Source organism: Pan troglodytes, chromosome 2 (assembly GCF_028858775.2).
Source record: "Pan troglodytes isolate AG18354 chromosome 2, NHGRI_mPanTro3-v2.0_pri, whole genome shotgun sequence".
Taxonomy (NCBI): domain Eukaryota; kingdom Metazoa; phylum Chordata; class Mammalia; order Primates; family Hominidae; genus Pan; species Pan troglodytes.
Genome location: NC_086015.1, coordinates 122,805,488 through 122,948,258, shown reverse-complemented (window position 1 = coordinate 122,948,258; position 142,771 = coordinate 122,805,488). Strand labels below are relative to the sequence as shown.

General features: G+C 42.8%; 5 protein-coding genes and 1 pseudogene across 26 annotated transcripts in view; 3 read left to right on the top strand and 3 right to left on the bottom strand.

The window, feature by feature from the left end:
- POPDC2 (popeye domain containing 2) overlaps nucleotides 1–2,240 on the top strand; it is an 18,502-nt gene extending 16,262 nt beyond the window's left edge. For 2 of the 4 annotated variants that reach the window (XR_010155294.1, XM_009446237.4), the window contains exons 4-5: nucleotides 846–928; nucleotides 1,735–2,240. Coding sequence is in view for 2 of the 4 variants with exons in the window: in XM_009446237.4 (XP_009444512.1) it covers nucleotides 846–919 (74 nt within the window). In the remaining 2 variants the exon portion in view is untranslated. The remainder of the gene's footprint in view (nucleotides 1–845; nucleotides 929–1,734) is intronic. The other 2 variants (XM_516668.7, XM_009446235.4) reach the window with 1 other exon arrangement.
- Nucleotides 2,241–4,818: 2,578 nt separating this feature from the next.
- PLA1A (phospholipase A1 member A) lies at nucleotides 4,819–43,172 on the bottom strand. Of its 9 annotated transcripts, none has more exons than XM_009446232.5 (11): nucleotides 42,785–42,918; nucleotides 33,799–34,000; nucleotides 31,878–32,055; nucleotides 31,249–31,357; nucleotides 27,597–27,698; nucleotides 25,339–25,428; nucleotides 23,256–23,423; nucleotides 21,816–21,905; nucleotides 16,287–16,395; nucleotides 12,649–12,813; nucleotides 4,819–6,035 (listed from the first exon to the last, which is right to left on the bottom strand). In XM_009446232.5, the coding sequence occupies exons 1-11, from the start codon at nucleotides 42,855–42,857 to the stop codon at nucleotides 5,972–5,974; spliced, it is 1,350 nt and encodes a 449-aa protein (XP_009444507.1). In that variant the 5' UTR covers nucleotides 42,858–42,918; the 3' UTR covers nucleotides 4,819–5,971. The 9 variants fall into 9 exon arrangements, 8 of the variants coding, with proteins under 8 accessions (XP_009444507.1, XP_063662200.1, XP_526277.2 ...); XR_010155293.1 differs by lacking the exon at nucleotides 4,819–6,035 and adding an exon at nucleotides 11,703–12,130 and having other exon boundaries at nucleotides 16,283–16,395; nucleotides 42,785–42,919; XM_063806130.1 differs by lacking the exon at nucleotides 4,819–6,035 and adding an exon at nucleotides 11,703–12,130 and having other exon boundaries at nucleotides 42,145–43,172.
- A 7,656-nt stretch (nucleotides 43,173–50,828) lies between these two features.
- Nucleotides 50,829–80,775, bottom strand: ADPRH (ADP-ribosylarginine hydrolase). 4 transcript variants are annotated; one of them, XM_063806132.1, is made up of 5 exons: nucleotides 80,221–80,775; nucleotides 78,531–78,714; nucleotides 58,307–58,640; nucleotides 54,131–54,491; nucleotides 50,829–53,311 (listed from the first exon to the last, which is right to left on the bottom strand). In XM_063806132.1, exons 2-5 carry the CDS (start codon nucleotides 78,627–78,629, stop codon nucleotides 52,897–52,899), a joined length of 1,209 nt encoding a protein of 402 aa, XP_063662202.1. In that variant the 5' UTR covers nucleotides 78,630–78,714; nucleotides 80,221–80,775; the 3' UTR covers nucleotides 50,829–52,896. The 4 variants fall into 4 exon arrangements, with proteins under 4 accessions (XP_063662202.1, XP_063662203.1, XP_001163408.1 ...); XM_063806133.1 differs by lacking the exons at nucleotides 78,531–78,714; nucleotides 80,221–80,775 and adding exons at nucleotides 60,141–60,292; nucleotides 60,953–61,054; XM_001163408.8 differs by lacking the exons at nucleotides 78,531–78,714; nucleotides 80,221–80,775 and adding an exon at nucleotides 60,953–61,581.
- On the top strand, nucleotides 60,171–117,364 carry CD80 (CD80 molecule). Of its 8 annotated transcripts, XR_010155296.1 has the most exons (9): nucleotides 78,306–78,476; nucleotides 81,458–81,541; nucleotides 83,052–83,351; nucleotides 96,123–96,440; nucleotides 103,544–103,825; nucleotides 107,935–108,020; nucleotides 111,019–111,114; nucleotides 113,117–113,225; nucleotides 115,200–117,364. XR_010155296.1 is itself a non-coding variant. In XM_016941715.3 (8 exons), exons 3-7 carry the CDS (start codon nucleotides 83,252–83,254, stop codon nucleotides 113,185–113,187), a joined length of 867 nt encoding a protein of 288 aa, XP_016797204.1. In that variant the 5' UTR covers nucleotides 60,171–60,278; nucleotides 81,458–81,541; nucleotides 83,052–83,251; the 3' UTR covers nucleotides 113,188–113,225; nucleotides 115,200–117,364. The 8 variants fall into 8 exon arrangements, 4 of the variants coding, with proteins under 4 accessions (XP_016797204.1, XP_063662205.1, XP_001163234.1 ...); XM_016941715.3 differs by lacking the exons at nucleotides 78,306–78,476; nucleotides 107,935–108,020 and adding an exon at nucleotides 60,171–60,278; XM_063806135.1 differs by lacking the exon at nucleotides 107,935–108,020 and having other exon boundaries at nucleotides 78,292–78,476.
- LOC134809468 (cysteine and glycine-rich protein 2-like) lies at nucleotides 109,308–110,026 on the top strand (annotated as a pseudogene).
- TIMMDC1 (translocase of inner mitochondrial membrane domain containing 1) lies at nucleotides 116,660–142,445 on the bottom strand. The gene is made up of 7 exons (NM_001243911.1): nucleotides 142,039–142,445; nucleotides 140,117–140,282; nucleotides 137,354–137,442; nucleotides 136,953–137,020; nucleotides 127,262–127,340; nucleotides 123,664–123,774; nucleotides 116,660–117,335 (listed from the first exon to the last, which is right to left on the bottom strand). The coding sequence occupies exons 1-7, from the start codon at nucleotides 142,230–142,232 to the stop codon at nucleotides 117,185–117,187; spliced, it is 858 nt and encodes a 285-aa protein (NP_001230840.1). The 5' UTR covers nucleotides 142,233–142,445; the 3' UTR covers nucleotides 116,660–117,184.
- Nucleotides 142,446–142,771: the final 326 nt, after the last annotated feature.

Here is a 142,771-nt window from a genome sequence, read left to right as displayed (position 1 = left end):
ATGAATCCATTATCACAAAATAAATTGAAAGCTGTCTGACATTTGGACAATTTTTATTTTGTTTCACATTGTTCTGAAAACTATACTGTTTCTTTTCTCCCTATTATTTAAATAAACAAATGATGAACAGATTACAAAATTGAGGACACTCGAGGTAAGGGAAGGAGCCCCTCGACAGGAGGATCAGGACATAGTACCAAGGGCAAGAGAAACGATTCAATAAACACTATTTACTATATATTTTAGGCATAGTTCTAGGTAATCACATGATAAGTAGTTGAAAGAACTGAAAATGTTTTATCTGCAAGAAAAGGGCAAGTGTAATATCTTCAAATTTTAAAAAGAATGTAAATTAGAATTTGACTTAATTTGGTGTAGTTCTTGTGGGCAGAAATTGAATTGAATAGGCTGAAAGTTATAAGAAGGATTTTAGCTCAGTATTGATACTGGACTGCTCATGGGTGGTGAGAGTTACTCGTCACTGGAAGAGTTCAAGCAGGGGCCATAAGAAATCTCAGGGATTTTATAAGGTGATTCATGCTCTGGGAAAAGGATGCCTCGGATTATTGTGTCAGGGTAACTTCCAACTCTAGGATTCTGTGTTTCTAAGATCTGGACTCTAGTCTTGCCACTCACCTGCCATCAAGAACACGTTCCTCATCTGCAGGACAGGACCAAGATGGCTCTGTCTACCTTACCGGGTTGCTGTGAGGCGTGATCGTGATAAAATACATAAAGGCAGTTTTTAAGCTGTGAAGCACTAGTTAAATGTATAGCGTATTTTAAGATTCTGTTGTATGTGCAATTGTTTAGCAGTCTCTCTCTCTTTCTCTTTCTTTTATCAGAGATAGATGATTTTCCCTCTTATTTCCGCCAGTTTGGCTTTTCAGGGAAGGTGGCAGCTGGCAGAATCCCCTGACAACAAAAGGTACAGCAAAAAGTGGAGGCCTAAAGAAAACATGTGCTAGCTCTTTAGCCCCTGAATAGCTAAGTCACATGTCAGCCTGCTCTCCTTCATCTGTTTGGGAGGAGGCAGATTAGAGTCACACTGTCATCATGCTCTTCCCCTCAGAAGCAGCTGTAAGGTTTTTGGTAGCTGTCAGTGCTAGCAAACAGTGCTTTTCTCACAGAACTACTGGAAAGAGTCCTGGCACGGAAAACTTGCTCTTGAAAGTGGCACGGCCAGAGCAGGGGTCTCTAGAGGGTCGTGCCACCTCTACCTGCCACAGGTTCCATTGTCGGTCAGGTAAGTTAGAGGCAGCAGTTCCCCACCTGCCCTCTGGATAACAGCAGCCTGAGGCTGCTCCTGAGTCATGTTTCCACTTCTGTCTTACAGGCCTCATTTTCCTACCCATCTTTCTGTAAAAATGAAAGTCAGGAGTCTTATGAAACTTACCATTATTCAATACAGGCTTTTGGTTTTTTTCTTTAAATTAGATAGGGTTAGGTAAGAAGTAGAGTTCTATAGAACATTCATAGGAAGCAACAAAAGTTGATCTCTTGGTCTCTACAATAGGAGAGGATTGGGCTAGATACCTTCAAAGCTGACTTGCCCTAATATTCTAGTATGAAATGATTCGAAGGTACACCTGCCCCTATCATGTCAGGCAGTGAGTACAGTTAAAACATTGGGAATTGGTAAAGGAAAAGAAAAAAACTGAAAAGAACCCTTTGAAGTTAGACAAACTGTCCAGAGACATAGTGCTAAAATCCTCCCTCTTTTTCTTTCCACAGCTTCTAGAATTCCTCTCCAGAGCTACTCTCAAGTTATATCCAGGGGACAGGCCCCTTTGGCTCCAACCCACACACCTGAACTTTAAGGATCATTGGACTATCTTCTCTGTGGCCAGCGCAGCTCTCTTCTGTGTTCACAGAATGGCCACTGATAGGCACGCCTCTTTTCCCACCCACTGGAAGGCTCACGGGCAAGGTGAGATAGGACACAGAAGGTGCCAACACTGTCGCTACAGTAAGGACCTGAAGTGACTTTGAGAAATTCACCCTCACAAGCCTTCCTTCAGGAGCAGGCATTGGTAGTGCAGAGGCACCGATTCCGTCCTTTACCAGCTGCAGAATCTTGGGCAAGTTACATAGCCTCTGTGAGCCTCATCGGTAAACAGTGGGGGTTATGAAACCCACCTCACAGGGTTGTTGTGAGGATCCAATGAGTTGAATTAGGTAAGCACCTAGCACATGCCGTGGCACCAAGTAAGCACTCAATAAATCACTCAACTCCTTTCCTTATGTTGTTTCTTTGCATTGTCTGAAAGGATCAATGGAGTCAAAGATCCAGCTTTTCACTGGTGGTTATTTTTTATTTTTCAATTAAGATTCAAATTTATGGAAGTGGAAATTTAAAAACCTCGTTTTCCCTTAGGCTGTGACATTCAACTTACAAATCTCTTTTTCTGTTGATGAACCTAGTATTAAACAATAGTTTTTAGAGGGACTTCTACAAACTTAGTTAATTAGGTTTTCTTAAACATCTTAAAGTAGATTTATAAATGTAATATATTCTATTTTCCTTTTTCTTTAAATACTTCAACATATATTTCAGTTATCTATTGCTGTGTAATATCAATCCCTAAAATAGTGACTTAAAATTGTCCTAATAATATGTGGTGCTCATGAGTGTGGGACCTGAATGGGCTCAGCTAGGCGGTTCTCACTCAGGGTTTCTCATGTTGTTTCAGTCAGATAGCGGCTCAGTCTAGAATCATCTGTAAGGCTTCTTCACTCACCTGTCTGGGAAGACTCAAACAGATGAGGGCTGAAACAGCTGGGAATCCTTGGGCATCTCTCCCTCTCAATAGTTTTTTCATTTTTGTTGTTGTGTGCTCTTTGTATGACTATACCACAATTTATTTATCCAATCTACAATTGATGGGCATTTGGATAGTTTCCACCTTGGGGCAATTACAAATAGTGCTGCTATGAACACTCTTGTACCTGTCTTTTGGTATACATATGTATACTTTTCTTGGATATATACCTAGGAATGGAATTACTCAGGCATTGGGTATGTAAATACTACCAATTTTTCTAGGTGATTGTACCAATTTACATTTCCACAAGCACTGTATGAGAGTTCCAGATGCTTCTCATCCTCAGCAATAGTTGGCATTATCTTTTTTTTTTTTAATTTTAGTTATTTGGGCATGTTTAGCAGCATTTTTATTTTCCTGAGGGGTTGAGTAGCTTTTCTTTCTTTTCTTCTTCTTCAATTTTTTTTTTTTTTTTTTTTTTTTGGCCATATGGATATCTTCTATTGTGAAGTATCTATTCTTGTTTCTTTTTTTTTTTGTCCATTGCTCTTTCTTTTTTTTTTTTTTTTTTTTTTTTTTTAGACAGAGTCTGGCTCTGTCCTGAGGCTGGATGGAGTGCAGTGGTGCGATCTTGGCTCACCTCTGCCTACCTGGTTCAAGTGATTCTCATGCCTCAGCCACCCAAGTAGCTGGGATTACAGGTGTGCATCACCATGCCCAGCTAATCTTTGTATTTTTAGTAGAGATGGGATTTTGCTATGTTGGCCAGGCTGGTCTCGAACTCCTGGCCTCAAGTGATCCACCTGCCTTGGCCTCCCAAAGTGCTGGGATTACGGGCATGAGCCACTGTGCCCAGCCTGTATGCTTTTTCTTATTGACTTAAAGGAGTTATTCAAATAATCAGGTTAAAAGTCCTTCTGTTACTTATCGAGATTATATATATATATATATATATTCTCCTACTTTTGTGGGTATTGTTTTTCTCTAAATAGTATCTTTTGATGAACATAGTTTTTAATTTCAATGTAATGGTTTATCAATCTTTCTGTCTCTGATTTGTGCTTTCTGTGTCGTGTTTAAGAAATCTTTCCCTCCCCTGAAGGTACTCTCCCAATAACCTTCTAGATTTCTTATTGTTTTACATTTCAAAGTTAGACCTAAAATCAACCTGGATTTGGTTTTTGTGTATATGACTAAGGGCCAAGATTCATTATTTTCCATGTGGCTATCCAATTGACTGAGCACTCCCTATTGAAATGATTATCCTATCCCTACTAGTGTTCAGCTTATCCTTTGTGACAAATCAAATTTTCCTATAGATGTAGGTCTGTTTCTGAATTTTCTATTGTCTGATGGTTCTATTTTTCTACCCTTTGGCAGTACCATCTGGTTGTAATTATTGTAGCTTTACAATAAGTTTTGATATCTGGTAGTCTTCAAACTTTCTTCTTCAGCTCCATTATAATCTTATGGGACCACCATATGTGGTCCATTGTTTACCAAAATGTCATTATATGGTGCATGCCTGTATATTCTGAATTCAACTCACAATCTCTACTGCCACCGCTAATTTCAAGCCACCACTACTTCATTCTAAATTAATTTCAATGGACTTATAACCAGTCCTTCTGCCTCATAACCTACACACAGTAAAGAAGTCATTTAAACATATACAAGATCTTATCACTCTCTGGCTCAAAATTTGAAATGATTTCCTATCCCACTTAGAATAAAATCCAGACTTCTTACCATGTGATATTAGTCAGGATTGACTTATTATTACTTAAAAGCACAAAGTTTTATTTCTCTCTTACTCAAAATCTGAGTCTCCATGACTCATAATGGGCACTCCAGCCTGGGCAACAGAGCAAGACTCCGTCTTAAAAAAAAAAAAAAGTACACTATACATTGTATAGTACATTGTATAGTACATTGTATAGGGAGGATTAAATAAGATAATTTGTGTAAGCTAATTGGAACTTTACCTGGCACATAGTAAATGTTCAGGAAGTTTTATCTTTTTTGTTGATAATGTTGACAATGTTGATAATTATGATGACAAAGCAAAGGAGAATTTATAAGGACACAGGGGTGTCTTATGGAATTCAAAGTCAGAAATGCCACTAGATTTTAATATGGGACTAGATCAGAAAGCCATCAGGGAAAGCAGAAAGCTGTCAGGGACCCAGTCACCATCTTCTGTTTCTGTTTATCTTAGGAGAACTGCAACATGTTTCTGTTTTCCAACAGAGCAGTCTTCCCTGTTTCTCTGTTCTCATGGTGGAATATGTTTGCCCTCAGCTCCTGAGTTCACATGGAACAATTCCAACAACGAGAAGACAAGTACGGCTGCCTCTTAGTCATAATTTCAGACTTTCAGGAAGGAAATCTACCTTGTCCAGATTCAGTCAGCTGTCTACTTCTGGTCCATTAAGCTGGGTCTGAGGACAGGGTCATGCAGTACAATTGGGGCTGCCCATCTTCTAGATGGGGGTCAGTTCTTAGAGAAAGGGATGACTCTTAAGTTCAAAAGATATCTCAAGCTCTTTCCCTTTCGTGTGCCACTGAAGATTCTGGTGTCACCATGGGCCGCTGCCCCACCCAGTGTTACCATTATTGTAAGAACAACACAAAGCCTCTCTTCTGGCGAGGTGTTGCTGATGCCGAGATTCCCATCTTTGACCTGGGGTGGAAGAAGGTAAAAGTGGATGAGTTTCCACTCTGTGGCCACACGGTGTCAGATGAATATGAGCAGCTCTCCTCTGAAGCCCTGGAGGCTGCCTGAATTTGTGCGAATAAGTACATGATGAAAAGTTGCGGTGAGGATGGCTTCCATATCCGAGTGCGGCTCCACCCCTTCCACGTTATGCACATCAACAAGACGTTGTCCTGTGCTGGGCTGACAGGCTCCAAACAGGTATATGAGGTGCCTTTGAAAAGCCCCAGGGCACTGTGGCCAGGGTTCACATTGGTCACGTCATCATGTCCATCGGCACCAAGCTGCAGAACAAGGAGCATGTGATTGAGGCCCTGCACAGGGCCAAGGCCAGGTTCCCTGGCCACCAGAAGATCCACATCTCAAAGAAGTGGGGCATTACCAAGTTCAATGTGAAGACATGGTGGCTGAGAAACGGCTCATTCCAGATGACTGCGGGGTCAAGTACCTCCCCAGTCATGGCCCTCTGGACAAGTCGTGGGCCCTGCACTCATGAGGGTTTCCACTGTGCTGCCCCTCCTAAGGCCCAACAATAAATCCTACTTTCTGTCCACCTGAAAAAAAAAAAAAAGACATCTCAAACTGACTAGGAATCTACTACAGCAGTGGTCCCCAACATTTTTGGCACCAGGGACTGGTTTTGTGGAAGACCATTTTTCCACAGACCAGTGCAGTGCTGGGACAGTGGTGAGGGGGATGATTTTCAGGATGAAACTGTTCCACCTCAGATCATCAGGCATTAGGTTCTCATAAGGAGAGCACAGTCTGGATCCCTTGCATGCACGGTTCACAATAGGGTTCACACTCCTGGAATCCAGTGCCACAGCTGACCTGACAGGAGATGGAGCTCAGGTTTAATGTTCACACACCCAGGGGTTGAGGACTCCTGTACTAGAGCACTCTAGCCTTCTGACCTGAGGAATATGATTTTTAAGTCAATGGTATTCATTTAGGAATTCCAACGTCTGGTAAACGACCACTGAGGTCTCAGGATTTGAGTAAGAAAATGAGTGTATTCTATACCTTAGGCTCTATTGAGGATAATGTTAAGGAAAATTCCACTCCAAATTTGTCTCTGAAATAGATCTTTGTGGTCCAAGAGTGAAGATAAGTTATGCGTATGTAGCAGAATATCATTTTGATATATTCACCAATGTAAATTTTTCCAAGAATTGTCTGTGACCCTGTGACTCTATCCTTTTTGGGCAATAGGTCATGAAAGATCTGCTGCCTCAAGGAAGACTGACAGAGCAGAAGCAAAAACAAAAGGGTCAAGGCAGATTTGTGGCTTTAGCTGTTTTTAAAAATGTTGTAGAATAATATCTGATCGAGAAAGACAATAAAGATTAGAGTAGCAATTATCACACTAGAGACTAGAAAACCAAAGTTGGTTCCTCAAAAAGATCAATGAAATTGTCAAATCTTTATCTAGACTTACCAAGAAAAAAAGAGAGAAGACTTAAATTACTAAAATCAGGAATAAGAGAGGAGACATCATTACTGACCTTATAGAAATAAAAAGAATTATAAGAGAATACCGCAAACAATTGTGTACCAACAAATTAGATAAATAAAATGGACAGCTCTTAGAAAGGTACAAATTACTGAAATAGATTCAAGAGAAAAAGAAAATCCGAATATATCTATAACAAGTGAAGAGATTAAATTAGTGAAAAACTACTCGCAAAGAAAAGCCAACACTGAGATGGCTTCAGTGGTTAATTCTGCCAATAATTCAGCCTTAGAAGTGAAAATACTTCCTGGGACCATTTATTTATTCATTTTCTAACAAATATTCGAGAACCTACTGTGTGCTAGGGACTTGGAGCACAACAGCAGACAAGACAAAGTTCCTGTTGGTCAAGGGCTTGATTTGTCATATTTGTAATCAAGGCACAGTTTGTGAGCTGCTGGCAAGGGAAACTATTGTGAACTCACAGAGTCCACATAGGACTTTATGGAACACTGGGTTTGTGTGCCAAACAACTGTTTATCTGACTGCAGTCACCTCCATCCATGCTTCCATCTCCTCTCCTCTCCCCTGTCCTTCTACTCCCACCTTTTCCTCGCTCTATTGAAGCAGCCAGCCCTGCTATTCAGAAGTGGGTACACATGTCCTCTTTGCTGTTAACAACTCTCCAGTTGCTGGACAATCTCACACCTGTAGGACACAGGAGTAGAAGGTCTTTCCTACGTCTATTCTCAAAGTGTGGATCATCAGACCTCGAAAGAGGCTAGGAAGTCATCTTCTCCCTTATCAACCCATCCCAATCTCTCTCTGACATCTTGTGCTCCAGATGTTGGGGACAGCATTCCAAAATGCTGCTGGAGATGGGCTCTCTCCTACCTGTCACCAAGCTGTGCAGTGGGAACCAAGCTCCCATAGCCTCTAGTGTAGAGGAACCTTAAACAACATTCATCTGAAAATCTAGTGATGGTTAATACAGGCATGTCCCCTGGGGTCTGAATATTTTCATTTCTTTTTTTTTCTTTTCTTTTCTTTTTTTTTTTTTTTTTTTTTTCCTTCGAGACGGAGTTTTGCTCTTGTTGCCCAGACTGGAGTGCAATGGCACAGTCTTGTCTCACTGCAACCTCCACCTCCCAGGTTCAAGCAATTCTCCTGCCTCAGCCTCCCAAGTAGCTAGGATTACAGGTGCCTGCCACCATGCCTGGCTAATTTTTGTATTTTTAGTAGAGACAGGGTTTCACCATGTTGGCCAGGCTGGTCTCGAACTCCAGACCTCAGGTGATCCACCCACCTCAGTCTCCCAAAGTGCTGGGATTACAGGCATGAGCCACTGCACCTAGCCGGGTCTGAATATTTTCTGTAAGAAACACTAGCACCCCTCTCAAAGGCCCTATGACCTTTTTTTCATCCTTCACAACTTTCTTCCTTAGCCAACTGAGGTTTGTCTGGGTTCACAGTCAGCTGCACTACACAAGCTCAGCTGGAATGCCCGGCTCTGGGAATTGACAGCGTGGCTCACCTGGCTGCAAGGCCAGCTTCCTGGGCATGCGACCTGTACACTTGGGCACAGGGCTCCACTCAGGCCCCACACTTGGTTTCATGCTCTGCTGTCACCATCTTGAAATTCTCAACTTTTTAAATAAGGAGGCTGCATTTTTATTTTGCACTGAACCCTGTAAATTATGTATCCAGTCCCACAGGGTTGCATTGTGGACCTTTAGGGGCTACTTCTGTGTCATGTTTCTGAGTCTGGTTAGAGTGGTGATTAATCACCTGGCTCTGGGGTGGACAGCTGGCATTTGAATCCTGGCTCCTTTACTTACTAGACCTGTGATCTTGAAAGTTCCTCAGCCTCTCGATTTCTTTATCTATAAAGTGGGATAATAGCATGTATCTCATAGGCTTGCTGAGAGGATAAAATATGTTAATACATATGAAACACTCAGAATGGTGCCTGGAACATAGTAAAAAGCTGTGCAATGTTGGATGTTTTTGTTGCGTGCCTATTCCAAGGTCACATTGTTCTGTATCTTATGGCAGTGTATCTTGCACTTGGTGGTGAATCTGCCTGTTGAATTTAATTAGTTCTGTAATAGTCTCTGTTCATGAAAAGACTGCAGCAGAGTGAGCAAAGTGGGTGTGGAAGGGAGACCCAAGTTCTGCTTTTGTTCTGCCATGGAGCAGAGTTCCGTGTTAGCTCTCCCTTTCCCTGACCCCACAGACATCCCATCTACTTAAAGCCATGTTTCCCAAAGTGTGGGCCACGTGCCCCTGGACAGGATGATTTTAGGTACCACATAGACCCAGCATTAAACAACATTCCATCTCATAGACAGTTATACATTTTTTTATATCCTTTCCATCCACTGATTACATATAGAAAAATGTTTCCATTCAGTGTTAATAATTTTTTTTTTTTGAGACAGAGTTTTGCTCTTGTTTCCCAGGCTGGAGTGCAGTGGCTCGATCTCGGCTCACTGCAACCTCCACCCCTCCGGGTTCAAGTGATTCTCCTGCCTCAGCCTCCCGAGTAGCTGGGATTACAGGCGCCTGCCACCACGCTCGGCTAATGTTTTGTATTTTTAGTAGAGACAGGGTTTCACCATGTTGGCCAGGCTTGTCTTGAACTCCAGACCACAGGTGATCTGCCTGCCTTGGCCTCCCAAAGTGCTGGACAACACCGTGGCTGGCCAGTGCTGATAAATTTTTAACATCTCTCACATACTTGCAAATTTCCCCTTTGTAGTAAAGAAAAAATTTTGCCTCCTGAACATGAAAGGAAAAAAAAAAAAAAAAAGGAAAAAACAGGCCCAGGACTTGAGCCTGCATCAGACCACAGTATCTAGTTGGAATGTTAAACATTATAATGTTCTCATTGTATTTGTTTCTAGGATTAATTTATGAGTAGAGAAACTGGTTTTTCCATGTAAGGTAATAATCCAAAGTTTCTGACTGGGAGCAAAGTAACATGTGAGAAAGTCTAACAGTGTTTAAAAATAAGAAAATATTCGCAAAGAAACCCAGGGCTATGGCCAAAAGCAGAATGGAATTTGAGGCCACTGAAAAACAGATTGAGTGAGTTTAACACCAGTTAGCATCAACATCACAAAACATGATTTCTTCTTGTTGTTGTTGTTTTTGAGACGGGGTCTCACTGTGTCTCTTAGGCTGGAGTACAGTGGCATGATCTCAGCTCACTGCAACCTCTGCCTCCTGGGTTCAAGTAATTCTTGTGCCTCAGCCTCCTGAGTAGCTGGGATTACAGGCATATGCCGCCACACTGACTAATTTCCAGCTAATTTTTTTTTTTTTTTTTGCATGTTTAGTAGAGATGGAGTTTCATCTTGTTGGCCAGGCTGGTCTTGAACTCCTGACCTCAAGTGATCCACCCGGCTTGGCCTCCCAAAGTGCTGGGATTACAGGTGTGAACCACCGCACCCGGCCCACAATATGATTTTCATCACAGAAATGTGATACGCATTTGGAAAAAAAAGCAACGAGCAGTGGGGAAAACTAAGGAAGAAGTATGTGCTAAGCAGTGTCTCCCAAGATGGCAAATGGAAGTGCAGCGTAATACAGCTCAGGGTAAGACTGTCTCTAGGGAGGAACCTGGGTGGAGTAAAGAGAAGGAAAAGGAAAGGAGGGTTTTTGGTTTGAGGCAAAATAGAAAATTGCAAGCCTACATAGCAGGGAACATGTGTATTCTTTAGACATGACTGTGATCATGCAGACAGTTAAACATCTTCGTGAGCCTCACCTGTCCTTTTGGTTGCATTTCCAAGGCCTGGACAAAGGCCAAAGCTCTCTCAGTGCCCTGGCTGACTTGGCCCAGATGAAGTAATTGCAGCCTGTTGCTTACATCATTCTCCCAGTCTTTACTGTGGAGAGTGAATCAGCAAGTCAGCAGTTTCCTTTTAAAGCTCATTTATTTATGTTTTTTAAAAAGTGAATTTAAAGAATAAAAGAATCCGAGGCAACCTGGATTTGGGAAAGTGGTGAAGGCGTGTGCCATATCTGTTAGTTCCCCACCCCCTTCCCATCCACTTTCCAACCTTCTCTGTCCTGCTGTATGCCCCGGGCCTGGTTAGGCCATGTCAATGTGTTATTTGTCCTCTGGCTTCTGTTGGGGGTCCTTAATGGGGAGCACTAGCAGGAAAATGGGGGAGGAGGAAGAGTGAAGTCAGAGAACCTGTGCTTCTGCTCCCTCCCTGCGGGGTTGCTGCTGGCTGGCTGTGTCCCTGCACTGCAGGTCTGCAGCCTTCTGGTGCTTCCCCTCCTTCTCTGGCCTCTTCACAGGTAGGGTAGTAGCAGCTTCTACTGCCAGTAGCTTCAGGGAACTGCATTATCCCTGTGGTTGCCCCACAAAAGACTTGGGCAAATTGTCCTTTTCTTAAATTCTCTTCAAATAACCCAGATTGAGCGCACCATCTGTTTTTTGGTGTGGCTGCGGCTGATACAAGGTTATTTACAAAGATCAAAGTTTGGGAAACACTAACCCAGAGGAAATCTACCTGTATTCCCCAAGATCTCTCTGATCCCTCAAACCTTCCAGATATCCAGAGGAGGTAATGGTAAGGGTTGGTAAATGGTGCCATCTTCCTCCCTACCCTTCATCCCCTCTCTTTTTCCAAGTACTTCTTTTAGTTGCTATTTTAATACCGATAATGCAATACTGTTTTCTCCAATCCCACAGAGTATAAATCTCAACTTTTTGTAGGTAACAGAATTCCATTCAAGTAAAACAATTAAATGATTCAGATACTCCATGAAGTTTTATTTTTAAAAAATTGTTTACCCTGTACATGTTTCTATTGAATCCTAAGTACGAATGCCCAAGGAGATAAAGCAAGTGCAGTTAAGTATGCATGGGAAAGCTAAAACGGGTATGTACATAAGATCGGCAAAGGAAACCAAGTTCTGTAAAATGAGTTCTCCCTCCCCTCCAGGGTAGCTGATTATGAGGAAAATAAGAAAGAGCTTTGCTTTTCTCCTTAGTAGTAATGGTCTACAATAAGCTGCACACACACATCCCTCATCACACCTCTCTCAAAAAAAAAAAAAAAAAATGCAGGGAGATGTGTCCTGCCCAGGTTAAACTACACACAGGCTATCTTCAGGTCACAGGAAACAGTCACACTTGCTTGTAAGTTCACTGGTTCAGGTAAGCAGACCATCTTTTCTCTGGAAGAGAAGAGCAATAAGAGAGCAGTGGCTGGTGAGGAGACAGGGCTTGGCATTGTGTGGCTTTTGAATTCCCATGATGTCTGGTGAAAGAAATCTGCAATCACCTACAATTAAGAGCCAGTTCCTGTGGTCCAAGTGCCCAGGGGTGGTAAGGTTAATGACATAAATGCCTTTAGAGGAAGGGAAAGGGGATGTGGATTCTGGATCCACACCCATGAATGTGACCCATGACACAGTTGGAGTGGAGGCCACAGAGGAGAAAATATGCAATGAGAAAACTTTGTTCTAATAAAATCTTACATAGAAACCAAATATGCAGAACAAATACATTGGAATTTCCCCAACCCAAGATGGTCCCACAGGAGGTTCTGGAAAACACTGGGTGTCTGTCATCTCTGCTTCTAAGATGATAATCACTATGATGAGATTGAACCTCAACAGGCAGCACATCTAACGCCAAGACTGGTCTTTGATGTGTGAGTGCATCTGGTGCGGAGGTGGATACTGGGGCTTACCTGTCATTGACAGGCAAAAGGGCAGTGCAGAACTTCCCAATAATGGTAGTCCGGTCTTTTTTCCAAACTCGGTTGGAAGACTGAAACTTGAATTTCACTTGGTTTATCTGGCACTGTGGGGTGGCATGGGCTATGATTCCTTTCCCATGGCGTTGCTGCTTAGGTCTGCAAGAAAAGGGTAAAGGGAAAGTAAATGACTGTAGCCCTTACCACCTGTACTTCCCCTTTGGCTCCGATCGGGCTCTGCTGGTGGCGCTGGTTGGCTGTCATGCACCAAGGGGTTAGCTCCTTACCACAGTCCTTTGTGTCACCCTCACCAGCCCCTCTGCCCACACCTACAGCTTTGAATATGACCAAGAAATTAGTTGTTGATTTTTTAGAATAAACAAGTGGACACTGCAACAAAATAGTAGCTCCTGGATTTTCATATCTGGAAAAACTGTTCCTCATTCTTGGATTCCTAGCTGGAGGAGATCTTCACCTTCAGATCTAATTACCCAGAAGTAGAAACCCTCTTTTAGGACATTCCTTTTCAAAGAATTCTGTGTAAGGACTTTTCTGTTTTAGGCTAAGTATGAATGTGTGGGTGGAAACAGCAACAAGAAAACATCATGAAGCGCAGACAGAGTTGGGTGGAACCCAGGTTTGTCTTCCCAGCTGTATGGCTTTGGACAAGTTACCTAACCTGGCAAGGTGGCTGTGGAGTCACATAGCAACTAGGTGTAAGTTCCAGCTTCCCTACATGCTGCTATGAACTTGAACCGTAGGGTTTGGTTCATACTGACTTCAGCTTAGGAGGCTCAGAGTGAAAATGGCACCCAGTTCTGTCTTAACCCACCCTCTTGGCTTTGCCCCCCGCCCCAGATTCCCTTTATGTTTAAAGATTCAGGCACCACTTTTGACTGAGACAAAGATGAGGGAGGAGTATGAAGTGATCAACCTAGCAGGGTGCTTCCAAAAGGGCTGTGGTACCCCCTAGGTACTAGGTACTGGAGACAAAAGCAAAAAATCGTGAGATTCAATGAGGAAAGTCTTCACGCTGAGTGCAAGGCACAGCCCAGCCAGCAGATCCTGAGGGTGGTGAGTAGGGGATCAAGGAGGGCGCCCAGCAGAGCTGCACCACCCAGCTAGGGAAGGAATTTGACTTGTGGGGCCCTTTGTGATCCTCCCTGGAATCCAAGTGGGACTCTGAGAAAGAGGAAAGAAGGAGGGCGCTGCGTTCCTCTTGGCGGGGGTCAGGGGTGGTGTGGGGAACCACCCTTGCCAACTGGGTTTCCTGTTCCTTTCTGGCCTTCGCAGAGTGGTGACAGGGCCTCTTTGTGTTCTTTTTAGTCCGGTGTTAGTCATATCACTTGTTTTTTCCTTCTGAGGGAAGATCATGTATAATTTTGTTTAAAAACCATTCCCTCTTTTTTTAAATTCACAAGTCTTTTGAAATATTTCAGAGGGAATAAATAAGATTGTTTCCTTTAAGCTTAGACAGAAGAGTTTGTAAAATACAAGGAATATGAAAAATCTTTTAAGTGCGTGGTTTGGGGAGTTGGCCCAGGTTAATTCTCCAATTAGAAGGAAATCTTAGCATCGCATAAAGCTATAGAAATTTGGAAAAAGACCACACGTAACCTCCCCATTTTTCCCCCAATTTCTGATCTGCAAGAAGTGAATCATGTTCTGGTGCCTTCTTCAAAAGAGTTATGTGAACCTCTTCATGGAGGAGGAAGCGCTAATCTGTGGATGTTGACTGGAATTACTCGGGGAGCTTTTAAAGTGTAGCTGTGGAGCCTATGCCCAGAGACCCTGATGTGATTGGTTTGGGTTGGGGGGCTTGGCGTCAGTATTTTTTAAAGCTCTCCAGGTGATTCTAACGTGCAGTCAGGGTTGTGGGTCATTTTCCTGACTCCTGCCAGTGTTGCTGGACCTACCAATGGGCTAGAAGATGATGAAAACACCCTTCTAGAAGTAGCACAACCTTGAGCGGGTCTAATGAAAGGTACTTGGCTTACCGATATCCAACCACAATCTGCAAGGCTCTGTGGGCACCTGCAGGCCTGTGCTGGAATCCTGATGGCTGTACCTAGCTGTGTGACCTTGGGTGAGCCGGAAGGAACACCAGCTAGTGGCCACGGTTTTGGGAGTGAAATGCACTCCTTCCAGCAGAAACTTGTAGTGCCTCATAGCAGAGTTCATGTCCAACATCCCAACCCGAGAAATATCTCCAAACTCACATCTGATCTCATCACTGTCCTGTTTAAAACTCCCAGTGGCTCTCCAAACTACTCTCAGGATAAAAACCTGTCCTTCAAGGCCTGGCAGGGTCTGGCTCTGACTTGCCTTTCCAGCCTCACAGCATCCCCACAACCCCAAATCTGTGCTCCAGACACACCAGAGGTGTCACATTCTCCCTAAGCCTGGCCTGGGTAGCTCCTGGAAAGCCTGCTCATCATTTCCTTGGACTCAGTCAGACTCTGTCTTCTATGCTGTCACTCTCAGGGCATTGCTCACTCATTTAAGTGTGTGTGCACTGGTCATTTCCCTGTTTGCTCTGGATTGATCTATTCCCCTGCAGGTTCCCCCACCAGCAGGTTCCAGCGAGGTCTAACCCAGTGGAAGCATGCTCAGGTGGGTGGCTGCTTTGGGCAGGGGTTCCAGAGGGGCTGCACTTCCCATGGGTTCAGCTCCTGCCAAGCAGCCTTCCCTGTGGACCCAGCTTTGCCAACTCCACTCCTGCTTTGTCCCTCTAGCCTAGGGTTGTATTGGCTCCTGTTGTGATTAATCTCTGCATTGTGTCCCCATCTCTGTTTTCCAGCTCATCCAACACACTTGTAATGAGTTCACTGTGCTAAATTCCTTCTCTTGGACCTCCTCTGTTTTCCTGACCGGACTCTCACTGAGACAGTGACATTATCTGACAATCTGTCTCCCGCTGGCTTGTGAATAATTAACCGATTGCTTTTTAAAGAAGCATGCACCATGGCTGCTGACTTCCTATCCCCTGCAGGCTGTGGCTCCCTACAGTTGGGGTTCTTTGCCCTCTCACTTCAAGCGTAGTCCCACCAGCCCCCAAGCCCAAGTCTGCCCCAACAAAGGAAGGGAATGACTACCCCCAGTTTCAGGAATCACCCAGCATCAAGCCCTCCTGGCCGCTAGTCTGGCCCTCAGCTCGCACTCCGTTGCTGACTGACCCTGTGCCTCAGATTCCATTCTGGTAACTGACCCAGAACTGCTCTCCTTTCCCAGGAGTGGGTGCTCTCCAGGCTCTGGCTAGCCCTTCCTGGGCTGGTGACTGAGGCCCTCCTCCCTACTGACATCCCTGATACCCACACTGTCTGGAGTCCAGAGTACTGTTTCCTCTCAGGGACCTGATTCCTATGTCCTCTCCACCTGTTGGGACATGCCATCCCTGCTGCCTGCTTGCCCTGCCTACTGTCATCTGAATCTGCTATACTTGGACCCACTACTGAGCAGCTCCTCAGCATGTGTCTGTGGCTGGATCTATAGTAGGTGCTGCCCCCAGCCAAGCCGGCTGGGCCCATGCATCAGCAATCACACAGTCCCTGACCTGGGATGTCCATGTGTGTAAAATGAAAAAGTAACCAACTCCTAAGGGGAGGGGTCAACCAGGTGGGACACTTACGTACATGGTGATCTTAGATGAAGAGGTGATGTTACTGCTAAGGAAGGTAACCTCGATGTTGGTGTCCTTGTTTCTCAGTTCCTTCAAGTGAAACTCCACGAGGCTGTGATGCACTAGGAAACCAAAGCACAACAGAGACTGGCCAGAGGGCAGAAGGTGCAATGGGCAAAAACCCCAGAGAGCAGCAGTGTGGTTGGGAATCTTGGCTCTATCTCTTAGTAGCTGTGTGCCCAGGAGCAGATCACCTATAATCTCAGGTCCTCAGTTTCCTCAAGTGTAAATTGAGGATAATAAAAATAGACACTTGGCTGGGCGCAGTGGTTCACGCCTGTAATCTCAGCACTTTGGGAGGCCGAGGCGAGTGGATCACCTGAGGTCAGGAGTTTGAGACCAGTCTGACCAACATGGTGAAACCTCATCTCTACTAAAAATATAAAAATTAGCCAGGTGTGGTGGCGGGTGCCTGTAATCCCAGCTACTCAGGAGGCTGAGACAGGAGAATCGCTTGAACTGAGGAGGCAGAGGTTGCAGTGAGCAGAAATTGCACCACTGCACTCCAGCCTGGGCGGCAGAGCAAGACTCCGTCTAAAAAAAAAAAAAAATAGATACCCTAGGTCTGAAATAAGTGGGTTAATATGTATGAAGTTCTCAGGACAGTGCTTGTGCCTAGGAAGCATTCAGTAATGCTAGTTTTTGTTATTTTGTAATACTAATGTTTTACTTCCCCTTGTTTGCTGACATATTCATGGTGGGATGATCTTGAATGAGCCAAAATGCATCTATCATATACAGCTATCTTTTGTTTGTGTCCCCTCCAAGTTCATGTTTAAACTGAATGCTCTGTGCAACAGTATTGAGAGGTGGGGCCTTTGAGGGAAGGGATTAAGTCATGAAGGCTCTACTATCATGAATGAAATAGTGCCTTATAGAAGGGCTCAAGGGAATTGGCAGGGCCCTTATTTGACCTCCTGCATTCTGCTGTGTGTGAACACGGTGTCTGTCCCCTCTGGAGAATGCAACAGCAAAGCACCTTCTTGGGAGCAGAAAGTGCAACCCTTATAGACATGGAGTGCCGGCGCCTTGATCTGGGACTTCCCAGCCTCCAGAGCTGTGGGAAAATAAATTTCTGAGCTTTGTAAGTTACCCAGTCTCAGGTACTGTGTCATAGTAGCACAAATAGACTAAGACATAAACTAAAGATTTAACTCATAAGGTCAGGCGTGGTGGCTCACTCTTGTAATCCCAGCACTTTGGGAGGCCAAGGCGGGTGGATCACCTGAGGTCAGGAGTTTGAGACCAGCCTAGCCAATATGGTGAAACCCTGTCTCTACTAAAAATATAAAAATTAGCCAGGCATGGTGGCAGGCACCTGTAACCCCAGCTACTAAGGAGGCTGAAGCAGGAGAAGCATTTGAACCCAGGAGGCAGAGGTTGCAGTGAGCCGAGATGGTGCCATTGCATTACAGCTTGGGTGACAAGAGTGAAACTCTGTCTCAAAAAAAAAAAAAAAAAAAAAAAAAAAGAAAGAGAGAATTAACTCATTAAATACAGCAACGGCCCTGCTCCCTCTCCACACACCCAGCGTCAGGGAAGCAGGCTGTGTGTGTAGGAGACTGCTCCTCTCCCTGCGGCCGCTGGTTACCTATGTGGCATCCAGACTCTCCCTTGAGCAGCATGGACACTGGAGCTCTCAAAGTGAGTGTCGCCAACATAGACTGGGTGTACAGCCTGGGCCATGGTGATACCCCTGGGACCTGCTGTCCCTCTGGCAAGAGAAGGTAAGAAAGATTACAGGCCAGGCATAGTGGCTCATGCCTGAAATCCTAGTACTTTGGGAGGCCAAGGTGGGCAGATCACTTGAGCCCAGGAGTTCAAGACCAGCCTGGGCCACATGGCAAGACCCAGTCTCTACAAAAAAACAAAAACAAAAAATTAGTTGGGCATGTGGTGTGTACCTGTAGTCCCAGCTATTTGGGAGGCTGAGGTGGGAGGATCACCTGAGCCCAGGAGGTTGTAGCTGCAGTGAACTGTGACTGTGCCACCACACTCCAGCCTGGGTGACAGTGGGAGACCCTGTCTCAAAAAAAATCAAAATTAAAAATTTTAAGAAAAGCCAGGCGCAGTGGCTCATGCCTGTAATCCCAGCACTTTGGGAGGCTAAGGCAGGCAGATCATCTGAGGTCAGGAGTTCGAGACCAGCCTGGCCAACATGGTGAAACACCGTCTCTACTAAAAATACAAAAAAATTAGCCGGGTGTGGTGGTGGATGCCTGTAGTCCCAGCTACTCGGGAGGCTGAGGCAGACGAATTGCTTGAACCCAAGAGGCAGAGGTTGCAGTGAGTCAAGATCGTGCCACTGCACTCCAGCCTAGGTGACAGAGCGAGAGTCTGTCTCTAAATAAATAAATAAATAAGAAAAGAAAGATTACAGTTTCCCTAACACACTGTCCTTTTTTTTTACTAAGGGGTAGGTGCACCTGGTGGCATTTTGCAATCACTTTAGTCTCGGAATTTTCCCAGGCTCCTTTGGTGATGGGAACATAGCTAGAGATGCAATCCTTTGCCTCTACTCTACCTGTACTTTTTCATTTGCCATATTTTATGGGCTAACATTGGGGAGGGGAACATAAACTGAATGCAGGTGAACTCAGCACTAAGTTGAAGGAGTGCTATGGCCCATCTGGGCTCCCTGGGGTTAGGAACAGGGCTCACCAAAAGGTGCCAAGATGCCAAGAACCCACAAGAAGAAAGGGGCCTTGAATGCTTCCCCTCCACAGAGGAGGACATCTTACACCACACCCCGTCTGTCTCTCCTTCTCAGATGTTACTATGGGATATCAATTGTTATGGGGACGGGCAAGGGCTGAACTGGAAAGGATGATATTTGCAATGTGGAAAAAATAGCTAACTTACAGAAGCTTTAGGAATTTAATTCTCAGGGCTGAGTTTGCTATATTATATTATTAATACTTCTTCCTTTGCTAGCAAGTATCATTGATTAAGAAAGTTTTCTAAGATTCTGTCTTCTTCTTCCTCTTCTTCTTCTTCTTCTTCTTCCTCCTCCTCCTCTTCCTCTTCTTCTCCTTCTCCTTCTTCTTTCTTCAGAAACAGGTTCTTGCTCTCTTGCCCAGGCTGGAATGCACTGGCACAATCAGCTCACTGCAGCCTCGAACTCCTCTCCTCAAGCAACCCTCCCACCTCAGCCTCCCGAAGTGCTGGGATTACAGACGTGAGCCACTGCACCTGGCCTACTTCTTTCTTCACTTACCCTGGAGGCCCCAAGGGAGCCAGGCCTAATGTTGGGTGGGTGGGAATTAGTGGAATCAAATCTGCACAGGAACATGTCTCATGTCGTACAACACAGAGTCCTGAGTGGTTGGTCAGGAGGCCTGGATCCAAGGCCCAACCCTGCTGCTTACAAGCCATGCTGCCTTGCCTAAGACACTGAGCCTCTCCATGCCTCAGTTCCCTCATCTGCAAGCCATAGCCCTCAACTTATCACACAGGACATGGTAAGGATGGAGTGAAGTAATGGAGAAAAGGTACACTACGTGAAAAACTGTTCTATGAGGGAATATATTGTTTAAAAATTATTATTTGGTAGAAGATCCTCTGCCCATGCTGGCGCATGCCTGGCACAGGTCAACGTTGCTGAAGTCAAAGCAGGCCAAGGGTGCCAGGCATGGGAGCCCAGTGCCATGATGGCCTGAGAGTGGCTGGAGAGCTGCTGGTCCCTACCCCCTCCCTACCCATATCTGTCCAGGGAGAGCAGGGAGGACTCCGCTTCCATCCCTAGAAGTGACAGCTCAAGGCAGAGCATGCCTGTTTATGTGCCCCTCTGTGGTTTTGGAACCAACAGGGCTACGCTTCTGAAGGTGTGGGGAGGTGGTCTCACAACAAATACAAAACAGTCAGAAAAAGCATGGCCCTGTGAACCCCCTCAGCAGGGACCTTAACATGCTGTTAGTCTCCAGGCATTCCCCACACTTTCCTGCCGGGTATATTCTTAGCTGCACAGACACAGAGGCACCAGCTCAGGTTGCTGTGAATCTGCCCAGCAGCTGGAATTAGAAGTCAGGACATCTGGTCCTGGCAGCACCACCTCCACCACCAGACAAAACATCCTCCCGCATGCCAACTCTGATGGGGTGGCGCTGACAGAAGGGGAGCTGAGACATACGGCCTGCGGACAGCAGGTTCTCAGAAGATGGAAGCATGGTGGTGGTGAGGAAGGAGTATAGAGTTTACAGTCAGGAGACCTGGAGTTGAGTTCTGACCTTTTCACCCAGCTGTGGAGACTTGGGCATGCCACTTGGTCTCTCAGAGCTTCCCTTTCCTTAAGTCTCCCAGTTGGGTTGTTGAAAGAGCTGATAAGGACATGAAAAGCCCACAGTTGACTCTGTAGTCCACTTTGCTCCTAAGAGGTAGCCAAAAATTTTCTCTGGCATGAAGATACAAACACCCTAACTATTCTTCTCCCAAATTCTCTGATTGACTAAGGGAAGGAAATTATTACTGATTGGGTTCCAGTCCCTGTGCTAGTGATCTCCTGTGCACCATTTTATTTTATACTCACAATTGGTTCTTTAAAGTAGGTACTGTTATGGTTCCCATTTTCACATAAGGATATAGAGTTCAGAGAGTTTAAATAACTTGTTCCTGATCACACAGCTGGTAAGCGGAGAAGCTGAGATTTGAATCCAGGTCCAGGTGAACACAGAGTCTGAGCTCTAGGCTCCATGTCATATGGCACCAGGCCTTCTGGTACCAGGAAGATATTTTCACAAAGATCCCTGCACTGACTTGACACAAGCTGATCAGAAAATCAGTTAAAATTGGGTGGCATGTAGTTTATCATCCAAGCCGGCATACTTTATCCTGTACACATGATAAAGCAAACAGGACCCCGGGATAACCAGCATAAACCAGGAAGTATAGTCACCCTAGTTAAGATGCACATAGCATAGGGAAGGATGATGGTTTAGCTTGTAATGTATTTCATGGATTCTGGACACATTTTTATTTCACATTTAACATCGTTACAATCACCAGCATCCTAGCTTCAAGGAAATGCCATGGTTAGGAGCAACAGTGAGAAGCTGGAATGCATCTGTGAAGGCGAAGGAGACCAGAGGGAAAGGTTCAGTATTCCCCAGGGACCCCAACCTTGGAGGCTGCCAGGGTGAGAACCACATAGGGTGGGCGCCAAGAAGTGGGAAATGAGAGTGCAGAAAGGAGGCAGCTGGAGGACACTCCTAAACATCACTTGAGAGAGAAGACCCACTAGAGGGTAAATTTTGAGGGTAAGAGGAAATACGATCAGTAGATAGACGGTAAGAAGCCCCCAAGTCCTCATCTGAAGAGCAATCGGTTGGACTCACTCTGAAAGTTTTGGTTCAGACCAGGGGCTGTTGCCACACCTCTGGTGATGCCTTTGCCCTTATCATTCACTCCCACCCAGGCTACCACACTGGGCTGGACTCCTCTGGCGGTGCCCTGGCAGAGCTGAGCTCATGCATTTCCCCCTACTCACTGCAGTACGGAGCACTGGAAGTAGTCAGGAGGTAGACTTTCACTTCCTTGGGGAGCGGCTCTATCTTGACACCACCTTGTTCCACCAGTCCTGGAAATAAAGAAGCAAAGACAGCAGAGTCCTGAGAAGGCTATCTTAGGGTCCCACAGCACCAAGCCACGTGTTTATTAATTCATGCACCCATTTATTCCACGGACATCTACACCGTACACGCACTATGTGCTGTATTCTAAGGTGAGTCCTGGGATCCCAGCAACTCGGTCCAGTGGGCAGTAAACACACACATAAACGGAAATATGCTTTTCAGATCATCTGACTCATTCTTGGCAGGTTATTATAAGAAATCTGACACTAATCTGTCTCTAACTTGCAAAACCAATCTCCTATAGTAGTTGTTTTCATGACATTTATATCCCGTGCAGTGGGAGCATGGTGAAGCAGGAAGTGTTTGACCTGAAGACTAGTGGATGACAGGTGGGGAGAGGGCATTCTGGGAAGAGAGTATGGTTAGGACCAAGGCACACAGGTGAGGAAGCCCGATGTACACTTGGAAGTACAAGTAGTTAGCACCACCAGGTGTTCAGTGCAAGAGAAAGTGTAGTGAGAGATGAGGCTGGGCAGACAGTGTGAGGTGGCTATTATGTCTGTGGGTCCATGGCATCTAGGGGAAACTGACATATGCACAATGAGTAGGAAATAATGATGACTGGTTCTATCATTGGAGCTACCCTACTTTACTATTTTGTCAAGCTGGTACCCATTTCACTCATATAAGCAGTGACAGGCTGCTGCAGTTGAGTGGCAGCCAGGGGTAGCGGGAAGTGAGAGAGTGCGGGAGGGAGAGAAACCATTTCCACTGCCCAGGAGTTTTTTCTGGAGCTCTTCATCCTGGATAACCACAGGATATGCATAGCAATGATCTACACAAGTGAGTTAGAGGCCAGATCCTGCAGCCTTCCTGGCATCCTTTCCCCAGACTGGCCTGGATCATCCAGGAAGGTGCCCAAGTCCTCCAGCAACTAGGCATCCCCCCAGCTCTCACGAGGCCACCAGAATATCCGAACTGTAATGTGGGTCTTGTGTTCCACTCTTAGGGATTCCCCACCATAGATTTAGGGTCTATGAAGAACTGGAGAATGACCAGAAGTGAGAAAGACCTATAAGCAGCATCTGGTCTGAGAGTGGAGGAACCTGTATGTGGGAAGGGTGTGTGTGGGGCAAGGATGGCTATAGGGAACACTATAGAGAGTGAGGGGTGGGGCACGAGAACCAACTGTCCACCTCCAAGTAAGAACAGGCTGAGCACCTCATCGCTTAATTTTCTTTTCCCCAATTGGATAGAATTCTTGACCATAGGACATCAGGACATTAAGAGGGGACAACTAGCAGGGCTTGAACTTCCCCCCATTGTCAAAGGAAGTCAAAGGGGTAGCACTTTACCTATCCTTGGGCAGGAAAGCAGAAAAGGGTTAAAGCAATCCAGACAGCGTCCAGCAAGGAAGGCCTTGTAGCTGGCACAGGGAAAGGCCATCAGTGGACAGGAATTCTCCAGGGCGCTGATGTAGAGGTGCACAGCCCTCATGTGATCACAGATCAGATAACTATAACCTGAACAGAGAAAAAACACAACCAAGGTTTCAGTCAAGACAAATAGAAATCTATGCTGTTTACTGAAACTCTATTGAATTTTATATTCCAGCAAGCTGTAAATACATGCATGGGAGTCCCCTCAAATCACTTTTTCAAAATATTAGTGTACATGGTTACTACATTCTACTTTTTTCATTTTACTTTTCCTGAGATACATAAGCATAATCCATCAAGAAAATTGCTTGATTTGAGATGCATTCTTTTTTTTCGTTTCTTTTCTTTTCTTTTTTTTGAGACGGAATCTCACTCTGTCACCCAGGCTGGAGTGTAATGGCATGATCTTGGGCCACTGCAACCTCTGCCTCCTGGGTTTAAGCAATTTTCCTGCCTCAGTCTCCTGAGTAGCTGGGATTACAGGCGCACACCACCATGCCTCACAAATTTTTGTATTTTTCATAGAAACAGGGTTTTGCCATATTGGCCAGGCTGGTCTCAAACTCCTGACCTCAGGTGATCCACCTGCCTCAACCTCCGAGAGTGCTGAGATTACAGGTGTGAGCCACCATGCCTGGCCTTGAGATGGATTATATGATCATGCAAACTCTCCTTCATAAAATGGGAATATATAGAGAGTTGATGATGCTGCCCCATTTCTCAAAATGGGTATTTGTGCATATTTTTACCTCCATTATCATCAGCCATACAACCAATTTTTTACAACCTCATTATACCCTACCCAGCAGTGAGACTGCTGCATCAGCCGCCGTTTGTGGTCACTCTCTACACCCAATGTGCTGAGGCTCACCGGGCCAAATGACTGATATGCCAAATTTGTCAAATATCCCAGTTTACCAAAACTTATTTCACTGTTATTTACTATTTAAGTTTGCAGCATTCAACATTGGATAAATTGGCTGGAACTAAGAAGTATGTGGTGAGCTGTATACAACTCCAGGGTCCTGGGGTCTTAAAACTCTCCCTGCACCTTGAGACCTCGTTGCTGAGACCTGCAACCAAGGCCAAGCAATATTTTGACTTTCCTTTCCCCTGTGGTTGGGACACTCTGTATGGCCAAGCTCTTTCCAGTTGCAACACGGAGCTGGGGCAGAGACAAACTAAACCCTTCTCAAATTGTGTTATGAAGAAAAAATGAAAAGTGGTCAATTGAAATGCCACCAAATCTTCAAAAGCCATTGAAACCAAACTATCCTATTTTATCAGAATTGCTGAGAAATTCGCAAATTGCGAAAAGAAGCATGTTTTTGGAAAACTAGTACATTTGGTAAAATAGATCAGTAGTTATTCGATAAGATTGTCAAAGGAATCCTTAAAATGTTAGAAATTTGGTAAAGCAAGAAAAGACTAAAAACATAGTAAACAGAAATCAGCATTTTAAATTTTTACATGAAATTCTGATATATTGGCTATATTCATAAGATAAAAGAAAACCAAATAATTATTGACCTTAGATTTTGACAAATTTAGTCTGCTAAGAATATATCAATAAATATATTTTTAAAAATTCCAGAAGGCTGTATTTAAAGAGAGGAAATGTACAGTCATTGAATGTGTTCAAAAAGATCATCTTGAAAACAATTTTAGAGAACTGTTTGAGTTGGTAAATATGGTGAAATGGCTGGGCAGTGAATTGATCCTTCTGCTCACCAGCTTTGGGCACGATGGCTTGCCTCTGCCACAGCAAGGCTCTGTAGAGGATGCAGTTGGTGTGGACTGTGCCACACCCTCCCCTCAAATGCCTGGGCTCTGAAGACATCCATCCTTGAATACATTCTGAGTAAAGCGTTATGGGACATAGCAAAGGACACTGTCAAGTAGACCCTCTATGGCCTACTCTGGCTGACTCAACACAAAAGCTGTTGGTGAATTCCAATCTCTGGGGTTGCCAAATTCCAGATTGTACTGGCTTTCTGACCTGCGTAAAAGAAGGTGGGGCAGCCAGGTTGGTCTTGGCCTCCGTTGACGAAGTAGTCCACATGTCCAACGGGAATCCGAATACCCAAATCTGAAAGGAGGCACAACTCCATTAACTTCCTTACTTCAGGGGGTCGGCTCACAGCAGACCTCAAACTCTGACCTTGGGAGCCCACCCACTCTCTGCCACGTCACTTCTAAGTGCTGTGAGACTTCACAGGATGAGCCCTCAGACAGATTTCTTTTCTTTTCTTTTTCTTTTTTTTTTTTTTTTTTTGAGACTTTTTTTTTTCGCTCTCTCACTCTTGTCACCCAGGCTGGAGTGCAGTGGTGCGATCTTCTCTCACTGCAACCTCCGCCTCCCGGATTCAAGCGATTCTCCTGCCTCAGCAGGAGTAGCTGGGATTACAGGCGGATGCCACCACACCCGGCTAGTTTTTGTGTTTTTTTAGTAGAGACAGGGTTTCACCATGTTAGTCAGGCTGGTCTTGAACTCTTGACCTCAGGTGATCCACCCACCTCAGCCTCCCAGTTTTCTAAAGGGATTTTTCATGCTAAAAGGAACCAAAGAGATTCTGTTGGTAAGATGCTCATATTTGCCTAAGAAAATCAAGAAAAATATCCTGTAACACAAGTTTTTGTAACTCAGTAAATGTTATAAACTTGGTAAATTTCCTCATTGAGTAGTTTTGGTTTTCCTTTGAGTAATAGTTCAGATAAACGTGTATGGGGTCACATTTCCACAGTCTCCCCAAAAACATATCTTTGTGCTCTCCTGACTGAGTGGAAATAGGACATGGCTCCAGAGCTGAGATAAGAGAGCATCCTCTGCCCTCTTTCTGTCTCTGTGACCAACTCCTGGACCCTCTGCTGTGGCAGACTTGAGCCCTCAGACTGGCTCAGGCCCAGCTGCCGAAGACCCCGACTTTCTCCTTCTGTCATCTGTCAGTATTGGAAGAAATTGTGTATTATTTGCTTACTGCCATCGACCTGGAGGTTAAGCAATGACCTAGAAGCCATCCTTGAGTCTTGCCTTTCCCTCATACCCCACATGCGGCCCATCATGAGTCTAGTCAGCTCTACCTCCAAAACATATTTTGAATCTGTCTACTTCTCTCTGTCTTTACTGCCACCACCTTTGCCCAAGCCACCATCATCTCTCACCCGGACCCCTACTGCAGACACTCTCTAATGGGCATCCGGGCTTCCCTTCATGACTCCTACGGTCCACGTAGCCTGTAAGCTCCATGTAGGCAGGGACCTCATTCAATGTGTTGATTGCTGCCATATTCTCAGTACCTGCCACGTAGCTTAATAAATATTGATTGAATAAATTGAATGTTTTTTTTTTTAAGTCACATCAGGGAGAGGCTCCAACTTTGAAGGGGCCTGAGAGGCCTTGCTTAGGTAAATGGGTACCTAATAAGTCACATATTTAGCAAATTTAAGGATAGAAAGGATTCACTTTTTTTTTTTTTTTTTTTTGAGACGAAGTCTCGCTCTGTCACCCAGGCTGGAGTGCAGTGGCAAGATCTCCGCTCACTGCAAGCTCTGCCTCCTGGGTTCAGGGCATTCTCCTGCCTCAGCCTCCAGAGTAGCTGGGACTACAGGCGCCTACCACCACGCCCGGCTAATTTTTTGTATTTTTAGTAGAGACGGGGTTTCACTGTGTTAGCCAGGATGGTCTCTATCTCCTGACTTCCTGATCCACCTGCCTTGGCCTCCCAGAGTGCTGGGATTACTGGCGTGAGCCACCGTGCCCGGCCCGGAAGAGAGATTCTTATTCTCCACTGGACTGAAGGGCCAAGCTTGTCATCTGGGGAGGAGGGAAGTTGTGACAGGCCTGCCTGCCTGGGGAGTGGAATGGCCCAGTACCTTGGGACCAGGCACACCCAACCTAAAAAAGCTTCATGACTTTCCCGTAAGTCAGCCAGGCAGCAATGCCCTACCCAGTACTGCTCAGCACACTGTTATTACTGCATTCATTTGAATCAGAAAGTAAGACTCATAACCAAATACTTTTGGTCTATAAATGAGAATCCTCTTGCCTACAGTAGCTGAAAATACAACCATTCACCTCAGTGGTCAGAGACAGAGCTGGAAGAGACTTTCAATAGCATTTTGGTAAACTCTTCACTGTGCAACAGAAGCTCAGAGAGGGTCAGGGCATCTCTGCCCAGGGCCACAGAGCTAGATGCCAGCCTCCTAGGTGCTGCCTTGAGCTCATTCCCTCATCCCAGGAAGGTCACCCCAGCTCACTGTCAGTGTCTGTGTGGATGGCTTCCACGAAGAGGGCATCTCCGGCATCCAAGCGCTCTTCCACACTGGCCCTGGTGTACTCAGGTCCAGCGGGGTCCAGGCCTGTGAGAAGAGACTGATATGAGGGACCTCTTTCCTCTCAGCTGCAGGAACATTCATGGACCCACCACACACCCACCCTTCCAGTGCAGATCATAGACTCTCCCAGAAAAGACCCAAGGGTTGGGAGAATTAGCTGAGGACCACCTTCCTCAGGAAACCCCACTCTCTGTTGTCTCTCTAGAGGTAACCTCTCAATGACCCAGTTTCTCTGGCTCCAAGATGAGCTTGAGGCTGGGCGCGGTGACTCACGCCTGTAATCCCAGCACTTTGGGAGGCCGAGGCAGGCGGATCACGAGGTCAGGAGATCAAGATCATCCTGGCTAACATGGTGCAACCCCGTCTCTACTAAAAACACAAAAAATCAGCTGGGCGTAGTGGCGGGCGCCTGTAGTTCCAGCTACTCGGGAGGCTGAGGCAGAAGAATGGCGTGAACCCGGGAGACAGAGGTTGCAGTAAGCCAAGATCGCGCCACTGCACTCCAGCCTGGGCAACAGGGCGAAACTCCATCTCAAAAAAAAAAAGATGACCTTGATAACACCAATTATTTGATAGAAGTTAATGTAATGTAAAGCTTGTTACTACCTTCATGTAGTAATAACAATAGCTAAATTTCTTCAAGCAGTTACTATGTACCAGGCCTTATGCCGGGCAGTTTTACACACTCTAGTCCTCATCATAACACAGTGATTACTGTGAATACTACTATTCCCATCTCTCAGTTTGGATCCCTTCCCTTCCCCGTACAAAAAGCAGACCCTGCCACAAGAGTTCAAAGTAGATTTGGGGAAAAGTCTCAGAAAGCATGGTGAGGGAGTGGGAAAATAGGTCAGAGAATAAAGGAAAATAGTAGTGAGTAGGTTATCCCCATGGGCTCTCACCCCAGTGGGGCACCTCTTTGAGATTCTGTAAAACAAGACCCAAAATTATCCCACCAAAAGGCTAGGAAGCTGAGGGTTTTTGCCACACAACTCCAGTCCCTTATTAACTGAGAGTGGCTCTGGAAGCATAAAGTCCTCCACACTTTTACATGTATATAACAAAACTGTCTAAAGTTTATTTCCACAGTGGGCCAAGGAGTTGTGGGCTGTTACAACCATTTTACAGATATAGAAAGTGAGGCTGAGAAAGAAATAAAAGGGGAAGTGCTTGCCAGAGCAATCAGGCAAGAGAAAGAAATAAAAGGCATCTAAATAGGAAAAGCAGAAGTCAAATTGTCTCTCTTCATCAATGATATGATTCTAGAGCACCCTAAAGGTTTGACCAAAGACTTCTAGACCTGATAAACAACTCCAGCAAAGTCTCAGGACACAAAATCAATGTACAAAAGTCAGTTGCATTTCTATGTACCAATAACATTCAAGCTGAGAGCCAAATCAGGAATGCAATCTCATTTATGATAGTCACACACAAAAATAAAGTACCTAGGAACACACCTAACCAAAACAGCAAAAGATCTGTACAAGGATAACTCTAAAACCCTGCTAAAAAAAAATCATAGGTGACACAAACAAATGGAAAAGTATTCTATGCTTTTTGCATAGTATTTGCCAAAGTATTCAGTATTCTATGCAGGGTTAGAAGAATAAATATCATTAAAATATCCATTTTGCCCAAAGCAATCTACAGATTCAGTGCTATCCCTACCAAATTACCAATGTCATTTTTCACAGAATTATAAAAATCTATTCTAAAATTCATATGGCACAAAAAAAGAACCCAAATAGCCAAGGCAATCCTAAGCAAAAAGAATAAAGCTGGGCATATCACACTACCCAATTTCAAACTATACTACAAGCCTACAGTAACCAAAACAGTATGGTACTGGTACAAAAATAGATACATAGGCCAATGGAACAGAATAGGGGCCCCTGAAATAAAGAAGCACTCCTACAGCCGTCAGACCTTTGACAAAGTTGACAAAAATTAACACTTTTTTTAGAGGAAAAGATACCCTATTCGATAAATGGTGTGGGAAAACTGGCTGACCATATGCAGGAGAATGAAACTGGACCCCTACCTCTCACCATATACAAAAATTACTCAAGAAGGACTAAAGACTTAAATGTAAGACCTCGAACTGTAAAAATCCTAGAAGAAAATCTGGGAAATACTCTCCTGAATATTAGCCTAGGCAAAGCATTTATGACCAAGTCCTCAAAAGCAAATGAAACAAAAACAAAAATTGACAAGTGAGACTTAATTAAACTGAAGACCTTCTGTACAGCAAAAGAAACAACCAATGGAGTAAACAGACAACCTACAGAATGGGGAAAATATTCACAAACTATGCATCTGACAAAGGACTAATATCCAGAATCTATAAGGAACTTGAACAAATCAACAAGAAAAAAACAAATAACCCCATTAAAATGAGGGTGAAGGACATGAAAAGAGACTTCTTGAAAGAAGACATACAAGTGGCTAACAAACATATGAAAAAATGCTCAACATCACTAATCATCACACCATGGTATACCATCTCACACCAGTCAGAATTGCTATTATAAAAAAGTGAAAAATAAATAAATAGATGTTGGCAAGGCTGCAGAGAAAAGGGAATACTTATACACTGTTGGTGGGAATGTAAATAAGTTCAGCCACTATGGAAAGCAATCTGAAGATTCCTCAAAGAACTAAAAATAAAATCACCATTTGACTCAGCAATCCCATTACTAGATATATACCCAAAGGAAAAGAAATTCTTCTACCAAAAGGATACCTGCACTGGTATATTCATTGCAACACTATTCACAATAGCAAAGACTTGGAATCAACCCAGGTGCCCACCAATGGTAGACTGGATAAAGAAACTGTGGTACATATACCCTATGGAATTCTACATAGCTATAAAAAAGAATGAAATTGCGTGAACCCCGGGGGGCGGAGTGTGCAGTGAGCCGAGATCGCGCCACTGCACTCCAGCCGGGGCGACAGCGAGACTCCGTCTCAAAAAAAAAAAAAAAAAAGAATGAAATTATGTTCTCTGCAGCAACATGAATGTAGCTGGAGGTGATTTTCCTAAGCCAGTTAATGCAGAAACAGAAAACCAAATACCGCATGTTTTCACTTATAAGTGGGAGCTAAACATTGGGTGCACATGGACACAAAGATGGGAACAATTGACACTGGGGATTTCAAAAGGGGGAGGAAAAGCAAGGGGCAAGGGTTGCAAAACTACCTATCAAGTACTGATTGCTACTTGGGCAACGAGATGATTAGAAGCCTGAACCTCAGCATCACATGCTACACCCATGTAATAAACCTGCACACGTAAATCCTGAATCTAAATGTTTTTTTAAATAAGAAATTTAAAAATAAAAAGTAAAAGAAGAAATACACGGCCTCTCACATTGATATTAGAAATCATGCAATAATAACACAATACCATTTTATGCAAAAGAACCACAATAAATAAATTTTAGTGGTAATAGGTGACTTGATCGTGAGAACAAAGGCTCTCTACTCCCCTCTGCTTGCTTTAGAAGAGACATTTTCAGGGCAAGCTTTCTCTATCTCTAAAGCCTGGAGGATGGGCAGGGAGGAATGTTACCTGTGATCTGTCCCAGCTGGCCTCCGAAGAGCTGTCCCACCATGCCCCCAACATGGGCCCCCAGGCTAACACCAATGATGTGGATTGAGGATTCCGACACACCCAGCACCTAGAAGAGCAGGGACAGTGAGTTCCCCGTGGGCCACAGAGTCTGCTGGCTTCACAGTGGCAGGCTTTCCCCCAAAGCTTCAGAAGCTGAGGCCCTGGGCATGACACACCCACCACACTTACTTTGGAGGGAAAAAGGACAGCACTCTCATTGTTAATCACTTTTTCTCTTCCTGGGCTCCCCACCCTGACAACCCCCTTACTCTCCTTTTGGTGCCCAAAGTATGTGAGTAACGACCACGGCCATTCTCTCTGGAGGGACAACTAAGTGCCAGGCCATCTGCATTGGCTGTCTAAAGTGCCATGACACATTTTACAGAGGAGCAGTGGGAAGCTCAGAATATTCAATAACCTGCCTGAGGTCAGTGCTGTGAGTGGCAAAGTCAAGATTTGAACCCAAGACCACCGAGCTACCTGGTGACTCTGCTTCCACCCTAAGCCTCCTCAGGCAGTGCTTTTGTCTTTCTGACCCTCTCTCCTCATACGCAGCCCAAACTCACCCTAAGCTCTTCTGCACCTACCAGGAGTTTATTGAGGAAAAGGGAGATCTCGAGGCTCAACTTAATCACATTTTTCACAGCTGAGAAGTAGACTCCTGTAGATCCATAAATCCAGTCCACGGCAATCACATTAGCATTCGTTGCACGCAGAAGGGTTCTAATGAATGTGTCAATCCAGGAAGGCTTTGTTCCTAAAACCCTAGACAGGGGGCCAAAAAAGAATGGAAAAATTACCTGCCAAGTGATATTCATTGTCATGGAAACCTCTATTAATCACAAACCCAGAAAAGAAATCAAAACTAGAGAAGGGCTCATATGAGAAGTTTATTACACAGCACTTGGAGCATAGGGAGGACACAATTCCAAAGTTGCCAGCCCTTCCACCAGCACATATGCAGTCTTTGTGTAAATTATAAAACTTTGCCTTTTGTTCCAGGTAGATGCAGCCTCAAGCCAGGGTTCAGAACTCAGGTTGGATTTCAGCCTCATCAGCCTTTTGTCAGGCACCTTTGCACAATGCATAAACCACATAAACTGTATACATTGCATTGCTCCATTTGTGTTATTTGTGGAAAAGAAATATGCCCTAGAGTTACGCCCTAGAGTTAAGATTTGCGATCTTAATTCTCATTCTAAAATATAGGCTCTTTCTTTGTGGACATTTTCTTTTTCTTTCTTTCTTTCTTTTTTCTTTCTTTCTTTCTTTCTTTTCTTTCCTTTCCTTTCTTCCTTTCTCTTTCTTTTTCCTTCCTTCTCCCTTTCTTTCTCTCATTCACCCATTGATTTATTCAGCAAGCATTTATTGAGTACCTATGGGCCAGGCAGTATGCTAGGTGCTTTCCAAAAAATAAAGACAAATAAGATATAGTCCCTATCCTTCTGGAACTTACAGTATAGTGGGACTTTTCCGGGAAAAGGAAAATGATAGAAAAATGTTTAGAAATCTTTCCCAACAGATTGGGATCAGGAAATAAGTTTTTTGATGACTCCCAGTATAGAAGCAAAGAGAGCACACTCGTGTGGACAGAGGAGCGTGGACTGGGTGTGTGCCAGGGAATGGGGTTGTGGGATTTAAGAGCAGACAGAGTGCCTTGCCTGATGAGCTCTCCACCTCTATTAGCTACCCCTGGGTTGGAGGTACACACTCAGCCTTGGAAAGTGGTGGAATATGAGATGTGCTAGAGGAGAGGCTTTGGCACAAGAGCAAGGAGAGATGCCTAAGGAAACATGTGGCTGAGTCCCTGGAGTCCAGGGACCTGAGAGGCGGAGACAGGCTAGAGATCAGGAAATGGTGGTCCTTTGTGCACAGCCTTTGTGTCTACCTTTTCATTGGGTGCCCCAACTCTACTTGCTCCATAGTGCTATTACTTTACCATATTCTCTCCCTCTTTCCTCCCAGAAACCTTTCTCTGTTTCTAGCCCTATAGATGGGCTTTGGAGAAAAGCTGTTCAAAGAAAGGATGGTGATTGGAATTGAGACTCAGTGACTATATATTACAACAAATTGTGGACTGGAGAGTATCAGAGAAATTGAAGAAGAGAAGTGCATAGCTCCATCACACCCATAACCTCTGGTTACGACAGAAGTAGCACCCATAAATGGAAGTTTCTTAGGTCATAAAACCAAGGAAGAAGTGAAGAAGGGAAATACAATCCTAGGTAATAAAGGTTCTGTGTATGGAGATTTGTCCAGTCACAGACATGTACTGTTCATGAGTGTGTAGACAAGACTGGATGGAGAAGTAACGTATATGACCAATAAGAATGAACACCATGTGTGCATGTTGACATGAGACCCCATCAAAGACAGCAGGATATGAGGGATGGAACATGTGGCCATTGGTAAATTCATTCCTCCTCTTGTTGCCCACTAACTTCTTATGGTATTATGGTTACTTGATCATTCTTAGTTGAGAGGTCCTGTTGGTTATTTAACTCCCACCTGAATCCATGGATAATTAGTTTGGTTCCCAGAGTGGCATTGAACCCAGAGTTTTGGAGGTCACTGCTTCCTTCTACTAGCTGCCCACAGCTAGGATTCGAAGGGACAAAGAGGAGAAACTGGACTTTGAGATCGGTGCCTTCAAAAAGGTTGGCGCTCTGGAAGTCAGCGCACTTTGGCTGTGGGGTAGGAGGTGCATCCCCTGGAGGAAAACAAAACAAAACAAGCAACATCCAAGGTGAGGTCATCTGTTCTTAGAAGGAAGAAAGACGACCTTGGAAGGAAGCAAGAAACAGGGGCCTGCAGGCATGGGGTTTATTATACATCAGCTAGTGCAATAATCACTCATTTATTACAGCCTTCATCACTTCTGTAATGAAGCTGTGTGAATATTTTTCATGCCTAAGGACAAAATAGCAGAGAAGGAATATTGCTCAACTAGATGAGATTAAAGGCCATGGTGAAATGGCTGTTGTTCCGGGCTGAACTGAGTCTCATCCCCCAAAATTCATATGTTGAAATCTTAACCCCCAATGCTTCAGAATGTGACTGTATTTGGAGATGGGGTCTTCACAAAGGTTAGAAAGAGGCCAACAGAGTGGGTCTAAATCAATATGACTATTATCTTTATATAAAGAGGAAATTTGGACACAGACAGAGGGAGGATGTTGTAAAGACATAGGGAGACAGTGGCCATCTACAAGCCAAGGACAGGGTCCTGGAACAGATCCTTTGCTCATTGCCCTGAAGGAACTAACACTGCCAACATCTTGATCTCAGACTTCCAGCCTCCAGAATTGTGAGGCAATACATTTCCACTGTTCTAGCCACCCAGTCCGTGGCACTTCGTTATGGTATCCCTAGCAAACTAGTAGAGAATTCTAAATAGAACCCTGGGCAGCCAAATGAACAGTTGCCCTGCGGATTAGCCTCAGTCTAGTCTGAACACTCCCTCCCAGAAGGATTTTCAACTCTTTAGCCCCACCTAATCACTTCTTGTCCTTATGAGCAGTCAAGAGCCCTGCCATAGCCTTCCAGTGCCCAGCCCATAGCCTAGATAGATGACAGAGAAGAACCTTGACAAGTCTCACCTACTTCACAGCACCTTACAATAGATACCTTTACAATGGAAATTCTCTGGCAAAGGTAACTGCAGGCCTTTAAAAAACACTGAACAGAAAAGGCAACATGAAACTCCTGCTTCCCAGGGAGCTGAAAATCTGGCCCATTTTCAGCACCCAGCATCACACCCCGATCCCCACTTCTGTGATGCAGAGGTGTGGTCCCTGACTTCCATGCATCCCAAAGGGAGACTGGCAGGAGCAGCAGGGTACACGCTGACCCGCAGAACACAGTCCCACACAGCATTGCTGCCACCAGACAAAGTGATTCACAGAATCAGAGGTTCAGAGGAGACATCCAGATTGCAGACTTCGGTTTGTGTGAGCCCCTTTGTTGAGGAAGACAGTAACTTTAGATTTCTGGAGTGACTGTCTTCTATCAGAGGTAACTGGGAGCCCATATACAACAGGAGTGTGGATCTGGGATGCTCTGGGATATGGTGCTATGAGTGAATTGTGGGAACCCCACCTGTGGAGAATACCTCAAGCCATGAGGACTTCTGGAGCATCGCTGTGGTAGACTAGAGGTTTCCCCATCACTGCTTCTGAGCCCCAGACTTTGTCCTCAATCCCCTTGCAGAGGCAGACCAAGCAGGCAGGTTTGGAGGCTCCTGGGATGAAGCCCACTCTGAGAGTGCCGGCCCTAAGCTCTTCAGCCTGCGGCTTGAACTCCCACAGCACATGAGAGAGCTAATGCCTGACTCCATCATTTTATCAGCCTCCCCCAGCATTTGGCTCTTTAAAGAAAAGATGAAAAGACTGTGTTTCAGCATGAGATGCAAACCACATTAATGAGTCAATCTGCTCTATTGTTCATATAGGGCAGCCTGCATCCATCAGAGAGTTGGAGTCCTTTTAAATGAGCATAATATGTCACAAAGCAGGCCCAAATAATCACCAAAGAATCAATATCATCTAAATAAAATGTAATAAAACTAGAAATCAATAACAAAAATTATTTTAGTATACATTTGGACATGTAAAAACACCCCCTCCCTTTTTTTACAATAGGACAAGCCCATCCCATGTGCCTGTGGTATTTTTACCAGCCCATTACAAAGAGAAACTCCTGGGCACAATTCCTCATGGATACATATTGCTGAAGCTTGTTCAAGATTTTTAAAAATTTTTTATATTCAGGTAAAAGAATATAAATTATCATCTTTACCTTTTTTAAGTGTACAGTTCAGTGGTAATAAATACATGTATATTCTTTTCTCCCCTTCATTCCCAACTCCTCCCCCCTTCTCAGCCTCTGGGAGCCACAATCTACTACTCTCTATCATCATGAATCCACTTTTTTAGCTCCTACATATGTGTGAAAATGTGATATTTGTCTTTCTGTGCTTGGCTTATTTCACTTAACATAATGGCCTCCAGTTCCATCCATGTTGCTGCAAATGGCAGGATTTCCTTCTTTTTAAAGGCTGAATAGTATTCCTTTGTGTATATATACCACATCTTCTTTTTTTTTATTCATTCATTAGTTGATGGGCTCTTAGGTTGGTTCTATATCTTGGCTATTGTGAACAGTGCTGAAATAAATGTGAGAGTGCAGATATCTCTTTGATATACGGACTTCCTTTCCTTTCTTTTGGATATATACCCAGTAGTGGAATTGCTGGATCATATGGAAGTTCTATCTTTAGTTTTCTGAGGAGCCTCCATCCTATTCTCCATAGTGGCTATACTAATTTACACTCCTACCAACAGAAAAATACCCTTTTAACCTTTTAAGGAATGTATGGGTTAAAGAATAATCACAATGAAAAGTACAGAATATTAAAAACTAAACGACAATAAAACCAGCACATATCAAAACTTGCAAAGAGTGGCTAAAACAGCACTTGGGTTGTTAAAATAATTCTTTGGGAAGCCATTAGACTGAGGAAGCTCTAGTGGTTGAGTTCCTACAGAAGCTCACCACACCCCAACTCATAGTGAAGAGCTGTGTCCTAGGAAACTGAGGCTTAAGCTTTACCACTCAGAAGCTTCCAGCTAACCTCTGACTAGGGACCTTAAGGTACTGCTCCACTTTAATCAATCAAATATTTTCTTTGCCTTGCTTCATTCATAGGCACCTTATAAAATTTCTTCTTCACATCCCTTTGGTGGAGCCCTGAGCCACTTGCAGTGTGAAGCAGCCCAAACCATAAATCACTGTTTGTTCAAATAAACTATTTAAAATTTTAATGTGCCTAAGTTTACCTTTTAATAGAGAAAAATGTGTAACTTACATGCAAATGTTTGTGGGAGGGGGAAGGGAAAGACTTAGATTAGATAAACTAATATTTTAACTCAGAAAAGAATACCACAGTAATTCCAAATAAAATGTAGGGAAAGAAATATAAAGGTAATAGTTTAAATTGAAGAAATAGAAAATAAGGAAATATGAGCAACATTGGTAGCAACTTAGTCATTACAATTTCTCAGGCTTTGCAAAGTTGCCTGGGATATCTTTGACTCTTCCTTATCTCTCACATCCCACATACAGTTGGTAAGTTCTATTGGCTTGACCATCAGAATGAAATATTCAGAATCTAACCCTTCTCACCACCTTGGCCCAAGCCACCATCATCTCTCACAGCCACTGCCACAGCCTGCAACTGCATTTCTTGTCCTCTCTTTTGGCCCCTTCAGTCTATTTGCAACACAGCAGTCATGATTTTTTTTTCTAAGTCAGTCAAGTCATGTTACATCTCTGTGCAAAATTCTCCAAGCCTTTTCTCTCAGATTGAAACCTGAAGTCCTAACAATGGACTGTAAGGCCCTAACTGAGCTAATCCACCCCACTCCAAGAGTCCTTTGCCTTATGCTACAATCACTCACTATTGCAGCCAGTAGTTCTCCTTGCCCTTCCTCACTCTAGATGGCTTCCTGCCTGAGGGTCTTTGCCCGGCTGTTCCTTCTGCCTGGAATGCATTTCCCTTATGTATCTACATGGCAGTTCCTTCCCTTCCTTCAAGTCTTTGCTTGTCAAGTGCTCTCTTCTCTACTCTCACATCCTATTTCAGTTGTAACCTGCTTGTGTTCCTCACCTCATTTCTCTCAATCATCCTTACCCTGGTCTATTTATTTGTTAGCAATCATCACCTTCTAATCTACTATGGAATTTGCCAAGTTATTATACTTATTGTCTATTAGTGTTCAGTCCACATTAGAATGTACTTTTGAACAAAGCAGGGATTTTTAAAATCCATTTTGTTCACTCTACTGCCTAAAATAGTACCTGTCACACACAAAGAGCCAGTACCCAAAACTGGCTCTTTGAAAAGATTAATGAGCTAGATGTACTTTTGATAAGACAGAGTAACAGAACAAAGGGAAGTTAAAAGTAAACAATATCAGGAATAAAAAAGGGATATAAATACAGACAGTAGATTTCCTTACACCATAAAAAAGTTTATATCCACCCCAAAACTGAAAATACTGATATTTTGCTAGAAAATGGATCATTTCCTAGAAAAACGTAACTTACCAAAACTTAGTCAAGAAAGGAAAAACAGAAAATCAAATGTAAAACTATAGCATAAAGGAATTGAAACACTAGTTTCAAAACTATCCCTCAGAAAAGTCTAAGAGGCCTGAGAGTTTCACAGAGGAATTCTATTGATCCCTAGCTTACACATGCTGTTCCAGGAATAGAAAATGGGAGACAGGATTCCAGTTCATTCTGTGAGAATATCCAAAGTACCAAAAGTGCAAAGGACAGGGGAGAAGGAAAAACTAAAGGCTACTTTCATTTATAAACATAAACAGAAATCTAAGATAAAATATCAGCAAATCTAAATCCATCCAGGATAACAAGACCACAAAGTACATCATGGCCCAGCAAGGTTTGCTGGGCCAATTCTTTGCAAAGAATTAAAGGCTGTTTTAACATTAAAAAAAGTATTAATATAATTCACGTATGAACAAACTAAAGAAGAAAAACCATATGCTCATCTCAACGGATGAGCAGAAAAAAAGAACACTTGACAAAATTCAACACTCTTTAACATAAGAAAGGATATCTCCTAAAAGCCTACAGTAAGGATTAGATTTACTGGGACATATTAGAAGTATTCCATTTAGAACAGGGAACAGATAAGAAATGTCTGCTATCACTGCTTCTATTAAATATTGTGCTAGAGGTCCTAGTCCTAACCACTGAAACAAGACAATGCAATGGGATAAAAGTTATAAAGTTTGAAAAGGGAGAGAAGAAAATTGCCAGTATTTGAAGCTGATAAATAGGGAAGCATATTCAGATACTGCCTCTACCTAGCCACCACTCCAACCAAAGAACAGTGACACATGAGTATCTGGCCAGGCTGACCAGAGATTTATAAACAATAGAAATGAGGGGTGCAGAATGAAATACTGGCTTGTCTGAGTCTGAAAATAGCCTATAGTTTTCTATTCTTGAGTCTTTGACACTGAAGAAGTGTTAGAGAAGGGTGAGTAAGGCCTGGTAACACCCATGTTTCCATAATGGAAAGTGACTCTCAGGCATATATGACAGAGCTCCCTTCACCCGCCTGGGCTGCTCATGGTTCCCATGGGTGGCCTCTGTGATCTGCAAATGCTGGAAATGTGCTACTCTGCACTCCCATCTGCACCTGTCTCAGGTGTGTTCTGTAGATCGGTATCCCCCATGGGCTTTTGTTTCGTAGAAGTGTTATTTTGCTAAAACAGTTTTGATTCTGTGGCCTGGACCAAGAAGGGAAGGGTGTTCTGGCAGTGACAGAGTTGGCACAAAACCACATCAGACACTTTGTTATCAAATGTGGAGATGACAGAGGAGCCATCGGTGCATGTGTCGGGAAGCAGGCACCCTCCTCCAGGCTCCTCGGGAAGACACTGCAGGAGGGGAGGAGGGCAGAGGCCCCCTCCCAATAGCTGACTTGAGGGTGGCTCTGCCACGCATGCAGGGTGCAGCACCACCTTCAGGCCCAGGCTGGCCTTACAGAGGCTGGTGTCACAGGCTGCTTCTGCCACCAGCTCAGCACTATGGGCCACTGAACTTCCTGCCACCCCCTTGAGCCCTGGGCTCCCCACAGACAGAGCTGTGCTATCAGATGACCTATGGATTGAGGCATCAGCAGCCAGGAGTGTCTCTGAAATGGGCCACCCTCTGGAACCCTTCTTTGGCTGAATTGTTTCAGGATGAGTGTCATTTAATCAATCTGCCCTAATGTCAGGAAGTAGAGATGAGGACTGCAGCCCGCTCAATTTCTTTCTTCTCAGTTACCAAGGCTCTTGGCTTATTGAATGTGTCCTGTGTGCCTGGGCCTGGGGTGAGGCTCTGGGGATTCAAGGATGAAGAAGACGCCAGCCATAACTGCCCTTTGGGAGCTCAAAGTCTAGCAGAGAAAGGGAAAATAAGCAGGCCCCACAGCAAATAGGGATGTAAGATCTGTGACCAGGAAACATAGGTACTGAGAGAACACAAAGAAGGACCACCTACCCCAGATGGAGGAAGACTTGTGCATCCACCTGGAGGAGAGGATGCCTGAGCCAGCCTGGAAGCTCAAGGGCCAGGTTGATCAAGGAGCTCAACAATCTAAAGCTCCACAGTCCAAGGAAAAACTAGGTGTGACTGGGGTTGTCATGAAAGATTGTGTGGGTACACAGCCAGGAAAGTGAGTGGAGGCTGAACTTCCAAGAGGCCCATGTGGGTCAGCTACTGCCCTTGTGTGACAGCAGGCACCTGGATACCTCCTGAACCTCCTCCCTCCCGATCATTTGAGCTCTTCCTTTCCTTTACCTTGAGCTCTCTGCATCCGGCATCCTCTTTCTGTCCACCTACTTCATCTAGGCTGTCTGAAGTCAATTACATCCTTTTTCTTTTTCCCTTTGGCATATTTCTATCCCTCCCAGCCACACACACACACACGCACACACACTTCTATCTCTGCCTATCCATCAACTCACTTCATTTCTGAGACAGCACTACTAAAAGTAAGAATAAGGAACATTAACTTAATAAATATTGTCGCTGTTGACAGTGAAACACTCAGTTAAGGTGGGAAAGGAAGAGAAGCAGATGGGAAATACAGAATGCCTCACTGGGTAAGTGTGAAAAGAAAGACACCAGAGACAAACAAAGGCAAGAAGACCAGGCAAGGAAATACCCAGGCCCTGCTAACATGTTAGTATAAGCCCACTTCCTGCCCAGAGCATCTAGAATGATTCCCACATATGTGGCTGGAACCTGATCAGCTTCTGCACTGACCCTAACCCTGCTATCTGGTTCAGAATTTCTGAGCTTCTCTTATCTGTGTGACAGAGGCCCCAGGCTTACCGACAGATGAGCTTCCAAAAAGAATTTGATGCCAATTTGCTATAGTCCTCCCACTCCTCAACCTTCAAATCAGGACAACTAGCAAATGCCTTCCAGCCCCTAAGGAGGCCTGGGGCTCCTGAGCAGGGACAAAGTGGGCCTGCCAAGCCCACTTCTCAGAACGGGACCCACAGCTCTCCTAGGAGATACCTCCCACCTTCTCTCCGAGGTGGCTCATGACAGCCCTGTTCCCTCCACTTCCATCAGCCTAGACAACAATTTGCTAATAATAAAATCACAAAGGAATAAGCAACTGCAAAAGTCAGACCCTGTGCACAGATGATCCCATTCAGTCCTTACAGCATTCCTATCTGGTAAGGATCATCTCTAGCTACAGGTAAAGAAAGCCACTTCCTCAAGGTCACATAGCTACAAAGAAACAGAGCCAGGATTCCAGTCCGGGTTAGCCCGACCCAGACAGAGCCTATTCCCCAACAGCTCAGCCCATTGCCTCCTCTAAGCATCAATGTCTGCAATATTCACTGGACATCTGCTCTATACAGAGCACAGCACTAACTATGCTAAAAGAGACAGAAGCCTCAAATCCTCACCTTTTAGGGACAACTAATTGAGGTAGGAGAAAGCACATACAGAGCTCAACAGCACCTCTGAAAAACCACCCATGAGTGCAAGGAGAGCATGCAGTCACCCAGTGGAACTTTGTAGCAGGGAGGGGTGCTGAGCAGAAAAAGAACGAGTACAAGGGAGATAGGAATACAGAAGCCCCCTTGAAAGATGCAAAGAACAGAAATCAATCCAAAGGTGATGTGAGCAACCCCAGGCAGAAGCAATGACATATTCTAGAGCCAGGGAATGAGAATTAAATGTCCAGCGGAGAAGACAGAAAAGCAGCCTGCTATTGTGAGTAGAGGGAGGGGATTTTTCTAAGGGTGACCTCACCATAGTGAGAAGGAGTCTTCTGAGAACTTCTGAGAACCCAAAGTAGAGCAGGTTAATTTTCTGTTAGGCAAGAGGGATCAGTGGGTCAGTTCTTTACTGGGGGAAAGATAAATGCAAATTGGCATCTGAGGGACGTTTTCCCAGGGGCATCTGAGGTTAGCAGGGACTAGTTCCCATCACCCAGTCAGGATGACGAACTACTTGAGTTAGGTTGCTGGATTAGAAAGGACATCTAACAATCTCAGTGACAAAATCGTTATTAGTTTGGAAAACCTAAATTTTAAAATTAAATATATCTTGGAATGGTGGATATTTATGGGGTGAAAAATGAATATCTTAGAATTAACCAAATTTTATTTTCTTACAGTTGGTCCTGGCTTGTGCAAGGTGAGAAAGGGTTTTTTTATGTGGGCTTTAGAAAAATGAGTCGGATAACCAGGGAAAGTTCAGGTTTTGTGACCTGTTTACCATCATTCTGATTATGATAAAAGGGGTTTTTTTCCCCTACTGTTTTAAATTCACCTCAGAAGAGGCAAAAGGCTTTTAGGGGATCTTCCAAAAGTTAGTACTGCATAAGTAGTTGGAGAAATACGATCATTGACTGAAATAAGTTCCTCCCAAGGCCTGATCCCTGGCTTACCTGAACTTCCAACGCTGAGCCACAAAATGAGGCCCCCCACCCAGAAGCAGCTCTCCCAGGGACCTGGGGGCATTGCTGAGCTGGAAATCTCAGAGCTGGTATGGAGTAATTCCCTAAAGCCAAAGAGATCATATAACCCAGCCTCTCAGAAAACACCCACGTGGATTTCACTAATCATTAACTAGCCTCGTGACCTGAAAAGGAAAAATAAATTCTTCCTTATTTATTTAAATGCCAAAGTTTTCGGTTTCTTCTTCTCAATGAAAATAAATACACTTTCTTTTTTGTTAACCAGAGTGCATTGAAACACACTGTCCCTCTTTGAGCCAAACATGATCAGGAAACTATTTCCTGCACCTCTCCCACTTCCCGTGATAGGATGTTAGTAATAACCAAGGCAGAAGTCCTGCATCTCTGGGTGGCCAGAAACCCCTCATTGTGTTGGAATTATCTGTGGACATGTGTGTCTCCCTAGAAGATTCTGAGTGACTTGAGAGCAAAGGCTTTCTCTTTTCATTTTTGAATACCCAGTGCCTAGCACAAGACTGAGATAATACTATATATTAAGTGTCCATTTAAAGGGAAGAAGGGCAGAAAAAGTTTCCTCTGGAGAGTACTATCATTTTGTAGAATCTTGGGGCTAGGAGTCAAGTCCAACTTTGGAGATGTTCAACTTCCTGAATTCACAAAGAAACTGCATATTAGAAAAAGAAAATGACCTGTAGAGATCCCGTTGGTGGAAGTGGCAGGGCCGGGCCTGGAACCACCAAGATGGTTCCAGCACCATATGGCCTCTCCACCCAAAAGAGTGGCAGAAACCACAAAGAGCTATTTCTAGGCAAGTCAATGGGGCAGAGGCAGAGGGCAGGGCACTTGCCCCCCACTCCCTAAATCATAACACATTGCTGTGAGGTAGACAGCCCACTGGCAGGGCCAGGATCATCTTTTCCAAACAATAACTCTCTGAGGTGAGTATTATCACAGAGAAGTTAAGTAATTTGTACAACAAATTACTTATTTGTATTATAATTGTATACAAATTACTTAACTGTGACAATTACACAGTTAGTAAGCACAGATAAGTACAAATTACTTCTCTGTGATAGAAGTAATTTGTATTAAATACAAACATTTGTGTTTTACACAGCTGGTAGGGCACAGAGAATTTAAGTCATTTGCCTGAGGTCATGCAGAGCTGGGATTTAAAGCGGGATGAGCCAGCCCCAGAATCCATGCTCTGAGCAACGATACTCTACAGCAACAACTCCTGAAGAGGCTCTGGGACCATGTCATCATGGCTGAACACAGGATACAATTATTTTGGAGGGGCTAGCCCTTACATCCCCTTGTGCACATGATCTCACTGCTCAAGTGCTGCTGCAACCAGGAAGGGGTGTGGCAATAAGTAGTGCACAGCAGAGGTCACTACTGAAAGCTGTCTTGATATTAGAGACCAAGCCAAGTGTATGAGTTCAGGTCCTCGGAGAAGAAGATGCCAAGGTAAGACAAGATATGCAAGAGATTTATCGAGCTAACACCTGTAAAGAATAAGAGGTACTAGAGAAGGCAGGAAGCGCCTTTAGATGGTGGTGAACATCTGATACCTGTGAAAGATAATGGGCAGGAAAGAGAGGATTACATAGGAAGAGTCTCAGGCTGCAGCACAGTTTCTAGAATATTCTGACCAGGCCAATGGGGACTCCTCAGGCCAAAGTCTTTTGTGACAGCAGATGTGTTTTGTAGAAATGAGCCTGCATTAGCAGCCACATCTTGCTTAGTCATTAGCTGAGGTCAGCCTCAGCACAAAGACAGAGGTAGATTCAGAAGACAGCAGCTGGAGCCATCAGTCAATCATTTTCCCTACAGCAGGAGACCTGAGGGCTGTTTTCCTAGCCACCCACACCGTGGCCAGAGATAGTTAATCCAGGGTGCCCTTGTGCATGGCATGAATACAGCTGACATTGAGAGAGCACTTTCACTTTCTTTCACATCCAACATCTAGCGCAGAGCTCTCCAAGCGGGGTCAGAGTGGTCCCTTCCAGAACCCCCTGCCTCACAACCATCCAATTGACTTGGGACAGATTGCTGGATCCACCCCAGACACACAGAATGAGAACCTTTGGAACTGGGCCTAGGACTCTGCAGTTCCAGCAGGCTCCTCGGGTGATCGTACGCATGCTAGAACTACTAGTCTTCTGTTAATACTTACAATAGCCATGTCCATTTCACCAGTGGAGAAACTGAAGCTCAGATAGGCCAGGGGCTAGGGACACTGCTTGAGAGGGCCAAGGCGAAACAAGATATGCAAGAGTTTTATTGGACTAAACCTCGTCCTTCTGAAAAGTGAGATTACATATTTTAGAAGGTGAGGATGAGACCCTTCTACCTGGAGACACTGAGAGAGCCACAATTCATATTCAGTGTATGCTGTCCATCTCCCCCAAGGAGAATGTCAGCCTCAGAAGGGCAGAGTCATGGCCTGTTTTGCTCACTGAGATATCCCAGTACGTAACACAGTACTTGCTACACAGCCAGTGGTCAATAAGTATTTGCCAGGGGAAGGCATTGTTCAACTGGTAGGGTGTGCTGGTTAGTTCCCACCCCTCTTTTAGAAAGGGGGTCCTACTCACCCATTGTAAGGTGGAGACAGATGGTTTTATTTGCCTAGGATCTGGGTACACAACGAGCAAGGGACCAGGGCATCAATGTTCAAAATTCTGAAATGCAGTGGTGTAATAATGGCTCACCACAGCCTCACTTCTTGAGCTCAAGCAATCCTCCTGCCTCAACCTCCTGAGTAGCTGAGACTATAGGTGCACACTACCACACCCAGCTAATTTTATTTATTTATTTACTTATTTATTTATTTATTTATTTTTGAGACAGGGTCTTTCTCTATCACCCAGGCTGGAGTGTAGTGGTGTAATCTTGGCTCACTGCAGCCTCGACCTCCTGGCCTCAAGTGATCCTCCCACCTCAGTCTCTCAAATAGCTTGGAGTACAGGCACCTGCCACCATGCCTGGCTAATTTTTTAAAATTATTTTGTAGAGATGGAGGTCTCGCTGTATTGCCCATGCTGATCTCAAACTTCTGGTCTCAAGCAATCTTCCCATCTCAACCTCAAAGCGTTGAGATTAGAGGTGTGAGCCACCATATCTGGCCTAACATGTATTTTGTAATAGGTCTACACATATATGCTTTTTAAAAAAATACAAAAACATGGTTAAAAATAAATCTCCATCCCTTTCCCCCAAGCTTCCCAATCCTATAGAAATCAGGCATTGTCATGGTTTTCTTGCTTATCCTCCTAAAGATATTCTATCTCATGATTTTTAGATTTTTACACCCTTCTTTTGACCTACTTTTTTTTTTTTTTTTTTTTTTTTTTTTTTTTTGACAGTGTCTTGCTCTGTCATCCAGGCTGAAGTGCAGCAGCGCAATCATGGCTCACTGCAGCCTTGGCCTCCTGGGCTCAAGTGATTCTCCCACCTTGGCCTCCCAAGTGGCTGGTACAGGCACACACCACCATGGCCATCTAATTTTTTTTTTCTTTCTTTCTTTCTTTCTTTCTTTTCTTTTTCTTTTTTAAGAGACAGGGTTTCGCCATGTTGCCCAGGCTGGTCTTGAACTCCTGGGCTGAAGTCATCTTCCCACTTTTGCCTCCCAAAGTGCTCAGATTCTACGTGTGAGCCACCACGCCCAGGCTTACGCAAACTCTTTCGAACCTTGAGTTTCACACTAAACAAAATACTTTGGAGCTGCCTCATTCTTCTTTTAAGGTTGCAGAGAATTCCATCAGATAGAATGTGTCATGAAATTTTAGTGCTCAACCCAAAATGGCTTGAAGCCCTTATCCTACCTGATTTTCAGAAAGTCCAATCTTGCCAGATTCCAATTTGAGGTGAAGAGCACGATTATGGAGTCTCTCCACTCCTGCTGTCCTGTATGTCCTGCATGTGAACATGGGTACATGCACGTGTGTGCACGCACGCACACGTACCTTCTCAGAACAAGTCATAAAATATAAGTGTAGTGCAAGACAGTTTTCAAGGTCTTGGACTGGGCCCGGTTCTTTCAGCTTTCTGGCTTATAGTTCTCAAGAATAACTGTAGAATGTGCTGGGAATCCAACATCCTGGAATCTGTTCCAGTCCCCCGACTACCCCACACCCCCAAACACGATATCCTTCAATGCTTTAGCTCAGTGATTCTTGTTTCCTTTGAATATAAAACCCAGGGTGGGCTGCCTTCCTGGGGGTCCTCAGCTGTGGTACAAGCGGGCATGTGCAGATGAGGATCCGTGTGCCACAGGCAGCTTTCCTAAGCCTTGGGTACTGGCTCACATGAATTTCAGGCTTCTGTTGTCTGCTGCCTAGCTGTAAGTAAAAAGCCAGATTCCTGTAACTTATTGCGTGCATAGGTGTTCTGTCTCCCAAGACTCAGACAAATCACAGTGAACCTGCTTTTCACACAGTATGGTCTAAAACCTTATGGAGAAAGAGAACATTTCATGCCTCTAATATGCCAAACCACATTATTTTAACTTTCATTTAAAAACATCTATATTCTGTCTCTGTTTTTCCAGAAAGAATAAGTAGAGACCAGCTTTATATTAGCCCAGACACAAAGGTCACTTGTGGTTTTGCCAGAACAGAGAAGCTGTGTACCCCGCAGGAGATGCCAAGCCTGCAAGTGTTGAGAAGGCTGAAAATTATTTGTAGCTTTAAAATGACAGTTCGATACTAAAATTCAATGGTTTAGTGTTTATTCCCTGAGATCACCTAACTTCAAAGTAAAATTGTGAACCTTAAGGGTTTATCTTTGGGTGTGCATTATGGCAAGGGAGTATTGTGAGAAGGTTGAAGAGAAAGAAAACCCTGTGAGCACCCGGGGTTGTGTCAAAAGTTTCCCAAATGACATAAGAAACTGGCTGGAGGTGGTTGTCTGGGAATTTCCCTGGGTCTCTCATTTCATGACAGCTTGGTAAAAAGAAGACACTAGATACACTTTCTAAAAGCTATCAATAATATATAGATAGTATATGTTAACATATCTTTTTCCATTTTTTGTTTAACTGCTTATTATATGCTAGATACTATGCTGTGTAAAAAGTACAACAATCCCACAAGGTAGATACTATTATTAGCCCCATTTTCCACATGCAGAAACAGCAGTTATTAACAAGGTTTAATAACTTGCCCAAGGCTACACAAAGTGGCAGAGCATGGATTTGAATTTGAAAAACTACCACCAGCAATAGGTCCTTATGCATTCCGCTGAATTTATGCTACCTACTCTCATTCTCACCATTCTCCTCAAGGTGGGCATTATTAACCTCAACTTACATTAGTCCTGAGCAACCTGAGGCTTGGAGGCATCTGGTGGCAGAGCCGGGTTTCAATGGCAGCTCTCTGGAAAAGATCACAGAGCATGCCTTTTCTTAGTCCTAATTACATGGCAATTACCATGTGCCTGCAACAAGGAAAAAATTCACACCGTCAGAGCACCCTCCTCCTAGGTCTCCTGGATTCAGGGCTGGTGGAATAAGGGACAGTAGAGAGTCCACCTCACCTCAGAATGTCACCTCCACTACAGCAGTCTCCAATAGAAAGTGTATTTTAGAAGGAAGATATAGTAAGAAGACACAGCCAGCCCCTGAAGTGGGCTGACAGATGGACTGTGTCACTTCCACCTGCTGGCATTGACAATGGGGAGGAGGGTTGTCCATATACCAGCCAAAATGATGAGAAACACTGCTTTGAAGCATGGCTGTCTATTAGTAAATGTTTCTATCCACAGCTCTGTAGATTGGGAGACCAAGGATTCTTTCTTTGCTCTTATCTCCAAGTCAGACAACCCCATTTTAGACTCATGTTCTTTGGGCATTAGTATTGAAAATTCAGGGGCTCCAACCTCAAATACCCTGAGAGGAGTCACTTGCCTGAGGCCACCAGCTGGTAGAGACAATGACCTCAAGGCCCACAAAGGTGAAGGACCTTGGCAAGTGGGGACAGATATAACCAAACGCAGTGCGAACAGATAAGTCTAGATCATGTCCGAAGCATTGGGTGGGGTCTCTACAGTGACCAAGGGGCAAAATGAGTGCAGAGGTGGGGGAGCTGCCTGAGAAGGGGAAAGAGTCTGAAGGGGAGTGAAGATTCTCTGCCCACTTCACAATTTTTCCTGGGCTCACTCTGTCCCTTCCCTTCCCCTGCTGCCAAATGCGGATCTCAAACCTACACCTAGCCTTTCCTCTTGACATCACCACTTAGTTGTAGGAAGGTGAAGAGAGCACAGGCTTACACTGTCACCATACTACACCATTTTGCCTCTAAGGAATGATTTTCTAATACTTAAACAGCTAACAATTAGAGTGTAGTAGAGTGTGTACAAAGAAAACGGGCTTTAAAGACTGTGGTATGATGATATAGTAAGAAATATGTATGTGGTCTCTACGCCTGAGTTTCTGATGCAGAGCTCCTAAAACCCTTGTAGATAGGGGTGCTAATCTTTTGTTCAAATATTTGGTCTTTGACCCTGGTTCCTGACACAGAACTCCTAAATCCCTTGATAATTCCCGGGTGAGAGGAGCATCTTTTGTTCCAGTGAGGTGACTTTTTGGTGGGCTCCTGGATAGCCTCTGGATGGAGGCTTGTTGCCAGGGGGATCAATCATGTGATTAGAGGGTTGCAACTTTTGTCCCCACCCACCTCATGACCCGCAGGGAGGGGTGGGGGCCTAAAGGCTGAGTTGATTCCAAATGGCCAATGATTTAGTCAATCATGCCGGGACAATAAGCCTCTATAAAAAGCTAAAAGAACTGGATTTGGACAGCTGAACCCATGGAGCTTCCTAAAGGGTGGTATACCTGGAGAGGTCACTGAAGCTCCACACCCCTTCCCACATGCTTTGCCCTGTGTATCTCTTCCAACTGGCTAGACATTTATAGCCTTTGTAATATCCTTTAACAAACCAGTAAACTAAGTGTTTTCCTGAGTTCTGTGAGCCACTCCATCAAATTAATCAAACCTGAGGGGGGTTTTGTGGGAACCTGATTTACAGCTGGTTGGTCAGAAGCACAGGCCACAACCTGGGACTTGTGGTCAGCATCTGAAGCAGTGGTGAGGGGGAGGAGGGGGCAGTCTTGTGCCTTAACTTGTGGAATCTGATGCTATCATCCAGAAGATAGCATCGGAACTGAATTAGAGGACACTCACTTGGTGTCTGTTAGAAACCTGCTTGGTGCATGGAGAAACAACTCTCACACCTTTGGGTGTCAGAAGTGTGAATGCTGCATAAGACTGGGAAAAGCACCTTGGTTTGGTTCTTTTCCATCCTTTGTAGGACAAACAGACCTGGTTTTAAACCCCAGTTCCATCTCATCCTGTGGGACTTTGGACAGATGGCAACCTCTCTGAGCCCAATTTCTTCATCTATTAATGGGTTGTTGTGAATGATCTGACACACAGCAATATTCTCTTCCTCTGTTCTTTATCCTTCCCCAAATGGAAAGAGCTTCACCTACTCCCTAGGAGTTACTCTTCTCAACCCCCAAGCCCAAAGAGTAAAACAAATGATGGTAGGCTGCTCCCCAGTCCCTATCTAAATGACCTGTGGGTCCTCAGCGAGACCTCAGGCAGCCATTGTTGAGAAGCTGGCCCGGGAGGCTGGCTGGATTGTGAAGTTAATCCCCATTCCTTCCCCTCAATGTCCTAGTAGCTCAGTGGCTGTTTTAAAAAGATGCAAGTTTACTCGTTCCAGATAGGTACAGAAAGAAGAATAAACGGAGAATGTGGTGGTTGGAGAATCTTGAAGAAGAGTGAATGAGGTCAATGCTAATTTTATAGATCTAAAACAACAAACAAATAAACAAAAAACAACTATTGCCAAGACTTCTAGACAACATGTAGCAATCTTGGCTAACAAAGAAAGCAAATGAAGCAGCATCACACAGCAGGTCCAAAAAGCATCATTTGAAATGTCACATATGACCTCTTCTGTTGTTCAATATGCATAGATTAACTTGATAAGAATGGCAAATTCATACAATGTGTCAGACCATCTTTATTGATTTACCCTCTAATGTTACGCATAAAGTTTATCTCTTCCCCCCATTCCTTCTCATCCTCCCTTCTCTCTCTCTCTCTCTTTCTCTGACACACATACACACACATAAAGAAGCAAAGTCACCAGCTGAGAGCGAAGTTTGGGGTGGAAGTTTTGAGGTTTGAGAAAAAAGAAGTCTGAAAGTCTAACCTCTTTTTGAAATGTGCCTGTGATGAAGAGTGACAATCGGCAAAGCAAATCTAATAGGATCTCTAAAGAGCCTTTTCCTGTTGTTTACAATCGTGGCTAAAGCCCTGCACTAGAAAACAACAAATGCTAAGATCCTCCCTGCATCCCCTACCCCCGACCCCCTGGGGCACACACAACCCTCCTCCACCACGTTCTAAAAAGACTGGAAGGACTTGGAAAAACATTCCTATGGGATGAACTCGAAGGTGGCAGGACTGCTATCATCAGACCTCATTTCCCCACCGCTTCCAGCTGAAAACCAGGGATTTCACAAAGGAAAAATCATGAGAGTCATAGTTCTGTGGTTTTCTCAAAAGGAGAAGGAAGGGACGCTCTTCCTTCCCACCCCTGAGAACAGGCCAAATGAGAGCAAGCCCACTGGCTGGACTGAGGGTGACCAAATGAATGTGACGATGGCATCTCATTTCCCAGGTGGACATGTGCTGGGCAGCATGTGCCTAGGACTGACTCAGAAGACACACAGCACCACACAACAGGATTGATGTGATGACAAGGCCAAGACAGAAGGCTGTGGGAGGAGTGAGGAGAAGGTGGCCAAGTGCCTGAACAATCAAAGCAGGTTTCACTCAGGAAGCTCTATCTATCTGAGTTGGGTCTTGAAGGACAAATAAGAATTTATTATCAGGTAGACAAGGATTGGGAAGAGCATCAGGAAATGAAGAAAGGGTGATGTATTCATTGGAACATGATTAGTTTAGCATGGTCAATTTGTTATTCGTAAACATAACTCTGGAGGGTAATGAGGGAAGCACGAGCTAGGAGGCTAGTTCATAACACTCAATAGATACAGATTAATGCCTATTGGCTGCCCAAGCACTGTGCTAGGTTCTGTTTAGAAATCATGCAAACAAGCAAATAGACAATAACAAAATTGGTAATGTGTTAACTGCCATGATGAGGAGAGTACTGAGAGCAGCTCAGAGCAGCATCTCCCAGACTTGAGTAGCTTGGATTGCAGAAATCCGGCTGAAAAATCCTCAGTGCAAGAAGGCAATAGAGGTTATAGATTCAAAGTATATTTAGGAGGTAGACCAGCCTAGCAGATATTGTTAGGACCCCACATATATCCCTCACTGTTCCCATGCCCTTTACAGCTTGCCCCTGCAAGTATCTCTGAGTCTTTACCTGAAGACACTAAGGTTTGGTTTGTACAAAGGGTAAGCCAAGAATTACCAGGGAGTTAGCATCTCTGGCAGTGGTCCTCAACCAGTGTCAGATGGAAGTCAGTGGATAAATACCCCAGGTTTGCTTGCCCTTCAAATGGGACAGTTCTGAGGAATGCTTTAGGCAGAGGACTCAGATGGCAGAGTGCCAACCGCCCACAGTGGAAACCTGCTCATTAACATACCCCATACTAGCTCTCTTCCCTTCCTGGTTTCATTTCCCCATTCTCATATCGGTATTTCCTGGAATCATCTCCCATATAAACTGCTTGCATTCAGATCTTTGTCTCAAAGTCCACTTTGTGGGAACCCAACTTGAGACAAACAGAAAAAACTTTTAGAACAAGTAGATGATGAAAATGAAGACTCAAATATGAGGTCATGAGATTTTTTGCTTGCGAGACGCTGACCCTATCAATTGAGATAAAAGACTCTTCAGTGTAAGAAAAGGGATAGATTCTGGAAGAACAGGATGAGCCTGAAAAAACTGAGCTTAAGGTGCCCAAGGGACTTGTTATCTCAAAATTCCCTGAGTACAAGGTTAAGACTCTTGACTTTGGAAAAACTGAAAAGAAATAGCAGAAAAGGAAATACACAAAAGAAGAATCCATCAGAAGTGAACATCACATCTCCCTAAAGGGAAATTACAGTGTCTTCTTTTGACCCGAGAGAATATAAGGCCCTAGCTGTCTCTTCCAGCCGGTTTCTGTATTCTAGTTTCTCATAGTTGGAGGGACTCACTCCTTTAAAACCATACATAACTCCCCACCAGCAGCCAGCAATGGCAGCTGTAGAATCACTGTCTCCACCATGGAAAAAGGCTCGGTGGGCAAGCTCCTTCCAGGAGTCTCCTGCAGCAAGAACAGCATCATAGGCAATCATGGGGGCATCGTGCCCACTGCTGCCACCCCAGCCAGAGTAGCTCAGGGAGGTGTAGAACTGATCCCTCTCCTTCACACCGAAAGACTCAGGGAAGGTAGGGGCTGATTCTCCATCCAAAATCCCTCTAAGTTTTAGGTAATTTTCCCATTTGGTTTGGAAGTAGGACCTGTAGAAAGGAAAAAATCTAGAGTCAATTGAAAAAAATAAAGTGAAAAGTCATAACAAAAAGCACCAGGTGGATGTGTGAACAGAGAAAAATACAACATAACTTTGGCTTCTTGCAGTAATATCATAAATTATTTAAACATCAAAATTATTTCTATATAAGTACCATTCATTCAATACATTTTTCATAAGGATCTGCATAAATAAGGCATTGATCCTGTTGCTAAATAAAGAGATACATATCAAGTTAAAGGGTAAGAAATACAGGTTTGTTTTCCCTGGGAGGGTCGAGAGTAATGACCTTTTAAAGGGGAACTTCAAGACATCACAACTGTGGGTGACTTCAGCAGAAAGCCTCTTTTTATTCTAAGAAAGACAATGTGAAGTGAACTCACGAGAAGGGGAAGATGTGGCCTTACCACTTATTGGTTAGCTAGTGGAAAAACCTATCTCTGGAATTTTAACCAAGGATTTCAAAATATTATTTGTGTACCAAGACAACACTGAAAAAGCAAATTCCAGGAAAGTAGGAAATAGGCATGAAAATTCATGGCAGAATAGGATAGCCACAAAAATGACAGGATTCCTTTGTAAGAGGGAAACACCACAGCTGCCCTATTCATTGAGGTATCCACTTGGCTACTTTGTAGAATCATTACTGGAAGGGAACTTGAAATCCTTAGCAGATGGGTAGAAAGGGGGCTGGGGGTGAAAACCATGAGGGTTGCTGTGATCTCTGAATACAAGACATATATGTGCAGGTGGATGTACACGCACAGATTCAACCATGTTTGAGCAGGGCGTGCACTTACAGACTCACCAGTGTTGAAGATTTTCCTCTACAAAGTAGCCTGATTGGACAATGTACTTTTTAGCTTCTGGTAGCAGCTCCATCAGTCCTTTTCCCCACTGCAAAGGTGGTCTGGTATTCACAGCATAGGCTGTAAAAAGAGCAGACGCAAGGGCCCCCAGGTAGCCTGTTGGGTGGTGGTGGGTCATCCGACCACTCTCGATGCTCACTTGGATCAGTGTGTCCAGTTGGCTATGGTGTGGGAACCTGAGACCAATGCACATGGCCCGCATGGCAGCCCCACAGCCGCCCTCATGGCTGTTGAAGGGAATCCTCCAGCCATTGGGTTTGCCCGGCTTCAGCTGCATGGCATTGTGCACCGAGGCACCACCTGGGGAAGAGTCGGATAAGGGATGGGGGTTAGCATAACTAAAGCAAAGGCCCCAGCAGGAATAAATAACTAAACTCTGTCTCCAAGTATTTTTGATGGAAAGGGAGAGCCAAAAAATATGATGATGCATGCCCCAAAACTCCAAACCCCACCCAACAATGTGCCTTTCTTTATGTATAACCCTTGGCAAGATAACGCTAATAAAGGCAGCAGACTCATATAGTGATCCTTGGAATCTTTACCAGACATTACTGAGACATCACAAAAAAATTAAGAAGTAAGTATATTGTTCTCTTTTTTAAGTAAATAAGCCTTTTAAGCTCAGAGCTTAAGAAACTTCCTCAAAATCACATAATCAGCTAGTTAGTGGCTGGGTAAAATCCATCAGACTCCAAAGCCCAATTCCTTATGGAGTCCAATAAGAACCTTACAATTAGGCCGGGAGCAGTGGCTCATGCCTGTAATCCCAGCACTTTGGGAGGTGAAGGAAGGCAGATCACGAGGTCAGGAGATCGGGACCATCCTGGCTAACACGGTGAAACTCCGTCTCTACTAAAAATACAAAAAACTAGCCGGGCGTGGTGACACATGCCTGTAGTCCCAGCTATTTGGAAGGCTGAGGCAGGAGAATCGTTTGAACCCAGGAGGCAGAGGTTGCAGTGAGTCAAGATTGCACCACTGCACCCTGGCCTGGGTGACAGAGCGAGACTCCGTCTCAAACCAAAAAACCAAAAAACAAAAAACAAAAACCTCACAATTGGAGTTCCTGAACATCAAAAAGAAAGAAAGCGGCCAAAAATTCTAGAGTGAAGCCCTGGGCTCAGATGAGGAGCAGTGGATTCAGGGAAACAATGTGTCTTTGGTGAGTCACTGAACCTCTGGGCCTTGGCTATCCCCTCGTGACAGTGATGTAAGCAGGCTTGTCCCCCGACCTGTCCTACTGGGGACCTGTGAATACGCATGCGAGCCAAGCGATGGCAGCAACATACGATGGAGTGTGGCACTGCTGTTCCTTTACTGGTCAGTGTTTTCACAAAAATGTTCATGGATGGCACAGGTGGACAAAAAAAAGTTTCCACTTGCTAAACTGATGAGCTATCAGATGCCGAGAAAGGATGAACAGAGATTGGCATCTAAAGCCAATCCTTGGGGTGACAAGGGCCCCTTGGTATGGTGATGGGAAGCTTTCATCAGGAGGTGTTATGTGCTGAATTGAGTCCCCCCAATTCAAATGCTGTAGCTCTAAGTACCTCGATTTGGTGATAGGGCCTTTAAAGAGGTGGTTAAGCTAAAATGTGGCCTTTAGGGTAGGCCCTAATCTAATCTGCCTGGTGTCCTTACATGAAGAGGAATGCAAACACACAGAAACACCAGGGATGCATGCACACAGAGGAAAGACCATGTGAGGACACAGCGAGGAGGCGGCCATCTGCAAGCCAAGGAGAGAGGCCTCAGAAGAAACCAGGCCTGTCAATATCTTGACTTGGATTTCCAGTTTCCAGAGCTGTGAGAGAAAAATTTCCATTGTTTCAGCCACTCAGTCTATGCCATTTTGTTATGGCAGCCCTAGCAGCCTCAAATAGGAGAGGTAGGTCAGATGGGCCAGAGAAAATCACCTGGTGGCCCAAGTGGCTCTAACAAGTTGCCGAAGTGGGCAAGAACCACTTGTGAGCGAACCTGTGGCCAGAAGTCTCTACAAAACCCTTTGCATTTTTTTTTTCTTGAGATGGGGTCTCACTCTGTCGCCCAGGCTGGAGTCCAATGGCACGATCTTGGCTCACTGCAACCTCCGCCTCTGGGGTTCAAGTGATTCTCATGCCTCAGCCTCCTGGGTAGCTGGGATACAGGTGTGCACCATCACACCCAGCTAATTTTTTAATTTTTAGTAGAGATGGGATTTCACCATGTTGGTCAGGCTAGTCTCAAACTCCTGACCTCAGATGATCTGCCCGCCTTGGCCTCCCAAAGTGCTTGGATTACAGGCATGAGCCACCATGCCTAGCCGCATTTTTCTTTAAAAATAAAAAATATACATTTTTCTTTTTACTTATTCATCACAGAAAACTTAGAAATACAAATAAGTAAAAATAAAAAACTATAAATACTCCCATCACCCAAATATAATTAGTAACATCTTTGTACATGTTCTTCAAGACCTTTCTCAACACAGAAATACATATCTATTTTTTTTTTTAAAGTTTTTTTTGGCCGGGCCTGGTGGCTCATGCCTGTAATCCCAGCACTTTGGGAGGCTGAGGCAGGTGGACCAACTGAGGTCAGGAGTTCGAGACCAGCCTGGCCAACATGGTGAAACCCCATCTCTACCAAAAATACAAAAATTAGCCAGACATGGTGGTGCGTGCCTGTAATCCCAGCTACTCGGGAGGCTGGGGCAGGAGAATCGCTTGAACCTGGGAGGCAGAGGTTGCAGTGAGCCGAGATCGTGCCACTGCACTCCAGCCTGGGCAACAGAGTGAGACTCCATCTCAAAAAAAAAAAAAATTTTTTTTAACTGGCCATTCAAAAAAATTTTTTTAAAAGACAGGCTTTTGCTATGTTGCCCAGGCTGGTCTCAAACTCCTGGACTCAAGCAATCCTCTCACCTTGGCCTTTCACAGTGTTGGGATTACAGGTGTAAGCCACAGCACTTGGCCCCACAGATCTATTTTTTAAAGGACAGTAGGTTCATAACATACATTCTATTTTATAACCTATTAGTGTATAATAATACTTTTCAATATTAGTAAATATTATTTGCAAATTTTAAATTTTTATTAATATTTTAATTGACAAATCATAATTATATACATTTATTTAGTATAATGTGATGATTTGATATATGTAAACAATGTGGGATGATCAGGCTAATTAGCATATCTATTGCCTCACTTTTTTTTGTGGTGAGACATTTGAAATTTACTCTCGGTTATTTTGAAATATACGATACATTGTTATTGAGTAGAGTCACCCTGAATAATTTTAATGGTTGCAAATGTGTCAGCTTAATTAATTATGAGAGATTTAGGTTCTTTCTATTTATTTCTTTATTTTTTAGAGTCAGGGTATTGCTTTGTCACTCAGGCTGGAATGCAGTGGCACGATCCTAGCTCACTGTAGCCTCAACCTCCCGGGCTCAAGCAATCATCCTACCTCAGCCCCCCAAGTAGCTGGGACTACAGGTATGTGCCATGACACCTGGCTAATGTTTTAAAAATTTTTTTCTGGAATTGTAGTCCCCAACCTTTTTGGCACCAGCGACCGGTTTTACAGAAGATAATTTTTCCATGGACGGGGTTGGTTGGGGGAGATTTTGGGACGAAACTGTTCCACCACAGATCATCAGACATTAGATTCTCATAAGAAGCCCACAATCTAGATCCCTCGCATGTGCAGTTCCCAACAGGGTTCAGGCTTCTATGAGAATCTAATGCGCCACTGATCTGATGGAGGCAGAGCTCAGGTGATGATGCTCCTTCGCCCATCACTCACTTCCTGCTGTGTGCTCCAGTTCCTAACAAGCCACGGATCAGTACCTGTCTCTAGAACACGGATTGGCTACCCCATTCTACAGACAGGGTCTCCGTATATTGATCAGGCTTGTCTTGAACTCCTGGGTTCAAGTGATTCTCTCACCTTGGCCTCCCAAAGAGCTGGAATTACAGGTATGAGCCACCACCACGGCCGTTATTTCTATTTTTATCACATTTACAAACACTATTGTCTCTGTTATTTAAATCTCCATCAACATTCTTAATGATTTCCTCAAGGCTGTTTTATTCTTTGCCCTCCTTGCACCTCCCACCGGCTGTGCTCACCTGGTGCCCGCCCATCCATGTCTTCCATGCAGTCTTGGTAATGCTTAGCAAGGAGGTAATACAGTTGAGTCAACTTAGGGGCTTTCCCAGCTTCCACAAGAGCTTCTGCTGTGGCCAAGTGCATCACTGTGTCGTCACTAACTCTCCACCTTCCCACGTCTAGGGCATCCAAGCCGCCCAGCTGGGCCAACTGCCGGTGTATCTTCTCCCCATCCTGGAGGAACTCCCACTTCCCATTGTAGTACCCCAGGGCATCTCCAGCTGCACTCAGCACCATAGCAGCCACATACTTCTCCATCAGTCCCTCACAGTTGCTGGGCTCTGGAGAGGGTGTCTTTGTGGGGAAATTAAGACAAAGGAAATAGGATGAGGAGCAAGAAGAATCAGAAAAAACGACTCCAGCTATGTTTTATTGAGCACTCACTACTTGCAGACATTGTATCAGTGGCATCTCATGTAATCCTCATCACTGCTCTATGAGGAATATAAAGCCCATTTTATGTATGAACAAATGGAGGACCATGGAGATAATGCAGTTTGAGAAATGTTCAGTGACTTGTCTCAGGTCACAGAACTAATAAGTGGCAGGGCTGGGATCCCAACATAGGTCCCTCTGACTCCAAAGTCTATCATCATAACTACAACTGTATCTCTTGCCTCTTGGTGAGTAGTAAGCCCACTAAATTCTGCAAGTCAAACCCAGCTCATCATTTTCTCTTCTTAGCTGGGATTTGGCCTTAGAAGTGCAAGGCTTTACACTTCCTATTAGTGTCACAATGTGTAGTTCACAAAGCACCTGCACATTCATTGTCTCACTAATAGGGAGGGATTACAGTATGCATTTCACAGATAAGAAAATGAAGGCTCAGATAAGCTAAATTCACAAAACAAGAGGAGTGGAAGTACTGCAACCCAAATCTTCTGATTCCAGCCAAGCCAGGATGCTTGGTATCACACCACTCAGACTCAGTCCAGATCTTCTTACCTTGGGCAACCTCTTGGTGCCTCAGCCTCCACATTTATAAAATGGCACTGATTTTAAAAAGTAACAACCTCCTGGATTTGTTGTTAGGAATAAATAAATTAAATTTCATAAAGTTGGCTGGACGCGGTGGCTCACGCCTGTAATCCCAGCACTTTGGGAGGCTGAGGTGGGTGGCTCATCTGAGGTCAGGAGATCGAGACCAGCCTGGCCAACAGGGTGAAACCCCATCTCTACTAAAAATACAAAAATTAGCCGGGTATGGTGGTGCGTGCCTGTAGTCCCAGCTACTCGGGAGGCTGAGGCAGGAGAATCGCTTGAACCCAGGAGGCAGAGGTTGCAGTGAGCCGAGATTGTGCCACTGCACTCCAGCCTGGGAGACAGACCAAGACTCTGTCTCAAAAAAAAAAAAAAAAAAAAAAAAGTTCTTAGAGTGCTTGGCACATAGTAAGCTTGATTTTTGACATATTTGTATTATTCATATACAACCAGGGAAAATGGGTGTTCTGTTTTAGAACTAGAACATTTTCTCCCCACAACCTTTCCTTCGACAGTAATGTTTAAATATTGTTTCTCTTAGAAATGATCAGCTTCTAGAGAATTCGAATCTCTATTAATAATATACCCACCGTGAATGAAATCCCTGGTAAAGCGCTGGCTTCCCTGTTGGTGCATTTCCTAAGAACCCCCCTCTTGCAGCCAATTCCTCAGGGTTCCCTACTCCCTGTGGCTTTCAGGTCAAAGCCCTCCATCCCATCCAGGCCAATACTTTTATAAGGGTCTGGCAGACTAGCTCATTCTCCCCTCAGGTGAAACTTTTCCCTCCCCTCCACTTATCTAAACCCTATTTACCCAAGGTCTAGTTCAAGTCAGGAGGCTTCCAGAAGTGCTTCTGCAGCTGCACTGCCGTTGGCCATGGAATGCAGGCTGGAGAGCCCCTGGAGAAGGAGTAAACGACGAAGATGGATGCGTTCCACTACCCAGTTACTGGTAATGCTGAGTTTCTGAGCTCACAAAGGATATTTGTAAATGTTATTTACAGAGTTTATTATTTACAGTGAAGCCTAGGCACTGAGATTCTGGGCTACTAGACCTGACTCTGCCGAGATAGAATTGTGGGAGAACAGACACCCGGGACAGCGGTTTGCCCATCTGTAAACTGGAGGGGGAAGTGGGGAGGTATAGGCTCTCGGAAGTTCCGTCCTGCGCTGCGATTTTCAGACACTAGGCCAAGACACTCTGCTTCTTGGCCTCGGAGGACTAACTTTAACCCCCCATACCCTCCCTCTCAATGTCCTCATTGTCCTTTCCGTAATTCCTTCTGGCTCCACCCTAATGTGTGTTTCTGTGAGTTGCAAGCTGGGATGGGGGAAGAAGACCGGCATCTTTTTTCGGTTGTAAATTCCCTTTAACGTTCGCTTTCAGAACGCTGTAATTACTTAACTCCTCTGAACTTTCACGGGTCACATTCTCGTACCCGAACTATACATTCAGAACTAAGATCTGATCAGCTGCTTCCGGGCCATGCCCGGCTTTGGAAAGAAACGGGGCGGTTGACACGCTCCCACGATTTGCAAGACTGGGAATCCTCATGGTCGGCCACACTCGGAGAGCGCCAGGGGCGGGGGAGGGGAGCGCGGGGCCGAGGGCCGGGATCGCGGTACCTGCTCGTAGCCTGGACTGGAACGCGCGAGCGACGGGCGCGGCGCGGGCTCCCGGGGCCGGGGAAGAGGCCTGGCTGCTGCGGGTGGACGAGGGCGCGGGTTGGGGCGGAGCCGGGTCCCCGGGTTCCGGGACTGTCCCCAGATAAGCAGGGCGGCGGCGAGGGCCCCCGCACCTGCGCTTGGCCGCGCTGAGTTTGAGCTAATCTTGGAGCCTCCAAGGCGGCTTCCTGGCACCGCCGCGCCCTTCTGCACCCAAGCGAGAGTGGACGGGACCTCCGTCGCCCGCCCCAAATGCTCTGAAGAGCCCGGAGCCTGGTGCCCGGAATGTGGCGGCACCGGAAAGCCGGCTCTCGCCTGGCTGTGGTCAGTGACTCCCGTGTGGCCCCGGCTGACGCCTTCGCCCGTGCTCACGTCCGACTTTGTAGGACTGTAGTGGACCGGGTGTGCCCAGATGCTTGAAGAGCGTACTGAGTGTGCCGCCTTTGCCAGGGTTCTGGGCCCTCACGCATAAAGTGGGATAATAATATCTGCCTCTTAGAATGGTTGTTAAGGATTCAGTTAGTTAATTTTAACTAGTCATTTATTTGGCAGCAGCGTAGAATTCTTGTATCCTGATCGTAAATAAAAGCAAAGAAAAACGAAGAGTATTTTTGTCTAAATACATTAATCATGTCACTTTTAAAGCAAATCAGAATCACCATATGCAAATATTCTATATATTTCTCCAAAGTTTTAAATTTGCTATGCCTATTTTCTTGCTGTAATGACTAGCCTTGGTCTGAGAGCTTTTTAAAAAATTGATATATAATTTATATATAATGAAATGTCCTTACACCATAATCGAGATATGAAATATTTCCAACACTTTAAAACATTCTCTTGTGGCCTTCCCAGTGAATAACCATCTCCATCTCCAACTCTAGCCTAAGTGACTTTTGAGTGTTTACAAAAATCAAGTTCACCAATAAGGGAGGCAGAGATCACCTCCAACCCCCCACACCCTTTAGCTCTTAGTGAGCTAATCAGCTGCATCTAGAAGCCAAATCGACACTAGGCAGATTAACAAGAGAAAAGTATACAAATTTTATTCATTTTAGATGTACATGGGGATGTTAAGAGACTGAATCCTGAAGAAAGTGTCCAAAGCAAGATGCTTTTATACTTTTTAGAAAAAGAGTGATAAATTTAAGAAGAAATGACAGGACAAAAATCTGGCTAGGGTGGTAAAAATTTCTAGGGGAGCCCCTAGGAGATATATGGGGGGTGGGGTGTAAAACAGGTGGAAGATAATGGTTACTTTGCAAGAATGTTTACTCCAGTCCAAATGCCACCTCCAGTTCCAAATCTCTGGTGATGAGAGCTATTTTCTCGCTCTGGCGTGGAGAACATACCTCTCCTAGAGGAATCTTTATTGCTGGCTGCATGCAGGAAGAGACAGCTCAGCTCCTGTCAGGGAACCAGGCTCATTTGTCTTTCACACAGTATGCCAATCACTGAGGCGCACAAGTTTTGCAGTAGAGAAAGGGTGTATTCACAAGGCAGCCAAGACAGGAGACTGGAGAACAGGCCTCAAATCTGCCTTTCCAAAGATGGAATTTTAGGAGTGCTTATGGGATAGGGGAGGAAGGTGGTCCAAGGTTCAGAGAAAGATGAGGTAAGGAAAAGTGAGGCAATCGGTAATCTGAGCAAGCATAGTCAATCTTCATGGCTGTTCATAGAACACATGTTCACAAAATCGTGACGTTAGCATGATCTGAGAGTGGAGTTTTGGGCCTTCTGATGTCAAAAGGTCACCCATTGGACACTCACACAGGCCAAGATGAAGGGCTGGTGGCTTGAACTGGACAAGAACTGACTCTGAGTTCCTGAAAAATAACTTAAGCAATATTTTCCATGGTGTCCTATCAGAGAAGTTATCTATAAGGAGGCACGTGGAATTTAGTTATGTATCGTCTAGCTACATGACTTTTAGCTATGCAGGTTTTAAAATCGACTAGAAGCAAGTGACCAAAAGCAAGCAAGGCAAATTAAGTGTCAGGCCTAATCAGGTCAGCCCTCAGTTTTACCCTTTCTGAAACTATAATTTCTCTAATGTTTTCAACTCAAAGTAATCAATATATTATATGGCATATTTGGGGATGGCACATCCCTCATTCTTTCAACTATCAAAGATTTTCAGCCTCTGAGGATGCAGTCAAAGCAAGTTCTGTAGTAAGAGACATTTTGAATAATAAGCATCCCGATAAAACTCAACACAGTTTCAGCTTAAGATGTCTGCTGAGGATATTGTTCATATTATGTAGTGATCTTTCTGTGAGAATCCATGGGAAAGGGCGATTTTTTGTTTTCGTTTTTGACTTAAATGTAAAGAATAACTGGGGCTGGGCACAGTGGTTCATGCCTGTAATCCCAGTACTTTGGGAGGCCAAGGGGGACAGATTGCTTGAGACCAGGAGTTTGAGACCAGCCTGGGCAACATGGTGAAACCTGTTCTCTACAAAAAATACAAAAATTATCCAGGCATGCGCCTGTGGTCTGAGCTACTCAGGAGGCTGAGGTGGGAGGACTGCTTGAGCCCGGGAGGCAGAGGTTGCAGTGAGCTGAGATTGTGCCACTGCACTCCAGCCTGGATGACAGAGCAAGACCCTGTCTCAAAACACAAACAAACAGAAAAACTGGGGTTGTTAGCAATTAGTTTGCTTTGAACTTTATGGTGCCTATGAACTTTGTGACCATTAGCATAGACTCCCGACACATCCACGCTATCTGGTTTCAAACCCTTGTAACAACACTTGGGGGCCAGGCACGGTGGCTCACGCCTGTAATCCCAGCAGTTTGGGAGGCCAAGGCAGGTGGATCATGAAGTCAGGAGTTCGAGACCAGCCTGACCAACATGGTGAAACCCTGTCTCTACTAAAAATAAAAAATTAGCCGGGCATGGTGGTGGGTGCCTGTAATCCCAGCTACTCGGGAGGCCAAGGCAGGAGAATTGCTTGAACCCAGGAGGCGGAGGTTGCAGTGAGCTGAGATCGTGCCACTGCGCTCCAACCTGGGCGACAGAGTGAGACTCCATCTCAAAACAAAACAAACAAACAAAAAACACTAGCTTGAGTAAGTGATTTTAGACAAGTCACTTCATCTTGCTAAGCTTCACTTTCTGTTATTAAGTAGGAAAAATAATAGTACATATTTCATAAAGTTGGTTTGAAGATTGCATGAAATAATTAATTGAAAAATTTTAGCACAGTGCTTATCAATGTAGTAGTCATGCAAGAAAAAATTACTACCAGGTCAGATATCTCTCTGTATTCCCAGTTCTCATCTCCATCACACACATGAGCCATTCTACCTTCTTTTCACATTAGTTAACACCTACTGACATCCTTTCTCTTCTGTCAAAATTAGAAAATGTTTTTGGGCATCAAGGACATTGTCCTGTAAACCAAAAGGATAATTTGTCAGTTAGCATGTTTCCAGCTCCAAATAACGGCAAATAACCATCACTCTTCCCCACCCCCAAAACACCGCATACTCACTGGGCTTAAATAATAATGACACTTATTATCTTATGTAACAAAATGTCTAAAGGTAAGAAGTCCCAGGGTTAATTTAGCAACTCTATACTATCATCAAAGAAAGACCCTGTTCTTCTTATCTTTCTGAACTACTATCTTCAGTTATTTTTATCCCCAGACTGACGTTTTTAATTGGCACAAGATCATATTTTCCCCCATTTTAATTTATTTTATCAAATGTATATAGAGGTCTTATCCTTCGTTTTGTTTTTGTTTAAACCATTTTGCTATTTTGTGTCTGCTAACGAGCCCAAGAGGCGTTGCCTATTAACCATTTACTGTTAATTTCTTCGAAAATTTTTGTTTAGCTCTGATTATTTAACTAGGCAGTCAAGATAATGTGTATGCGTAATAACACATTGCAGTTACAGTTATAGACAGTGTCCAGTGGAAAAAGAGAGTGTTTCTTCTTTCAAGATGAAGAAACTATTCTCAAAGATCCTCCAGAAGTCTAAACCAATTCCTGGCAGGCAGGCTGGATTACGATGTTTCCCTTAGATCAAGGATAGACACATCTTCCCTGAGAGGTAGAGGTAGGTTCTTTTACAAAAATCAGGGTTTGTTTGCAAAGGAAACAGTGAATGTTGTTCTGCCAAGAAGAACAAATAGTTACTTGGCATCTTACTAGGTGCTAGGCATTAGTATAGGTCCTGGAAAGACAAATATATTGCATAGTTGGTTCCTTGCTCTTAGTTTTATTGAGGAAGACACATCATAGGCATCTTCATTACTCACCAATACAGAATCAATTGCTATGCTGAGGCTGTTGCTGAGAAATAAACTTGTAGCCCTTGGACCTGATCTTAAGATATTTCAGACACTTCATCTATAAGGTCGGAACAATGACACTGTTCTTAACAAACTGGTCACTTACAAGAATGATCTTTATACATTCTTCAGACATTGAATACCTGCTGTGTAAGTATATGCTAGGCCCTGACAGCCCCTGCTCTTCTAGAGCACCCAAGTGATCTCATTTTTTGGCTGCTAACATATTTTTTAAATTATCAAAAAAAGTGTTTATATGTTTTCTTAAATCACGTTATTGAGATATGACTGAGATACAAAAAGCTGTACATATTTCGGATATACAACCTGATGAGTTTGAAGATAAGTAACCAAAAGTAGCTGCTCACATATCCTGTGTTGTCAATTCAATTCAAGAAGATTTAGAGAGCATCTGTGATGGCTAATTTTGTCAGCCTAGCTAGGCCACAGTGCCCAGATATTTGGTCAAACATTGTTCTAGATGTTTCTGTGCAGGTATTTTTTAAGATGAGATTCACATCTAAATCAGTAGCCTTTGAGTAAAGCAGATTACTCTCCCTAATGTGGATGAGCCTCATTCCAATCAGTTGAAAGCCTTAATAGAAAAAAGACTCGCCTCCCCCAAGGAAGAGAGAATTCTGCCAGACTGCCTTTAGACTCGAGCTGCAACTCTTTCCTGGGTCTTTAGCCTGCTGGCCTACCCTGTCGAACCTGCCAGCCTCCACAATTGTATAAGCCAATTCCTTAAAGTAAACTCTCTTTCTCTGCATGTGTGTGTGTGTCCATCCTATTGGTTCTGTTTCTCAGAAGAACCTTGACTAATACAATATCTAAAATGTGCCAGCCAGTCTGACGCGGTGGTTCACGCCTGTAATCCCAGCACTTTGGGAGGCCAAGGCGGGCGGATCACTTGAGGTCAGGAGTTCAAGACCAGCCTGGCCAACAGGGTGAAATCCCTTCTTTACTAAAAATACAAAAATTAGCTGGGCATGGTGGCGGGTGACTGTAATCCCAGCCACTTGGGAGGCTGAGGCAGGAGAATTGCTTGACCCTGGGAGGCGGAGGTTGCAGTGAGCCAAGATTGCACCATTGCACTCCAGCTTGGGCAACAAGAGCAAAACTCTGACTGAAAAATAATAAACATAAATAAATAAATAAACAAAATGTGCCAGCCAAGCACATGCTTGGCACTTCTTGCACCTACAGAGGTAGGGCAAAAATCACACAAGGAGAGAAGACACTGTACAGTATAATGGCACGAGGCCGTGAGGAGTATGGAAGCAGAGAATGTTCAAGGTACATGGTTGGCAACTATGAGAGAGTTAATGGTATCAGCTCAGTCAGGGTGTTCAGAGACGGCATCCAGAAGATCAGCTCATCAAGGAAAACAGGCTCAGACTCCACCGCTGATTTCAACCAACCACGTGACTGCTGTCCCTTCCTTTTGCAGTTTTGACACAACTGACCATCATTCTGCCCTGATAAGAGACCACCAATCACAGATTGGTTCTGGCCAGCCTACAGAGGACCTGCAGTGAGGGTTTTTGTGTCCTCTGCTTCACCTTTTAACATCAGAGGGCCGAGAACTCCACCCTCAGATCATGCTAATGCTGCCATTTTTTGTAAAAGGGACTCTTGAAGGGGCATGAAGCTCAATTGCACATGCACATGTTTCTCCTTTCATAAATATTCATGACACCTCCTATAGCTTATTAAATACGTGTATTTTTGTAATCCTAGCTACTTGGGAGGCTGAGGCACGAGAATCGCTTGAACTCGGGAGGTGGAGGTTGAAGTGAGCTGAGATTGTGCCACTGCACTCCAGCCTGGGTGACAGAGTGAGACCTTGTCTCAATAAAAAAATAAATAAATATGTGTATTTGGCCGCTCTGCTCAGCATACATTCCTGTTCCCTTTGCCTTTCCCTCGAGGTGCCTCTTTTTGGCTTCTGGCTGGAAGGCTACACTTCCCAGACTGAGAATGGCCATCCTGCCGTCTGCAACCCTTTATAAAAATAAAGCTCTCTTTTCCAGATTTATAAACCTTGTGAATTTTCAGTTGACAATAAGTTTCTTTTTTTTTTTTTTTTGAGACGGAGTCTGGCTCTGTCACTCAGGCCTGAGGGCAGTGGTGCAATCCCAGCTCGCTGCAACCTCTATTTCCCAGGTTCAAGCAATTATCCTGCCTCAGCCTCCCAAGTAGCTGGGATTACAGGCGATCGCCACCACACCCAGCTAATTTTTGTATTTTTAGTAGAGAGGCGGTTTCACCATGTTGGCCAGGCTGGTCTTGAACTCCTGACCTCAAGTGATCCACCTGCCTCAGCCTCCCAAAGTGCTGGGATTATAGGCATTAGGCACCGTGCCCAGCTGACAATAACTTTCTAGGGAGGAAGCTGAGGCCAGTGAAGACAGTTACTCAGAGTTTATATAACTCAGTTTCACACATGGAGAGAAGTGGGCCTGGAGCCCATGCCCTCTGAACTCCCAGCCAGGACTTCTTCCATTCCTTCTACTGTCACTTAGAAAAAAATTGAAATGACATGATAGACTAAACACCTATTAAAGATATGAACCTCCTGAGTCTAATTTTTAAAATATTTGCTGGGCGCAGTGGCTCACGCCTATAAACCCAGTACGTTGGGAGGCAGAGGTGGGAGGATCACTTGAGCCCAGGAGTTCAAGACCAGCCTGTGCAATAAAGTGAGACCCTGTCTCTACAAAATAAATAAATAAATAAAATTATCCAGGTGTGGTGGTGCACACCTGTAGTCCTAGCTACTGAGGAAGCTGGGGCAGGAGGATTGCTTGAGCCTGAGAGTTCAAGGTTACAATAAGCTAGGGTCACACAACTGCACAGTAGCCTGGGTGACAGAGTGAGAACCTGTCTCTAAATAAATAAATAAATATTCTATACCCCACCCCCAAAGAGCCTTAAGCATCTTGTTGATGACAGTCTAAAAGTGGTATTTAAAGAAAAATCTAAGATATGCACCGTAATTCTAACAAGCAGGCAGGAATCAAATATAGCAAGAGGTAGAGATGGGAGACTATATGGAGAGGAGCAAAAGAGATAAGTGGATACAAACTGGTGTTTTAAAACCTAGGAGTGGCCGGGTGCGGTGGCTCACACCTGTAATCCCAGCACTTTGGAAGGCCGAGGCAGGCGGATCATGAGGTCAGGAGTTCAAGACCAGCCTGGCCAACATGGTGAAACCTCCTCTCTACTAAGAATACAAAATTAGCCGGGCATGGTGGTGCATGCCTGTAATCCCAGCTACTCGGGAGGCTGAGGCAGGAGAATCGCTTGAACCTGGGAGGCAGAGGTTGCAGTGAGCCAAGATCGTGCCACTACACTGTAGCCTGGGCGACAGACCGAGACTCCATCTTAAAACAAAAAACAAAAAACAAAAAAAAAACCCCTAGGAGCAGCTTCCACCCCTCTCTGCAGAGCAGAAAGAGACCCGAGGGAAGTCCATGTGGATGTGAATCCCGCTCCTCCCAACAATGCAGTAGCCCGCTCCTGTAGGTCAGGGCTTTCCAGCCTTTGCTCTGGAGATCCACCAGTAATTTTCAAATCTTCTTTGGTACATTTCCTGGCAGATGACCTCTGTTGCTCCCTTTCTCCTGGTTTTGCTGGGATTTCCCACAGGAAGAGAAGCTCAGCTGGCCAGCTGAGTCCTAAGTTCCGCTTCCAGGGTTTGCAATGAAACAGCAATGCTCTTGCACACAGTCCCATCCTAAGGGGACTTCACTGCCTGCTAGAATCTCAGTAGGTGAAAATACAGCTTCTAGGAAACAAAAAGTGACTGCTCCCTAAACCAAAAGTTTGGGGGGCCTTACTGAAATTATCTTTCTTTCATGTTATCATTCTTTCTGCCCCACAATCCCTCCACTGGGGTCAACCTGGGCAAATGTACATGAATCTACTCTTATTTCTATTTCTAGAAGAGTCCTTGAGACAAAAGGTAAAGAAAAATCTAGTCAGGGGACATTTTGTTCCTCTTGTTTTTCCAGCAAGCTCCTTCTCCCTCTGATGAGGCAACAGTCCCTCATCCCTTGGTCTCTGGCATTCATTCCTAAAATTACTCTCTGGAGAGAACTCCTGAAGTTTAGGGTGGGGCATCTAAACAAAGGACACCAAAAGGTTTCAAGTGGCAGCCAGTTTAGGCACATTTCTTGGTTGTGTCTGGGTCCATTGGAGGAGTCACGCAACCCCAGTGGCCACTGGAGAAAGCAGTTCAAGGCTCAGGAGAGATTCAATCTGAGAGTGCTGTTAAGGATCTTCACTCCATAAAATCCTGTTTTTCATCATGTGGTACTTGTATAAATCAGGCCCTCAAGTGGTCAAATTCCTTCTCGTATTCAAATAATAGGTAAATATCCACATAAGGTTAACTTTTTTGGTTTTTTTGTTTTTTGTTTTTTGTTTTTTTTTTGAGTCAGAGTCTCACTCTGTTGCCCAGGCTGGAGTGCAATTGTTCAATCTCAGCTCACTGCAACTTCCACCTCCCAGGTTCAAGCGATTCTCATGCTTCAGCCTCCGGAGTAGCTGGGATTACAGGCACCCACCACCATGCCCAGGTAATTTTTAAATTTTTAGTAGAGATGGGGTTTTGCCATGTTGGCCAGGCTGGTCTCAAACTCCTGACCTCAAGTGATCCACCCTCCTTGGCCTCCCAAAGTGCTGGGATTACAGGCGTGAGCCACTGCACCCGGCCACACGTTAAGTTTTAAATGTTGACCCTTCTAGAAAGAGTTATTGAAGGGGAACTTCCCCTTTCCATCCAAGCCTTGCAATTTCTCTTTAATTTTAGGAACAGAATCAAATTCCTTTTCCGAAATCTGGAAACCATGACCTTTGACGTTGTGGACCAACGTAATATTAAAAAATGGCAACTGTTTGATTCACTTTTCAGAATAATACAAAAAAAGGAAGAAGTGGGGGACAGAGCTGGGGAGGAGAGAGGGAGGAGGAACAGGCTGTTTCCATGACCCTTCAGCTCTAATTCATTCACGCCATGGTGACCCACTTTGAAAGCATAGATCATGTCTGGCTTCTCCTACTGCCTAGTCCTTGGTTCCTGTTTCTCAGGGTACAGGGAAAATGAAATAGAAACTGAAAAGGGTGACTTTTGTAACTTCGTTAGTGGTTCTGGTGGACAGTGTGGCAGGGCAGGGGAGTGGCAGCCAGTGGCAGTGACATTTAACGCCTCAGGTCCTAGAATCGTGGACTGCCTGGGATTCCACCATAGTCCCTTACTCTCAGGCAGAGAAATCTCTGTTTTCCCCAAACAGGATTTGTCTCTTCTCTTCTTAAAGCATCAGGCAATAAAAATTTGCAACCTTCTTTGAAAGTCACCTTTTCCAGCTTCAACACAAAAAAAATGCTTCCTTAAACACAATCAAAATTTATCCTGCTTACATGTAGATTATTTTCTCCAGTTTGGTCACCTACAGATGTAGAAGGCATTTACGGCCATGACTAGCTCCAAACAAAGAAACAGACACACCTCAAAGCCACAGAGGATCATTACCAAAGGCCTCTAAATCATTTGGCCCATCTAAAACATCTTGGCTCCCCATTCCTCTGTTCTCTGAGCTGCCTAGTTTAGCATCCTTTTTGTTATTGTTTGTTACTTTCTGCTGGATCCTCTCCACATTTAGTTTGAAATTGGACATAATATTCCAATAAGGATCTGGGTTCATGTAGAAAGAATCCAAAAAGATAATTTCTGGCCATGGTATGTCATATTGCCACTCATATCTCGCAATATTTTGTTGGCATATTCGCCACACTGCAGACTTAAATTCAGCTAGCTGCCCTGCTCTTTTTCTGCTACTGTTTCTTTTTCTTAGGATTGGTCCATGTTGTCCTTATCTCTCCTAGTCAAGCCATTTTGCTTCCCCAATGTTTGAACCCTTCTAGGCACATAGTAGGCACTCAATAAATTTGGGGGGGTGGGGAGGGATTGGAATGATGCCAAATGAGTGGCACAGACATAGGATCTCAGAGAAGGGAAAGAGCAGATGGAGATTTAGAAGAGTCAGGAAAGCTTCTTGGGGAAGTGGCATTTGGCCTGGTCCTTTGAGGAAGAAAGATGTTTAGATGGGCAGAGAGAATGGGGAAAGGCAGCCAAGGAAGTTGGGGGATAGTGTGTCAAGAGTCACAGGCAAGGATTATGAGGCAAGGTGGCAGAATAGGAACAGCTCCAGTCTACAGCTCCCAGCGTGAGCGACACAGAAGACAGGTGATTTCTGCATTTCCAACTGAGGTACTGGGTTCATCTCACTGGGGTTTGTCGGACAGTGGGGGCAGGACAATGGGTGTAGCCCACTGAGCGAGAGCCGAAGCAGGGTGAGGCATCGCCTCACCCGAGAAGGGCAAGGGGTCAGGGAATTCCCTTTCCTAGCCAAGGGAAGTGGTGACAGACGGCACCTGGAAAATCGGGTCACTCCCAGCCTAATACTGCACTTTTCCAATGGTCTTAGCAAATGGCACACCAGGAGATTATATGTCGAGCTTGGCTCGGAGGGTCCCACGCCCATGGAGCCTTGCTGATTGCTAGCACAGCAGTCTGAGATCGAACTGCAAGGCAGCAGCGAGGCTGGGGGAGGGGTACCCGCCATTGCTGAGGCTTGAGTAGGTAAACAAAGCAGCCAGGAAGCTCGAACTGGGTGGAGCCCACCGCAGCTCAAGGAGGCCTGCCTGCCTCTGTAGACTCCACCTCTGGGTGGTAGGGCATAGCTGAACAAAAGGCAGCAGAAACCTCAGCAGACTTAAATGTCCCTGTCTGACAGCCTTGAAGAGAGTAGTGGTTCTCCCAGCGTGGAGTTTGAGATCTGAGAATGGACAGACTGCCTCCTCAAGTGGGTCCCTGACCCCTGAGTAGCCTAACTGGGAGGCACCCTCCAGTAGGGACAGACTGACACCTCACACAGCTGGGTACCCCTCTGAGACAAAACTTCCAGAGGAACGATCAGGCAGCAACATTTGCTGTTCAGCAATATTCGCTGTTCTGCACCCTCCGCTGCTGATACCCAGGAAAACAGGGTCTAGAGTGGACCTCCAGCAAACTCCAACAGACCTGCAGCTGAGGGTCCTGACTGTTAGAAGGAAAACTAACAAGCAGAAAGGACATCCACACCAAAACCCCACCTGTAGGTCACCATCATCAAAGACCAAAGGTAGATAAAACCACAAAGATGGGGAAAAAACAGAGCAGAAAAGCTGAAAATTCTAGAAATCAGAGCGCCTCTCCCCCTCCAAAGGTATGCAGCTCCTTACCAGCAACAGAACAAAGCTGGACGGAGAATGACTTTGATTAGTTGAGAGAAAAAGTCTTCAGATGATCACACTTCTCCGAGCTAAAGGAAGAAGTTTGAACCCATCACAAAGAAGCTAAAAACCTTGAAAAAAGATTAGACAAATGGCTAACTAGAATAACCAGTGTAGAGAAGTCCTTAAATGACCTGTTGGAGCTGAAAACCATGGTACGAGAACTACATGACGAATGCACAAGCTTCAGTAGCCGATTAGATCAACTGGAAGAAAGAGTATCAGTGATGGAAGATGAAATGAATGAAATGAAGCAAGAAGAGAAGTTTAGAGAAAAAAGAGTAAAAAGAAACGAACAAAGCCTCCAAGAAATATGGGACTATGTGAAAAGACCAAATCTACGTCTGACTGGTGTACCTGAAAGTGATGGGGAGAATGGAACCAAGTTGGAAAACACTCTACAGGATATTATCCAGGAGAACTTCCCCAACCTAGCAAGACAGGCCAACATTCAAATTCAAGAAATACAGAGAACACTACGAAGATACTCCTCGAGACGAGCAACTCCAATACACATAATTGTCAGATTCACCAAAGTTGAAATGGAGGAAAAACTGTTAAGGGCAGCCAGAGAGAAAGGTCGGGTTTTCCACAAAGGGAAGCCCATCAGACTAATAGCGGATCTCTCAGCAGAAACTCTATAAGCCAGAAGAGAGTGGGGGCCAATATTCAACATTCTTAAAGAAAAGAATTTTCAACCCAGAATTTCATATCCCGCCAAACTAAGCTTCATAAGTGAAGGACAAATAAAATCCGTTACAGACAAGCAAATGCTGAGAGATTTTGTCACCACCAGGCCTGCCCTAAAAGAGCTCCTGAAGGAAGCACTAAACATGGAAAGGAAAAACCAGTACCAGCCACTGCAAAATCATGCCAAATTGTAAAGACCATTGATGGTAGGAAGAAACTGCATCAACTGACGAGCAAAATAACCAGCTAACATCGTAATGACAGGATCAAATTCACACACAAAAATATTAACTTTAAATGTAAATTGGCTAAATGCTCCAATTAAAAGACACAGACGGGCAAATTGGATAGAGTCAAGACCCATCAGTGTGCTGTATTCAGGAGACCCATCTCACATGCAGAGACACACATAAGCTCAAAATAAAGGGATGGAGGAAGATCTACCAAGCAAATGGAAAACAAAAAAAGGCAGGGGTTGCAATCCTAGTCTCTGATAAAAAAGACTTTAAACCAACAAAGATCAAAAGAGACAAAGAAGGTCATTACATAATGGTAAAGGGCTCAATTCAACAAGAAGAGCTAACTATCCTAAATATATATGCACCCAATACAGGAACACCCAGATTCATAAAGCAAGTCCTTAGAGACCTACAAAGAGACTTAGACTCCCCCGCAATAATAATGGGAGACTGTAACACCCCACTGTCAACATTAGACAGATCAACGAGACAGAAAGTTAACAAGGATATCCAGGAATTGAACTCAGCTCTGCACCAAGCAGACCTAATAGACATCTACAGAACTCTCCACCCCAAATCAACAGAATATACATTCTTCTTAGCACCACATAGCACTTATTCCAAAATTGACCACATAGTTGGAAGTAAAGCACTCCTCAGCAAATGTAAAAGAACAGAAATTATAACGAACTGTCTCTCAGACCACAGTGCAATCAAACTAGAACTCAGGATTAAGAAACTCACTCAAAACCACTCAACTACATGGAAACTGAAACACCTGCTCCCGAGTGACTACTGGGTCCATAACAAAATGAAGGCAGAAATAAAGATATTCTTTGAAACCAATGAGAACAAAGACACAACATACCAGAATCTCTGGGAAACATTTAAAGCAGTGTGTAGAGGGAAATCTATAGCACTAAATGCCCACAAGAGAAAGCAGGAAAGATCTAAAATTGACACCCTAACATCACCATTAAAAGAACTAGAGAAGCAAGAGCAAACACATTCAAAAGCTAGCAGAAGGCAAGAAATAACTAAGATCAGAGAAGAACTGAAGGAGACAGAGACACAAAAACCCTCAAAAAATCAATGAATCCAGGAGCTGGTTTTTTGAAAAGATCAACAAAATTGATAGACCACTAGCAAGACTAACAAAGAAGAAAAGAGAGAAGAATCAAATAGACGCAATATAAAATGATAAAGGGGATATCACCACCGATCCCACAGAAATACAAACTACCATCAGAGAATACTATAAACACCTCTATGCAAGTAAACTAGAAAATCTAGAAGAAATGGATAAATTCCTGGACACATACACCCTCCCAAGACTAAACCAGGAAGAAGTTAAATCCCTAAATCCTTAAATAACAGGCTCTGAAATTTAGGCAATAATTAATAGCCTACCAACCAAAAAAACATCCAGGACCAGACGGATTCACAGCCGAATTCTACCAGAGGTACAAGAAGGAGCTGGTACCATTCCTTCTGAAACTATTCCAATCAGTAGAAAAAGAGGGAATCCTCCCTAACTCATTTTTTGAGGCCAGCATCATCCTGATACCAAAGCCTGGCAGAGACACAACAAAAAAAGAGAATTTTAGACCAATATCCTTGATGAACATTGATGCAAAAATCCTCAATAAAATACTGGCAAACCGAATCCAGCAGCACATCAAAAAGCTTATCCACCATGATCAAGTGGGCTTCATCCCTGGGATGCAAGGCTGGTTCAACATACGCAAATCAATAAACGTAATCCAGCATATAAACAGAACCAAAGACAAAAAACCACAGGATTATCTCAATAGTTGCAGAAAAGGCCTTTGACAAAATTCAACAACGCTTCATGCTAAAAACTCTCAATAAATTAGGTATTGATGGGACGTATCTCAAAATAATAAGAGCTATTTATGACAAACCCACAGCCAATATCATACTGATGGGCAAAAACTGGAAGCATTCCCTTTGAAAACTGGCACAAGACAGGGATGCCCTCTCTCACCACTCCTATTCAACATAGTGTTGGAAGTTCTGGCCAGGGCAATCAGGCAGGAGAAAGAAATAAAAGGTATTCAATTAGGAAAAGAGGAAGTCAAAGTGTCCCTGTTTGCAGATGACGTGATTGTATATTTAGAAAACCCCATTGTCTCAGCCCAAAATCTCCTTAAGCTGATAAGCAACTTCAGCAAAGTCTCAGGATACAAAATCAATGTGCAAAAATCACAAGCATTCTTATACACCAATAACAGACAAACAGAGAGCCAAATCATGAGTGAATTCCCATTCACAATTGCTTCAAAGAGAATAAAATACCTACGAATCCAACTTACAAGGGATGTGAAGGACCTCTTCAAGGAGAACTACAAACCACTGCTCAATGAAATAAAAGAGGACACAAACAAATGGAAGAACATTCTATGCTCATGGATAGGAATAATCAATATCGTGAAAATGGCCATACTGCCCAAGGTAATTTATAGATTCAATGCCATCCCCATCAAGCTACCAATGACTTTCTTCACAGAATTGGAAAAAACTACTTTAAAGTTCATATGGAACAAAGAAGGGCCTGCATTGCCAAGACAATCCTAAGCCAAAAGAAAAAAGCTGGAGACATCACGCTACCTGACTTCAAACTATACTACAAGGCTACAGTAACCAAAACAGCATGGTACTGGTACCAAAACAGAGATATAGACCAATGGAACAGAACAGAACCCTCAGAAATAATACCATACATCTACAACATCTGATCTTTGACAAACCTGACAAAAACAAGAAATAGGGAAAGGATTCCCTGTTTAATAAATGGTGCTGGGAAAACTGGCCAGCCACATGTAGAAAGCTGAAACTGGATCCCTTCGTTACACCTTATACAAAAATTAATTCAAGATGGATTAAAGACTTAAATGTTAGACCTAAAACCATAAAAACCCTAGAAGAAAACCTAGGCAATACCATTCAGGACATAGGCATGGGCAAGGACTTCATGTCTAAAACACCAAAAGCAATGGCAGCAAAAGCCAAAATTGACAAATGGGATCTAATTAAACTAAAGAGTTTCTGCACAGCAAAACAAACTACCATCAGAGTGAACAGGCAACCTACAGAACGGGAGAAAATTTTTGCAATCTACTCATCTGACAAAGGGCTAATATCCAGAATCTACAATGAACTCAAACAAATTTACAAGAAAAAACAACCCCATCAAAAAGTGGGCAAAGGATATGAACAGACACTTCTCAAAAGAAGACTTTTATGCAGCCAACAGACACATGAAAAAATGCTCATCATCACTGGCCATCAGAGAAACGCAAATCAAAACCACAATAAGATACCATTTCACACCAGTTAGAATGGCGATCATTAAAAAGTCAGGAGCCAACAGGTGCTGAAGACGATGTGGAGAAATAGGAACACTTTTACACGTTGGCAGGACTGTAAACTAGTTCAACCATTGTGGAAGACAGTGTGGCGATTCCTCAAGGACCTAGAACTAGAAATACCATTTGACCCAGCCATCCCATTACTGGGTATATACCCAAAGGGTTATAAATCATGCTGCTCTAAAGACACATGCACACGTATGTTTATTGTGGCACTATTCACAATAGCAAAGACTTGGAACCAACCCAAATGTCCATCAATGATAGACTGGATTAAGAAAATGTGGTACATATACACCATGGAATACTATGCAGCCAGAAAAAAGGATGAGTTCATGTCCTTTGTAGGGACATGGATGAAGCTGGAAACCATCATTCTCAGCAAACTATCACAAGGACAAAAAACCAAACACCACATGTTCTCACTCATAGGTGGGAATTGAACAATGAGAACACTTGGACACAGGAAGGGGAGCATCACACATGGGGGCCTGTCATGGGCTGGGGGGAGGGGGGAGGGATAGCATTAGGAGATATACCTAATGTAAATGACGAGTTAATGGGTGCAGCACACTAACATGGAGCATGTATACATATGTAACAAACCTGCACATTGTGCACATGTACCCTAGAACTTAAAGTAGAATAATAAACAAAAATTGATAATAAAAAATTAATTTAAAAAAAAAAGGGTCACAGGCAGGAAGAGTAAGACGTCAAGTATAGGAGGAAGAGTGTGTGGTGGGTTAGTAAGAAGACGGCCCTCACTCTGAACGAGGGCTAGCTCTAAAAGTCATTTGTTTTCATTTTAAGCATTTTGGTGATTTCCATCTCAAAGAACCAGAAAGAACGTGACAGCATTTTAAGAGGAAGAGGTGAACTCTCCCACTTTGATGAGTTTGCTGCCAACTTTAGCAGACTGTGGCACTCCTGGGGAGCACCATAGCCTTAAAGCCTAGATCAGCTGCCCTATGATGGGTGCAGGCCTTATAGACATGCTGGGTTAAAGTAGGGAAAGGAGCCAGGAGCATTTCAACCCTCCACAGAGAAGCTGAAGGCCACTGTCGCCATATTCTGTGACGGAAACCAGCGTGAAGATGCTGGGGAATTGTCTTGAAGTGGTCAGAAGGCGTCCTCTCGACACCCTTCACTGCCCAGATGAAGTCATATCTAAAAATGAACTTCTAAACTTCACGGGAGGGTCATGTTAGAACATGAAAAACTCCCCTGAAAATTTTTGTCAGTGCAACAGGTTTTGTTTACTTGGCAACAGTGAGCCCACTGTGGGAAAGGGGTTTTCCCAGCAGTCAGGCTAGCACCGTGTGCCCTGAGTAGGCAACCTGCAAATGACAGCACTGAGGCCACTGCCAGGAGCCAGCCCAGTCCTCCCTGTGGATGCTGAACGGAAGGGTAGGAAGGTTGAGCTCAGGCCAGCTTTATCAGCATGAGGAGGTGAAGTGGCTCCAAGGTCAAGAGCGGAAAGATGGAACCTTCATTTCCACAGAGATCATCCTGTTCAGGGGTAAAGCAAAGGGCCAGGCTTCCCCTACGGTGTCGCAACAGCCTCTGCACCAACCTCTGAGTGACAAAGCTGCATCTCCCTCTCGTCATCTCTTCCTGCTGGGTCCTCTACAGTCTGTGATTGTGTTTTCATTTCATTTATAATGTCTTTCATTGTACAAATATTTTTAATTTTTATGAATTCAAATCTGTGTATCTTTTCTTTTTTCGTGGCTTCCAAGTTTTGTGTCTTGCTCACCCTAGAATTATAAAAATATACTTTCATAAATTTATCCTTTTAATTTTTCACATAAAAATTTTTAAAAGAATTTTTATGTGAATTATTTTTAAAAGAATTTCTTTTACTTTTACTACAGTAAAGCCAAGGATGGATTTACAAAAAAATAAGCGGCACTAAAGAATTTACACTGAGGAGCAGTAATTCCTGCTCTATTCTTCTCCAACCCTGGGCCTGCTCCTCAGAACAAACTCATTTAAAGTTTTTTTGTTTTTTTGTTTTGTTTTGTTTTGTTTTGTTTTTGAAACAGAATCTTGCTCTGTCACCCAGGCTGGAGTGCAATGGCACAATCTTAGCTCACTGCAACCTCCGCCTCTGAAGTTCAAGCAAGTCTCATGTCTCAGCCTTCCCAGTAGCTGGGATTACAGGCATGCACCACTATGCCCAGCTTTTTTTTTTTTTTTTTTTTGGAGAGCTGGGGTTTCATCATGTTGGCCAGCTGGCCTCGAACTCCTGGCCTCAAGTGATCCGCCCACCTCGGCCTCTCAAAGTGCTGGGATTACAGGCATGAGCCACTGTGCCCAGCCTCCTTTTAAATCTTTTACTTGATTTGGTTTTGTTTTGTTTTGTTTTGTTTTCCAGTAATATAGGTATTCGGGTTCGGCTTCCTTTGCCCGTCTTCATCCATCTCACCTCCAGTGTCCAGAAATTTACCTTAGAAATCTGTGGTCCACAGGTCATGCTCCTAGACCCATTGTAGGAGGAAGAGGAATTAAACACATCCCATTAGTACATAATCTTGGAAGAGAAGCCTTCTGAATTTTACAATCAGGATTGGGGAAACCCTGTAAAGTACCTGCCTGGTGTTCCTTTCTTCCAGCCTCTTTGATTAAGTCACATCAAAGCGCTAATGGCAAAGTTGTTTAATGTGTGTTTCTCCAAGGCAGGTTAGGATTTCACTGGGATTCTTAAAATTTGAGGGTGTCTGTGATCGTCAAAATTTGTATTCATGTAGTCCCTCATGAAATTTCTAAAACTCGGCTGGGTGCGGTGGCTCATGCCTGTAATCCCAGCACTTTGGGAGGCCGAGGAGGGTGGATCACAAGGTCAGGAGTTTGAGACCAGCCTGGCCAATATGGTGAAACCCCATCTCTACTAAAAATTTAAAAATTAGCCTGGCGTGGTGGCACACGCCTGTAGTCCCAGCTACTCAGGAGGCTGAGGCAGAAGAATTGCTTGAACCCGGGAGGCGGAGGTTGCAGTGAGCCAAGATCGCGCCACTGCACTCCAGCCTGGGCGGCAGAGAAAGACTTCATCTAAAAAAAAAAAAAAGAAAATAAATTTCTAAAACTCTGTATTTCTTTGCTCTTTTAAGTTGACATCTATAACTTTCTATTACTTTAAATACCTGGAAAAAAAATCACTTCCAGTGCATTGTAATAATGTATCAAGTAGAAGTGGCAAAAATCAGTGAAAACATTTCTTTGATCTGAATAAATGTTCAAGAAAATAGAAAACATGAACTTACCTCCAATCTATGTTCCCTTTACTTGAAAATGTAATGTTGATCTACTAGAGGTAAGGCAGGAATTGTCACATCCATATTCCTTGCAACTATTCAAAATATGCATCTGAGACCAGAACAAGACACAGGTGAAGAAGGATGCTCACTAGGCCCCTTCTGCCAATACAGAAGGAGACAGTGCAGTGGAGTCCTTTCATAGCAAGTTCTGCCTTCATGATTTCCAAAGCTTCAGTATTCCAAATCTAAGGTGAATAGGGTGGTATCCACTAAGCTCTGCCACAAACTTGTTGCTGAGATGAAGGAAGCCGCCGCTGCAGTCAGTATTTCTCACCCACACGGTTTGCTCTCTTTCTGGCTGGTATGGGAAGGATGGCGTCTTTTTTTTTTTTTTTTTTTTTTTTTTTTGAGATGGAGTCTTGCTCTGTTACCCAAGCTGGATTGTAGTGTTGTGATCTCAGCTCACTGCAACCCATGCAAGGTGCTGTCAGGTTCCACCTGTGCAAACAAGTACACTGGTCCAGCATGGGTCAGCTGCTCACTCACAGGGGCTCCAGAATCCTACAAAGGGACACACAGGGGTGGGTGGCAACCTAGTTGGAAATGGGAGTGATGGGCATGACTAAAGTCTTCCTCATCCCACCAGAGGCGCACTCAACTGTGGCTAGGGTGACCAGAATTCACTGTCCAGCGTGGCTGGCAGGAGCCCACTCTCTGAAGATGGTGGGATTCAGAGGTGGGAGTAGAGTTGGGTGGTCTTGTGAGCTGAGCACTCTCCCAAAAGTGTCCCCTACGTATGAGGTTGACAGTTTATTCCTGCAGGGACTCAGGAGTAACTCTGGGTGCTAAAACAAAACTTGAGACCAGCACAGAAACAGCCAGCCCGTGAAGCTGGCCTCCCATCACACAGCAAGGCTAGCCAGATGCCCCTCACTCTTCTCGGGCACCATTCTTCTCCTCCCCTAGGCCGCCTGGTGCTCGTGGTGTTTCATGTTTGTTAGTCCACGCACGGTGGTGAGGGAGGCTGCTGTGTGATTTGCCCCAGCCACAGCCTCTACTCAAAAGCAACTGGAAGAAGACAGCAGCAGAGGGCGCTTCTTCAAACACCCTGTCCAACTCCTGGCACTGACAAGTACTGAGCAAACTCAAACCCTCTGTAAAGTAACGGAAGTTAGAAGGGGGAAATGTTACCTCTCTGAAGATTATCCAAAGAAAAACGGAGTGATTTCTCATTGCTTTATAGACTGTAAGAAGAGAACATCTCAGAAGTGGAGTCTTACCCTGAAATCAAAGGATTTAAAGAAAAAGTGGAATTTTTCTTCAGCAAGTAAGTACATTTACTATTATCTTACTGTGGGATAGCTTGGTAGAACTAGTTACCAGCAACCTCACTGCTTTTTAAACAAACAATACCTCTGCTACCACCTCCTGGATCCAGGCTTGCCCTCAAAGGAACCCTTAGGGTCTCATTCCCACAGGAGGCTGTGGCTTCCCGACATATTTGGAGCATCATAGTGAGAATTGTGGCCCATTATTTTAAAATGTCCTAGATCCTAGCAAATATTGTTTTTGTGGGCCGTATTTGAATTTCTCAAGCCAGTAAAATTCTAGTGAAAGTGGGAAAATCGCTTGAGCTCGGGAGGTTGAGACTGTGGTGAGCTATGGTCACGCCACTGCACTCTAGCCTGTGTGACAGAGCAAGATTCTATCTTAAGAAAAACAAATTCTGGTGAATAAGTCTCTTTTAACTAATCCTGTCTAAAATGGATGATGGCTAATAAAACAATATGGCGTGGCTGGAACTCTAGCTCTAGCGTGGTCTCCAAAGAGGACACTCAAGCATTCTCTGAGCAGCACGGGGCTGTGTCCTGGTAGCAGCCTGAAGGGGTGACAGTGGAGCACAGTGTTCATTTTCATTTCTCAATTTTGACATATTTACTGGAAAAATTAATCCCTAGCCACCTCACATGACAGTACATAATTTTTTTTTTTTTTTTTTTTGAGATGGAGTCTCACTCTGTCGCCTAGGCTGGAGTGCAGTGTTGCAATCATCTTGGCTCACTGCAGCCTCCACCTCCTGGATTCAAGCAATTCTCGTGCCTCAGCCTCCCAAGTGGCTGGGATTACAGGCACCCACCACCACACCTGGCTAATTTTTGTATTTTTGGTAGAAATGGGGTTTTGCCATGTTGGCCAGGCTGGTCTGGAACTCCTGGCCTCAAGTAATCCACCCACCTCAGCCTCCCAAAGTGCTGGGATTACAGGCGTGAGCCACCACGCCTGGCCCTGGAGTACATAATTTTAATAAGTAACGTTTGCAGTGTCTTTTTTTCCCTCCCTTTTTATGGATAGACTTTTCTGGTTATTGAGATCTCATACCCCTTTATGATACATTATTTGAGTAGAGGGTTTAAAGAATTGAGATACTTGTTTTCTTATGTTAATATGTCAAGAAAGAAGTTGTTTCATAACTTAGGTCCTGCCTTGGACAAAATACACCCTTACTGTCTGCTCTGTGTTTCTTGGTATGTTCAGAAGAGGATTTGAACTTTTGCAGGTTGGCTAACAGATATGGAGGGTCCTTAGAGCTCTCCTGTTTCTAACCAAATCTTCACCCCACCTATTAAGTAGAAAGCCTTTTCATGGAAGGCTGTGATTGGTTCTTGGAACTGGTCCCCTCACAGAATTTCCATTCGCTTTTCCTCAGGATCACGCCCTGCTTTAGAGGTTGCTTAGGTTAAGCTCTCCAATTAATTTTAGCAGGCAACTCAAGAGTTTTGCAACTCAAAGTAGGCATACCTTCCTTCCTGAATGACTTTTATTTGTTCCTTTTTCAGGCTGTGAAACTAAATCCACAACCTTTGGAGACCCAGGAACACCCTCCAATCTCTGTGTGTTTTGTAAACATCACTGGAGGGTCTTCTACGTGAGCAATTGGATTGTCATCAGCCCTGCCTGTTTTGCACCTGGGAAGTGCCCTGGTCTTACTTGGGTCCAAATTGTTGGCTTTCACTTTTGACCCTAAGCATCTGAAGCCATGGGCCACACACGGAGGCAGGGAACATCACCATCCAAGTGTCCATACCTCAATTTCTTTCAGCTCTTGGTGCTGGCTGGTCTTTCTCACTTCTGTTCAGGTAAGCAACTTTCAGGAACTTGACTGAATCAACTGCTACAGGGTTAAGAGAAAGGACATTGGGTTCTCTGAGCTGCTCCCTTCTATTATCCTATAAGCCGGAAGGAACCTTCAGGGTGTTTTCAGAAGATTTTAAAGATTAGAAGACTGTGGTCCAAAGAGGTTAAAGGACCTGCCTATCATCACACAGCAAGTTAGCAACCAAGTTAACTCAAGAACCCAGGCCTTCAAGGAACCGTGGAAGGGACAGTGTTATTTTAACAAAACCATACAGCCGATTCATAATGGTCTCTTCCATGAATATTAGATGCTCATTTACATTTTGTGATGTGCCAATACTGGCCTCGGAGTCTAGTCCCAAACTATGTTTTCATGATACAGCTCAGCGAAAGTGTCCTGCTTCTAAAATTGAACAATGGTGATCTTCTTTCCAATCTGAAGGCGGGAGAGTAGTTGAGGACAATTCCTCTTAATGACATTAATCTTCTTAACCTTCTTAAGTTCCTCTTAATACATTAATCTTATTTGTTCTGCTTTGGATGCTGAGATCTTTTTTCAACATTGGCATCTGACTTTAAGTGGTATCAGATTTAACACAAAATTATGTTTTTAGTTATTTTTAATCTGCCACATAGGTATTACATATAGGTCCTGAAAGTAATAATTTGACTTCTAGAGGCTTTTGTTCCTGCTCAGGTGATCTTAAGAGTGCTGAGCTTTTGGGACTGTCAAGAAGGGTGAGGCTTGTCCCTGCTGGCAGGATGGTTCTGATTTTTTTTTTAAGTCAGAAAACAAAAGATCTGTTTTCTAGTGAGCAGCATACTTCCCAGTTTCCCAAAAATAAAGAAGTCTGGGCTCCAGCATGATTTGCCAGTCTGCAAAGACCCGACTATTAAGGGTCCTTGTCTTAAAAACTTCTCACATAAAGTACTGCCTAGAATATCAGAGGTGTGAGAGAGAGGTAGAGGGAAGAGAAGAGGAGTTGGGGGCACACAGATTACTTGACTGCGATGGTGGTCATTTAATATTTTCTGTCCAGAGCTATTTTACATTGTTTCAGAACCAAGAGAACCATGGCCTACATTTCACAATTTACACCTCAGGTTTTTTATATATTTGACAGTTACATTACATTTCCAACAGTTATAATTTCCTTCTGGGGAGTTGGGGAAGCATTCCCAAACTAGTCTTCTGGGGAGTACAGAGGAGTTTAAAATATTTAGAAGGAAATTTGTACAGGCTTCCCAGAAATAAGGGGGGCAGGGAGGGGGAGAGACAGAAAGAGGGAGAACAATAAAAAAAAGTAAAAGAGGACATAAAATAAAAATTAAAACCCAGACTTTAGAAATTGTACAAGGAAAATTAGGGTCAGAGGTAAATGGAAAGAGATCTTTGAGCTAAAGAAAGATGTTTAGGAAAGCACCTTGTTCTCCAGCTACATCCTGGTTTTACTGCTGCTGTGACTGAGTCAATGAAGCACCTACTGTGTGCCAGGTGGGCCATAAAAGTTGAGGCTAGGATTCCTGCACTCAAAGAGGTCTGCATATGTTAGTTGGGGAAATGCAAAGCTAACCCATGTAGAACAAGCAAAGAGCAATGAAATGCTTTGCCCTGATTGTAGGAGCCCAAGATCTGGGAAAGTGGGTAACAGACTGGGCTGCAGGAAGGAGGGCAGGCTTTACAGAGGCAGATAGATGATGGAGAGAGAATTCTGGTCAGGGCAACAGCCTGGACAAAGGCACAAAGGTAAGGATGAGGCTGGCACAGGTGTTCATTCTTTTGTTTAATCATTTATTAATTCAACAAACATGAGCATCTCCTAAAACCAAGAGACTTTTCTTGGTCCTGGGGACATGGCTCTTGCATTTGTGAAATTTACTATCATTGGAAAGAGGAAAAGTAATCCAATAGCCACTCAAATGAATGTGTTAAAGTGTGGCCAACAAACAAAGCCACGTGCTTAGAAGGCAGGGCACAGGCACTGCCTGAGGAAGTGCTGTCTTCCTCTGCCAGCAAGAAGGGGCAGTGAGCTGGGAAGTAGCAGAGGAGGGACTGGCCCGGTGAGCAAGAACCGGACCCCGCAGCACTTGTGAGTTACAGTCATGAATCCGCATGTTATTCAAGAAGCTGGAAGGGCTTTACCCAGGAGAGTGGCGTGGTCTACCCCAGCTCTGTTCACTCTTTACACATACCAATAGCCTGGGGGTTTTGCTAAATTGCAGTTTCTAGCACAGGGAAGTTTTTAGAGAAGTGAATCTATTTTGCATAATACTGTAATGATAGATATAAGTCATTATAAATTTGCCCAAATCCATAGAATATGCAATACCAGGAGTGACCCCTATCGTGAACTCTAGATTTGGGGTGGTAATGATGTGTTAATGTAGGTTCATTGATTGTAACAAGTGTACTGCCCTGGCACAGGATGTAGACAGTGGCGGAAGCTGTGAATATGTGGGGAGGGGGTATATGGAAATCCTCTGTACTTTACATTCAATTTTTCAATGAACCTAAAGCAGCTCTAAAAAATAAAGTCTATATAGTTTTTTAAATGCTGTTTCTGCTTAGGTGGGTCTAGGATGGGGCCTGAGATTCTGCATTTCTAAGAAGCACCTAGGTGATGCTGATGCTGCTCCACCATACACTTTGAGTTTCAGTAGTAAAGGTGTAAATAACTTTAAAAGGAAAAAAGTGTTACTGAAGAACACAGTGGCTTGTAGGGCAGCCACAGTGACTGTGCAAAACCTATTAGGAGGTTATTTCAGTAACTTACAGTAACTGATGATGTCTTTAATGAAAAGAATTGGATCAGAAGGAAGTTGATGGGTTGGAGAGTGTGTACCATGTAAAATTAGTGAGGACTGCTCAACGGGAGTGTAGGTGTGAGCTGTGCATGGTCTGTGGGAGGTGAGATTCAGTGAATACAGTGGAGTAGGATTATAGAGGGCTTTATTCAGGGCAGAGATTTGCCACACTAGGCCTTCCTCCCCTGCCACACCATGGCAGAGGTGTTCCCCCTCTCCTCCTGCCCAGCCACTGATGCCCAGGGGAAGGGACTCCTCTTTCATGCACAGGGTGGAACCAGCCAGGCTCCTCTCCCCCTCTAGGCCTGCAGGCACTGTCTATGGAGGCAGAAATGCCTGACTTTATAGTCCAGCAACTGGTGGCAGTAAGGCAGAGGCTCTAACAGGGCAGCGCTCAGAGGGACCAATGTGGGCAGCTTTTCCTTCAGAGCTAGAGTCCTTTAAGAGAGGGTCAGGTCTAAGGAGAGGGGAAAGGCCTCCTGTAGGAGGAGGCAAGAGATGTAGGAAAAGCATTGCCTATAAGTTTATAGTCTGAGAACTCAGAGCTAGGAGAAAAGAGAATACCCCAAAGTGCCACCATTCACAGAACACATCCTCCTCTCCCTGCAACACACACCGCTATGCTGCTGGCCCAGGGGTCCCATGAGCAGTGATTGTTGCCATCATCACCCTGACAACAGCTGTTCAAGTCCCTGAGCATTTTAAGGATATAAATACTGTTTAGAAAGAGAAAAAGTAAGGATCAGATGGTACAGAGTATATGAGCAGGGTCTAAACAGGGGGAAAAGTCAGGAACAGTGTGAACACCAGGAGACACAGGTCTCAAGCCTGTGGCTGCCAGAGGCAGCTCTGCCTGTCTCCTTTGTGTGGCTAGCACCTAGCCCAGGGCTGACACCAGCCCTGTCGGTGCTAGTTCACCTAATCAAACATTTAGAGGAGGGTCACTCCTGTTGGAAGAGTGTGCACAAACCAGGAACGGTAAAATCTCCAGGTGGTGAGACAATAGGTGACTTTCACGCTTTTCTGTATCTTCCATTCTTTCTAAGAATGTTTATTTCGTAGTCAGGGAAAATGTTTATTTAAAAAGCACACTTGTGTTTCCAGGGAGATCATGTATGTCCCGTCATTTGGTGAGTTAAAAGATGTTGTGTCAACTGCTTCTCTCCCTTCTCCACCAGCAGTGGTGATGCAGCTCCCAGACCCCTGCGAGGGCAGCCTCTCTAACGGCTGCTGAGGTTGAACTCCCTGGGAGGGGCACTGCAGACTGGCCACTGCATCCTCCAGGCCTCCAGGCTGCATGGAGAGGGTGGGGAAGACTCAGGTCTTCCTAGTATGGATTCTTTTTTTCCCTTCATGTTTTATTTGCAATGACATAAAATTCAACGTTTTAAAGTATACAATTCAGCCAGGCACGGTGGCTCACTCCTGTAATCCCAGCATTTTGGGAGGCCGAGGTGGGTGGATCACCTGAGGTCAGGAGTTTGAGACCAGCCTGGCCAACATGGTAAAACCCTGTCTCTACTAAAAATGCAAAAATTAACCACACAAGGTGGCCCGTGCCTTTAATCCTAGCTACTCAGGAGGCTGAGGCAGGAGAATCTTTTGAACCCTGGAGGCGGGGGTTGCTGTGAGCCAAGATCATGCCACTGCACTCCAGCATGGGCAACAGAGTGAGACTCTGCCTCAGTAAATAAATAAATAAATAAATAAATAAATAAAGTGTACAATTCAGTGGGTTTTAGTATATTTGCAATGTTGTGAAACCACCATCACTATCGAATTCCAGAACGAAATGTTCTGGATGATGATGGAAATCATCATCCCAGAAAGAAACCTGCGCCTATTTGCAGCTACTCCTCATTCCCCTGTACCCCATCTCCTCGTAACCACTAATTTACTCTCTGTCTCTATGAATTTGCCTGTTCTAGACATTTCTTTTCTCTTCCTTTTTTTCCAGAATCCAGGTAAGAAAGAATATTCTGGACATTTCTTACAATATGTGGCGTTTCGTGACTATTTTCTTTCATTTAGCATTATGTCTTTCAGGTTCATCCATGTTGCGTATGTCTTAGTACTCCATTCGCTTTTACTGCCAAATAATATTCTGAAATAATATTCTGTTGTAGATTGAGATCTATTTTTTCTTTTTGTAGCGATGGGGTTTTTGCTATGTTGCCTAGGCTTGTCTCGATCTCCTGGGCTCAAGCAATCCACCCGCCTTGGCCAGCTCCCAAAGTGCTGGGATTACGGGTGCCTGGCCTAGATTGAGCCCTTGAGAGGTCCTTTTTTTTTTTTTTTTTTTTTTTTTTTTTGAGACAGAATCTTGCTCTGTCGCCCAAGCTGGAGTGCAGTGGCACAATCTCTGGCTCACAGCAAGCTCCGCCTCCCGGCTTCACGCCATTCTCCTGCCTCAGCCTCCCGAGTAGCTGGGACTACAGCTCGTAAAAGTCCTGCACACAAAAATCAGCCCGCCACCACGCCTGGCTAATTTATTTTTTTTGTATTTTTAGTAGAGACAGGGTTTCACTGTATTAGCCAGGATGATCTTCGAGCTCCTGATCCGCCTGCCTCGGCCTCCCAAAGTGCTGGGATTACAGGCGTGAGCCACCACGCCCGGCCGAGAGGTCCATTATTTGTCTAAAATTCTTGGTCTCTATTCTTGTTGGCAAATAGCTTCCTCTCCTGTGTGGCTAGCAGTCCAGAGTTGAAGTGGTCAGAGCAGGAGGGTGGCCAAGGGGTCAGGAGAGGCAGAGGCTGAGGCCAGCAGTGTTGAGTGTCTCTATTGTGCCCTACGGGTGGGCAGTTTCCATGCATTCGCCAGAAGGCGAGCAGCGTTGCCGTCCATCTCTGCCTTCTCTCCGCCTCCTTTCACAGCCTCTGGCCCTTTCTGACTGCTGCTGGGTAGAGGTGCAGGAGGGGCTCCCCATGCCAGCTATGGGCACTGAACTCAGTTCAAGAATCAGCCAGTTACCATGGTGATGCTGGTCCTATGGGGGTGTGGTTCAGCAAAGCAGGCTGTTGTGCATGAGAAAGAACAGCCCCATTAAAAATCTGTAGAGCATTCTAAAGTTAAGAAAGCACTTTACATCTGGTATCCTGTGATCGCTGTGATAATTATGTGAAGCAGGGAAGATAGTTATCTCGGTCTGTTTTGTGCTGCTATAACAGAATACCTGACATTGGGTAATTTAGAAAGAACAGAGATTTATTTCTTACTGTTCTGGAGGCTGGGAAGTCCAAGGTCAAGGGGCTCACATCTGATGAGGACCTTCTTGCTGCATCATCCCATGGCAGAGGATAGAAAGGCAGGAGAGCACGCCCAAGACAGAGTAGGAAGGAGGCCAAAACCATCCTTTATAAGGAAGTCACTCCTGCTGTAGTGAACCCACTCCCAAGAAAATGGCATTAATCCATCCATGATGGCAGAGTCTCCATGACCTAATCACCTTTTAACAGTCCCAGTTCTCAACACTGTTGCACCCGGAATTAAATTTCCAACACAAAACCTTTAGGGGACACATTCAAATCATAGCAATAGTATTATGACTGTTTTACAGAGATGGAACCTGAAGCCCAGAGAGGTTACCCAGCTTGCTCAAGGTTATAATTCTAATACACAGTGGATGGAGCCAGACCTCATTTCCTCATGCCTAGACATGCATTCAGCAAGTATTTACTGAGCACCTACTATGGGCCAGGCCCTGTTCTAGACACTGCAGATATGGCAGTGAACAAAGGAGGAAGCCTCTGCTCCATAGCTCCATACGTAATTATGTATCACATATACCTGTAAATATACATCACAGTTGTAAAAATATATATCAGCTGGAGACAAGCCTGAAGAGAAACAAATCAGGCAAAGAGACCAAAGAGTAGCAGGATGGAGGGGGGCAGGGAGGATGGCGCTGTTCAAGGAGAGTCAGGGAAGGCCTCTTTGACAAGGGGCCACGAGAGTAGATGTGAGCAAAGTGGGACCTGAACTGTGTAGATCTCTGGGGAAGACACTGGCTCCCTCTAATGTCCTAGGTACTGTAGAGGACTTTTATGAGCAGTATCTCATTTTGAATCCTTGCACCCACTGGGTTGGGTAGGTGTTACAATGCCCATTCAAAAATGGCAAAGCAAGCTCAGAAGTTCAACCAGGTTTGAGACAGTAATATTGAGATTTCCAGGCGCTGACTTTCCCCGCCAGTCACTGAAGCAGACAAAATCGTTAGAGACATTTCCGTTTCAACTGCTTTTTGTCCGTGTGTGACGGAGTCCCTAAAACAGACAAAACTGATATAAATCTGTTGGGCAAATTTATAACGACTGTTTTCTGTCTCTGTGTGGTGGAATCCCGAAAACTGGGTTCCTGTGTGAATTTCCAAATTCTTCAGAAGATTTTGGGTTCCTCTTTTTAGTCCTGTTCTTCCTCACTCTTCTCCTCAGAAGGCTGGACAAAAACTCCTCAGAAGCCATCACCGAAATTAGATAGTCTCTCTTTCAGCTATGCTTTCACTTTTGCTAACATCACCACATACCAAAATCAGTGAGAAATATTGGATTCTTTTTGGCTGGGAACGAATAGTTCGGTGGGGAAAGACCCTATTATTGGGAGGCCCAGACAAGTGAGTTGCTGTCTGTCTGGCCCATAGCAAGACCAGAGTGCTATATATCTGACATAACCCTTGAGTGAAATGAAAGGTAAGAGTTGGCAGTGGGAGGAGGGAGAAAGAAAAATGGAAACTCTTACAGAAGACCTGCTATGTCCTTGGGACTTTTTATTTATATCATTTAATTGAACTGAATTTTCCAGTGATCCCAAGGGGTAGGTGTCATACCTATTTAGAGATGAAGAAACAGATGAAACAGCAAGTGGCTGAGCTGGGACTAGAATCCAAGTCAATGGAGATGGATAGCCCATGTTCCTTCTACGTCTCATTTTGCTTTCCTTGCAACACTAGGAGTGTCTGGGTTGTCATTTGATCTTTAGCTAATATAGCTTCACTTTGAAATATGCTCCCTTCAAGTATGTCTTTTTATTTCTTCCTTTCTTTCAGTTATATTCCCTAAAGCAGGGACTGGCAACATTCCACACAATTGCTGAAGAGGTGCCTGGACCTTTCTGCATTACCTCACTTTGCTATGCAAATACCCACCATCACAAAACTCTCTTGTTCAGTGCTGTGGTGGGGCCGTATCCAGTCTGACAGAGGCCTGAGAATGGCTGGTGAGATGGAAAGGTGCTAGTGCCCCATGATCCTGCTATCTAAGAAGAGAGAGGGCTTGGAAATGAAGTCCCTAGACATGGGTCTCCCTAAGGGGATCTGTGTGGCTCCAGGGGATACAGGGCCCAGAAGGCACAGTACGACAGCACTGGGCAGGGGGCACTGGGGCCTTAGAGGGATGCTGCTTTTAGGTCCTACAAGAGCCTAGGAAGAATGACCATGCCTTCTAAACCAAAAATCAGAAAATACAGCCTGCTAAGGAATTTTGGTGCTATTGACACAGAGACTAGTTTAGATATTGATATGCCGATATTTCTTGGCTATGTGGATGGAGAAATGAACAGAATATTTTAAATAAAAACTCTTTTAGCAAATCCAGGCTGGAGGGTAATTGTATGGCATGGACTGCAGATAGCCAAAGAGATAAAGGCAGGATATAGGATCCATTTAGGGTACCTGAAGATGGTAGAAATAGTCCAAAGGTATAAGCATGGGAGTCATTTCAGCCTGGAACCATGGGATCAATCAGGCCTGGAAAGAAAGGGACTCTGTTTCTTATTTATTTATTTATTTATTTTGAGACGGAGTCTCACTCTGTCACCCAAGCTGGAGTGCAGTGGTGTGATCTTGGCTCACTGCAACCTCTGCCTCCCAGGTTCAAGTGATTCTCCTGCCTCAGCCTCCTAAGTAGCTGGGATTACAGGTGTGTCCCAACATGCCCGGCTAATTTTTTTGTATTTTTAGTAGAGATGGGGTTTCACCATGTTGACCAGGCTGGTCTCAAACTCCTGACCTCGTGATCTGCCCACCTCAGCCTCCCAAAGTGCTGGGATTACAGGCTTGAGCCACGATGCCCGGCCTGGGACTCTGTTTCTTATAGCAAAAGGGCTCAGTGGTAGGGCTGGATTGGGGTGGGTGGGGACAGTGTTGGCTTAACTTACTGACTGTGGCCTAAAACTGAAGAAATCGGTAAACAAGAAGAATGGCCCTAAAAGCCTGGGCCAGAAAGAAAAAAATGTGTAAAACTGGGGCAGTTTCTTTTCCTCAGCTCAGTTTCCTCATTTGTAAGATAAGGCCACGAGAATGAATGATCATGGAAGTCCCTTCCAGATCTCACATTCCTTACTATGACTTTCATATCCCCTGGGGCTGAGCACATTGTTTAACCCATGGTTGGCCCTTATATTCAGGTCTTCTCAGGGGACCAGTGGACTTTCTCGCTCACTAGGGATCCCTGTCTCTGTCCCCAACTCCTGGCCCATAGGCATCTGGCTATATACATAAGACAAGCAGGTGCCTTTCCATATTTCTGAATGCTCACGATGTCTCGTCATGCTAGGCGTGGTGGCTCACACTTGTAATCCCAGCATTTTGGGAGGCTGAGGTGGGAGGATCACCTGAGATCAGGAGTTTGAGACCAGCCTGGCAAACATGGTGGAAACCCTGTCTCTACTAAAAATACAAAAATTAGTTGGGCATGATGGTGGGCGCCTGTAATCCCAGCTACTCAGGAGGCTGAGGCAGGAGAACTGCTTGAACCTGGGGGTGGAGGTTGCAGTGAGCTGAGATCGCGCCACTTCACTCCAGCCTGGGCAAAAGAACAAGACTCCGTCTCAAAAAAAAAAAAGAAAAAGAAAAAGAAAAAAGAAAGAAAGATGTGTCGTCTTATGGAGATGCAGGGAAGGGGAAGATTCTGGATAACTCTTGAAAGATAACGTCACTGGAAGAGCTTTACCCATTTGGTGGGGTGTTGAACTGGATGTAGGAGCAGCACACAGTGGTATGTGTAGGTGGAAAAATAAGGCAATTTGCTTGTCAGTATATCAATAGTTATATCAAAGGTGTAAGGTGGCTGCTAATATATTGAATTCAACTTTAGGCTGCAAACATAGATTTAGGTAAAGGAAGTGACAACCCGGTTCTACTCTGAGCCAATCACACAGTGGATGTCTGGAATGCTAGATTTAGTGACTTTGCTCTCTCAAAAAAATATACACACAAATCAAACTGTGTAGTGAGGAAAGTGAGGGTACTCACTTTCAGTACATCAATAAGGAACAGGGGCAGATGGGAACCTGCAGAACTGTCTGAGAGAGGATATAAGTATCCTCAGATATCTGCAAGTCTTGTTACATAAGAAGAATGAGATGTGTTTTGTAATGCATGTAGAAGCTAGAGGGAAACAGACTTCAACATAAAGCAAAGCAAAACTTCCTCAGTCAAATTGTCCAAAGACGAAATCAAAAGCCTTAGAAGTTAGTAAATTTCCCACCCCCTTGGAGAAAGGAGAATGGGATTCATATTTGGTGTGGGTCTAGGCCTTGAATTACAGTATGTGCTTGCCATAAATTATCTCATTTAATCTTCATAATAACCAATGTGAAGACTGGGGTTCAGAGAAGTAAAGTAAGTTGCTTAAGGTCACACAACTACTGTGGATTTTATTGAATGAAAAAAGCCCATGTTCTTTCTATACCAACAACCAGGAGCCTCTAGGCAAGGATGTTAGCAGGGTGCACTTAGTCATGGTTGCCTTTAAGGTAGGTAGGGAAGTAGGCAGTCCTGAGAGCTTTAAATCCTAAGTCACTCAAGTGAAAAGGGGAGGAATCAGGATGTGTATTTAGGTGACAGATGAAGGTTTTATTCCTGTGCCACGCCACTGAAGTCACATGAAATGGATTGTCTTTAGCTCACTTAATCTGGATAAAATTTATTCTTAGATTTTTCCCACGGTTAAATGCAGTTCTGTAGTTTAAATGAATGCGTGTACATGTGCATATCTCTGTGTGTGTGTGTGTGTGTGTGTGGTTGCATCACGTGATTGTGGGGAGAGGGGCTGTAGGAGAAACTCAAGGGAAAAGGCAGTGAGCATCAGAGACTAGGTCTTTACAGTGAAATTCTTCCTTATTTCTCAAGGCAGTAGTAGCTGAAAATTACCTAATCAAGTGACCAGGCAACAGAGCCAAGAAGGAGGCCTTCTGTAAGTGAGAATTCATGAATAATGAAGATTGATTATATTCCCTACCTATTTAAAGTATGGCCCTCTTTTTTCTTCTTAGTTGACCTCATCTCCCTCCCTTATTCTTCGTCATGACTGCAGAATCATGGGCCCTTGGAATCTCAGGCTGACCTGCCCTGTCCTAGACTTCCTGAACCTCTCAATCTCTCAGTTGTCTCAGCTGCAAAATGGGGAAAATAATACATATCTTGTGGGGTTGTTGGGGGATTAAATGACATAGCACCTCTCCCCTCCATAGAGCCACCACAGAGGAAGCAAAAAAAGGAAATAGTATGAAGAGTAATTCAATATAGGCTATCTAGACAGAGGTGGGCAGCAGCACCTTGCCCTCCTCCACCACCACTGTACCCAGAACCTTAGTCAGGACTGACTTCTCTTGGGGGTGGTATTGTGTTAGGTAAACCAAATAAGAAGTAATAGGACTAAAAATTGCCTGCTGTGAGAGAAGGCTCATATGCTCCTAAATCTTGCATGTCATTGGAAAATTCTCAAGAAAAAGGGGATAGGTTATGTTATAATGATTGGTCCATGAGTCTGATTTTAGTGATTTATCTTCATTGTTTTCAAAACCAAATTTGTTTTTTATGCAATCACATTTAGTTTTTCTAGATAGTGACTTCCAAAACCTTTAACAAGCATTGCAGGTGCAACTGCTATAGAAAACACTATTGAGGTTCCTCAGAAAATTAAAAATAGAACTACCATATGACCCCAAAATTCCATATATCCATAAGAATTGAAAGCAGGGTCTTGAAGAGATATTTGCACACCCATGTTCATAGCAGCACAGTAGCCAGGAGGTGGGAAGTAAGCCAAATGTCCATCTACAGATGAATGGGCAAACAAACTGTGGGGTATGTGTGTGTGTGTGTAATATTATTCATTATCCTTATGATCATATCATTACCATTCCAAAGGAAGGAAATCCTATCATATGCTACAAAGTGAATGAACCTTGAGTGCATCATGCTAAGTGAAATAAGCCAATCATAAACAGGCTGTTACTGTATGATTCTATTTCTATGAGATATTTAAAGTAGCCAAATTCATACAAACAAACAGAATGGCAATTGCCAGAGGCTGAGGGGAGAGGGGGAAAGGGGAGTTGTTTAATGGGCATAGAGTTTCAGATTTGCAAAATGAAAATTTCTAGAGATCTGTTTCACAACAATGTGAATATACTTAACATTACTGAACTGTACACTTAAAAATCAATAAGATGATAAATTTTATGTTATGTTATGTGTTTGTTTGTTTGTTTGTTTGTTTGGAGATGGAGTTTTGCTCTTGTTGCCCAGGCTGGGGTGCAATCTCAGCTTACTGCAACCTCGGCCTCCTGGGTTCAAGTGATTCTCCTGCCTCAGCCTCCCGAGTAGCTGGGATTACTACACCTGCCACCACACCCGGCTAATTTTTTGTATTTTTAGTAGAGACAGAGTTTCACCATGTTGGCCCGGCTGGTCTCGAACTCCTGACCTCAAGTGATCTGCCTGCCTTGTCCTCCCAAAGTGCTGGGATTGCAGGCGTGAGCCACCATGCCCAGCCTGTTGTGTTTTTTACCACAATTTTTAAAAAATGAAGAGAAAAAAAGCATTGGGGACCCCAAAAATCAAACTGGATTGATACTTAGTCACTAGACACAACATCCTAAGTTCTGTTACTGCCGACTTTGGATTCCTGACCGTGCAGGAATCTGTATTTAATAAATATACAATCTTGTTCTGTTTGCCTCTCCATAGGTGTTATCCACGTGACCAAGGAAGTGAAAGAAGTGGCAACGCTGTCCTGTGGTCACAATGTTTCTGTTGAAGAGCTGGCACAAACTCGCATCTACTGGCAAAAGGAGAAGAAAATGGTGCTGACTATGATGTCTGGGGACATGAATATATGGCCCGAGTACAGGAACCGGACCATCTTTGATATCACTAATAACCTCTCCATTGTGATCCTGGCTCTGCGCCCATCTGATGAGGGCACATACGAGTGTGTTGTTCTGAAGTATGAAAAAGACGCTTTCAAGCGGGAACACCTGGCTGAAGTGACGTTATCGGTCAAAGGTTGGTGGGATTTTCTGATTTTACTCTAGGCCGGCAGATTCTTAATGCCCTTAAAGACACATGGCTATTGATTTAGGTGAAAATTTTACCAAAGAGGGATGTATCTCACTTCATTTCTTGGAGTTAAGTCTCTAGTTGTACGATAAACTCTAACTGGTTTCTAAAGATGTCCTGGAAATATCTGTTAATGTGCATTTCTTGTTCTTTGACAATCCAAGTTCATGACAATCATCCTGGGGCACTATAATGACCTAAAGAGCCTCTCAATCACCAAGGGGCATCTTTGATTTGATGTAGCCTTGCTACTAACTGCACTTGACCCAGCAATATATGCCTGTGAAAGTATGCTGAAAAGGTAACGGGGCTGGGTATGGTGGCTTATGCCTGTAATCTCAGCACTTTGGGAGGCCAAGGCAGGCGGATCACTTGAGGTCATGAGTTCAAGACCAGCCTGGCCAACATGGCGAAACTCCGTCTCTACTAAAAATACAAAAACTAGCCAGATGTGGTGGCGCATTCCTGTAATCCCAGCTACTCTGGAGGCTGAGGCAGAGAATTGCTTGAACCTGGGAGGCGGAGGTTGCAATGAGCCGAGATTGCACCACTGCACTCCAGCCTGGGTGACAGAGCAAGACTCCATCTCAAAAAAAAAAAAAAAAAAGAACAATGGAGGCATAAATCCTTTTCAGGTAGTATGTGAATGTCTATTACTATGGCTATCTTACTATTATATTCTAATATTTTCAAAGTGATAATTTACTTATTGCATATTTGAAGCTCTAATCTAGCAGTCAGTCCTGAAAAATTAGATGTTAGAGAATTGGGCCAGGTGTGGTGGCTCAGCACTTTGGGAGGCCAAGGTGGGTGGATGGCTTGAGCTCAGGAGTTTGAGACCAGCCTGCCCAACATGGTGAAACCCCATCTCTACTAAAAATACAAAAATTAGCCAGGGACGTGTTGGCTACTTAGGAGGCTGAGGCAGGAGAATCACTTGAACCTGGGAGGCGGAGGTTGCAGTGAGCAGAGATGGTGCCACTGCACTCCAGCCTTGGTGACAGAGCAAAGACTGTTTCAAAAAAAAAAAAGCAGACTACAGAGGAGGGTGAGCATTTCCCTACTGGTAGAGACTCTGTCTTAAAAAAAAAAAAAGTTAGAGAATTGGATGCATAATTAATTCCTGCCACAAGGAAAAAAACTAATTTATGAATCAAAGCCTTGTTTATGTACCTACTGTGGAAGGCAAGCATTTCTGGTCTCGGAAAGAAAGGACCCTTGCTTTTGTAACCACCCAAGGGGTTTACCTCGCCTGCTGCCTAGATAGAGCCGATTCATCAAGACAGGGGAATTGCAATAGAGAAAGAGTAATTCACGCACAACTGGCTGTGCGGGAGACTGGAGTTTTATCATTACTCAAATCAGTCTCTCCAAGCATCTGGGGAGCAGAGTTTTTAAGGATAACTAGGTGGGTCAGGGGAAGCCAGTGAGCTGGGAGTGCTGATTGGTCAGGGATGATACCATAGGGAGTTGAAGCTGTCTTCTTGCACTGGGTTGGGGGGCCACAAGATCAGATGAGCCAGTTTATTGATCTGGGTGGTGCCAGCTGATCCATCAAGTGCAGGGGCTGCAAAATAGCTCAAGCACTGATCTTAGGAGCAGTTTAGGGAGGGTCAGAATCTCATAGCATCCAGCTTTATGACTCCTAAACCATAATTTTTAATCTTGTGGCTAATGTTAGTCCTACAAAGGCAATCTACTCCCCCGGCAAGAAGGAGGTCTGCTTTGGGAAAGGGCTGTTACCGTCTTTGTTTAAACTATAAACTATAAACTAAGTTTCTACCAAAGTTAGTTCAGCCTACACCCACGAATGAACAAAGATAGCTTGGAGGTTAGAAGCAAGATGGAGTCAGTTAAGTTAGATCTCTTTCACTGTCTCAGTCATAATTTTGCAAAGGGGGTTTCACTTTAATCACAGTATAACAGAGGATACCGAAGGAGCCAGAGCCCTTTTTGAGAAATTATAGCCCTGAGCCATTTTCTCACAGTTGAAATTTGAACATATTTCTTTTTCCCCTGGGACTTGAGCCTCTAGTGAAAACCAAACTTCTTACTTAATAAAACATAATGATTAACCTTGATAATAGATAACTTAAGCAGATCCGTAGTGAATTCCTTACTGTTCTTTGTTTTGATCATTAGCTATGAATCTTTACTTGTGACATCCAGATCACACCTACAGTTTTGGGGAGTAAGCCAAAGTTACATGGAACTATCTTAAACTTCACTCAGTGTTTTCTCTGCTCTTGGATAGAATAAATTATTATATGGTGACGTGATTTGAGGGGTACTAAGAAGCCTACCTCTTCCACGATTTTCACCTGCATTGACTCCTGAAATTCTCATCATCATAGCCATTCCTGCTAGTTTCTCGATTTTCCTCCTAAAAGATCCCTGTTAAAATGAAAATGTGTTTCCTGGGGTGGGGGGTGGGGGGTGGCACCACAAATATATTAGCCTGTATTAGTTAATTACATTAGGTACGTAGTCCTCTAATGGACTACCAAGAGAGAGGTAGACTCAGGTCAGGTGAATTTGGATATAAAGATAAAGAAGAAAATCCAAGAGTGAGAAAAGGAAACATTTCAAGGGGGCAGGTCCTATTAGCAGATTACCGTAAGAGACCAAGGACAGCTAAGGGGACAATGTGAGATTTCTGGGGTACTCAGAACCGAGGGTGTGTGGGTGGACAAAATCCAGTAAAGGGAAGACAAAAAAGTCACTCGCATAATTTTGCTGAGAAGCATTCTGAATTTTCCAATTGAGTCAAAGCAGTGTTTCTCAAATGCTTATAAGCCTATGAGTCATTTGAGGGTCTTGTTAAAAATGCAGATTTAAGTTCAGTAGGTCTGGGGTTTGGATCTGAGATTCTGCACCTCTAACAAGCTCTCAGGTGATGCCTGTGCTGCTGTGGAGGACCACAATTTGAGAAGCAAGGAATTAAGCTCTCATTTGGCTAGAGTGACCAGTTATCCTCTTTGCTCAGAACCAAAGGGTTTATTTGGGGCACAAGATTTTTGGTGCTAAAACTGGGAAAGTCTCAGGCAAATAGGACAAGTTGGTTACCCTATATTTGTCTAAGATTGCAAAATGGTAATATAATATCAGCATAGCCATATGAAAACCTCCATTAACTGGCATGTTTGAGAACTAGCTACATTAGTTAACAGCTTAACTAAGTTAATGGATTTTTCCTCCTAAAACGTGTGCACCTATTCCTTTCCTCGTAAGACATTCTTACCCTTTCCTATTAAGAGTGGTAAAAATTGGGTTAACTAATTAAAATGAGATACAAAGGTCACAGTCTTACAACGTCTTTGATTGTTCACAATCTCACGAGACCTTAGGAGTAGTTACCCTAAACAGATCGCCTTAGAAAAAAGGTGGGAAATGGAGTTTAGGCTGTTCTAAGCCAAGAAAGATTTTGAAACTTTTTTTTTTTTTTGAGATGGAGTCTCTTACCCTGTCACCCAGGCTAGAGTGCAGTGGCGTGATCTCGGGTCACTGCAGCCTCTGCCTCCTGGGTTCAAGCGATTCTCCTGTCTCAGCCTCCGAACTAGCTGGGACTACAGGCATGTGCCATCATGCCTGGCTAATTTTTTATTTTTAGTAGAGACAAGGTTTCACTATGTTGTCCAGGGTGGTCTCAAACTCCTGACCTCAAGCGATCCTCCTGCCTTGACCTCCCAAAGTGCTAGGATTACAGGCATGAGCCAGCACGCCTGGCCTTGAAAAGATTTTTAATACAGTTCCTGGTATGAGTGGCATTCCTGTAGTTTATTTCCCAGAAAAGCAGAGCACAGAAATGAACATGAATCATATTAATAATTTAGGATATGAGTTTTTGGATTTGTTATTCCTAGTTATAACACAAAACATATTGATGCTATAAGAAACACAGAATATTCTAGATATCAGCTGCCTGTGTCATGAGTCGATCTTATAGGATAAATTAATAAGTGGGAAATAACAATGCCAACTAAAAGTGGCTCAGGAACATATCAAACTTCATTTAGGGACAGGGTTCATTGAAAAAAAAAAAAGGTAACTTCACCTCCAACCAAATCCAACTTTTCCTCTTTCCTGGCAATTATCATCATTTGTCATGGCTTCCCTTTATCCTCATTATTGTAGGTGCCACAAGGCATCCCTGGAAGTGTTTGCCTGGCAACCTGATTTAAATGAGGGGGTTTACCTAAGAGAGGATAAATTCAAGACCCACTTAAATATAGCTATCATTGGCTGGGTGTGGTGGCTCACGCCTGTAATCCCAGCACTTTGGGAGGCCGAGGCTGGTGGATCATGAGGTCAGGAGATTGAGACCATCCTGGCTAACACAGTGAAACCCCATCTCTATTAAAAATGCAAGAAATTAGATGGGCATGGTGGTGGGCTCCTGTAGTCCCAGCTACTCTGGAGGCTGAGGCAGGAGAATCACTTGAACCCGGGAGGCGGAGGTTGCAGTAAGCCAAGATGGTGAGACTATTTAGTTTCCTGTGTGTCAGGCTCTGTGCTAAGTGATTTCTATGAATGATGTCATTTAATTCTTACAACCCTGGGTATTAGTGTCCCTATCTTATAGATGAGCAAACTAAGACTAAAGGTGGGTAAGTTATTGACCCAGGGTCACAAGGCAGAACTGGTTTTAAAACCTGCTTTTGATGACCATATGCTACATGACATCTCTGTGGGGCTCAGAATTCTGAAAAGAAAGCTAACTCTATGGGGAGATTGAATCCCTACATTCATGCTAAGAAGCTAAACTCTTTATGTGTAAGAATAAGTGACGAAGCCGCTAGGTATCTTTCTCCTATGTTCTCTGCATTTATTTTCCTGTACTTTGTACTTCAGTATCTTATGGGGATCAAATATATAAATGAAACAGTGCCTCAAGGGTCTTGGAGGAATGCTAGGAAGGCCTTCCTGTCCCTTTAAGGCATATCAAAATAGTAAGAAAAACAATAAAGTGTGGTGAATGAGGTTATAGGCTCAATGTTGTAGTTTGGATATAGGTTTTTCTGAGTAAAAGACTACTTTTTTTTTTTTTAATTTCAACCAGGTATTTAATTGGTCTGACAACTGCACAATATACAAATTTCTGAAAGGCATCTCCTGTTTGAAAGCTAGCATAGCTTCATCCCAGTAATTAATTTGGACAAATATATAGAACACCAAGAAGTCATAAATTATGCATGGAAGACTCCCAAACCAATTAACAACTAAACTCAATCTATACAGCTTTCTATTTTTCAGGCTTCCATATGCACATTAAATAAATAAACAGCATGTCTACTATCAAAATAATTAAAAAATTCAAATGAATTCAAATAAATTTATTCAAATACATTTCAATGATATTTTCAAATGAAAACATTACTGATGTGGTTCACAGTTTTTCTTCTCACCTAAAATAAAGAGCTTTGCCCATGGTCTCAGGACAGAATAAAGAGAGGGAAAACCCATCCAGAAATAAATATGCAAATTAAAAAATACTGGTCATGGGTGTTTTTGGGGGGGGATGGGGTGTTGGTGAGACTCAGTAGAAGCAAAAGCTCATGACTATAGTTCAATGCCTGCCCCCCACTCACACGCACACAATGCCCCCTCAAAAGGCAGGTCACAGGTTTGCAAATTAGGCAGCATTTTCCTTTCTCCAAGATCTCCTCTCCTTGACCAGATTTATGTTTTCTCTCTCCCCATCTAGACCCTTTCCAAACGAAAGTTCTATGTTAGGCAAAGCCTTCTCTATTTATGTATTGAGTTTAGGTAGCCAGAAAGAAAAGGGAAACACAACTTCATGGAGCCCTTACCTGTAACAGACTTAAGAGTCAATGTTCAAAGGATAAAGCCAGAAAGGAGGACATGAGAAACCATTCTCAAGAGCAAAGGGGTAGGCCCCTCATGTAAAGACGACCTTTTAAAAAGCAAGGAAATGCTAACCACAAATTTAGGATAGTGATAGTGATTACCTTAGGTAAGGGAAAGAGAGGGACAGGATAGGTGACATCATACCAGCAGATTTACCTAAGTTACTGTCAGTGTTTTCGGTCTCAAGTTGGATGGTGGGTTTTCAGGCGTTCGCTATAGTTTAGTAAATAAATAGATAACATAGAAGAAAGCCACTTGTGTACTTCAAGCATCAGGAAGAAAAGAAGAGAAGAGAAGAAAGGGAAAGGAAAGAAAGAAAGGCAAGGTCAAGAAAAGACAGGCTCTGGTGTCAGACAGATTTGAGTTCCGCCATTACTGGTTAGTTATAATTTCTCTAAACCTCAGTTTGATTACTTATAAAATGGAAATTATATTAGGTTAAATCATATGAAATTACTGATCTTTGACCTTTTTAGATCTACAACCTACCTCTCTAGGGTTTCTGTGAGGACAAAATGAGGTAAGGTCCAGACCTAACAAACAAGAGTTCAGTAAACGTTGTCTATTATTCTTCTCTTCATCTCTTACAATTGCAAGTACTCTGGCAACATTTATTCACACGAACCTACTTCTCCTTTCTCTAATAAGTGCCCTCCTATCTCCATCAAAAGTGGCAAAGAATTGATATAACCAATTCAAATCAAAGTTAGTCTTTGGATTATACATAACTATTAATGATTAATGGGAAGTTGCAAATTATATCTCATTTTATCATTCTTGTTTTGTTTTGTTGTTTTTGAGATGAAGTCTTGCTCTTTTGCCCAGGCTGGAGTGAAGTCATACGATCTCGGCTAACTGCAATCTCCACCCTCTGGGTTCAAGCCATTCTCTTGCCTTAGCCTCCCGAGTAGCTGGGATTATAGGCGCCTGCCACCACGCCTGGTTAATTTATGTATTTTTGGTAGAGATGGGGTTTTGCCATGTTAGCCAGGCTGGTCTCAAACTCCTGACCTCAGGTGTTCCACCTGCCTCGGCCTCCCAAAGTGCTGGGATTACAGGAGTGAGCCACTGCACCTGGCCTTTATCAATTCTTATTAAAGCTAGAAAATTATTTAAAAATAAACCTCTACACACATAGGTTTATAACTATATGTAATTATATATTCTTGTTCTTTCTTTAGCTGACTTCCCTACACCTAGTATATCTGACTTTGAAATTCCAACTTCTAATATTAGAAGGATAATTTGCTCAACCTCTGGAGGTTTTCCAGAGCCTCACCTCTCCTGGTTGGAAAATGGAGAAGAATTAAATGCCATCAACACAACAGTTTCCCAAGATCCTGAAACTGAGCTCTATGCTGTTAGCAGCAAACTGGATTTCAATATGACAACCAACCACAGCTTCATGTGTCTCATCAAGTATGGACATTTAAGAGTGAATCAGACCTTCAACTGGAATACAAGTAAGTGACATTGTTCTGGGGAGTTTCTACTATATCGAATCTAAAAAGACAATATAGTCATGTGTCATTTAATGATGCGGATACATTTTGAGAAATGCATCATTAGGCAATTCTGTCATTGTCTGAACATCAGAGTGTATTTACATAAACCTAGATGGTACAGCCTACTGCACACCTAGGCTACATGGTACAGCCCAGTGCTCTGAGGCTACACACCTGTACAGCATGTTACCATACTGAACACATAGGCAGTTGTAACACAATAAGTATTTGTGTATCTAAGCATATGTAAACATAGGAAAGGTACAGTAAAAATACGGTATAATTTTATGGGACTACCATCATATATGCAGAATGCCATTGAAAACGTTACATGGCACATTACTGTAACTCAGCCAGATACATTTTAGAATTGTCGTATTTACTTTGATAGTATTTTATAGTGTTTTTAGATACACAAATGACATGTGCTATTATGACTTATTAAAGTCACTGTGAGACTGGGCACAGTGGCTCATGCCTGTAATCCCAGCACTTTGGGAGGCTGAAGTGGGAGGATCACTTGAGCCCAGGAGTTCAAGACCAGCTGGGAAGCATGAGACCCTGACTCTACAAAACATTTTAAAAATTAGCCAGACTTGGTGGCACACATATGTAGTCCTAGGTACTTGGGAGGGTAAGGTGGGTGGCTTACTTGAGCCCAGGTGTTCAAAGTTGCAGTGAGCTATGATCATGCCACTAGACTCCAGCCTGGGCAACAGAGTGAGACCCTGTCTCTAAAAGAAATAAATAAAATAATTTAAAAAATAAATTTAAAAAATAAAGTCACTGTGCAAGGTGTGATAATGTTACTAATTTTCTTTTTATTTATTTATTTTTTTTTTTTTGAGACAGTGTCTCGCCCTGTTGCCCAGGCTGGAGTGCAGTGGCATGATCTCAGCTCACTGCAACCTCCACCTTCCAGGTTCAAGCAATTCTTCTGCCTCAGCCTCCCGAATAGCTGGGATTACAGGCGCCAGCCACCACCCTCGGCTAATTTTTTCTATCTTTAGTGGAGATGGGGTTTCACCATGTTGGTCAGGCTGGTCTCTAACTCCTGACCTTGTGATCCGCCCGCCTCAGCCTCCCAAAGTGCTGGGATTACAGGTGTGAGCCACTGCACCCGGCCTTATTTTCTTGTAATAAATATTCTAAAATTTATATATACTAAAAACCATTATCCATCAAGCATTCATCTTAAAAAGTTTTTGTAACAATAGTATTATTGAAAGCATTAAAATTTGCCCTTTGGAACTGCCCTTAGGGATTTGGTGCTTTCTTTTAGGGCATGCCACCCACACGGTTCCATGGTGCCAAACAATTTTTTTGTGTGGGCGAATGTGCTTTTTAAGAACTACTGGTTCATTCTGAACCAAGTCTGGGAAAGGTGAGTGACAAACTCCTTGAAGACAACGCCTGAAAAGAGGTCATTTTGGAGCAAATATTTTACCCTACTGGTAGTAAACTCAGAGAATTCTCTTTCCCCAAGAGGTGAAATCATTTGAAAATATACAATGAAAACGATGGGTTTATATGAATATATACATCTTAGGCCTATAATGGCTTAAGATGGCTTACAAGGTGAACTGAGATGCTCAAAATATTAATACTTGTTTAAATTGTACAGCTGATCATACAGAGGACCACAGGTCTCTCTCCCTACCCCTAGCCCCACTCCCAAGGATAGGTTTTGTGACTGTATAGTAAGAAACAAAACACTGAGTTTGATAATACAGTTGCACATAAGTATATAGCACAATGTATACTATATGGCATGTCTTAATTCTTCATGTCTTTACTTGTAGTTGCGAAGTGGATAATTTATTTTAGATGGTCTAGTAATTCATGCTAGTGTATGATTTACTCTAGATCTTTCAGTGTTACAGCAGATTTTTTTTTTTTTCTTGAGACGGAGTCTCGCTCTGTCACCCAGGCGTGACAGTGGCGTGATCTTGGCTCACTGCAACCTCCGCCTCCCAGGTTGAAGCAATTCTCCTGTCTCAGCCTCCTGTGTAGCTGGGACTACAGGTGCCAGCCACCACACACAGATAATTTTTGTATTTTTAGTAGAGATGGAGTTTCACCACGTTGGTCAGGCTGGTCTCGAACTCTCGACCTTAGGTGATCTGCCCGCCTCAGCCTCCCAAAGTGTGGAGATTACAGGCGTGAGCCACCATGCCCAGCTACAGCAGATTCTTTATTTTCCTCAATGAGATAAAATTTCCTGGGAAAATTAGTTCAAATATAAACCAAACTTTGACATGACTATTGATACTCCAAACTTACCAGTCTCAGTCATCTTTTATGTGTTGTAAAAATTTTATTAAAATGAGGCTTCAATCATATAGTTTATTAAGTCTCTATTTTTACTTTCTTGTTATAGCATTATTTAACCAATTTTACATTGTTCTGATTGAAGGCAGAAAACAGTAGAGTACTGATTATTAAATCAGTAATACTAGCTTGGATTGCATTTTGATTTGGACATTATTTATATTGGAATATGGATATATGTGACATTCTAAGACAGGGGTTGGCAAATTTTTTTCTGAATAGAGCCAGATAGTAAATATTTTAAGCTTTGCAGTCACAGTCTCTGTTGCAACAACTCAATTCTGCTGGTTGTAGCACAAAAGCAGCCACAGACAAGACATAAATGAATGACATGGCTATGTTCCAACAAAATTTTTCTTTTTTTTTTCTTGAGACAGAGTTTCACTCTTGTTGCCCAGGCTGGAGTGCAATGGTGTGGTCTCGGCTCACTGCAACCTCTGCCTCCCAGGTTCAAACGATTTTCCTGCCTCAGCCTCCCAAGTAGCTGGGATTACAGGTGCCTGCCACCACAACTGGCTAATTTATGTATTTTCTTAGTGGAGATGGGGTTTCACCATGTTGGTCAGGCTGGTCTCGAACTCCTGACCTCAGGTGATCCATCTGCCTCAGCCTCTCAAAGCGCTGTGATTACAGGCGTGAGCCACCATACCCAGCCACAAAATTTCATTTTTAAAAACAGGTGCAGGACAGGTTTGGCCCATGTGCTATAGTTTGCTAACTTAAGGTTTTTGTCTTTGTGGCTGGAGAGCTTTAGGGTATAAATGTCTCAAATCTCATTAATTGGACTGTGTGGGGATTCTTTAGAATAAGATTCAAAAGCAAATAATGCATTTATAGGAGGTCAAGGGCTGACTGCACTAACAAATATACATTAAGTGTATAGTACATAGAAATGTTACAGATCAGGGTGAGTAAAGCTTTGAGGTGAAAATGTATTAGTCCGTTTTCATGCTGCTGATAAAGACATACCCGAGACTGGGCAACTTACAAAATAAAGAGGTTTAATTAGACTCACAGTTCCACGTGGCTGGGGAGGCCTCACAAATCATGGCAGAAGGCAAGGAGGAGCAAGTCTTGTCTTATGTGGATGGCAGCAGCCAAAAAGAGAGCTTGTTATAAGGAAACTCCTGTTTTTAAACTATCAGATCTCGTGAGACTCATTAACTATCACAAGGACAGTGCAGGAAAGACTCGCCCCCATAATTCAGTCACCTCCCACTGGGTTCCTCCCATGACATGTGGCAACTGTGGGAGTTATAATTCAAGATGAGATTTGGGTGGGGACACAGCCAAACCATATCAGTAAATAACTGATTTGGAAAAAAAAAAAAAAAGCCCAAATGTATTAATTAAGCGGATTGCTCATATGATTCTTTTTAGTGTAGTCCCACCAAATTTGTTTTCCCTTGATAAACTGGAAGGAGATACATCTGAGAGAGTCATACTCATGGTATCTAATAAGCTACATGTGCAGATGCCCTCACACCGCTGTGTAACTTGGATTCTGGGTCTGCCCCTGTGGGATGTTACCAGGTTTCTAACAGGTGTCACAATAGACCTGGCTTGCTGCTACTGAGGCCTCCCTCTTTCCCTCACACACATACTCTCTCTAGGTTGAATGAGGCTTGTGGATGGGTGTGGAGTGGAAGCCAGGAATGAGCTGAAGCCTGTGAAACTTCTAGACTCCCAGGATAACAGCAATGGCTTGTTATTTTTTGTGTCATTCTAATCTGTAGAGGTCAACTCTGGTAATCACTTGATGTCTCCATTCAATCTGGTGTTTTAGAGAAAAAAGAAAAACCAACTCTCCTGTCTTTAAGTGGTAGGTACACTATGATTAAATAGGTGTTTCAGAATGATTACTGTGACAGCAATGTGCAGGAGTTATTAGAGCCTAGGAAACCTGAGGCAAAGAGACCGGTTTGCAGGCTACTAGGTGGGAGATGAGAAAAATCTCAGCTAAGGCAGTTGCTGCAAGAGATTTGGGAAAAAGCAGTAAGTTCCAGAGATATTCTGAATATAGAACAGAAAATACCTGGGAGCCTACTGGGAAGTGAGCACAAAGAAAATACCACACTCTTATTTGGGTAACTAAATGGTATTGTTATTCACTGAAATGGGAGAATACAGGTGGTAGATATGATTTGGAAAGCAGGTAGTAAATTCAGTTTTAATCAGGTGGAGATGCTGGCATCCATCCAATATACAAATTTAGAAATCAGATGGCACTTCTTTTTTTTTTTTTTTCCTTTGTCTTTTTCTGAGATAGATTCTCACTCTGTCACCCAGGCTGGAGTGCAATCTTGGCTCATTGCAACCTCTGTCTCCCTGGTTCAAGCAATTCTCTTGCTTCAGCCTCCTGAGTACCTGGGATTGGTACTCGCCACCGATAATTTTTTGTACTTTTAGTAGAGACAGGGTTTCACTATGTTGGCCAGGCTGGTCTCGAACTCCTGACTTCAGGTGATCTGCCCACCTTGGCCTCCCAAAGTGCCGGAATTACAGGTGTGAGCCACTGTGCCCAGCCTCAGATGGCATTTCAAATCTCAGGTGTGGAGGATATTACCCAGGAAGACTGGGGCCAGTAAGGGCAAAATGGGACCACAAACAGAACCATGGGAACAACAATAATTAGAGGACAAGAAGAGGAAGAAAAGCCTTCAGAGAAAACTGAGTGCAACAAACAGAAACAGAAGGATGTGGTGTCACAGAAGTCCAAGAAGGAGAAGATTCCAACGGGCTAAATGCTGATGAGAAGTCCAATAAGCAAAAGAATAAAACTAGGCCAGGCGCAGTGGCTCATGCCTGTAATCCCAGCACTGTGGGAGGCCAAGACAGGAGAATCACCTGAGGTCAGGAGTTCGAGACCAGTCTGGCCAACATAGGGAAACCCCATCTCTACTGAAAATACAAAAATTAGCTGGGTGTGGTGGCACGCCCCTGTAATCCCAGCTACTCGGGAGGCTGAGGCAGGAGAATTCCTTGAACTCGGGAGGCAGAGATTGCAGTGAGCTGAGATCACATCACTGCACTCCAGCCTGGCCTGGGAAACACAGTGAAAGTCGTCTTAAATAAATAAATAAATAAATAAATAAATAAATAAATAAATAAATAAAACTTACCACTGGGTTTGGTAATCAGAAAAGTAAAAACAGGGATCTTGGACTCCCTGGACCCTCTCTCCAGCCCAGCCTTGCTAGCTCCGCCTGTGGTGCATGCTCCTGCCTCCGACTCAATGGTTTGCAGGAAAAATTTAGATAGCACAACAGTGGCAATTCACAATGAAGAGATCTACTGCAAATCCTACTATGGAAAGAAATATGGGACAAAAGGCTATGGTTATGGCCAGGGTGCTGGCACGCTTAACATGGCGAGAGGCTGGGCATCAAGCCAGAGAGTGTTCAGCCTCACAGGCCTACAACAAATCCAAATGCTTCTGAATTTGCTCAGAAATATGGAGGTGCTGAGAAGTGTTCCAGATGTGGGGATTCTGTATATGCTGCCGAGAAGATAATTGGAGCTGGAAAGCCCTGGCACAAAAACTGTTTCTGATGTGCAAAGTGTGGGAAGAGTCTTGAATCAACAACTCTGACTGAAAAAGAAGGTGAAATCTATTGTAATGGTGCTATGCAAAGAACTTTGGGCCCAAGGGATTTGGCTATGGCCAAGGAGCAGGGGCTCTTGTTCATGCCCAGTAAGGTGTAAACTCAGAACTAAGCATCACACATTGAGAATCTCTTCGTAATCTAGGCACAGATAATCTTTAACACTAAACTACTGTGAAATTCTACCAGCATTGAGTACTGTATATTACCCTGTACTTGGATAGGCTGGCTAACTCATAGTGAGAGAGCACTGTGTCGTATCCTTTTGTTTATTCACTAGCATTTTTGAGGAACATTTCTTTTATGTTTTAAATAAAACTTCAGCATGAAGAAAAAAAGTAAAAACAATAAGTTAGTAAATATTCATTTATTTGTAAGCCATTTCAGAGAAACCAGAAAATGAGCTGCTATAATTTGTGTCCCTGCCGTTTTTCCAGATATTGCTAATGATTCCTCAAAGCAGCTGAAGAAAAAATACTGCAGCTGCTGCTCCTGATCTGGAGGGATGGACCCGCAGCACCATATCCACCAACATTTTTCTCCTCCCCACCCTCATTTCCTTGTGTACTTCTTGTGCTCTCTGTGGGACTGAAACTACAGCTGATAACCTTCAGTGCTCTCTTCTAGGATGGTCCCACCTAATACCAAGACATATCCACACTTAGTTCTTTGCCAGACTTGTTCTGTGTTTCCAGTAGCTAGAGGGTGAAAAACCTGTATCTGAAAGTGAATGCAAAGTGGCTCCTGTAGCTTTAGGGCAGCTACTGTGAGGTAAGGGTGTGTGTGATGTGTATGTGTTGAGAGAGAATATGGTAGGAGAAAGGGAGAAGGCACGACAGAGCTAGAGAAGGAAAAATAAAGTATACCTAGAACACAACATCAACCAGTTAGTAGTAACACATAGTTATAATCAGCTATAAAACTGAGATACAAGATGGCTTGTAAAAGATTTCCTTAGAATCTTCCTTATGTCAACTTAACTCAGTAAATGCAGACAAAGTATCTTTTTCACTTTTAATATGTGACATCTGAATATTAGTTGCCCACAAGTATGTGCCTGATTGAAGAATTATGCAAGAAAAATGCTAGCAGCTGCATACTGGAGAGCTGACCAGGCAAAGAGTACTCCACAGTTGCATCAATAGAAAAGGCACAGAATGAGTATCAGGCAGTAGGAAATACATTACAGCTGACATTATTCTTTTCCCTCCATAGCCAAGCAAGAGCATTTTCCTGATAACCTGCTCCCATCCTGGGCCATTATCTTAATCTCAGTAAATGGAATTTTTGTGATATGCTGCCTGACCTACTGTAAGTACTATCATACCATCATCCTGATCTCAATTCTGGAAGATCAAACTTTATTACCATGGTTCGGCATCTCTCTGAGGTTTTAGCCTATTCGCTTCTCATGTTTACAGCAAGTCTATGGAAACATGAGCATCTCCTTTACTTGTCTCAACAAGTTCTGTTCATTCACTGGACATTTTCCGGACACCTCCTACGTGTGTGGCACTCTACTAGGCACTGGAATTACAAAGACAAGAAGTCACTGCCCTCAAGACACATTCTAGTTTAGTCTGTTTATTTTTTCCCTGACTTTATATATTTTTGGAGACTGGGGTTTGCTAACTAATTTGAAAACGTTTCTGATGCTAAATGATATTCTAATTTTTTTTTAAGGGCTAGTCGATTTGGCAGGTGAGTTGTTACACACTCCTTAGTGAATTCCAACTTCCATGGCCACCATCCTGCTGATATTCTAATTTTGATTTGGAGTTAGAGAAAAGGCAAATTGACAAATTTTGGTGCCAAGAATCATTTTCTTGGAGGAGGGCAAGATGCACTAATACAGTTGAGAAACTACATGGCTACAGGTGATCTCACCAATTCTCAGTTCTTGGGCTGGGTGGGGTGGCTCATGCCTGCAATCCCAGCACTTTGGGAGGCCAAGGCAGGTGGATCACTTAAGGTCAGGAGTTCGAGACCGGCCTGGCCAACATGGTGAAACCCCGTCTCTACTAAAAATACAAAAATTAGCCAGGCATGGTGGCATGCACCTGTAGTCCTAGCTACTCAGGAGGCTGAAGCAGGAGAATTGCTTGAACCCAGGAACCCAGGAGGCGGAGACTGCAGTGAGCCAAGGTCATGCCATTGCACTCCAGCCTGGGTGACAGAGTGAGACTCCATCTCAAAACACAAACCAATTCTTAGTTCTTTTTTTTTTTTTTTTTGAGATGGAGGCTCACTCTGCCACCCAGGCTGGAGTGTATGGCCCGATCTCAGCTCACTGCAGCCTCCGCCTCCCAGGTTCAAGCAATTATCCGGCCTCAGCCTCCTGAGTAGCTGGGACTACAGGTGCGTGCTGCCACGCCTAATTTTTTTTTGTATTTTTAGTAGAGACGGGGTTTCACCATGTTGGCCAGGATGGTCTTGATCTCCTGACCTCGTGATCCGCCTGCCTTGGCTTCCCAAAGTGCTGGGACTTCTTGTCTTTGGAATTCCAGTGCCTAGTAGAGTGCCACACACATAGGTGTCTGGAAAATGTCCATTTTCTCAGTTCTTTAGAATACATTTTTGGATGAAAGATCAGGAGTGGCTGATGAAAGAAGAGATTTCTAAGATATTTTACCCTATGAATTTACACTTTGGGTGTTAGACATATGCTGCCCTCAATCTCTATGATTAAATGAAGAGGAACTGCTAGTTCTATGGTCTGAAATAAGGCCATAATCACTATGAAGGGGTACCAACCCTTCTTTGAGTAGAAATCATGTACACTGATCAAATAAAATCGGAAGATCAACATCTGCTGATTTTCCCAGGCTTTAGCACCAAAAAAACCCAAAGCTCAGTGAATTCTTTAGAGAGTATGTGCTGTTAACAACTTATCCCAAGGGTAGGGTAAAGAGGTCTGGTGGGCTCAAGGATGTTTCTAATACCAACTATCCAGTGTTACCCCTTTAATTCAGGGGTTCTCATCCTCAACATTATTGGCATTTTGGGCAAGATAATTCTTCATTTTGGAGTGCTGTTCTGTGCACTGTAGGATGTTTAGCAGCTTCCTTAGCCTCTACTCACTACATGCCAGTAGCACCCCTTGCCCGTTGTGACAATCAAAAATATCCCCAAGCATTGCCAAATGTCCCCTTGGCAAAGAGGTGAAGAGGGAGCGTTGTAAATCACCCCTGGTATAAGAACAACTGCTCCAGTTCTAAGCCAGTCTGAAGCCTTGCTAAAGTAAATATTAATATATGGGCACAATTCAAGGGAAACTTACTTATCATTTTTATTGTTTGTTCTTGTCTCCAAGGCTTTGCCCCAAGATGCAGAGAGAGAAGGAGGAATGAGAGATTGAGAAGGGAAAGTGTACGCCCTGTATAACAGTATCCGCAGAAGCAAGGGGCTGAAAAGATCTGAAGGTAGCCTCCGTCATCTCTTCTGGGATACATGGATCGTGGGGATCATGAAGCATTCTTCTCTTAACAAATTTAAGCTGTTTTACCTACTACCTCACCTTCTTAAAAACCTCTTTCAGATTAAGCTGAACAGTTACAAGATGGCTGGCATCCCTCTCCTTTCTCCCCATATGCAATTTGCTTAATGTAACCTCCTCTTTTGCCATGTTTCCATTCTGCCATCTTGAATTGTCTTGTCAGCCAATTCATTATCTATTAAACACTAATTTGAGTTCATCTTGAATATATCTGTGGTAACTTCTTATTCTGATCATTCACTTTTCCCTCTATCTCTTAGTATTGATGGACATGGGTTGGGGTCACTCTGTATTAACACGGTAACATTTTCATTGGTTTCTCTGCCTCTTACTAACAGACTCATCCTACTGACCAATCATGGAGCCAAATTTCACAAAGAATTACTCTGTCATGTCATTTTCCCACTCAAAAACTCAGAAGAGACCCCACTGCCTACAGAAAAAGCTTCAAAGCTTTTTAACTTTCCACATTCCAGCTGATCTCTTCAGTCTAAATACCCTTGAGTTCCGTCAATTGTTCCTCACATGGCATGGTTTCCAGTGCCTCACATGAATGAGGTAAACGGAACCCAAGACTTTAGATTTGGTCTTAATGACTCTACATACAATGAGATAATTATTATCTGGGGTCTGGAATGTCCATCCTGTTAAGAGAGCCTAACACAGCACTAGCTTTAGTGAGTCACAAATCCCCAGGTATTTTCATGCAAGAGAAACTTACATGGGACATTAGAATACAAGAGACTGATATCAGGTCCAAGGTAGTTATAAGCCTCCCTAAACAGTTCAGCTTTGACTTGTGAAGGTTAGAGTAACACCAGTATAGGAATTAGTCTACAAAATTATCTTTAAAAATAAAGGAAAGCAAGAATTGTCCTGGGCAGGAGGGGGAAATAAAAAGAAAAATGAAAAATAATACCTGACGCTTATACAACAGGTTGTTTTGCAAAAACACTATTTCATCTTAGTCTTATAAAAATCTCTATGAGCAAGATCTATTTCCATTTTATGGGAGAGAAACCAGAGGCTCCCAGAGGTTAAGAGATTTGCTTGAGGTACGGTCATACAGATGAGGAATAAAACCAAGATTCAAACTGGACATCAAGTTCAGGCTCCTTTCCCTACAACCTGGCAGCCTACACATATTTTCCCCCAAGGCAGTGTCTCAACTTCCTATCCTGTTTTTTCATTTCCACTGAATGCTTGCTCACTCCTCAGAATGTCTTTTCCAGGATGTTGCTCTGGCTCAGTTCTGTCATTATCTACAATTTTCTTGACTTTCTATCTAAAAAGTTTTCTGCTCAGTCTGCTGATACTTCAAAATGAAGCCGTGTACCCAATCTTCTACACAAGGCCTTCTGTGGTCATCTTGTCCAGCTCAAGCAGTTCCACCTCTATAGCACATCTCATACCACCAGCATAGGTTGATTTTCATGTACCACATCTTCCTTCTATCCTTTACTGGACTGTATGTAGTTTTATTGAGAAAAGCAACCATGCCTGAGAGCCCCACACATAGAAGAGTGGCTTGATCAAGCATTTGGTCGTTTGGTAATAGCTGGTAATAACTAAACATTTGCCTGATCGATATTTCATGTGACAAAAATTGCCAGAGTAGTTTTAAGTTCTCTCATAATTCAGCTTTCCCTTCATATTCTTCAGCTATCAAGGTTACTGTGTACAAGCTGGGAATACCCTTGATCTTGAGATTAAAATGTAAATTAAGAGATTAAAATTAAGATCTTATATTTAAAATATATATACATATATAATTAAATTATATATACATATATATAATTTTAAAAATTATATATGTATAATTTAATATATAAATAAATTTAAGATGTTTTCCTCCTTTGCCAATATAGGGTTTGATGTAATCATTTCTTTGTTTTCTCAGGTCCCACCTCCATTTGCAATTGACCTCTTCTGGGAACTTCCTCAGATGGACAAGATTACCCCACCTTGCCCTTTACGTATCTGCTCTTAGGTGCTTCTTCACTTCAGTTGCTTTGCAGGAAGTGTCTAGAGGAATATGGTGGGCACAGAAGTAGCTCTGGTGACCTTGATCAAGGGGTTTTGAAATGCAGAATTCTTGAGTTCTGGATGGGACTTTAGAGAATACCAGTGTTATTAATGACAAAGGCACTGAGGCCCAGGGAGGTGACCCGAATTATAAAGGCCAGCGCCAGAACCCAGATTTCCTAACTCTGGTGCTCTTTCCCTTTATCAGTTTGACTGTGGCCTGTTAACTGGTATATACATATATATGTCAGGCAAAGTGCTGCTGGAAGTAGAATTTGTCCAATAACAGGTCAACTTCAGAGACTATCTGATTTCCTAATGTCAGAGTAGAAGATTTTATGCTGCTGTTTACAAAAGCCCAATGTAATGCATAGGAAGTATGGCATGAACATCTTTAGGAGACTAATGGAAATATTATTGGTGTTTACCCAGTATTCCATTTTTTTCATTGTGTTCTCTATTGTTGCTCTCTCACTCCCCCATGAGGTACAGCAGAAAGGAGAACTATCCAAAACTAATTTCCTCTGACATGTAAGACGAATGATTTAGGTACGTCAAAGCAGTAGTCAAGGAGGAAAGGGATAGTCCAAAGACTTAACTGGTTCATATTGGACTGATAATCTCTTTAAATGGCTTTACGCTAGTTTGACCTCATTTGTAAAATATTTATGAGAAAGTTCTCATTTAAAATGAGATCGTTGTTTACAGTGTATGTACTAAGCAGTAAGCTATCTTCAAATGTCTAACTTTCCATAGGGCCTCCTTAGATCCCTAAGATGGCTTTTCCTCCTTGGTATTTCTGGGTCTTTCTGACATCAGCAGAGAACTGGAAAGACATAGGCAACTGCTGTTCATGTTACTCATGACTCCTTTCTCTAAAACTGCCTTCCACAATTCACTAGACCAGAAGTGGACGCAACTTAAGCTGGGATCATCACATAATCATCTGAAAATCTGGAGTTGAACAGCAAAAGAAGACAACATTTCTCAAATGCACATCTCATGGCAGCTAAGCCACATGGCTGGGATTTAAAGCCTTTAGAGCCAGCCCATGGCTTTAGCTACCTCACTATGCTGCTTCACAAACCTTGCTCCTGTGTAAAACTATATTCTCAGTGTAGGGCAGAGAGGTCTAACACCAACATAAGGTACTAGCAGTGTTTCCCGTATTGACAGGAATACTTAACTCAATAACTCTTTTCTTTTCCATTTAGTAACAGTTGTGATGACTATGTTTCTATTCTAAGTAATTCCTGTATTCTATAGCAGATACTTTGTCAGCAATACTAAGGGAAGAAACAAAGTTGAATCGTTTCTTTAATAATGCTGATCTACTTTTTGTTGAATTTGTATTTTATTTCAAGTGTCAAAGAAATCATCTTTGTTTATTTAGATGAAACCAAACACTACACATTTACACTCACACTGCTTCCAGGACCCAAGGGTTTCACAGACCATTTGCCTACCTGGTTCTTTCCTCTCCTCTTTCCAGTGATTTCTAGAATACCCTTTCAAAGGACCACATGAATATACGAACTGTAAAATTCAACTTTAATCTTTTGCAAAATGTTTTATTTACTGCTTAAAGTCTAGGTGGGTGGATATATTCATGTATGCATAGATTGATAGATTAATACAAACATAAGTATGTATTTAAATTTAAGGATAAGTAAAGTGAGAGTACAACAGCCCCATTCTTAGTTAAAAAGAAAAGAAAAAGACAAGAGCAAGCCACTGCCACTACAGGTACCAGCACTTAAATTTGTCAGCAGGCTGACCAAAGAGTGGCCTGTCTGTTGGCATTCAACGGACATGGCAGCTCCCTTCAACTCTCCAGTGAGTTTCAAGTTCAGAGCACTTTCAGTCCTTGTCTTGTTTATCTATTACTGAAGGGTTTCTAGGAAGGTTTAGCAGTGCTTCAATTTTCTTAGCATCATTCTCAGGTTCATTTTCCTGTAAACTACTTTCAATTTTCTCAGGGAGGTGCTCAGTAACTTGTAGTCTGCCTTTCCTGTAATCAAATAAAAAGGATAAATCAAATACTGCTCCATTTCTTTAGTTCTTACAGATTTAAAACAAAAAGGATAGCATTTGTCTTTTCCTCCCTGCTTTGGTATAGCAATTTAGAAGCAAATACTGCTCCCTGAACTTCAAATACAGTACTCAACTTTCTTCTCTCTCCTAACCTCACAAGCCAATTATGATTTCCACATTACCATAATGGATACCGTTGTGGTGACAGCTCTGATCCATAAGATATTCCTAGTATGCTGGGTCCTAGAGTTCTCACAGGAGTGATGTGTGGGAACTGACACACTTTGTGCTAAGGTGTGAAGGCTTGAAGTCTCGCTGTCCTCTTGCTCCCAGGACTGGGGGAATGTAAGTACCCTGCCACTCTTAAACTCTGTGACCAGACCTTTTAGGAACTGGTCAAAGGCTATAACAATGGTAATCCAAGGTAGAGAAAAGTCAGATAGAACAACACTATAGATTTATATTTAAGAAGAGTTAAAAACTAATTTCCAAATAATAGATCAGTTCTGTTTCTAAATCAAGTATTAGTGTCTTCCTTAAGTGATTATCGGGATTAAAGTTTCTTCTCAACTCTTCACAGATTTGGTCATTTGTTCTTCTATATCTCTATAGTCAGTTTTCTACATTTTCTGCTCATTGAGGCAATTTTTTTGACTCTCAATTTGTTTGATTTTCCTGTATTATTTTCAAGCGAAGAAGTAGGCACATACAAGACACTTAAACGTTTATTAACTCTCCTTAGAAATATCTCACACACACACACACACACATATAAACACCCATACGTATATATGCTATACAATTTTGACACTTTCATTCTGCCAAAGTATTCTTTCATTACTATGATTCAAGTTGTTTTTATCCATCCGTCTTAAAATTGATACTAATTGTACATATTTATGAAGTACAAAGTGATATTTTCGTACATATACAATGTGTAATGATCAAATCAGGGTAATTAGCATATGCATCACCTCAAACATTTATCATTTCATACTGCTGGGACCATTCAAATATCCTCTCTTCCAGCTACTTGAAAATATACAATAAATTATTAACTATAGTCATCCTACAGTGCCACAGAACACTAGAATTTATGCCTCCGATCTAGTTATAATTTTGTATTCATTAATCAATCCTGTAAATCTCCTCTTCTTATGCCTTTCCCTGTCCCCTCCTCAGCCTCCAGTAACCATAATTCTACTCTTTACTTCTATGAGCCCATTTTTTAGCTCCCACATGAGCAACAGAACATGCAGTATTTATCTTTCTGTGTATGACTTATTTTACATAACAATGTCCTCCAGGCTCATCCATGTTCTCACAAATGACAGGATTACATTCTTTATTATGGCTGAATAGTATTCTATGGTGGATATATACCACATTTTCTTTATCCATCCATCTGTTGATGGACACTGACGTTGATTCCATACCTTGGCTATTAATAGTGCTACAATAAGCATGGGGGCGCAGATAACTCTTTGATATGCTGGTTTCTTTTCCTTTGGATAAATACCTAGTAGGGAAGATTGCTGGATCTTACAGTAGTTCTATTTTTAGTTTTCTGAGGAACTTCCATACTGTTTCTATAAAGGCTGTAATAATTTGCATTCCTACCAAAAGTATATGAGTTCCCTTTTCTTTCTACATCCTTGCCAAAATTTATTTTTTGTCTTTCTGATAATAGACATTCTAATTGGGATAAATATCACTCCAATTTCCCAAACTGTCCCCAAACCACATTTCATTGTGGTTTTGATTTGCATTTCCCTGATTAGTTATGTTGAATACTTTTTCATATACTTGTTAGCACTTGTAGGTATTTTTTGAGAAATACAAGTTTCCCCCAAGCTCCCCCGCCCACTTTTTTTTTTTTAAAGAGACAGGGACTCACTTTGTTGCCCAGGCTGGAGTGCAGTAGCACAATCATGGCTCACTGCTGCCTTGAATTACTGGGCTCAAGGGATCCTTCAGCCTCAGTCTCCCAAGTAACTGGGGCTATAGGCATGCACTACTGTGCCTGACTAATTTTCTTTTGTCTCATTCTGTCACTCAGGCTGGAGTGCAGTGGCACCATCTTGGTTCATTGCAACCTCCACCTCCCAGGCTCAAACAATCCTCCTGCCTCAGTCTCCCACGCAGCTGGGATTACAGGTGTGCACCACGACAATTTTTGTATTTTTAGTAGAAATGGGGTTTCACCATGTCGGTCAGGCTGGTCTCGAACTCCTGACCTCAAGTGATCCGCCTGCCTCGGCCTCCCAAAGTCCTGGAATTACAAGTGTGAGCCACCGTGCCTGGCCTCCAATGCCCTTTATTTCTTTTTCTTGCCTAACTGCTCTGGCTAGGATTTCTAATACTATGTTGAACAAGACTGGTAAGAGTGGGCATTCCTATTTCATTCCAGTTCTTTGAGGGAAAAGCTTTTCACTTTTCCCTGTTCAGTATGATATTAGCTGTGAGTTTGACATATATGGCCTTTACTGTACTGAGAAATAGTCCTTCTACCCCTAACTTTTTGGGAGGTGTTACCATGAAGGGGTGTTGAATTTTACCAAATGCTTTTTCTCATTTATTGAGATGATCATATGGTTTTTTTCCTTCCTTCTGTTTATATGATGTAACACATTTATTGATTTGTGTATGCTGCACCATCCTTGAATCCCTAGGATAAATCCCACTTGTTCATGATGTATAATCTTTTTGATGTACTCTTGGATTTGGTTTGCTGGTATTTTGTTAGGGATTGTTTTGTAGAATACATTGGCCTGTAGGTTTTGTTGTTGTTGTTGTTGTTTAATGAGCCTTTGTCTGTTTGTTGTTGTATAAGGGTAATGCTAGCCTTGTAGAATGAGTTTGGAAGAACTCTCTCATCTTCAATATTTTGGAACAGTTTGAGAATTGGTCTTAATTCTTCTTTAACTGTTTGGCAGAATTTAGCAATGAAGCCATGTGGTCCTGGACATTTCTTTGTTGGGAGACTTTTTATTACCAGTTCAATCTTGTTACTTGTTATTGGTCTGTTCAAGTTTTCTATTACTTCTTGGCTCAATCTCGATAGATTATAGGGGCTCAGGAATGTATCCATTTCCTGTAGCTTTTCCAATTTCTTGGCATACAGTTGTTTCATAATAATCTCTAATGATATGACTATGTCCGTGGTATCAGTTGTAATGTCTCCTTTTTTGTTTTTTACCTTAATTGGGTCTTTTTTCTTAGTCTAACTTGTGGTTTCTTGATTTTGTTTTCAAGAAACCAACTTTTCATTTAGTTCTTCTTTTGTGTTTTTTTGTTTGTTTTTAAGTCTCTATTTCACTTAGCTCTGCTCTGATCTTTTTATTTATTTCCTTCTACTGATTTTGGGTTTAGTTTGTTCTTGCTTTTCGAGTTCCCTGAGGTGCAGTGTTAGGTTGTTTATTTGAAACATTTCTACTTTTTGATGGAGGCATTTATTGCTATAAACTTCCCTGTTAGTGATGCTTTTGCTGTATCCCATAGGTTTTGGTATGTTGTGTTTCTGTTTTCATTTGTTTCAAGAAATTTTTAAATTTCCTTCTTAATTTTTTCATTGACCTATTGGTTGTTCCAGAGCATATTATTTAATTTCTGTGTATTTGCACAGTTTCCAAAGTCCTTACTGTTACTGATTTCTAGCTTTATTCTGCTGTGGTCTGAAAAAATATTTGATGTTATTTTGATCTTTAAAAATTTGTTGAGACTTGTTTTGTAGCCTAACATATGGTTTATCCTGAAGAACACTTCAAGATAAGAAAAATGTGTATTTTGCAGCTGTTGGATGTGATGTTCTGTAAATGTCTGCTAGATCCATTTGATCTATAGTACAGTTTAAGTCTGATATTTCTTTGTTGATTTTCTGTCTAGATGATCTGTCCAGTGCTGGGAGTGTGGTGTTGAAGTCCCCAGCTATTATTACATTAGGGTTTATCTCTCCCTTTAGCTCTAATATTATTTGTTTAGATATATATATATATGGATGCTCTGGTGTTGGGTGCATATATATTTATAGTTGTTATTTCCTCTTGCTGAATTGATCTCTTTACCATTATATAATGACCTTGTCTCTTTTTATAGTTTTTTATTTAAAGCCTATTTTATCTAGCATTAAGTATAGCTATTCCTGCTCATTTATGGTTTCCATTTGCATGAACATCCTTTTCTATCCCTTTACTTTCAGCCTATCTGTATCTTTACAGGTGAAGTGAGTTTCTTGTAGTCAGTATATACAGTTGAGTCTTTAAACTTTTTTTTATTCATTCAGCCAGTCTATATCTTTAATTGGGGAATTTAAAGTGTTTATATTCAACATTGTTATTGATAGGTGTGGATTTACTCCTGTCATTTTGTTAACTGTTTCCTGGTTGTTTTGTATAATCTTTGTTCCCCTTTCTTCCCCTCTTATTTATTTTCATGGTTGGTAGATTTTTGTAATTATAAGGTTTGATTCCTTTCTCGATCTTATTGGTGTATCTGCTCTACCAGTGAGTTTTATTCTTTCACGTTTCCATAATGGTAGTTACCGTGCTTTTGCATTCAGATGTAGGAGTTCTTTAAGCATTTCTTATAAGGCAGTCTAGTGGTGATAAATTCCCTCAGTGTTTGCCTATCTTGAGAAGACTATTTCTCCTTCATTTTGGAAAAATAGCTTTGCTAGGTATAATACTCTTGGCAGGAGTTTTTTGGGTTTTGTTTGTCTGTTTGTTTGTTTTTTCCTTTTAGTACTCGGAATGTATCATCCCATTCTCTCCTGACTTGTAAGGTTTCTGCTGGCAAATCTGCTGTTAACCTGATGGGGGGGAGGTATATGGTGGCAGTGGACCCTGGATGAGCCAGTCTTCAGGGGGTGCACGTGGCAGCTCAGCCACTAGAATTGGCAGGGTTGCCAGTGGTGGAAGACTCCATGTGAATGACCTTAGAATGGCCTTAGGCAGCCATTCTTAAGCTTTTCCATCTCAAAATCACTGATCTCTAAATCACTGACAAACTTCTGCAGTTTTTAATGTTTCATTTACTTTTTTAATTTTTTTTTTTTTTTTTTTTTTTTTGAGATGAAGTATTGCTCTGTGGCCCAGGCTGGAGTGCAGTGGCGCAATCTCAGCTCACTGCAACCTCAATGCTTTTCTTCTCATATAGCACTTAAGTCCTTGGATGATGGACCTACAGCTCTTAAGAATTTCCGTGTGTGTGTCTGTGTGTGTGTGGTTAGCAGAAATGGAGGTTTCAAATGAAAACACTGGAAAAAAATGATTTCTCATCTATCCAATTATAATACCAAAACAGCAATAGCAGCAGCAGCCAATGCTATCTTAGGTACCCAGGAAGGTGAACTAGTGAAAATCATTTGTACTCAGGAGCACTAGATGGCAGCCTGTTATATTCATCTTACATATTGAATCTGTGCAAAGTCAGCTATCAGTCTGATTGCCCTATCCCACAAATTGCATCCCAGGAGATGATTAGATGCAACAGGTGAAAGTTTTCATGTTCCTCAGTGGCATCCAGTGCATGAACAACCATTGTCCACCTAATTCCTCTGCGTCTACAGCAAGAAATAGAATCTTTGTGGAGACTTAACATGCTGTGTCTTACTTACATATGTATGCAAAAAAAAAAAAAAAAAAGTCACTTTTTTTCTTTTTTGAGACCGAGTCTTGCTCTGTGGCCCAGGCTGGAGCACAATCACGGCTCACTGAAACCTCCGCTACCCAGGTTCAAGTGATTCTCCTGCCTCAGCCTCCTTGAGTAGCTGGGACTACAGGCACGTGCCACCATGCCCAGCTAATTTTTGTACTTTTAGTAGAAATGGGGTTTTCCATGTTGGCCAGGCTGGTCTCGAACTCCTGACCTCAGGTGATCCACCTGTCTTGGCCTCCCAAAGTGCTGGGATTACAGGCGTGAGCCACCCTGCTAGGCTAAGGATGTCACTTTTTAAGTAAGCCAGGTAAAGCTCACTCCTTGGTGAATATTCCCTTTAGGTAATTTCCTATGCAGTTAAGAACACAGGAAAAGAAAAAACATGCAAGCAAGATTTACACCACTTTTAACTTAAAAAGATATCCAAAGAAAGATCTTCATTAAATTAAAACTAAAATCAATCTCTTTCATTTTTCCATTCTCCTTAAACAGATTAAAAGACAATGTACAGTATGAATTGAAGGACTTGGTAAAAATAAACTCTTCTTTGAATTGAGTGGCAGTTTAGAGTACATAAGTTTAAAAGAGCACCACTATATAAGGCCTGGGGCAAGACAGCCAAGATTCCCTGGGCTCAACATGTTCCTTACCACTCTTCCAGTTTTAGCTCATGGAGTGCCTTTCGATCCTTCTGTTTTCTTTCCTGAACAGTCTCACCAGAGTACTTCTGAAATGCCATCAGCAGGCCTCCTACAGGAGTGCTGAGAAGAAAGGAGAGGGAAAGCTTAGGAAAAAAGAGTCATTAGACCTTGCAACATGTGAGATTCTCTGCTAAGGTGTGAGCAACACCAGAGCCACTTGTTCACTATTAGGTACAGGAACATTTGAGAATTAAAGTGTCCTTGTCAAATAAAGAAAAACATTGAGGTAATCTCTTCCTTGGTCTGAACAACAGACAAAAACAATCACTACAACCTCCTAAAGTTAACTGATATATAATAAAACAACAGATCTAGAAACTGGCTGTTTTTATGAGGAATGAGAAATAAATCAAAACAAAGAGGAAAAAAATATATATTTATGACAAGTTCTAGTAAGTAGCCCCACACCAAAGATTTCTCAAAAATGAAATTTCTAGTTCAGAATGGCACCAGCTCCTCTAGGAGACAGGAAATGTGGAGGGCATTTTTGGTTGAGGGAGGGATGCTACTGGCTTTTGGGGATGGGACCACCAAAATATCCTGAAGTTCAAGAGTCTGGCGTAACTGTCTCACCCACAATGCCAATAGCAACCCATTGAGAAACTGATTTAGATAATAATTATTATAGTGATGAAGAGAGTTTAGTTCTTGTGTTCTCAGACTAGAAGTATTTGACCTTCATATACCTTAAATTTCCTCCAGCTACAATTTAAGTAACCTCATACTAATAACTATTTTTGCTAAGTGGAAGCAACTAAACGTTCACTGACAGATGGTTAAAGAAAATGTAACATACACATACAATGGAGTATTATGCAGCCTTAAAAAAGAGGGCAATCCGTTCAACAGGTTACAACATAGATAAACTTCAAGGACATTATTATGCTAAGTAAAATAAGCTAGTCACAAAAGTACAAATAGTGTATGATTCCACTCATATGAAGTATCTAAAGTAGTCAAAATCTTAGAAACAGAAAGTAGAAATATATTTGCTGAGGGCTGGAGGGTATGGGGAGGAGAAATTAGTTTTTAATGCATATAGTTTCATTTCTCAAGATAAAAAAGTTCTACAGATCTCATGCACAATGTGAATATACTCAGCATTTTTGAACTATACACTTAAAATATGATTAAGATGGTGAATGTTATGCTATGTGTTTATTACCGCAATAAAAAATATTTTTGTTGCTAACTCCTACAACTTTTCCCTTCAAACCAAACTGGTATATTAACACTACAACAAAAGCAATGGCAGCAGTAGATTATGACATGCTGATTTTATTTAATTCAAATTTTTAAAAAAAATCATTAAATCTATAGCATTACCTTCTCCTTCAAAGGAGGTAGACAAAGGGGTGAACAGGTGGAGGACGAAGGTAGCACTCTTCTAGTCAGACAAATACCAACTAATAAAAACAGAAGAACTGACAGAACTAGCTTATCAACATTTACAACCACCTTTCTAGTAACCAACCGATTACAGCATGGGTCGTCAATGGATCATTAAAAACACATGATGAAAAGATAGCTGGAGAGCAGAATATTCAGTTTCACCCTCCAGATTACTAATTAATCGCATTGGGAAAAAGATATCTTTGCAATGGAGACACTGAACAGATAACACCTTAACCAAGTGTGGCAGGCAGAATTCTAAAGTGGTCCCCCCAAATATCCTGCCTAATCCCTCAACTGTGAATATATTATGCCCATGATTATATTATCTTACATGGCAAAATTGATTTCAGAAATGTAATTAAGGTTACTAATTAGTTGAATCTGAGATAATGAAAAAGGAGATGGGTATCTGAGTGAACACTCAAAAGCAGAGTTTTCTCTGGCTGGTGGCAGAGTAGAAGTTGAAGATTCGAAGTATGAGAAGGGGTTAATGTGCTGTAGCTGGTTTAAACACAAAGGGGCCCTAGGAGAAGAAATGTGGGTGGCCTCCAGGAACAGAGAATAGTCTGGCTGACAGCCCGCAAGGAAAACAGGGACCTCAGACCTCAAGGCACAAGGAAGTAAATTCTTTTTTAGTTTTTCCTCTTTTTTTTTTTTTTTGAGATGGAGTCTCACTCTGTTGCCCAGGCTGGAGTGCAATGGTGCGATCTTGGCTCACTGCAACCTCTGCCTCTGCCTAGGTGAAGGGTATATGGGGTTCAAGCAATCCTCCTGCCTCAGCCTCCTGAGTATCTGTGATTACAGGCGCTTGCCACCACGCCTGGCTAATTTTTGTATTTTTAGTAGAGACAGCATTTCACCATGTTGGCCAGGCTGGTCTCAAACTCCTGATCACAAGTGATCTACCCGCCTCGGCCTCCCAAACTGCTGGTTTTACAGGTGTGAGCCACTGTGCCTGGCCACAAGGAACTAAATTCTGTCAACAACCTGAATGAGCTTGGAAACAGATTCTTCCCCAGAGCCTCCAGGTAAGAGCCTAGCCTGGCCAAGACCTTGACTTTGGCCTTGTAAAATCTTGAGCAGGGAAACCCAGCCAGATTTATAATCTACAGAACTACAAGGGTGTTGTTTCACATGCAATACATGCTCAGTTTGTGGTAATTCGCTGCACAGCAGAAAACCAATATATCAAGTAATTAAAGTTAATATTACTTATAATGGGTGACAGAATATCTCCTGATGTGATACATGAGGATACAACTTCACCTATGTTGTATTCCTGACAAAAATACATTAATCTAATCATGATGGGATGATCAAACAAAATGGAGAAACATGTGGGCATTAGTATGATAATTGAGGAGTTTTTAATATAGACCCTAACTTAGATAGTTGTGTTGAAACAATGTTTACTGTGATAATTGTATTATGATTTCATGGAAGAGTATTCTTCATCCTGGGAGATACATGCTGATATATATGGGGGTGAAGTATCATGAGGTCTCAAACAGTTTAGCCAAGAAGCAAACGGAAAGAAAAAGAAATATATTCACATCTCACACATATACATAGATATGGAAAATATCACGAAGGCGTTAACAACTGGTGAATCTAGGTGAAGGGTATATGGGGTTTCAATGTACTAATTCATTCAACTTTTCTGTAGGTTTGAAATTGTTCAAAGTAAAAAATTGAGGAAGAACATTTTTTAAAAATGTATTAAGCAAAACAAACAAAATCCTACTAACAATTTTTACAGAATATGCTTGTTAACTGTTTTTTGTTCTTTTTTCCCTGCTCCCATAAATACCTGTGTTCGAACTATAGTTTCAGGTGTTAGCAATATTTAAACAGTTTTAGCTGGTAAAAAGGCATTTTGAGTAAGGGCCCTATCTTAGATAGTTGTATTGAGTCAATGTTATTTATTGTAATAACTACTAAGTAAAAGAAACTATAAATAAAAACTGTAAATAAGATAAACTATTGGGGTAGAATTAGAATGGACAGTCAAAGCTACTGCCAATGCAAGACTAGAGATCTTTTATAGATTCTAAGGATTAAATTTGTTCTTTGAAAATAAATGAGACTTTTTAATAGGCAAGGTATTAATGAAAATTGTGCCAATTTAGAACCAAACCATGTTAATGCTTACCCCAGCAAGGCTCCAATTATACCACCAGCCACCAGGCCACGCAGGCCTATGTTTATCCTAAAAAGACTTCCCGTGACAGCTATTTAAAAACAAGAAAGGCAATATTAAATCATCTTTAAAACTAGAATCCTATTTTAAAACTTTCCTTCTACAAAAAGGAAATCCCTAAGTGAGTTTTCTGAATCCAATGTTAATATACTACTACAGCCTATACTTCCTGAATCTAAAATGCCAACACAGGTAGCTTCCCATCCACTCTGCAGATTCAAAGGAAGAAACATCCCTTCTACAAAAGTAAATCTTCAATATGTTCTATGGATCCATTCATTCTGCTTCATTTTTGCCCATCTCTCCTTAAAAATCTGAAAATGTTTTTCCCCTTCTCTTTCTTTCTTCTTTCTTCAAGGAAAATAAAAAAGCAAAAAACCTTCACTAGCCCCTCCAGTTTATGCCTTCCCCTAGACTCACTCTCTCTGTACTGCTACACGGCACCACTCAGGCAGGGTGACAAGCAAGCAGCATTTGGCCTACAATGCTACCTGGTGACCAGTGCACAGAAAGACTTCTTTCCTTTCTGCTGGGACTGTGCATCAATCATGCTCATTCATTTTCCTTTCACTATGCACAATGCAACTAATGCCATCTAAGGTGGTAACACTTTTTAAATAATAACATTTGAAGCCAGGTGCAGTGGCTCACACCTGTAATCCCAACACTTTGGGAGGCCAAGGCAGGCGGATCACTTGAGGTCAGGAGTTCTAAGTCGGCCTGGACAACATGGCAAAACCCTGCCTCTACTAAAGATACAAAAATTAGCTGGGTGTTGTGGTGCACGCCTGTAATCCCAGCTACTCAGGAGACGAGGCACAAGAATTGTTTGAACCCCAGAGGCGGAGGCTGCAGTGAGCAGATATCACACCCCTGCACTCTAGCCTCAGCAGAAGAATGAGACTCTGTCTCAAAAAACAAAATAAATAACAGTTGAGGTTTATATTTTTAAGTACTATATATTCATTTTTAAAATTTTCAAAATTAACAAGAATCAAAATCACCTTTAATCCCATTACCCAGAGTCAGTAATAAGTTAGTCTTTTTTTCTGATCCTCCAAACAAAATAAAACAAAAAACAAAAACAACAACTAGGGCCGGGCACGGTGGCTCACACCTGTAATCCCAGCACTTTGGGAGGCCGAGACGGGTGGATCACGAAAGTCAGGAATTCAAGACCAGCCTGGCCAAGATGCTGAAACCCTGTCTCTACTAAAAATACAAAAATTAGCCGGGCATGGCGGCACACACCTGTAATCCCAGCTACTCAGGAGGCTGAGGCAGGAGAATCACTTGAATCCAGGCGGCAGAGGTTGCAGTGAGCCAAGACCGCGCCACTGCACTCTTGCCTGGACAAAAGAGCAAGACTCTGTCTAAAAAAACAAAATAAAACAAAAACACAAAAACTGGGGCCATGGTGTACATACTAAATTTTTTATTTTCACAGAACATATTATTAAATTCTGTATCACTGAGTTTTCTCCCACCTAGTTCCATTGCATGGAGGTACCACAAATTTTTGTCTAACACTTAGATTTTCTATTTATAGATATTTTAAATAAAGGTATGATGATAATCCCTCCACAAATAATCTTTTTATACATTTGATTGTTTCCTTAGGACAAACTCACAGAAATGAAATTTCTGGGCCAAAAGGTATAAGTATAAACATTTTTAAGGCTTTTGACTTAAATTACTAAACTGCTATTCAAAAAGGATGCATAAACTTATTTTCCAAATAAAAGTATGCAAGTAATCTAGTCTTCTGCATTCTCTTAGTTTATTTTTTCCAATTTGATAGGCCAGAAGTGGTATGTAATTTTTAAGTTGCATTTCTCTGATTAGTAGAAAAAAGTTGTTTTTCCCTAGGTTTACAAGTTATTTGTGGTACGTCTGTGAATTACAAATTCATGTCCTTTGTCCAGTCTTCAACTGAGCTATCCTTTCTTTTTGATATATTAGGGCTTTTATCCATTACCTGCACATACTATTATTTTGGCATTGTTTACATTTAATGTCTTCCATAGTATTTATGACATAGATAGGTTTAAAAATTTTATGTGGCCAAAACTGTGTTTCCTGTTTCCTAGTTTCTTAGTTCTTATGCTTAAAAATACATACAGTTGATAAACATGAGTTTGAACTGTGCAGATTTACTTACACACGAATTTTTTTTTCTTTTTTTTTTTTAAGATGGAGTCTCACTCTGCTGCCCAGGCTGCAGTGCAATGGCATGATCTGGGCTCACTGCAACCTCTGCCTCCCGGGTTCAAGCTATTCTCCCCCACCTCAGTCTCCCAAGTAGCTGGGACTACAGGTGCACGCCACCACACCTATTTTTTTTATTTTTTAGTAGAGACAGGGTTTCACCATGTTGGCCAGGCTGGTCTCGAACTCCTGATCTCAAGTGATCCGCCTGCCTCAGCTTCCCAAAGTGCTGGGATTACAGGCATGAGCCACCATGCCAGGCCACATGAATTTTTTTCAATAAATATATTGAAAAATGTTTTGGAAATGTGCAATAATTTGAAAAAACTCGCAGATAAACTGTCTAGCCTAGAAATATCAAAAAAAATTAAGAAAAATGTATGTCTTTAAGTGCATAAAATATATGTAGACACCAATCTATTTATGTGTGAAGCAACTGTTTATGTTATTGGTAAGGCCTCTGGAGAACAGCAGGCCATTAGTAGTTAAGTTTTGGGGGAGTCAAAAGTTATATGTGGATTTTTCAACTGCACAGGGCAGATGTCAGCATTGCTATTGTGTTCAAAGCTGTTTTCAGTGTTGTTCAAAGGTCAACTTGTATATGTACACATTTATATATCTTCCTACTCAGAAATCAGAGACACATTTACTTCTATATTTTCCCCAATCTTTTATGGATTTTTTTACATAAGCAACATAATAAATGTTAACTAATTTTGTTATACTGAATATAGTTATAATTTCTTTCCAAATAGTTAATAACTGTTCCAGCCCAAGAATGGTCTATTCTTAAACCACGAATGTGAAGTATCACCTTTACTTATTTGTGGGTGCTTGGTTTTGTTCCTGACCTTTCAATTCCATTCCACAGATCTACCAATACCTCTTTATTGTCCTCTTTATTGTAACTTTATACAGATTTTAATTTTACAGTTGCAAGAACCCCTCATTATTTTTTGCTGAAATGTCTTTGCTATGCTCTTATAATCAGCATTTTAGATATGATTTAGACATTGTATCAAGTTTTTTTTAAAAAGCCTGTAATTTTTATTTGAATTGCTTTCAATTTATAAATGAAGTAGAAAAATACGGGGTTAACTATCAACTGTTTCCCCATTTTTATTATTTATGATTTGTAATTTTCTTCAGAGAAGTTGTACATTTATTAAATTTATTCCTTATTATATTACATTCTTAGTACTATTATTAAGAAAATTTTTTACTTTTCAAGTAACCGCTGAAATATAAAAAGGCTATTTATATATTTACACTTTACTGATAGCAATAATTTTTCAAGTCATCTTTTAAAATATTACCTACAAATACAGAAAATTTTGCTTCCTCCTATCTAAAAGCACTGCCTTTTTCCCCTTCTGTGTTAATATATTTTTAACAGTTTTATTGAGGTATAATTTACATAACACAAAATTCACCTAAATGTACAATTCAATAATTTTTAGTAAAAAAATTTAGTGGCCCGGCACAGTGGTTCATGCCTGAAATCCCAGCACTTTGGGAGGCCGAGGCGGGCGGATCACGAGGTCAGGAGATTGAGACCATCCTGGCTAACATGGTGAAACCCTGTCTCTGCTAAAAATACAAAAATTAGCCGGGTACGGTGGCATATGCCTGTAGTCCCAGCTACTCAGGAGGCTGAGGCAGGAGAATCCCTTGAACTCGGAAGGTGGAGGTTGCAGTGAGCCGAGATCGCGCCACTGCACTCCAGCCTGAGCGACAGAGCAAGATTCCGTCTCAAAAAAAAAAAAAAAAAAATTTAGTTGCATTGCTATATAATCATCACCAAAATCCAATTTTTAAATGATTCCATCATTACAAAAAGATCCCCCATGCCCATTTGTGGTTACTCCTGGTTCCCAATCTCACCTCAATCCACTAATGTACTTTCTAACTCTACAGATCTGCTTATTCTGGACATTTCATATGAATAGAATTATACAATATGAAATCTTTTGTGTCTAGCTTTTTTCACTTAATGTTTTTGAGTTTTATTCATGTCGCAGCATGTATCAGTTTTTTATTGATGAAAATATTCAAGTGAATGGACATATCATATTTTATTTACCCATTCACTAGTTGATGAATTTATGGGTTCAGTTTGAGGCTGTCGAGAATAACACCACTATAAAAATTTATATATAAGTCTTTGCGTGGACATGTTTTCATTTATCTTGGGCAGATTCGAAGACATGGAATTGCTGAGTTGCACAGTAAATTATACTTAACTTTTTTTTTTGAGATGGAGTCTCACTCTGTAGCCCAGGCTGGAGTGCAGTGGCGCGATCTCAGCTCACTGCAAGCTCTGCCTCCCAGGTTCACACCATTTTCCTGCCTCAGCCTCCCAAGTAGCTGGGATTACAGATGTGCACCACCATGCCCAGCTAATTTTCGTATTTTTAGTAGAGGCGAGGTTTCACCATGTTGGCCAGGCTGGTCTCAAACTCCCAACCTCAAGAGATCTGCCTGCCTCGGCCTCCCAAATCACTGGGATTACAGGCATAAGCCACCACACCTGGCCTTCCAATGGTTTTCTTAATTCATTTGGATTTTCTACTTGCAAGATGTTGTGGTTACCCTCCAGAGACAATAAACTCCCCCACCCAAAATTTGAATCAGATATTGAAATGCCAAAGTACCAAGAGGTACTAAGAGGATACCAAAAGGTTTATTACACATATAATAAGGCTTTCCAGGGACAGCAAGGCAAGATCCCAAGCATGTCCCAAAATGACTTGAGAACCTGAAGGGTGACTGACTGGCTTGTGGTTTTAGAAGGTGGGGCTAGAGCAAGAGCTCCCTCATGTAGGCCTCAGCTTGCATGGTTGAAACTTCCTGCTGGTGTCAACCAAGGTAGCACTTGGGCTTTCTTATCAGCTTGTCAAGATGTGGGGCAAAAAGGAAAGGGAGACTTCCAGTTTCTGGTATGGCATGTGAGAAGTTTAGAGTTTATCACTTATTCCTAACAACAAGTAAAAAGCTAAACAAATGGAAAAACTGACAACTCTTCTTAGATCCACCAAAGAAGTGAGATCATGGGTAAACTGCTGCCCTCAAAATAGGAGAGACAGACAGATAAATACAGAGAATCACACCTTATTAGAGCAGAAACCCACGAGCAGAAGCCTCCATGGAAACCAGTACCAGAGTAAGAAACCTTGACTATAAATGATAAATTGCTGGAAGTTCAGTGTAGAAAAGTCTAAGACCTAAAAACTGTAGGGGGGCCAATCATAGAGGGTCCTCACACTCCAGGAGCTCTACCAAGTTCTCCCAGTAAAGATCTGAGAAAAATCCCCTCAGGCTTCTGGCAAGGGGGAAGAAAAGTAACCATTTTGAAATATGCCAGAACATTCCGTTATTCTCACTAAGGCCTGCCCTCAAGATAAATGGTTTTGCACAGCCCAAACTATTGGGGTTTTGTCAGAGATTAACCAGCCTGGGGAATATCCAAATGCAACTGCTCTAGCCTCCCATGTGGGAGAAAGGAAATAGCCATTCCAACCCACTGTAGTATCCTGTCCCACCAAAGGAGAGGAAAAAAACTGAAAAGCACTTGTGAAGTTAACAGTTCAGAAGCACAGGCTCACTAAAAGACTAAGAACCTAATCATAGGACTGCAAAACACTTTCCCTCTCCCACATCTTAATACCAAATTACTAAAGACCTATTTACCATAATTCCTTTTTTACCCAGGTACATCATGTCCAGCTATCAAGAAAAAAAATTACAAGGCATCCTAAAAGGCAAAAGCAGTTTGAAGAGACCAAGTAAAACTAAGAGAGTAAGCACCAAAACCAGACTCAGATATGGTGGGGATACTAGACTTATCATATGAAGAGATTAAAGCAACTATGACTAATACACTAAGGGCTCTAATGGATAAAGTAGATAGCATGCAAGAACAGATGGGCAATATAAGCAGAGAGATGGAAATTCGAAGAGGGAATCAAAAAGAAATGCTAGCGATAAAACAAATTTAAAAACCCACTGTAACAGAACTGAAGAATAGTAGACTGGACACAGCTGAGGAAAGAATCCCTGAGCTTGAAGACATATCAACAGACACTTCCCAAACCGAAAGACAAAGAGAAAAAAGATGGGAACCTCCTCCACCAAAAACAAACAAACAAACAAACAAACACAGAATAAAATATCCAAGAACTGTGAAACAATTACAAAAGGTATAAGTGTACTAGAACACCAGAAGGAGAAGAGAAAGCTAAAGAAATCTTTGAAACAATCACTGAGAATTTATCCTAAATTAAGTCAGACATCAAACCACAGATCCAGAAAGTTCAGAAAACACCAAGCACAGTAAATGTTCCTCAAAATTACACCTGGGCATATCATTTTCAAACTGCAGAAAATCAAAGATAAAGAAAAAAACAGTGAAGTATGTGAACACAAGGGAAAGACAGCTAAATAGAACTAAACATAGGAAAATGGCTAGGGAGAACTCTCTAGGGAAGCTGAGGCTGACAAATGATCTAGACTTTGAAAGGTAAGGTTAAGTAGGAGCCGAACAAAATTAATTGTGGTAGTGGGAAAGTGCATTCAAGAAGAGGGACTGATTCACAAAAGGAAACAACATGCTGGGAAATCCGAGGAGATTGTAAAGTGAAAGCAAAAGAGTGGCGCATGGAAGCCAGATCAAGAATTGACATTAAAGTGACAGGAAACTATAGAAGAATTTCAAACAGAAAAGTGGCAAAATCATATTCATATTTCAAAAATGTAACTAGGTTACAGGTAGAGCACATCAAGATTAGAAACAGGGACGATAAGATAGTAGCAGTGGCAAAAAAGAAGAAGTGAAAGAATCCATATATATTTAATGAGTATAATTAATAGGACAAGAAGTGGAAAGAGAAAAAAGAGCAGAACCATATCATTCCTTGGTTTCTAGTTGTTTTTTTTTTTTTTTTTTGAGACAGGGTCTCGCTCTGTCGCCCAGGCTGGAATGAGGTGGCATGATCACACCTCACTGTAGCCTCGACCTCCTGGGCTCATGCCATCCTCCCACCTCAGCCTCCTGAGTAGCTGAGCCTACAGGCATGAATCACCATGCCCAGATAATTTTTTGCACACACAGGGTCTTGCCATGTTTGTTGCCCAGGCTGTTCTCAAACTCCTATACTCAAGCGATCTGCCCACCTTGGCCTCCCAAAGTGCTGGTTACAGGCGTGAGCCACTGTGCCTGGCCTGATTTTGACATTTAACAATTGACAGAGAATGTAACAGCAGGAGCAAGTAAGGAAGTAAAAGTGGGAAGACAAGACCCATGTAAAAATGCTTGCAAATTTAAAAATGAAACAATCTGGCTGCTCTAACGCTATTAATGCCTATTTCTAGTTTTGTATTTTAAAAAGTTTTCATTACAATGTTGTTTGAGGATCAGGAAAAACAACTAAGATACTAGGCTTAATACTTGAGTGATGAAAGAATCTGTATAGCAAATCTCCATGACATGTGTTTACCTAAGTAACAAACTTACACATCCTGTACATGTACCCCTGAAGTGAAAAGTTAAAAAAAAAAGTTCAAATTGTGTGTTTTCCCATGTGTGTACACATATACACAGAGAAGAGGGAGAGTGCATGCAGTAGCAAGAAGATAAAGCAAGTTGTCTGACTTAATTTAGGATAAATTCTCAGCATGAATTGTTAACAATGGCTAAATCTCTGTATGTGAAGGATAGAGACTGCTCTTTGTATTATTTTTATTTTGCAATCTTTTGTAAGCTTATTCCCAAAAAAACATTTAAAAACTGTTATGTTCAGGCCGGGCGTGGTAGCTTACGCCTGTAATCCCAGCACTCTGAGAGGCCGAGATGGGCGGATCACCTGAGGTCGGGAGTTCGAGACCAGCCTGACCAACATGGAGAAACCCCTTCTCTGCTAAAAATACAAAAAATTAGCTGGGCATGGTGGCGCATGCCTGTAATCCCAGCTACTAGGGAGGCTGAGGCAGGAGAATCCCTTGAACCTGGGAGGCGGAGGTTGCGGTGAGCCGAGATCGCGCCATTGTACTCCAGCCTAGGCAACAAGAGCAAAACTCCATCTCAAAAAAAAAAACAAAAACAAACTTATGTTCAGAATACATATGTGTTGTACATACAAGAATGTACACAAGTTAGTGACTGAGTGTATATAGCGGTTAACTTACCTTTCTGAAATGAATGCTCATTTTAAAATTATTTTTTAAATCTGACAAGTAAAAATTGTACACATATGGTGTATAACATGTTTTGCAGTATGTATATATTGGGGAATGGCTAAATTAAGCTAATTAACCTACACGTTACTTCACATACTATTTTTTGTGGTGAGAACACTTAAAATCTACTTTTTTTTTTTTTTTTTTTGAGACAAGAGTTTCACTCTTGTTGCCCAGGTTGGAGTGCAATGGCGTGAACTCAGCTCACTGCAACCTCTGCCTCCTGGGTTCAAGTGATTCTCCTGCCTCAGCCTCCCAAGTAGCTGGGATTACAGGCACCTGCCACCACACCCAGCTAATTTTTGTATTTTTAGTAGAGACAGGGTTTCACCATGTTAGCCAGGCTGGTCTCAAATCACCTCTGATGATCCACCTGCCTTGGCCTCCCAAAGTGCTGGTATTACAGGTGTGAGCCACCGCTTGGCCAAAATCTACTTTTTAAAAGCAATTTTGAAGTACACAATACACTGTTAGTAACCATAGTTACCATGTTTTAAATAGATCTCTTGAACTTATTCCTCCTGTCTAAATGAAATTTTGTATCCTTTGACCAACATCTTTCCAACCCCATATCCAGTCTCTGGTAATCACCATTGTACCTTCTATTTTTAATGCTCATTAAAAAGAAAATATACATATATATACTAGAGGCAGACAGCTTTAAAATAAAATCCAAGTTCTTACCATAAAAAATCTAGTCCATTCCTATAGTCCTCACCAATCTCATCTCAAGCTACTCTTCCCCTCACTCACCACGTTATTATCCTGCTTTTAAGGAAATGTTTTGCCTTAGAGCCTTCCCCCTTGATGTTCCCTCTATTTAGGACACCCTTCCTTGCAAGTCTTGCTCCTTCCTATTCTTTGGTATCAGCTCAAATGTCACTTCCTCAGAAAGGCCTTGACTACCCTGTCCATATGAGATCCCATTGTTCCACCGAATTGTTATTTTCTATCACAACAACCTGTATTATCACATACATATTAGACATTACAATTCAAAGAAAGCAAGGGCCTTGCTGTTTTGCCCATTGAGTATACCAAGGGTGAAGCACAACACTGTCCATAAATACATTTTGCATCAATGTTGATGAGATGTAATGGGAAGCCAACCAAAGAATCCAGTAGTTCTGATGTATAAGTCCTTACACATTTTCTAAACTGTATTTGAGAAGACTGAAAAATATAAACAAAAATGTCTTACCTCCTGCAATTACAAAATGGCTTAAGGCATCTTTATTTCGGTATACATTCAGACTAGTGTTCACTGTGCTGGTAAAAAGGGAGGAGAAGGAAAATATAAGATTTAAAGCATATCCCATTTACCTTCTTGAGTGTTATTTTCACTGACTTAATAGATTTAGAAAAGCCTACTATATCAATCCCTGGTCCTAGCCTAGGCCCCTTCAATATGTTCCAGACATGGTTGTAAAACCATAACTACACCAGTCTTTTACACAGAGAAAAGTTCTTGAAAAAAAAAAAAAGGCATTATTAATCACTTTCATGTGGGTATTCAGTTTTCATAACCCCACCTGCTCAAAAGACACACTCCTAAAACAATATCAAGAAAATTCACTATCTCACAATTCAGAGTGAACTTACTTGAATATAGTCACAAACACTGCAGTTCTCCAACCCCAGCGCCAGCCATAACGAATGAAGCCTCGTGTGGCAGCACGATGTGCAGATTGCTAAAGTTAATTAAAAAACTGTGAGGTTCTAAGACACCATCATATTTTCCTTATTCTAGAACTGCAGTAGAGGAATTTTAGCTATGGATTAGTCAGGTACACCCAAACAGATAGAAATACTAGAAAATCTCTAGAAATACTATTCTTTAAGTATTGAGGCTTACGTAAAAGTTCCATGTGTAGCCTATCCTATCAGGAGATGAAAAAATGGTTGAGTATCCCTTATCTGATACTTGAGACCAGATCCCTTATCTGATACTTGGATTTAGGATTTTTTCAGATTTGGGAATATGCGCTTTTAACACTTACTGGTTGAGCATCCCAAATCCAAAAAATCGAAATCTGAAATGCTCCAATGAGCAATTCCTTTGAATGACGTGTCAATGCTCAAAAAGTTTTGAATCTGAGCATTCAGGATTTCAGATTTGTGATGCTCAACCTGTAATGAATTATAAATCTACAGAATAAAATAAGAATCCATGAGTCCCTACTGATAGAAATAAATTATAAATAGATAAATAAATATGTAAATAGAGGGGGGAAGGGAAAACACTTCCTTAGAGCATAATACTAACCAATAAATGTAGAAAGAATGATAGACTTTAGAAAATGCCCATTTGGCCACCACAGTCATAATTGTTACAGGAAGAATCATCATTAAATGCTAAAACTGCCTGGGTATGGTGGCTCACGCCTGTAATCTCAGCACTTTGGGAGGCAACTAGGGAGGATCACTTGAGCCGACAAGTTTAAGACCAGCCTGGGCAACACAGCGAGATCCTGCCTTTACAAAAAAAATTTAAGAATTAGCTAGGCATGGTGGTGTGTGTTTGCAGTCCTAGCTACTCGGAAGGCTGAGGCGGGAGGAAACCTTGAGTCCAGAAGTTTGAGGTTGTGGTGAGCTATGATCGCGCCACTGCACTCCAGCCTGCACTGAGGCAGCAAGACCCTGCCTCAAAAAATTTCAAAAAAAAAAAATTAATTAATTAAAAAATAAAAATAGGCTGGGCACAGTGGCTCACACCTATAATCCCAACCCTTTGGGAGGCCAAGGAGGGTGGTGAACTGCTTGAGCTGAGGACTTTGAGACCAGCCTGGGCAACATGGCAAAACCCTGTCTCTACAAAAAATACAAAAATTAGCTGGGAATGGTGGCACATGCCTATAGTCCCAGCTACTTGGGAGGCTGAGACAGGAGAATCGAGTGAGCCTGGGAAATGGAGGTTGCAGCAAGCCAAGATTGTGCCACTGTACTCCAGCCTGGGCAACAGAGTGAGACCCTGTCTCAAAAAATAAATAAAGGAATAAATAATTTTTAGAAAAATAAAAAAATTATAAATGCTAAGAATTTAGAATAGTTTTTAGATAGTAGAAATATTATAGTTTATAATAGCATTTAAGTAGTAGAAATTTGATGAAAAGCAGGATATTTACATAGTCTCAAAGGAACTAACAAGTACTCAAAATACTTATAAATTACAAAGGAAAAACATAGTAATTTTACAGTGTATAGTTGGCAGAGGCCATCTTAAGCAAGTCACTGAAGTAAACATCACCAGTAAAGGGACAGAGATATCATGGGTTTCTAATTTAATTTCAGTTCTAGGGTATTCCTGTCAAAAAACATAGCCTGAATGCAGTCATGAGAAACCATCAAACAAACCCAAATTGACGGACATTCTACAAAATAAATCACCCATAGTCAAGGCTATGAAAGACAAAAACAGAGAAACTCTTCCAGACTAAATGAGACCAAAGCAGCATAACAGGCAAATTCAACATGTGATCCAGGGTCAGATTCTGGACCAGACAAAAAAAAATTTAATTAATTAATTTTTTAATAAGAACTCAAGCCTAACTTCTGAAAAATACTTTTTTTTATTTATTTTTAAAATAAATGATACTGTGGGATAACTAGCAAAATTTACAGGTCTTTAAATAAGATAATAGTACTATATCCGTGTTAATTTCCTGATCTTGATATTATAATTGTGGTTGTATAAGAGAATTTCCTTGTTTTTAGGAAATAACACACTGAAGTATTCATCATGTCTATAACCTACTGTCAAGTAGCTCAGAACAAATTAGTACATATTATACAGAGGGAGAATGATAAAACAAACATGGTAAAATGTTAACAATGGAGAATCCGGATGAAAGGTATATAGGAAATCTTTGTACTAGTTTTGCAACTTTCAAGCCTGCTATAATTTCAAAATAAAAAGTTAAAAATTCTCTGAGCTTTAATATTCTCACAGAAGAACTGATGTACAGATCTAATGATGTAACAAACGAGTTAGCACTCTATAAAGTTATAAATGTTAACTATTGCTTTAGTGTGAGCTCCTATACTCATGGAGGCTTTGTGAATGAGGTAAATATGTTACAGCTGAGCCTTGACGATTTAGCAGGGGATTGGAAGAAATGTATTTGAGAAAGAAAAGCCACAGTGGTGATGCCAAACATGCCTGTTCTGAAGTTAACAAAGTAGTCTCTCAAACAACATGCAGGCACTTTAACATTAGTACTTCCACTGTTATTAAGTACAGACTTTATCTCTTTACTCTGACACCTTAAAACAACCCTCCATCCCCACAACCTAATTGAATGATTAAGTGTAAAGTGAATTACTAAGTCAGTGTGCCCCAAATTTCTTTAGATCACCAGTACATACCACAGCATCAAACCGGTTATGATAAATTTCTGCCTGGCTCTGCTCAATGTATTGTTGTTTAGCATGAATAAAAGCTGGTATTCCCCCATACACCCAGCCAATGATGCCTGCTGTAGCTGCAGTCTTACAGATATCAGCAAGGTCCTTTGAAATTCTCTGCTGTTCACTACAACATCAAAAAGACAATGTTGTTTGGGATTAGTTTATGGACATTGCTCTCCAAGAGACTCTATAATCAGAATTATCCCAAATGCTACCACCACAACATTTTTCATCATAGGTAGAATTCTCAGATGAATTAAACAGTTCAGTTATATTAAAAGGAACGTAGTCTCAGACAAAACGAAGCTATGCTGTTAGAATTAGGATAGTGGCAACTCCTGAAAAGACAATGACCGGAAAAGGCACAAGGGGAGCTTTTGGGATGTTACAATAGTTGCCATTTCTTTCTTAGTGTTGGGTACAGCTATGTTCAGTTTGTGAAAATTCATCCATCAGTATACTTAGGCACATTTTTCGAAATGCATTTCCTACTCCAATAAAAAGTTTTTTAAAAGGTGCTTTTGATGACTATTACACCCCTAGAAATAGGAAGAATTTGTGAGTTGGATAGAGAGACCAATATTTCCGTTTAAATCTTAAGTTAACTTTTAGAAGTCACACCAACTCGTGAGATTTTAGGGCAATGTATGAAAGAATAAAAACGTGGATGTAAGACAAAAAATCTAAATTCTATTTTACTAAATAATTTCATGAAATACTCAGATAGGACTGTACTAATAAAAGCACTGGGCTGGGCACAGTGGCACACGCCTGTAGTCACAGCTAACTTAGGAGGCTGAGGTAGGACTTGAGCCCGAGTTCAAATCCAGCATAGCAACATAGCAAAGATCCTGGCTCTAAAAATAAACAAATAAATGTTTTTTTAAAAACGCATTGGGAAAGTTCACTATGCAGTGAGTGGCACATGCCAATCTAAAATAACAAGGAAAAGCTACTATTTAATTCGATTTGTTACTCTCAAATGCATAAGAAGCTAGAACTGCTAATGAAGCTTCCAAGATGTCATCCTGAAACTGCTCTAACAAATAGCTGTCTTAAGTATTAAGTTACTATAAAATAATTGCCCTTCTAGGCCGGGCGCAGTCCAGCCGCGGTGGCTCAGGCCTGTAATCCTAGCACTTTGGGAGGCGGAAACAGGCAGATCACGTGAGGTCAGGAGTTCCAGACCAGCCTGGCGAATGGTGAAATCCTGTCTCTACTAAAAATACAAAAATTAGCTGGGCATGGTAGTGGGCAACTGTAATCCCAGCTACTCTGGAGGCTGAGGCAGGAGAACCGCTTGAACCTGGGAGGTGAAGAGTGCAGTGAGCCAAGATCGCACCACTGCACTCCAGCCTGGGCGATAGAGCGCGACTCAGTCTCAAAAAAAAAAAAAAAGAAAGAAAAATACGAGTTTGGGCTGGCGCGGTGGCTCACGCCTGTAATCCCAGCACTTTGGGAGGCCGAGGTAGGCGGATCGCCTAAGTCCAAGAGTTCAAGACCAGCCTAGGCAACATGGTAAGAACCCTGTCTATAAAAAATACATTTAAAAAAAAATTAGCCGGGCGTGGTGGTGCGCGCCTGTAGTCCCAATTAATCGGGAGGCTGAGGTGGGAGGATCACTTGAGTCCCAGAGGCAGAGGTTGCAGTGAGCCGAGATAGCACCACAGCACTCCAGCCTGGGCGACAGAGCAAGACCCTGTCTGGAAAAAAAAGAAAGAAAAAAGATACAAGCTTGGGTTACAAATATCAGAACCTCAACTATAATCTAAAAATGAAGCACACCATCCTTGGTGTCCTAAGGCTGACCCAGGCTGCCCACGCTGCAGGACACCGCTTTCGCGGCCCCCTACCCCACTTCACACCCTAGGCACTTTTACTCTTTGCCAAACAGCTCCCGGAGGCGGTCCCATCCAGATTCCGGGTAATAGGGCTCTGGGACGTAGGGAAGCCGCTTCTGACGCTCCTCAAGGACTTCCGAATCGGCAGTCACAGCTTCGGCAGCAAAGACTCGGGGAAATAGACACAATGCTCTACAGAGAAAGCTCCGCGGTGCCGGTGGCGGCACCTCCATGGCCTTCTCTCGACCTACGGACAAACTTGAGCGCTCAGGACTTCAAGTCCTCGCGGACGTGCCGCGGGAGAGCGTAACTGTACGAGGTGAGAATCCGTGCATTTGACCCAGGCTAACCCTCTGCCAGAGGGCTCGACACCCACACCTTCTGTCCCCGGCCTCGCTTTGGAGTCCTTGGAAATACGACACAGGAAGTCCCGCCCGACCGGGGCAAAGGCCAGGGGGCGGGGCGACGGCGAAGCCGGAGCCCAAAAGACTTCCGGTCGGGGGCGGGTTGGGCCACTGCTGTGCTGAGTGCACCCCCGGAAGTGAGTTGGCTGCCAGTAGTGAAGCTCAGCGTGGTCCCGGCAGCCCTTCGCTCCGTGTTTGTGGTTCCTGGGTCATGCAAACGGTGTCTGCGGCTACTTATATTCAGCTTGAGGTGGTCATAGGTTGAAGTAATTTATCGTATTTAAAATGCCAGGAATTAGCCGGGCATGGTGGCGGGCGCCTGTAATCCTAGCTACTCGGGAGGCTGAGGTAGGAGAATCGCTTGAACC

Bases quoted from the DNA above. Each gene is read 5' to 3' on its own strand.
- TIMMDC1 (NM_001243911.1), bottom strand. From the start codon at position 142,232: ATGGAGGTGCCGCCACCGGCACCGCGGAGCTTTCTCTGTAGAGCATTG. The intron at 127,341-136,952 runs GTAAGACATTTT...GTTTTTAAATAG, and splicing joins CCATTTTGTAATTGCAGGAG to CTGTCACGGGAAGTCTTTTT. The intron at 117,336-123,663 runs GTAAGGAACATG...ATTTGATTACAG, and splicing joins GAGCTAAAACTGGAAGAGTG to GAAAGGCAGACTACAAGTTA.
- ADPRH (XM_063806132.1), bottom strand. From the start codon at position 78,629: ATGAAAGACATTATAAATGAAATGAAAACACAATCACAGACTGTAGAG. The intron at 58,641-78,530 runs GTTGGTGCAGAG...TTCCCCACAAAG, and splicing joins TGCAGCTTTGTCACTCAGAG to ACACCCTCTCCAGAGCCCAG. The intron at 54,492-58,306 runs GTGAGCACAGCC...ACTCTTCCCCAG, and splicing joins CATGGATGGGCGGGCACCAG to GTGGTGCCTCGGTGCACAAT.
- PLA1A (XM_526277.8), bottom strand. From the start codon at position 42,857: ATGCCCCCAGGTCCCTGGGAGAGCTGCTTCTGGGTGGGGGGCCTCATT. The intron at 31,358-31,877 runs GTAGGTGCAGAA...CTGCTCTTCTAG, and splicing joins TTTTCCTCAATAAACTCCTG to GTGCTGGGTGTGTCGGAATC. The intron at 12,814-16,286 runs GTACGTAAGTGT...CTTTTCTTGCAG, and splicing joins TCTTCATCTAAGATCACCAT to ACCTAAGCAGCAACGCCATG.
- CD80 (XM_016941715.3), top strand. From the start codon at position 83,252: ATGGGCCACACACGGAGGCAGGGAACATCACCATCCAAGTGTCCATAC. The intron at 96,441-103,543 runs GTTGGTGGGATT...TTCTTTCTTTAG, and splicing joins AGTGACGTTATCGGTCAAAG to CTGACTTCCCTACACCTAGT. The intron at 103,826-111,018 runs GTAAGTGACATT...TTCCCTCCATAG, and splicing joins GACCTTCAACTGGAATACAA to CCAAGCAAGAGCATTTTCCT.